The 142,655-nt window shown below is 45.3% G+C and overlaps 7 protein-coding genes, 2 long non-coding RNA genes and 2 pseudogenes across 25 annotated transcripts in view; 5 read left to right on the forward strand and 6 right to left on the reverse strand.

The window, feature by feature from the left end:
* Positions 1 to 5,793: 5,793 nt before the first annotated feature.
* Positions 5,794 to 7,461, forward strand: LOC120654186. Its single transcript, XM_039931731.1, has 5 exons — positions 5,794 to 6,434; positions 6,507 to 6,632; positions 6,774 to 6,884; positions 7,187 to 7,226; positions 7,312 to 7,461. Exons 1-5 carry the CDS (start codon positions 5,794 to 5,796, stop codon positions 7,459 to 7,461), a joined length of 1,068 nt encoding a protein of 355 aa, XP_039787665.1.
* Positions 7,462 to 14,472: 7,011 nt separating this feature from the next.
* LOC120701027 (polyubiquitin-like) lies at positions 14,473 to 18,724 on the reverse strand. Of its 4 annotated transcripts, none has more exons than XM_039985209.1 (3): positions 17,475 to 18,446; positions 15,808 to 15,827; positions 14,473 to 15,403 (listed from the first exon to the last, which is right to left on the reverse strand). In XM_039985209.1, exons 1-3 carry the CDS (start codon positions 17,550 to 17,552, stop codon positions 14,743 to 14,745), a joined length of 759 nt encoding a protein of 252 aa, XP_039841143.1. In that variant the 5' UTR covers positions 17,553 to 18,446; the 3' UTR covers positions 14,473 to 14,742. The 4 variants fall into 4 exon arrangements, with proteins under 4 accessions (XP_039841143.1, XP_039841136.1, XP_039841155.1 ...); XM_039985202.1 differs by lacking the exon at positions 15,808 to 15,827 and having other exon boundaries at positions 17,475 to 17,743; positions 17,775 to 18,293; XM_039985221.1 differs by lacking the exons at positions 15,808 to 15,827; positions 17,475 to 18,446 and adding an exon at positions 18,579 to 18,724.
* A 3,024-nt stretch (positions 18,725 to 21,748) lies between these two features.
* Positions 21,749 to 27,727, forward strand: LOC120701086. 3 transcript variants are annotated; one of them, XR_005685974.1, is made up of 4 exons: positions 21,749 to 22,180; positions 22,253 to 22,528; positions 26,133 to 27,427; positions 27,528 to 27,727. It is a non-coding gene; the product is annotated as an uncharacterized LOC120701086 (long non-coding RNA). The 3 variants fall into 3 exon arrangements; XR_005685975.1 differs by having other exon boundaries at positions 21,749 to 22,053; positions 27,503 to 27,727; XR_005685973.1 differs by having other exon boundaries at positions 21,750 to 22,180; positions 27,503 to 27,727.
* Positions 27,728 to 28,585: 858 nt separating this feature from the next.
* Positions 28,586 to 33,004, reverse strand: LOC120701008 (1-aminocyclopropane-1-carboxylate oxidase homolog 4-like). Of its 3 annotated transcripts, XM_039985185.1 has the most exons (5): positions 32,876 to 32,983; positions 32,730 to 32,788; positions 30,728 to 31,700; positions 30,225 to 30,623; positions 28,586 to 28,635 (listed from the first exon to the last, which is right to left on the reverse strand). In XM_039985185.1, the coding sequence occupies exons 3-4, from the start codon at positions 31,613 to 31,615 to the stop codon at positions 30,360 to 30,362; spliced, it is 1,152 nt and encodes a 383-aa protein (XP_039841119.1). In that variant the 5' UTR covers positions 31,616 to 31,700; positions 32,730 to 32,788; positions 32,876 to 32,983; the 3' UTR covers positions 28,586 to 28,635; positions 30,225 to 30,359. The 3 variants fall into 3 exon arrangements, with proteins under 3 accessions (XP_039841119.1, XP_039841129.1, XP_039841126.1); XM_039985195.1 differs by lacking the exon at positions 32,730 to 32,788 and having other exon boundaries at positions 32,876 to 33,004; XM_039985192.1 differs by having other exon boundaries at positions 32,730 to 32,983.
* A 6,180-nt stretch (positions 33,005 to 39,184) lies between these two features.
* On the reverse strand, positions 39,185 to 52,057 carry LOC120700999 (annotated as a pseudogene).
* Positions 52,058 to 71,239: 19,182 nt separating this feature from the next.
* Positions 71,240 to 74,461, reverse strand: LOC120701056 (polyubiquitin-like). Its single transcript, XM_039985229.1, has 3 exons — positions 73,497 to 74,461; positions 73,320 to 73,392; positions 71,240 to 72,151 (listed from the first exon to the last, which is right to left on the reverse strand). Exon 3 carries the CDS (start codon positions 72,148 to 72,150, stop codon positions 71,482 to 71,484), a length of 669 nt encoding a protein of 222 aa, XP_039841163.1. The 5' UTR covers position 72,151; positions 73,320 to 73,392; positions 73,497 to 74,461; the 3' UTR covers positions 71,240 to 71,481.
* Positions 74,462 to 77,034: 2,573 nt separating this feature from the next.
* Positions 77,035 to 80,051, forward strand: LOC120701113. Of its 5 annotated transcripts, none has more exons than XR_005685984.1 (3): positions 77,035 to 77,144; positions 77,988 to 78,397; positions 79,585 to 80,051. XR_005685984.1 is itself a non-coding variant. In XM_039985272.1 (2 exons), the coding sequence occupies exons 1-2, from the start codon at positions 77,163 to 77,165 to the stop codon at positions 78,384 to 78,386; spliced, it is 771 nt and encodes a 256-aa protein (XP_039841206.1). In that variant the 5' UTR covers positions 77,158 to 77,162; the 3' UTR covers positions 78,387 to 78,438. The 5 variants fall into 5 exon arrangements, 1 of the variants encoding a protein (XP_039841206.1); XR_005685983.1 differs by lacking the exons at positions 77,035 to 77,144; positions 79,585 to 80,051 and adding exons at positions 77,222 to 77,529; positions 78,710 to 78,905; XR_005685981.1 differs by lacking the exon at positions 77,035 to 77,144 and adding an exon at positions 77,223 to 77,529.
* A 2,137-nt stretch (positions 80,052 to 82,188) lies between these two features.
* Positions 82,189 to 89,449, reverse strand: LOC120701130. Of its 6 annotated transcripts, none has more exons than XR_005685988.1 (6): positions 89,219 to 89,449; positions 88,676 to 89,095; positions 88,333 to 88,382; positions 87,366 to 87,368; positions 82,791 to 83,333; positions 82,189 to 82,465 (listed from the first exon to the last, which is right to left on the reverse strand). It is a non-coding gene; the product is annotated as an uncharacterized LOC120701130 (long non-coding RNA). The 6 variants fall into 6 exon arrangements; XR_005685987.1 differs by having other exon boundaries at positions 88,676 to 89,057; positions 89,219 to 89,448; XR_005685989.1 differs by lacking the exon at positions 88,676 to 89,095 and having other exon boundaries at positions 82,791 to 82,887; positions 83,145 to 83,333; positions 89,219 to 89,433.
* Positions 89,450 to 113,762: 24,313 nt separating this feature from the next.
* On the forward strand, positions 113,763 to 114,522 carry LOC120701161. The gene has a single exon (XM_039985307.1). It carries the CDS (start codon positions 113,783 to 113,785, stop codon positions 114,302 to 114,304), a length of 522 nt encoding a protein of 173 aa, XP_039841241.1. The 5' UTR covers positions 113,763 to 113,782; the 3' UTR covers positions 114,305 to 114,522.
* Positions 114,523 to 114,808: 286 nt separating this feature from the next.
* On the forward strand, positions 114,809 to 116,285 carry LOC120701152 (annotated as a pseudogene).
* A 26,095-nt stretch (positions 116,286 to 142,380) lies between these two features.
* The window catches only part of LOC120654198, a 1,721-nt gene continuing 1,446 nt past the window's right edge, over positions 142,381 to 142,655 (reverse strand). Inside the window, exon 3 of the mRNA XM_039931738.1 lies at positions 142,381 to 142,386. Coding sequence (XP_039787672.1) covers positions 142,381 to 142,386 — 6 coding nt within the window. The remainder of the gene's footprint in view (positions 142,387 to 142,655) is intronic.

A 142,655-nucleotide genomic window follows, 5' to 3' on the forward strand; every position in this document is an offset into this window, starting at 1 on the left:
TCAATGCTGCAGATTTTCCAATTCGCTTCCGATTTACTTTGTGGTTTCGGTCGCTTGTTCGAGGTCTTTTGTGTTGGTTTAGCTTTTCCATAGCTATTCCAAACTTTGACTAGAACGCTTGAGGGTTCGGGTGATTTTCGGGATAGGCCGACGGTTTGAATTTCGGAAGAAATTTTGATCGGCTCCCATTCACCCCCCCTCTGGTCGCCGGCTTCGGTCCCACAAACCGTTATTCAGACAATGGAGTATAAGCGAGAGTAAGCATCAGGACATAGGTGCTTGAGCATGGATTAAGAAAGGATGGAGCCGCAGTTCGGAAGGAGACATACGAGATAAGATTCATGCCAAGATGAGTGCAAGCTTCCGGATACAAGGATAAGAACAGGAGTAAGCACTCAAAAGAAAGACTATACAACGAAGCAACTGTAAAAGGCTAAGGCTACGTCTACACCCAAGGATGCCGAAGGGATGGAACCACGACGCCATAGGACCGCTGCGATAGATCATAGTTAGTTAGCTTTGCTTGTAAGAGCCGCAGACCCTGTACCCTTGTTCTGCTATCAATAAAGATCGAAGTATAGTTTTTGATATCAATCTCTTGAAACTGTGCGTATTCAGCTACTGATCCAGGGACGGATACACTATGCACAGTGGGCTCCGAAAAAGGGGGTCCGACACCAAGTACCAAGAAGTACTTTTGGGTACTTAAAATGCATTGTAACAAGGCTCATTGATAGTTCGAATTTATTAATTCGTCGCAGGGTTACACTCAGCATCGATGATATAAAAGAAGGGGCTTATCTGATACAAACAACAGATGTAACCTCGTCATAAGCATATTTAGTCAAATAGTGAGTTGCCCTGTTTTTGTGTCTTGAGCAGTGAACAATCTCAACCTCCCGTCCTCCCCAGTCTCTTTTTCCTAAAAAAAAAACCTTCCCAGTCTCTTTGAGCGTGAGCCTTGACTTCCTTTAGCAGCAACGCCAAACGTCCACAGATTTTCTTCCTTGGAGTTCAAGCCTTCACCAGTCACCACATTGATGCATGCAATCAGTTTCCAGTAGGATATGAACTGACAGCAACTTGGATTTTTTTTTTGAAAAAGAGACAGCCACTAGGATTGCCAGGTGCAGAGGCCTTCTCGACAAAGACAACACTTCAGCTTCTGATGAGTTGCAACGAAACTGCCAAGAAAGATGATCTTTCCCAAACGAACCCCGCACGACAACAGCTGCTCTTTCCTGTCCTCACATGGAACATCCACGTTAATTTTCATTTGCCCTCAACTTGGAGAGTTGGAGTGGTTCAGCTCTGCTTCGACTCGTGATTCGTTTATCCCTGGGTCATCACAGTGAGCAGTTACTGCGCATAGCTTAGATTGCCTTTGCACAAACACCCTTTACTTTAAGGTCCAACAGGTCGGTATTGAGGAGAAATCTGCAGAACAAAACATCTTCTTTCCTTCATGGTTTATCTGGTTTCTGTTGTGCAACAGCGGTGTTTCTCAACGTTAGGCTACGAAATCAAAATTCGTACAAGTTTGGTACGCTTTTGAAGTATATGCAAATCCTGTCAAGTTTTGTTGTCTTTTTTCGCGACCGTGCCTTAGCACGTTTTTCATTAAGGAGAAGAGAAGTTTTACAGCGTTACGAGGCGAGTCCGTACAGGGGCCAACTCGCACCACAGAAACAAAACGTGCTATTACACACTAATTGCTACTCGACCTGGGGCGTGACCCAAAGCCTGACAAAAAAACCGACAACAGCTTGAATCCCGCCTGAACCCAAACAGATAGCTCCTCCAAGATCAGGTCCCGCAACTGCACCACTGTCATCGCCTGGTTGTTGAAATTTCTGGCGTTCCGCTCCTTCCAGATCATCCATGAGATCAGGATGACCAGAGAATCAAAGCCTCTTCTTTCATGCTTACCAAGTTGCTTTCGAGATGAGAGCCACCAATCCGCAAGTGAAGTTTCAGAACCTGTCGGACAAAGCTGTTGGAGGCCGAGATGGAGCAGTAAGGAAAGCCAAATCTGGCGAGAAAATGAGCAGCCAATCAACAAATGCGTAATGGACTCCGCCTCCTGGTCACAAAGGGCACACGTATCAACAACTTGAAGGTTGTGCCGCTTCCTTCTCTCAGCCGTCCAGCATCTCTCATGGATAGCTAACCAGAGGAAGAATTTGCATTTAGCAGGCGCTCTGGTCTTCCATAGGTTCTTGACCCCATGCACGGCGTACTGGCCAAGAAAGAATGCATTGTAGGCCGAAGAAGTTGAGAAGGATCGATCAGTCGTCCACTTCCACAACACTTTGTCAGGAGTGCCATCAGTCAGGTTGAAGAGTTGGAGCCTTTCCCAGAGATCCAGATATTCCAGCAAGACCTGGACCGTTAGTGCCCCAGTAATGTCACGAATCCAATTCCTGTTTTCCAAGGCATCCCTGACTGTTTGACGTTTTTTCACTGCCGGCCGCACAGCTTGAACGAGGCAAGGTGCAAACTGATCAATTCGCTGTCCGTCAATCCACTTATCCGTCCAAAACAACATGGTCGATCCATCACCCACTTCAATTGTGATGGATGCTTGGAACATGGCTTCCACCTTCCGGTCACAGGTGTCTGGAAGTAGCGACCAAGCATTGAGCTCCCCATTTTTTCGGACCCAGAGCCACTTCATCCTCAGCGCCTGTCCAAAAATCTCCAAGTTTGAGAGGTCCAGGCCACCGAGATCACAGGGGCGACAAACTTTCGGCCAAGCAAGAAGGCAGTGACCGCCCGAAATTTGTTCAGTTCCACGCCAAATGAAAGCACGTCTTCTTTTATCAATACACTTGATGGCCCAAGATTGATAGGTCTAGCACAATCATGACGTGAATGGGGATTGCCGAAAGGGTTACCTTGGCAAGCAACTGTTCTGCCCGCTCGGTTCAGAAGATTAGCTTTCCAGGTTGGGATCCTTGCAGCGACCTTGTCAATGATTGGCTGCACGTCCGCCTTGGTGAGCTTGCGGGCGGAGAGGGGTAGGTGCAAGGCAGCGGTTCGAGGCGCCCTTGAGAAAGGCTTAATAGTGACACAGTTTCCTCAAGATTATAATGGATGTGGGATATTAAGCATTTGTCCTTGTTGCAGAAAAGCCCAGATGCCGCGGCAAAAATGTCCAATTTTCAGCTTCAAAATGCAGGGGCCAAACAAAGTTGAAATAATAGGTGTTGTTGCCGGTGAATACGATTACGAGGAAACCTTTCCATTTGGTGAGAGGCGGTAAGAGTTGTTGCCGGGAAATCACTCCACTAGTAGAGAAACGACCTTTGGACCGACCCCCTTTAGTCCCGGTTCACTTTGGACCGGGACTAAAGGGCCTTTAGCCCCGGGCTGTTGCCCTCGGCGCCCAGCTCCCCCTTGCACCCCCTTTAGTCCCGGTTCGGCGCGGGGCCGGGCGGGGGCTGGCGCTCCTCCAACGGCTAGGGGGCACCTTTAGCCTCGGGTTGGGGCTAGACCCGGGACTAAAGGGGTCCTGGGACCTTTAGACCTAGGTCAAGCCCCAGCCCGGGTTTAAAGGCGCTCCCTATAGTCTCGGTTCGTGGGACGAACCGAGTCTGCTATGCCTTCTATATATATACACCCCCTCCCCCAACCGAGCCTGAGCAGCTTTTGGACATTGCTGCTCTTGGCTCGTTGGGGGAGGAGTTCATGCCCATTTTTTCTCTGATTTAAAGTTCGTTGACTATTACTTCGTCCGTCTGCTGATTGTAAAGGTTAGCAACATCATCTATCATCGATGTTTTTTCTATTTAAGCTCCAATTTCTTTGCTAGTTTGCATACGTATATGTATTTCATTTATAACAGTTGATTAGAATGACTTATTGTATAGGGACTTTTTGGACTATATTAAATTCTCGGAAAATACTTTAGTGACTATTGGACTCTATTAAATTCTAAGAAAATACTTTGTGACTTTTTGGACCACATTAAAATCTAGGAAAATGCTTTATTGCCGTTTTGCACTATATTAAATTATAGGAAATTACTTTATTGACTATTGGACTATATTAAAATATAAGAAAATACTTTATTGACTTTTTGGTGCACATTAAATCATAGGAAAATCCTTTAGTTACTTTTTGGACTATATTAGATTGTGTAATTAAGAATAAAGTTGTGTAATTAATATTTGAGTCTACTAATCATTTAGATGAACCGAGAATGGATGTACGCTAACCGAAAGTCCAAAGCGTGGGTTGAGGGCATGCATGCATTTCTCGCAGTGGCTGAGCAACACAGAAGGAATGGTTTTATAGATTGTCCATGTGCTAACTGCAAGAACGAGAAGAACTACTCTGACATAGGGACCCTTCACACACACTTGCTTAAAGCAGGCTTCATGCGCAATTATGTTTGCTGGACCCATCACGGAGAAAAAAGGGTTATGATGGAGGAGAATGAAGAATACGAAGATGATAACAAGTATCCTGCTCCCGATGGGTACGGTTTCCTTGATGATTATGCAATGGTGGTAGATGGAGAAGGGGATGAAGCAGAAGATGAGCCAGATGATGATCTAGGATAGGCAATCCGCGATGCTCAGAGGGAATGCGAAACTGAAAAGGAGAGGAGAAAGTTCGAGCAAATGTTAGAGGATCACGCCAAACTACTGTACCCAAATTGTGCCGAGGAGCTGAAAAAGCTGGGCAGCACACTGGAATTGCTGCAATGGAAGGCAAAGAATGGTATAACCGACAAGACATTTGGGGAGTTACTACCAATCATAAAGAAGATGCTTCCGAAGGATAACGAATTGCCTGCGACCACGCATGAAGCCAAAAAGATTGTGTGCAGGCTTAGAGGTGTTGAAGATACATGCATGTCCTAATGATTGCATCCTTTACCGCGGTGAGGAACACGAGAGTCTGGAAGAGTGCCCGGTATGCAAAGCGTCATGTTATAAGATCCCGCGAGATGACCCAGGTGATGTTGATGGCGTTCGCATAAAGAAGAGAGTTCCTGCCAAGGTCATGTGGTATGCTACTATAATACCACGCTTGAAGCGTCTGTTCAGAAACAAAGAGCATGCGAGGTTGATGCAATGGCACAAAACCCGTGAGGCCGACAACCTTCTCAGACACCCCGCCGATGGGTCCCAGTGGAGAAAAATTGATGATACATTCAAGGATTTTGCAAGGGAACCGAGGAACATAAGGTTTGGCCTCTCTACCGATGGCTTCAATCCTTTTGGGGAGCAGAGTAGCCGTCATAGTATGTTCAACCTTCCAAGTACATTGTGCTTTAAGCGAAAGTTCATTATGATGTCTGTGCTCATCCAAGGGCCGAAGCAACCTGGCAACGACATTGATGTGTACCTAAAGCCATTGGTCGATGAACTTTTAATGTTATGGAAGCCAGAAGGTGTGCGCACGTGGGATGAGCACGAACAGATAGAATTTAACCTACGAGCTTTGCTGTTGGTGACCATCAATGATTGGCCCGCGCTTAGTAACCTTTCGGGACAAACAAACATCGGATACAAGGCCTGCACACACTGTCTACTTGACACCGATAGTCTATATTTGAATAATTGCAAGAAGGTTGTGTACCTCGGCCATCGTCGCTTTCTTCCCGCTAAACGTCATGTAAGAAAGAAAGGCAAGCATTTCAAAGGCCATGCGGATAACCGAGAAAAACCTATGCCCTATAGTGCTGAGTCAATATTAGATATGGTCCAGGATCTAGATGTCATATTTGGGAAGGGGCCTGGCCGCAAACAAGTTCCGAACGACGAGAACGGGCACGCACCGATGTGGAAGAAAATGTCTATATTTTGGGAGCTACCCTACTGGCACATCCTAGAGACCCGCCAGGCATTCGAAAAGTTCAAACAAGACATGACAGATCGGCAGCGTGAAGTTAAGCTGCCCTCGGACTATGACCGCGCGATCAAAAAGGCATATGAGAAGATGACAATGCCGCACAGGACGCCTCAGCGAGGGAGGCGTCCTGTACCAAAAAAGCCGACAGAGAAAGGGAAATCAATTGCTCAGTTGGGAGAACAAAAGAAACAAAACATCTCCCCGCTCAAGGTGGGTACGAGCAGAAATGACCCAGGCCACTACGATGCCCAAGCGCTGATGGATATAATTGAGAAAACAGGCATGTCCCTTGAGCAGATCCAAGATGAAGACAATTTTCCGAGGGCAAAAGTAGATGTACCCTATATTCCCGGAGCAGCGCTTCTAGAGCCTGAGCATATGCTGACAAAAATGGCCCGATTGAACAGGTGGTACATGAATGCATATGACTCTGGAGTCATCGGCCTGAAGGCAAAGGTCAGAAACCATTACTTCCGGGGTCCTGAGCTCATACACATTGAGTACTCGGAATTGTGGCAAATGTTCCATCAAGATGCCCTTGACAAATCTCTCATGAGCTGCTGGTGTCTGTAAGTGAACTCTTATCCTTCGTTGTCTCTATCTATTTGTATAATTTATTGACCTTTTGGTACTTCAAGCAGAAAGATGCTTCAAGCACAGAGCCGTGGTAAAATCCCGAAGAACAAATTTGGTGTCATTGATCCATACACCGTAACTGGCAACTACGTAAAACAATATGAAAAAGACACGGAGGAAAACATCTATAGGTTCTTGTGCAACCAACTTGACAGGGAATTCATAATCTTTCCTTACCACTACGGGTTATCATTCCTGTCTTGCACACATTTCATTTCCCTTACCCTCCGTCGATGTCTACTCTAATTAACGAGTTATATGTATATATGCAGCTTCCACTGGATATTTTTGGATATCGACATGAAAACAAGCACGGTGTATATTTTTGACTCAAGGCGGTATCCAGAGAAGGACTACGAAGATATGATACACATGCTGAAGAAGTAATTCCTGTCATCTCAATATTCCTGTATGTCCATTACATAGTGATCAAGGAAATTGCTCCATTTTTTTTTCCTTTCATTGGCAGTGCTTGGTTCCGGATGATTTCCAAACACGGACGGGGTCAATACAACAGGAAATCAGAACTCAGAATAAAAGCGGACATGCCCGTACGTATTAAGTCCAAGCATCCGCATCTTGACTTCTTTCATTTCTTAATCTGATGAATTCCTTTGTTGTAAAGTTCTACAAGCAGGTGGCAGGAAACAATTTATGTGGTTTCTACATTTGCGAGATGATGCAGAATTGCTGAGACGTTCCCGCTGAAGAGTGGATTCAAGTACGTAAACAAAATCCAAAAATGTAAATATTTATCGTTATGTTCTTGTATGATTTCATTTTAAGTTAATGTTTTCTTTTATTTCAAAGATGGAATACATGCTGGACCATATCCTACAAGAGGATCGCATCAAAGCAATTATCGAAGAGCTGTCTGGATTTCTTCTTGACGAGGTTATTGATCCGAAGGGAGAATTCCATGATGATGACTGTGACATCCCAGAAAATTCACCGAAATAAATTACTCGCTAAAAATAATTTTTAAAATCTTTTCCATCGTTGAGCTCAAATCGTTCTAAATCTTTTTCTGTCCAAACTCCCGATGTCCCGAAATCTTTCCCGGCGATCCGCTGTTCTGACACCCGTACCAATCCCCATCCCACCTCTCTGTTTTCTTTCCCCGTTTTACGAGCGCGTCGCTTCCCGCCGAAGCCGCGCAACGCGCGCGTGGCCGACCGTCGCACCCACCAGCGTCTCTCTTTCCCTCTCTCTTTTCTTTTCTTTTCTTTTCTTTTCCTTTTTGCTTTTTCTCTTTTTTTCTCCTCCTTCCCTTTCTTCCTTCTCCCTCCTCCTCCTTTCTCCCCGTCGCGCAGCACGAGCAGAGCAGCTCGGCGCCGGCCGTCGCACCCACCAGCGGCCCCCTCCTGCCTACCCTCCCTGTGCAGCCGTGCCCCCTTGCCCGCCTCGACGCGCGCGCACGCCCAAGCAGCAGCAGTGGAGCTCGCACGGAGCCGAGCTCTCGTGCATCACGCCGCCGCGCGGCGCCTCGCCGTTGGCTGCCGCCCCTCCACTTGTTGTCCTTCCCTGCACGCCCCATCGCATCACCGTCGCCTCGCCGTCGCGTCCGCGCAGCTCCGCGATGCCGAAGCCGCCCCCACGCCATTAATGGCCGCGTAGAGCTGCCGGCCACCGGCCACCGCTCCCCGCCCCTCCCCTGCCTCGCTTGGCCTATAAATAGGCCTCCACGCAGCTCTCCACCTCCACGAGCTCGCCCCACCACCGCACGCCCCCTCCCGAGCCGCACAGCGCCGCCGCCACAGCCGCCGCCGCCCGCCTCCGCCCGCCGCCATGGAGCCCCCTCCTCGCTGTGCCCCAGCCCAAGCCGAGGTGGGGAATATGTCCCCCTCGTTCCCCTCTCCCTTTCCCCCCTCCCCACGCCCGCCGCCGTGCCCGGGAACCCCGGCGCCAGGGCGCCGGCGAGCTGCCCCCCTGTTCCCCTGCGTGAGGAAGAAGATGGCATTTTTGCCAAAAACCCCTCCCTTCCCTTCTATTCCTTTAAGAACCCCCCCCCTCTCTTATGTTCTTTTCCAAATAAACCCTCCATGTTTCCCCTATTTGAGAAATAACCCCTCCACTATATAAACATAATTTCAAATAGGTCCCTGCCCCTTTCCGGAGTAACACAAATACTTTCAAAAATTATAATCAAGTCCTTCCACTCTCAAAAATAATTACAAAGAAGCCCTTGAACCCCCGTTTAACCCCTAACCACTCCTTCAACTCATTATTTCATGCGCCAAAAATCCTCCGTTTGCCCCGAAACTTTACCACGCCGTTCTAACATAATTCCGGCCATGCCATTAAGAAATCTCCCAAAAATATTCTTTCTACCATCGTTTCTTAAGTTATTCCTAATTCGAGCTCAACGACAAAACGTTTATTTCTTTTTATTTATTGTGTGTTTGTTTGTATGCGCCATAGATCACGGAGTGGCCGAGGCAGAACCCGTCGACGAGCAGTACCGCGAGCAGGTGTGTGAGGACCAGCACCGCGAGCCCGAACCCGAAGGACAGTACTTCGATCAGGACTTCCCGGAAGGCTTTGTGAACGGCAAGTTCAATCTCATCCTTTGATTGCATATTTCGACCCAGTTTTATAAACACAACCTATTGGCCTGTTTTATAAAATTGCATATATTTTTACTACTGAAACCTGGTTGGATAGCCACCCCTTGATTTGTTATAACCATTCCTTGACCACCTAGATTAACGTCTATATATGATTTATTCTTTATGGATGTTAATCGCTGCTAAAGCACTGCTTAGGACCCGGTACTCGTTTTATTACACTAAAAAATGGTTACAACATGCTTTATAAAAGGGAAAATGCGTGAGTATTGAGAAAAGGGAAATTGGGTTATAAAGAATAAAATGTTAAGATGGGATGGATGAATGGCATTCCCTGTGTGGATTGTCATATGTTGGAGGCTCTGTTATCGCCATAAATTAATAGGATTAATTTATGGGCCGAAAGCAAGATGGGCTTAAAGCAGAAGATTAAGAAGGCTTGTAAATCGGCTCCTGCGTGAGCATTTGGGCCACATGGGCCATGTATCATTAGATTTAATTTAAGATTAGAGATAGAGTCCGATCGGGACAAGATTAGTTTAGATTGTTTCCCAAGTCTCCGGACTATAAATATGTACCATATGTTATTCATGAAAGAAGAACGTCATCACGTCTCGCAAACAACAATCTCGGCGCATCGCCGCCCCTAATCCTAGGGTTTCATCCAAGTAAGCGCCATGCTGCCCTGATTGCTTCTCGCGATCAGGGCAGCGTTGTTCTTGCTTTTACCTTGGTATTACTCGTACTGAAGCATTTTTGATGGCGAGTAATGCTAGTTATCCTGATGTTCGTAGCATGGCTTTTGGTGAATCTGTTGTGCTTCGTTGCTTATCATCTACGAATATCATGTTGTCTCTGTGCAGTCATGTTTTAATCTTATGCTAGTTCTTGTCGCATAGAATTAGTTGCACAGAGACAACGTCCTGCTTCTTTTATGTCTAGTAGATCTAATCTGTTATGGTTTGCTCTTATCTCTAAGAGTTGGCGTAATATCTGTTAGATTAGGCCTTGCAAATGGGTTGGATGATCCGGTGGCGTACTATATGCTTTATTTTAGCCTTAATAGGGATTGTTCCGGGAATCGACTCTTGCTAGTTCTTAGGCCTCTGTTTTGGGTTTTGGTTTAGTTATCTGCTACGTTCATTAGGCCCAGTCACGTGTAGGATGTTCCGATCTAGCAGTGAAGCTTTTACCATCGTGGATTGGATTGTTTAGATTTAATTGAAGCAGCTTCACAGTTATTTGCTTTATTCATCAATATCTGGATAGGTGCAGATTCAATCTGACACCGGGACTCGATCGGCTCTTTAAAGCCGGTGCAAGAGTCGTCCCGGGGAGCCGACCACGGCTCGAACTTATGTTTACACATGTCTTTGTACGCAGAAAACTGTTTGGAGCACGTTCGCACCCTCCTGATCGGGTATAGGTCAGGTGGCACGCCCGGTTTTCCACGGAATCTCCGGGCGCGTGATGGAATTGCGGGCCGTCGACGAGGGAGCAGTGCCTGCCAGCGCCCCGGCGATCTCCCGGCTCTTCGTGTTGCATGTCGCTGCTCGCCGGTGGGTTTCGACCGACAACAGGCTCGTACCGGTGTGGTTGAGCAAGAAGGTTGGGAGATATCCATCTTATCGCAGTTAAGGACCGAGTTGATGTGTCATCTTGCCTAACTCAACTATCGTGCAAATCACTCGACCGTTGTGTGTGGCAACGGCTTAGCATAAACCCCACTAGTTAGTCTGATAGCCATCAGGAGAGCTGAGAGCAACGGGTGATCAAGGAGAAGGGATAAGGTCATAGTGACTTATGCCCCGGTTAAACCTCAGTGATAGGTCAATGGCCCCTTGGTGGAGTCCGTGTTGGCTAGTCAGGTCTAGCTAAGGTGGGTAATAGTTTTGTTGGGATCTGCACCGACACTAAGGTGATCGTGCTGTGGTACCCCACTTGTGGGTAAAGTTGTACACCTCTGTAGAGTTAAAACCTATTCAAATAGCCGTGCCCACAGTACTGAGCGAGTTACGGTTTGGTCACATAATTAGCTTCTGGGATGGATGGTTTCATGGTGTGAGTTGTTTTTGGAAGGTGTCCGGCAGATGTGCCGTGAGCTACTGCAGATGAGGAGTCTGGTAGCATTTAAAATTTGGATCCTTTGTGTAGGATCAACCCCACTGATTACTCAGTTACTAAAGAATTGCTTTGGGAAAAACTCTTTTCAAAAATAAACCCTTGCATGTGTAAAATCTAGCTTTACTGCAAATAAACCTCAGCCTTATCCTTGGTTTATCCTATGCATATCTGTGTTACCCCCTCTGTGGATGGGGTTGGACTTGTTGAGTACTTTTGTACTCACCCGATATATATTTGTGGTTTTCTTCAGAGAAAGATCCGGACTTCGTTGTTGAAGACGTCGAGTAGAGGTTGCGTCCGAACCCCAACTTTGCCTGTGGTGTTGGCCCTCTGCAAGATACTTCTGCTAGCGCGTTACTCTGAGCCCGAGCTGGATCCCATGTAGGTTGTGCTTTGGTGTATCAACGTAGCTATTTTATTACTGATTATCGTTTTGTATCGAGTGTCCGCCTCCTCGGAGGTTTGTACGGTGATGTATCATCTGATGTAATAAATGTGTATCAGCCTCCTGGGACTGATATTTGTATCACATTTAAGTCACCTCTTATGAGGGGACGCTTCAATGACGAACCACTTCCGAGGCCATCCGGCGACCAATTCTACGAGGGTGGAGAACCAACGGCGAAGCAACCCAACACCGAAGCAATGGAGAACCAATGAACATTTGTCAATTTATGTAACATATTGGAGTTGTATAACCATCTATGTGTACATATATATATGATATGTATATATTTATCTAATGAGTGTATGCCCATACAACTACAACAAGTACGCAATGTATTCGTAGACAGCGTCGAGAAAACGTATAACAAACACTATTTATAATATAAAAGAATCAATACAATAGGATTAATAGAAAAGGCTGGGGACCCTTTAGACTCGGTTGGTAATACCAACCGGGTCTGAAAGTGATCGGGTGCTCTAGCCTAAGAGGGGGAGGGGGTGAATTAGGCACTAATAAAAACTTAGACCTATGGCTCCAACTAGTTTGCACAAAACTTAAACTAAAACATGCTATCAAAATGTGCAACTAGGTTGTTCTAGTGTAAAACCCCTATCCCAAAAGAGTTTAGCAACCTATAGCCTTTCCTACCAAGAAACTAATCTATGAAAGTAAAGGCATACAAATTACTAGAATGAAATGCGGAAGCTTAAAGAGCGGGATAGGAGATAGCAAACTCTTGACGCGGGTGTTTATCTCGTGGTTCGGTTAGCCACAAAGGCACACCTACATCCACGTTGTTGTAGCACTCACTAAGAGTATTGCTACTCGGCCACCAAGTCTCTTCCGTGAACACAATCACGGTCACCTTGGCCCCGGGTTCCACTAAGGAGCTTCTCCACAAAGGATGGGGGTCTCCACGTCCCCCGCACAAAGGTGTCGTCGCCGCTCCACACCAAGTCGGAGGGTCGATGACGTTGCCGGCGAGCTCCACGCTCCAAGGTGCCGGTGCACCAAGCTCTTGTTTTGGTTCACTAATAAACCACAGCACAAAGGCTCTAAGCCTTGCAAACTCACTCACTAAGAGCTAATCCTTTACACAACACTCTCAAAGTGTGCTAAGAGCTAAGGATATGATCTTGATGCTTTTGTATGGCTTGGAGATGTTCTTGGGTGTGTGTGGGATGTCCAGCAACTCCAGCAATCTTCAAATGGCCGGGGTGAGGCGTATATATAGGCCACCAAGTCTTGTAGCCGTTGCTCCAACGGTTAGCTGAAAATCTGCGTACCACCGGAAGAACCGATGCCTCTTGGCAGGGTAGCGTCGGTTCATCCGGTCACTCATAACACGAAGTAGCCGTTGGATTCCTGATGGCTGACGCAGAGACCACCGGTTGAACCGATGCTTTGCACCGATGCCTCACCGGTTCAACCGGTGCTGAAGGAATCTTCTCCTGGACGCTGACGTCATTACACCGGTGGTATGCACCGATGCCCCATCGGTTGAACCGGTGCTGAAGACACTTCTCCTGGGCACCTGACATCGTCTCTGGTACAAAGGACGGCCAATGCACCGATGCCCCTTTTTGACCCGTCGGTTCAACCGGTGCCTATAGGCTGACTTGGCTTCGACTCCCTTCTGCACCAAAGTACCATGGCGTCGGTTCTTCCGACTACCATCGGATGCTCCGATGCCCATGGCGTCGGTTCTTCCGGTGCTACTGACCGAAGAGCTTTCAGGGCGCTGCCCTGAGACCTGCGAGGGGCGGCTCCCCCTCGACCCCCGTCCGCTAACCGGGTAGCGGAACCCCCGTAGGGGCTGCCCTTCGGGCCTTGCTACGCCTATTTTCTCTTTCTCTTTGTCATCACTTGAACCTAAAAGCCTGAGAATGATCATCTTAACAATCATATTAGTCCAAGTGTTGTGTTGTCATTCGATCACCAAAATCACTCGAAATGGCATAAATGGTGCCATGTTCGTTACAGGGTCTAATGGTGCCTGCCAAAGCGCACGTGGCAGTAGCACCTTTAGTCCTGGTTGGTATTACCAACCGGGTCTAAAGGATGCCTTTAGCCTCATTTCAGCGGACCCGGGGCCAAAGGGTGAGCCCTTTAGCCCCGGAACGGAAGCCCCGGTTGGGCAACCGGGACTAATAGCGGTTCCCAACCGGGGCAAAAGGCCGTTTCTCTACTAGTGCTCGTGCTAACGATGAGTTCAGCTGCCAAGGTGCCCGTATCCATCGCCGGGCAGAAACAAAAGGAACGTGCACTCATGCGTATACGCGTACGCCAAGAACGAGTAGAAACGATACTTGTTTATTCTCGCGATGATGTACTCGTGACAGCTATCTGTGGGCCTCGCCTCTGTATTTGGCTCTACGGAAGGAAAAGCTAGATAGCTTCCGTGCATATACGCGTACGCCGGCTTGTACGTACTCGTTAACCACATGCCCGCGTATACGTCCATTCAAGAGCTGTGTCGTACTGCATCTTTACTAACCACCCTCCGGCCGGAGGACACAAATTCAGGCACTCGTATGTCTGGTTGTATAAAGATAAATATGCACAGCTTGGCCGTGCACAAACTGCACCGTGGCCGCTAACTTGCATGTGTTGGTACGTTGGATTTTCCATGCTAGCTTCATACTATATTGCGTTACCCATTGTTCACGTACAATGCACAAAAATCAGCCATACATCTCCAACCAAGGTAAATAAAAAAAATCAAAGACTTATCTAGCAAGATCTTCTATATATGCCAAGGAGCTCATGGCGCAGTGGCAAAGGCAAATCCTGGGTGAGGCACCTTAAACTTCAGGGGTCTCCATTGGGGTATTTCTTTCAAAAAAAAAGATCTATATATATTTCTCAATCAACTGATGTCAAGACAGACCCGGAGTACGGGGCTACTCTTGATGATTTCACACATTAATGTACGACGAAGAAAGTTTTACTGATAAACACACCGCAACTTGAATGAACAAGACCGTAGTACAATGATGGTTTTACTGAGTACTGACACGCAGCTACTTTCTGCTGGCATGGAAAAGAATAAGACTGTAGCAGAAGAGACTTATTGTTGAGTGAACATGTATGACATCCATCTCAAGAACCTCGAAGCCGAAGCGCCATATGGACCGTAGACCCATTTTGTATGTCATAGTCTGCTAGGGTGCGGCCGTCCTCCAGCTGCTTGCCATGATAGATGAGGCGTTGCTGGTCGGGAGGAATACCGTCCTTCTCCTGGATCTTCACCTTGACATTGTCAACAGTATCCGAGCTGTTAACCGCAAGAGCGATGGTTGTCCCAAGTTGTGTCTTCACGAAGATCCGCATCAGGCCTGGAATTGGGTGGAGAACAAGGAGAAGGGTGGACTCCTTGCAAATGTTGTGGTCTACTAAGGTGGAATTGTCCTCTAGCTGTTTGTTGCCAAAAATGAGGCATTGCTGACCCTTAGGAAATCCTTCACTATATTCAAGCTTGGCCTTCACATTGTCAATAGTATCTAAGCTATGAACCTTAAGCGTGATGTTCTTTCCGGCTAGTGTATCTGTTACATAGATCTGCATCTTTTCTTGGAGGTCAAGAGTAGATTGATGGTGGATGTCATAATCTGCCAATGTAAGGTTGTCATCTAGTTGCTTTCCATCAAAGACAAGGCACTGTTCTTCTAGAATTTTTGCCTTAACACTATGCAAGGTATCTGATGGTTGGACTCTGAGACACATTGTCCTGCCGATGGGGCTCCTCACAAAGATCTTCATTCTGAGTGAGCATCATAATTATTTAGACAAGAATGTTATATATAGCTAGGCAACGATACAAAAAGTCAACGGTTCCAAGCGGTAGTAGAAGCAAGAACCCGTATCTAGTAAACAGGGGATGCAAGAATAGATATCGATGCGTAAATACATTGTTTATACAGAACAAGTTGTCGCGCTAAGCCTAGATGCAAAGTTACTTAAGCAATCATTAAAAGAATTGTGTGTATACACTGAAAAGGTAAAACGGATATCTAGTTCTCATCTTGTTGAACACTTTCTAAATTGAATAGAACTAACGACGAGTGAATGCCAAATCAACCAAGAGGACTCTTAACATTGCAAAAGCTAGCACACACTTTATAGTTGCTTTTATGCACTGATCTAACGGAAAAACAGAATAAGTACCCCTTAATTTCCACCAGCACCTGAAATTAACAGCAGATGCTTTTGTTTAGGTTATAATACAATAGCAAAAAAATGGCAATAGCTCAAGTAGAGGAACAGGGAAAATCTACATTTGGAGCTATGCTTATATCATAATATCATGTGATTCCATAATGTATAGGCAGAATATGATTTAGCAGAAAATATAAAGCATGCATGTAATTCGTAACTGTGGCAAGGGCACGTAACAAGAGGTCCAATCTAATACTCTACCCCATCTTTCTCTAGATGAATAGGATTTCCCGCAAGAAAAACGATGAATTACTGTATTCTAAATCTAACTAATCCAAAGATCCAACAAATCCTATGACACTAGTAGTACGTAGAGGGTCCGTTTGTTGATTTTTTTTCCAATTTTGCATAAATAAATGCCTACCAATGTAATTCGCTAATCTGTACGCATTTATCTGTTTCAAACGAACCCTTACCACCATTTCATTTGGCTATAGCTATTTGAAATGACTATAAGGTGCTAGGAGCTAATTCCCGTCAAATAAAAAAGGTGATTTATTTATAGCATTATGGGCAATAAAAATGGTAACTTGTATAGGCACATTTGATTGTGTAAAAAAACTTAGTTGATTATAACCTATAAAAACTATTTTGTATATTTATTAACAAATGTGTGCATGTTTGGAAAATCCCTGCCCTTGTGCGATTCAACTATGGTCATAAATTTGATGTGCTTAGAAATTTATGCAAATTTTACTCAAAAGTAAAGTGGTTAAACTACAACTAAAATAGACTAGTATTTTCCAGTAATCAACTGTTTAAATACATAGAAAGAGTAGTGCACGTTACACAAATCCAAAACTATGTAAACATTGTCACACTGTTATTATTATTACATAATTTGCATCATATATTGTTGTCGAGCGACTCCTACAGCACAATTTTTATACGTTTAAAGCAACAAACCTTTTTTTCGATGCAATCAAATGTATACTAACCCTAAACCATTTACTTATATAAATTGCATTTAGGCCCTGTTTAGTCCCCAAAAGGTTCCTAAATTTTTTTCAGTCGTAGACCGTGCCACCTCTCACAGAATACAAAAAAAAAACTCTACCCGGGGGGAAGAAACGACCCCACCATTTTTTCATTAAGAGGAAGCCACACCGGCTTACCCGGGTAGAGAAACCCCCCGAACTCTGGCCCATGCCCGTGAGGGCCAAGCCTTACGGCGAGCACAGCGAGGGGGTTTTTTTCTCTCAGCAGCCTGAAATTCGCTTCTGATGAGAATCGAACTCAGGACCTGCTGAGAGCGCGACGCTACCGGGCCGGGCTAGCCATCTCAACCGCCCGGCCTTTCGCACCTCTCACAGAATACGCTTCCCAACCCAAAAAATTTCCTATCTTTTCGCGAACTAAACAAGACCTTAATTAAATTAAACACATTTTTGTTTGCCAGAAATTAGGTTCTACCATATATAGCTGTTTCATCTGGCTATAGCTTAATAAACGATGGCAAGGGTCTAACCCTTGACCTACTGCAAAATTCATTTGGCAATAGACATTTGTAACGGCTACACAAGTACAGATTTGCAGTTTTTTAGGTAGACATTTAGTTCTGCAAACTACGAAACTAAAAGATGTGAAAATAAAAAAAAATCTCCGTTTGTTGCCACCTCTCTTTGTCGCAGAAGTGTAGCAGCAGCCCAGACAATGGAAACCCCCAAACAGACGACGCCGGCGTCGCAGCCCATGAGTCGTCGTCAGAGAGAGGTGCAGGAGTTTCCAGAGCAAGAATCCGCGCGCAGTGATGACTGATGAAGTGAGGAAGACAATGCATGATGCCTATGCCGCGTCACTATAGACGGAGGCCGTTGACTCCACCGTACCGGCCGCTGCCGTCAAGTCAACGGCCAGCGATCCGGAGGTAAGAAGGACTGACGACCGATGACGATGTTTTACCATGATGCAACGACGGGATGATCGATGTGAACGAGTTTGCCCCGTGAAAGCAACAGGTGCCTCCCGATTGGGCAAAATCGTCAACTCGGAGTTGGTACAATAAAATATCAAAAAAGCTAATAATTCCAACAGAATGTAGAAGCAAGAACCAGTTGTCTAAAAACAATACGAGGAACGGAATGTACTGCCATAAATATTATTTACACAGCGCAAGGAGTCGAAATAAGCCTAGCATCAAAGTCAAGTCTTGAGAAATCAAATCATTAGAAATTACATGGTTCTGTCAGTTCTGTACGTTGTGATGAGATAGAGCGAATATGCTAATTTCTCTCTGAAACACTTTCTCCAGGAATATATAGAACCGACGACAGGCGAATGCCAATAAATCTGCCAAGAAGACTCTATCGTTACGGAAGCTAGCGCGCACTTCAGAGTTGCTACAATAATGCATCGATCTAATTACTGAAGAAATAGATCAAAGAGCCCTTAATTTCCAGCAGCAACTAAAGTTAGCAGCAGATGCTTTCGTCTTGCTTTTGTTTAGGCTATAGAACAACAGCCAAAAATGCAAACGACTCAAGCAGGTATATAGCAGCAGGATAAATAAAACGTGAATCTACAATCGCAAAGCTGAAATGTTATTCCTCCATGTGTATGCAAACAATAATCAACTGCCGTAGCAAGGATACATAACAAGAATTCCTATCTGACACCATACTCCATCCTTCTCCAGATGAAGAAATTTTCCCTCAAGAAACATACAGTATTGGATTGCGACGGCTAGTAGTAGCTAGAGAGGTGAAAAACAGCTCGCGTACCTGAAGTTGACTAGTTGAAGATGGCTGTTGCTCGGATCGATCGGATCTGTTGGCGTTCCTGCTTCGGATTCGGATTGGTGGCTGTTCGTGCTTCCGCCGGGGAGCAGGAGACAGAGATTGCTTGGAAGTGGAGGAAGTAGCGATGCCCTTTATGCTGGTTCGTGCGGACGTGAACTTTGGAAGAGTCGGAGCTGTTGACTTGCTTGTTTATGGGCCATGCAAGCCGAAGCAGGTCCCGCCCACACTGGTAAAACGAACGGAAGCAGGCCCAGCCCACACTGGTAAAGCAGAACGGAGGCTGCTACTTTACCTAGATGTTGAGTTTCCCTTAAAAAACAACTAGTTTGCTGTTGAGTGAAAAAGGTGTGAACCTGAACGGTGTGTATTAATGAAGCAAACCGGTATGATTGATGTTGAAATGTAGCATGATCAAGCTGCATTTCAATTCAATTTTTTCCCCACTATATGTAGCATAGGTTATTTCACAATTACATATGTTACCATCCAGTTAACCATTGTCATTTACGGTGCACTAAAGCAATGAGTATTGTTGTTATCGCAAGTTTATTGTCAGTTCCAAAGTCCATTCTTTGGTTGCAATACTGTCAGACGATTCCTTGGTTGAAGACTGAGTACTCAATTTGCGTGAAGTACTAGTCTCAAAGTTATTACGGAATGCTGGTCTCAAAAAAAAAAAAGAAGGTTACTACGGAATGCTGTATGGAGTTCTAATAGATATCGTTAAAGCAATATAGTGCAATGCAAGTTTTGACATTAACATCGTGCCCTCACCCTATTCACGTTTATCTTGGTGCCACTGCCCTTTGCTATCAATGTGTGCCATGAATTGATAGTTGATACGAACTGCTTCTCGTTATTTTTCTGAGTTGTAGGGCTTGGCCCTGTTTAGTTTCAAACTTCAAACTTCCAAAACTATCACATCAAAAGAGAATTTTACATGCATGCTGCACTAAATCTAGTCGAAATAAAAAATCGATTGCAACGTTATCTTGTAAATCGCGAGACAAATCTAATGAACCTAATTAGGCCTTGATTAGACACTAAACTGCTAATCTAATGAACCTAATTAGACCTTGATTAGACACAAAACTGCTAGAGTAACACACGCTCTAATAACGAATTAATTAGGCTTAAAAAATTCGTCTCGTCGTTTACAGACCGAATCTATAATTTATTTTGTAATTAGATCACGTTTGGTATCTCATATGTGTACCGCAATGTCTGTTGTGACATTTTACAGCCTCACTTTTCAGGAACTAAACACAGCCTTCCTGAAATGCTGTGAGAATATTCAAGAGATGTTTTTTTATTACTGCCGTATCCTTTATCAGTTTTAAATATAGTTTACGTATATATAGCCATAGCCATATATCGGTTGTCATATTTCATTATTATGTGCTTGCCGGACATTATTAATGTTAGCCATAACTGTACTTAATATTAAGGATCTATTTACATAGGATTTTTTTCTCAACCCGCCGGCCAGTTTTGTAACCATCTGATCAAAATCGGACCGTCCCGGCTTCTTCTTCTACCTCCGATGCCCTGCCACCACCACTACCGGCAGCTAGCAGCGACATCGCCATTGCGCCCTCCTCCTGCCTCCACCCAAAAACCCCACTCGCTGGACATCCTCTGCCACTCGATGGTTGGCGCCCTCGCCTGCTCACTTCTGCCGCCCCCACACCCCGCCTCCTCTATCGGGCCGCCGCTGCCCGTCCAACTCCTCTATGCCTAGCGGCCATGGGATCCCGGCAACCCCCGGCAGCCCAAACCGTAAAGGCCACCATGCCTCCACCACCTTTGGCGCGCCCTCGTCGCCGGCTGCTCCTCCCACCTCCCGTCCCCTTCCTCCTTAGGCGTCTGTTCCTCATCTCGCGCAGATGGAAAGCCAGGCTGATGGAAACTGTTGATTTCAGCCGGGTGAAGGGGAATAAATTTCTAACCGCAATCATCTCAACATATATTTATTGGAAGGTTTTTGTTTTCCTTTCTAATGATTTGAATCAATCAATTTTTTCCCACCTCTATGAAAATTTTGAAACAAAGCAATGTGAGAAGATGCTGTCAAACAATTTCAAGAGAAACAGTCTGTTCGCCTGGCTTATCAACCACCAGCCAGCAGTATTTTTCTCTCACAATAAATCAGCATCAGCCAGCAGTATTTTTCTCTCACAACAAAATAACATCAGTCACTAGCCAACCGAATTATCCGATTATATACTATTGTGGATGTTTATCATGATCTTTAGTTCAATTTATAAGCCTATTTAGTTGGCTGGTGGTTGGTGGTTGATGCTGATACAAAACCTTCCAATAGCTAACTTCATGTCGCTCGGAGTTTTGGGGGTGCTGGCGAGGCCTCGCATTCCTGTAGCGCGTCGGGGGAACCCCTGACACCCCCACGACCCCGTCAGGTCTCGCGTTTGGGCCAGGCTATCGTCCGTGTCCCGTCGATGATTTTGGCCCATTCTGCCTAACCGGTGATTCCGCGAGCAGGAGAACTCGATTAGGCAATTTTTTTACGCTGGGCTGCATGTTTGGAGCCCGTGTCCGAGGAAGAAATCGGCCTGTTGCCGTCGGCCCAGACAGGCACCGCTCGGTCGGTTGCCGTTCCTAGGGTACCTTCGCCTAAGGCTGGACGGAAAAACTCGTAACTCGCTAGCTTGCTCGACTCGCTGGTTAGTAGCTCGGTTTGAGCTCGACTCGTTTTATAATAAACCAGCTTGTTTTATAACAAACCAGCTCGCTTTATAATGAGTCAGCTTGAGTTGGCTCGCGAGCTGCTCGCGAGCCATAACGAGCCAAAATAAATAACAAATATTGTATGAATTAGTGGAAACGATCAATGAATAATGATTGATCATGTTCATGGATAATAACATACTTATATTTTTCATTATAAAATTCACATTATTTTATTTATTTTGCTTTAAATATGCATGTAATGTGTTTTTTTACGATTTACGGTTATCATCTCTATGTAAATATTTTTATATTCTAACTCGCGAGCCAAACGAGTTAGCTCGAGCCACTAACGAGCCGAGCCGAACTAGTTTTCTGGCTCGTTTGTATAATAAGCTATGACGAATCGAGCCATAACAAGTCGAGCCTCTGACGAGCCGAGCTGGCTTGCCCTACCTCGCCTCTCCTGCTTGTCATTCCCCCTCGCCTCGGTCGGCCGCCGCTTTTGTTGGTCATGTTGTCAGCTTCGTCTTTCTGGGTAAAGCTCGGTTTCTTCGTTCTGCGCCGCATGCCGACTTCGACCACGATGACCTCATCATCGCGCTGGTCCCCGCACGGCCCAGCGGCGGCCGCTTCTCGCGCCGGGATGAGCGATAGGAGAACCACCAACGCTCGAGTTCACGGGGCAGACGGTCCAGCTCTGCGACGACGGCCGTGCTCATCACCGTAATCGCATCTTCATCTCCATCTCCGCCTCCGGCCTGGCTTGGTTCGAATCGGAATCCATCTATTCTCGCAAACAATTTTGGTTAAAATCTAAAACTGATTCTCGATTCGGTTCTTCAATGCTTTTTTTCACGAGATCGATTCTCCCCCCCCCCAACTTTTGCATCGAGGTATACGGTCTCCTACCTCATTCCCCACTTGGTGGTTGTCCTCTCTTCCCTAATCACCTGATGCTTTTCCAGTCTTAGGAGGAAGATGCAGAGGAGAGCTAGGTCACGAGAAGATAAACCAGGCAGCACCATGGTGGCTCTCTCTATGTCATCTGCCTGTTCTCGGGTGATTTCGGACCCTCAAACTCTATGTCTTGCAGTATTGGATTGATATGGACATCAATGATTATCTACCCCAAAAGGAAATCATTCTCCTGTTGTCTTAGTTTTTTCTTCTGGTGTGTATTTCCAGATTTCTAAAGTACCGTCATGGTGAGAGCCCATAAGCATCGCATTCAGTTGTCTCTGGTGACCATCTAGAACTGCCATTTTGTCGTACCATTTTTCCTTGTGCTACCGATGTGCTGCCTTTTGGAAAGCAAATGGTACCAGTCGATGTTGCTGATAAGTCAAAGAATTAGGCCAAATCGTTCTAGATATTAAATTAAAATATAGTATATGGGTCCTTTTGCAATCCATGGTAAGGCTTACAGAGGGTCAGTATACTAAGGCCTTGTTTAGTTTCCAAAAAGGCACCAAATTTTAGACCGTGTCACCTCTCACCTATGCAGCACGGATACGTGTATCCGTATCGGGTCGATACGGATACGGGGATACGTCATTTTCTCAAAAAACCTGATACGCGGATACGTTTTAGTAATTTTTTATAAAATAAATATTAATACATATTAATGGTAGGAAAAGGAAAATAAAAAAGAAAAGAAAAAGAAAGGAGAAGAAACTAAAAAAGCCCAGTCCAAGTGTAAGCATCTAGGCCCTCAAGGTATGTTTCGGTGATTAATGACAACCATTATTGTGGCTAATGAGTTTGTGCAGCTTAATAGATCATTATCGCTCATTTGGTCATATGTCAAAAGAGGCCCATCAATTTCATTATTCAAAAAGTCGATCTCGGTACTCAATTCAATTATATGTCAAGGCTAAGAATCTTTCTAGTCCTAAGTGTCACAAGGTTGAGAAGGACACTTAGGTTAGTATATGTTTTATAGTTTTGTAGTGATCGCACTATTAAGAGGGGTTAAGGCTAAGTAACTTGAGCATGGACATGGTCATTTGAAAATGGATGCACACTATGGTCACTCAGGTTTCTAGAAGTTCAAATAAGTGGTTCTCAAACTATATCTCAAGAATATTTGGATTTCATTCAAGACTCAGATCAGAAAAGACAAAATCAGAAAAAGTCTATACACCAGTTTAACCGACGCTCTTAATTTTCTATACGTCGGTTAAATGAAGTCAGCAGAGTCTGGACAAATTCAATACACCGGTTAAACCGACGTGTTTGAAATTAACGTCGGTGCGTTAGTCCAGAGTTGGTTTTTCCAGGGTATTTCAAGTTCTATACACCGGTTAAACCGACGCTGTTTAAATCAAGACGTCGGTGCAATTGACCAGTGAGATGGTTGTTTCAAAGGAATTCAGAAGTTGTACTCACCGGTTAAACCGACGATAGGTTTGAGTTAACGTCGGTGCAGTTGTCCAGAGACTTGGTTTTTCAGCTGATCAGTGGACAACTACACTCACCGGTTAAACCGATGATACGTCGGTCAATCTGCCCAAGTTGTAACGGCTAGTTTTCAGAAGAGGCAGTTTACATTCACCGGTTAAACCGACGATGACTATTGGAGGGACGTCGGATTAACCGGCGCTACGCAGTCTTCTGGCAGCTTTTCTCCAACGGCTCTATTTGTGTGAGCTGCCTATATATACCCCTCGAATGGGTCATTTCGCCCACTCTTGACACCAGGCAACATCCATACACATACTATAGTCAAGAGCCACCTTGAGCTTCATCATTCACATACTTGTGCATTCAATCAATTAAGAAGCAAGATTAAGGACTTGAGTAGAGAGAAGCTTGTGTGCATCCGTTCTTGGTGATCGGTTCTTGCTCAAGTGAAGGCCTTAGCTTGTTACTCTTGGTGATTGGCATCACCTAGCCGATCTTGGTGATCGAGGTGTTTCTCGCGGAGCTTGCCAAGGATTGTGGGAGCCCGGAGAAGAAGATTGTACGTGGCTTGATCTCCACCACGCCGGGATGGTGAACGGAGACTCTTAGTGAGCGCCCTCGTCTCGGTGACTTGGGAGGTGACAAGACTCTTTGTGAGTGTCACAACGTGGATTAGGGGTGTGTGCCAACACATCGATATCACGGGAAAAAAATCCGGTCGTCTCTTGTCCACTCTCTTTATTCAAGCATTTTCTTTCACGCAATTTACTCATGTGCTTGACTTAGAGATCATAACTTAGCTCTACCTTGCTAGGCTTTATTTTGTTTTATCTCTCTTAGCTTGTGTAGGTAGCTTAGTTATCCGGTTGGTGAATTGGTGCCCTACTAGCATTGCATAGGTTAAGGTTGCTTTACTTTGTTTTAGAAATTGAAAAAGGCCTAATTCACCCCCCTCTTGGTCTATCGATCCTTACACCAAGAGACCACCAAGCAGCCCAAATAGCCCAGCCCATATCCTCCGCGCGCGCGCTCTCTCTCTCTCCGCCTTCTCCACCGCCGGCTCCCCTCCTCCCGCACCCCCGCCGCCTCCCCCGCCACTGCTCCTCCCTCGCCGGCCCTCGCCTCCCCTCCCGCTCCCGCCCCCGCCCCTCCCCTCCTGCTCCGGCCGCCGCGCGGGGCTAGTCCTCTCCGGATCCGGCGGCGGCGCGGCTCCTCTCCCTCTCCCTGGAGCGACGGCGGCGGCTCATCCCTCTCCTCTCCCTCGAGCTCGGGCGGATCCGGCGGCGCGCGGCTCCTCTCCCTCTCCCTCGAGCGACGGCGGCGGCGGCGGCTCCTCTCCCTTGAGCTCGAGCTCGGCCGGCGCTCGGGGAGGTTGGATCCAGCCCCGGCGCGGGCGGATCCGGCGGCGGCGCGGGGACGCGGTGGCAACGGTGGCGCGGGGACGCGGCGGAGCGGGGCGATACGTATCAGATAACGTATCTGTTTTTTTTCTTATTTATTTTTTTTCCGATACTCCTCCGATACGTATCGATGGCGTATCCGTATCGGATACGTATCCGATACGGGATACGCCCATGCACCGGCGTATCGGGGTATTGGAGCCTCTCACAGGACACGCTTCCCAACCCAAAAAATTTCCTACCTTTTCCCCAACTAAACAAGGCCTAAATGATTTTAAAAAATTGGGACTTGCTTTTTCATGCTTTCACACTTTCTGATTTTAACAGATTGCTAGGTTCACCTGGAATAAAAACACTTAAGAATCTTAGCGCAGAATTACCTCCCTTTTGATGTTGGTGATTTGTTGGATAGTGCAATAATAGACACTACTACCATGTTTTACCATGCGTGCTATTACATAAAAAGGTAATTTCCAGATGCATTTTTTTCACAAAAAGAAAACAAGCAAACTGTCTTCCAATTCTAATGTCCAAAAGATTTTATCTGCAGTACTTTCCATGTTCCCATAAGCTTATCAAATGAGAAGGGTTCCCTGCCTTCATTTTAATCATAAAGGCATTTCCTTTATTTGTTTAATGGCTGATCTGTGATTCAGAACTGTAATACATAATGATGACCTTCTGTGTTTGGATGCATTCCCACACAACAAAAGAAAAAAAAAATGTCTCTACAGTGTGGAGTTTTTGTTTTCCCTAATACCCACCACAGTACTAAAAATTTAATATGCCATCCCTAAGATGTTGTTTTCTTTTCTCAAATAGAGATTAACACTTTAATGACTTAATGTATAGTGAGGTAAGTACAGACACAGTCATGGTCTATGTGTGCATTGTGCTAGCTTATCAATTTCAAGTGACCTTAAATTTTTAGCACTCATGTTCTGTACAGCTATAGTGTTGTCACTCATGCATTTTTACTTCACAAATATCATCTCAGACCATAATAAATAAGATAACGTTTTTTGATTCTCTCTTTATGTAGCAACATGTTTTCCATGGATGATAGCAAATTATCGGTCTAAATAGTTGGACATGGAATGTCCTTCCGCATATCAAAATCTTTCAAAGGTAGATTCTCGCAATTTGTACCTGTGACAGAACTGAAATTTATTTCAGCCATGGATCCCCACCGATTGCTATGTACTTAGTCCATCTATAGGTTTTTTTTTTTTGTTTGTCCATCTATTGTTATTATTAAGCATTCCACATTTTCTCTCTCTAACAATCCTTTCTGCAATTGCAGAGGGTGACCCAGCTTGCACTAGGTGATCATCATTTTCCTTATATCTTTGCTTATAAATTCCAGTCATAAAATTTGTAGTTAATTTCCTTTTAGTTGATTTGTTTCCCTTTGGTTGTTTCATCGCCATTATAGCCTCTTTCTGCGATAATATTTCCTTTCATATCGCTAGCAACCTGTATCTATATATGTTAACTTGAAAGGGATTATCGGTGAGGTCACTGAATTGACCTCTCAGCTGCTGATTTTATCCTATTGCCTACCACTGCTAGCTTAGCTCAGCTGTGACTCTTCTTCCTAAATTTTCCTATTACCTGATAGTTGCATATATTATAGTTTAATTGTACTTAGATGGGTTGTATGTTGTTTACATTGTTGCCATGTAAATATGTGAATCAGACTTTTCCCTCTCATGTGACTACTTAATTTTGTTTTCTTTTTCACATGGATTAATTTTATGAGGTCATTAAACTGATTTTTTTGATATAGGATATAACTCTGCACCTACCATTCTAGAATTTTACATCAGGTTATGCTTTCTATCAACTTCTATTCACCAAAAGTTTTATATGGCAGTGCAAATAGTTCAATTCAGTGTAAAAAATCTTTGTTAAAATGGGATATGTGCTGGTTTTTTATTCTTATTATTCCTTATGCATGTTTCCCTGAATCATTTCACCTGACTCCGTGGACTTCAAATAGCTTTGCTGCAAATATCAAATATGTTCCATGCATCCGCATATTACTTGCAAAAAAATGATATTACCTATCAACTATCAACTTGATGCTGTTTTCAAACTTCCCATGGCACTATCTTCAATTCAGCCAAATGTAGGACATTACCTACACTTTTCTTTGTTAGGTATTTTTTTTGCCGTTATTACTAATTGGAATGTATACCTCATTTTTATGCTTTACTGCTCAAGAGCAGCACCCTCCTGTCGTAGCTTAATCAGGCAAGGACAAGAACCCGCTCACGAACAAACAAACTTGATTGCTTGCTCCAGCTCTGGACCTACACTGCCTAAGCTAGCAAGGTATGTACTGTGGTTGTTTTAAGTATTCTCTCTTAGCATAACTTTGTTGTAATAACGTTTCTCACTACTCACAAGGATCATGTCTATGATATCTTTGGAGGTTGGCAACCAATCATGTCCAAGCACTCTCCAAACAAAAACTGTTCCTAAATAGATATCTTTCTGTTTCATGTATGTTCGCAGCACAATTGCTTATTATGATTTCAAGGCTGTAACCACATCAATTGTATATCGGCAGAACTATCATATTTATTGCGGCCTTCATGTACTGTTGTGCTTGCATGGTCATACACTTTATTATACGGGTGCGGCAATAGCACGCCTACCTTCCTAGTTTATTGACTTGTCGCAGGGTTACACTCAGCATCGATGATACAAACGAAGGGGCTTATCTGATACAAACAACAGATGAAACCTCGTCATAAGCATATTTAGTCAAATAGTGAGCTGCCCTGTTTTTGTGTCTTGAGCAGTGAACAATCTCAGCCTCCCCAGTCTCTGAGCGTGAGCCTTGACTTCCTTTAGCAGCAAAGCCAAACGTGCGCAGATTTTCTTCCTAGGAGTCCAAAGCCTTGGCCAGTCACCACATTGATGCATGCAAACAGCTCCCAGTAGGATATGAACTGACAGCCACTGAAAGATGAACTTGCAACAAAGACAACACTTCAGCTTCTGATGAATTGCAACAAATCTGCCAAGAAAGATGAACTTTCCCAAACGAACCCCGCACGACAATAGCTGCTCTTTTCTGTCCTCCCATGGAACGTGACATCCACGTTTCTCTTCATTTGCCCTGACCTGGAGAGTTGGAGTGGTTCAGCTCTGCTTCGACTCGTTATTTGTTAATCCCTGGGTCTGCACAGCCTTTACACAAACAGCCTTTACTTTAAGGTCCAACAGGTCGGCATTGAGGACAAATCTGCAGGACAAAACATATTCTTCCCTTCATGAATTCCGACAAGTTTTGTTGTCAACTTTTTTAAAATAATTTGTCAAAGTTGGGGTAAAATCACAGGTTCTCGAAAAACTAAAACAAATCCACACGTGCGTACAATTTTACAGCTGAATTGATAATGCACTTATAATTTTACAGCTGAATTGATACTGTTTATGTGGGTTCAAGGGAAGAGGCAACAAATCCAATTTCCAGCTTCAAAATGCAGGGGCCAAACAAAGTTGAAATAATAGTGTAAAATCACAGTTACAACCAGTGTTCGGCGCCTCGCCGACTAGGCGGCGGCTAGGCGCGCCTAATCGCTAGTCGACGGGGTGCCACGTAGCCTAGGGGGTTACGCGCGGTCTAGGCGGCCGCGGCGCCTAGGCGTCGACCAGCAGCGCCTCGGCGGCGAGCAGGCGCTCAAGGCGGCGCTTAGTCGGGCGGGCTGCTGCGCGCGCAATTTTTTTTCGGCCGCGCGCTATAGAGGCGGCCGCGCAGGAAGATTACCTCGCTCCCGGTCGATTCCCGCTCGCCGACCCTGCTCCCGCTCGCAGACGCGCGCCGAAGGGGAGCTTCACCCGCCGGCGTTGCTCCTCCCCGCCGGCGCTGCTCCTCCAAGCCGGCGCTGCTCCTCCCCCGCCGGCGCTGGTCGTCCTCGCGCGGCCTCGCTCCTCCAAGCCGGCGCTGCTCCTCTCCCGCCTGGATCTCCTCCCCGCCAGCGCTGCCCGTCCTCGGCTCCTCGCCTGGAAGCTCCTCCCCGCCGGTGCTGCTCGCCTGCAGTCCTCCAAGGTGAGTTCCCTCCCCTCCCCTGCTCGTCCCCCTCCCCTGCTCGTCCCCCTCCCCTGCGATTTTCCCTGCTCGTCTCCCCTCCCTGCTCATCCCCCTCCGCCAGCAGCTCCCCTGCTTTCCTCCCCCTGCGGGCACGGCCTCCCCTGCTTTCCTCCCCCAGCAGGCACACACAGGGGCCAGCGGCCAGGGGTGCCGTCGGGCGCGGCCAGCAGCACGGGCCGCGCGGGTGCCGCCACGCCGCGCGCCGCGCATGGGCGCGCACAGGGGCTCCTCCCCGATGGCGCACGAGGGGGACCTGCTCTTGGGTGCCCTCCCCTGCTCTCCCCTCCCTGCTCTCCCTCTGCTCATCTTGTTAACTGATTTGTGCTCATCTTGTTAACTGATTAAACTCTAGCATCAAATGAACCTTCTCAATTTGTGGAGCATTACAAACTTCAATTTGTCAACTGATTTGTGCACTGCCTTTAGCATGTTAATGTTTTGATCATTTTGTTTTCTTCGACACCTTGAGCTTAATGTTTACCTTAAGTTCAAATCTGTTTGTTATATTGGTCATTTTGCTGGTGAGATCAAATCTCGTAGCAGTTAGCAAACTACTGAAATCATTGTGTTGTGCACTTCTATTGCTGTCCTATCCACTTGTATGGTAATTACTAGCTGCTGGTATGGTGTGCTCATGGATGGGAGGCTGCTGAAATCATCCAGATAAGTCACAACTTAGTGTTTTCTATTTTTTTTTATGAACAGCTAGCTAGCTGTCTATTGAGTATTGACTAATTTACTAACTACTAGCTGTCAAAATGTGTTGCAGGAGCTAGGAACATGCAAGAGTAAGGCCGCTAGGAATCAGATATGTCTACTGCCCCTTTTTTTATACTTACTGTGACTCATATATAGTAGTTATATACATATATATAGTTATATACATAATATATATAATTTATGGCTATATTGCCAAAACGCTTAGAAAAACGCATAGCGCCGCCTAGGGCCGAGTACTCCCGACTAGGCGCTAGGCAGTGGGTCAGCGCCTAGATTCCGCCTAGCGCCTAGCTGAACTTGGGTTACAACTACAGATAGGAGCAGGCCAAAATTGCCCCAGAAAACAACGCATTGTTATGGTCAAGTAGCTAGAGCCAACATAACTAATAATCGTCAGGATATTCTCTCGACAAATTGACAGGATGTAGTGCTAAATCTCGACAATCAACTCAAAGTTGCCTTGAAATGATCAAGTGTCGACGGCTTGGCATGCCCCAATTCGACTCTGTTACCCAGCATCTCCCCCAAGCTTAAACTCCTGTACTGTGCAGGCTTTTCTCCTGTCACCAGCTCCGGCAGAGGGCTGAAGAGACCAGACTCGCCATACTCTGCAAGGTTGAAGAAGAGGGCAATGGAGACCCTGGCCTCTTGTTTGGATTTGCTCACCACCCTGTGCTCTGCACTATTGTATTCGTCATTTGAAACCACCTGCAAATCATTGTGTAAGCAAAGGTTCTCTAAATTTAATTCTGCACTTCTCCAAGATATATAAATATAGTCAGACTGTATAAACGATGAACACAAACTTGAACCTTTAGCACGTCCCCGATGTTGACAAGCAGCGCACCGGGCACCGGCGCTACGTCCACCCACTCGCCGTCGTCGAGCCGCACCTGTAGCCCGCCGACCCCGTCCTGGGCAAGCACCGTGAAAAAATCTCCGTCGGTGTGCTCACGGCTGCCCATCACCCGCTCCGGCTCAGGGCACGGCGGGTAGTAGTGACACTGCATCAGGGCCCCTTCAACCCGCTCCAGCCGGTCGGCGCCGACCCCGAGCCCCTCCGACAGCAGGCCGGCAATCTCCTTCGCCAACCTCGACAGCGACCGATGGTATTCCAGCAACGCGTCCCGGCATGCTGCGGGGAGGCTGAGGAGGCCAGGATCTTTTGGCTGGTCGAACATGACAATAAGCGTGTCGCACCATGACAGGCGGGGAGTGGTTGCAGGACGGCCATCCCTCAGCCGCGGGATGGCTACGGTGTAGTAGTTGATGCCTCCGGCGGGGCCGTAGAAGCGCGAGCGCGCCGCGAGGGGCTGCTCGTTGAAGGCCCTGACCACGGCGAGAGCGGAGTCGACGGTGCCGGCTGGGACGCCGTGGTTGGTGACGTGGAAGATGCCGCACGAGCGCGCGGCGGCCCGGACGAGCGCGGCGGCGTCCGAGCGCGGGAGGGAGAGGTCGACGGACGGGATGGCGAAGTTCCTGGCCGGCGAGGACACTGGCGCGATGGGTGCCAGGAACAATGGCGGCACTGTGGCGACGCCGGACTCAACCAGGCCGCGAACGCCGCCTCGGGCCTCGTGGAACGCCTTCAACGCGGCCTCCTCGTCGCAGTTGTTGGCGGAGGCCATTATCCCTTGTTGCTCAAGGTTATTGGTCCTCCATCGTCGGGTGTGGTCGCCGCCTCGTCTCGGTAGATCCATCGCGGGGGAGCCGAGTTCCTCGCCGTCTTGAAGTCAAATCGCCAAAGAATACGCGTGATTACTGATTACCAATCACAAGTCCAACCTGCCGAATATAAAGGGCAACTACGGTTCATCATATAGAATTATTAACTTGGTAGTTAAAAATTATACAGTGGTAATTTTGTAAAGGGATGAGGTCAACCGTATACAATTCATCATTATACAGTGGTACAATTCATCAAACAGGCTGTGGGCAAAGAAGAAGAGTTAATTAGAATAGAAAAGAGCACCCCAAAACTTGCTCTTTTTGTTTCTCCTGTTTCGTTGGTACTTCACTGCAAAGAAGCTTTTGCTTAGGCAATAGAACTATAGCCAAAAACGTCCAAGGCTAAAACCAGCAGCAGAATAAAGAAGATAAAATCGACAGTCACAAAGTTTGACATGTTATTCCTTTTGTCTGAGCAAAACATAATTTTAAAAACAATGCATCTCATTAGTTACCGTGAAGGACGAATTCCCATCGATAGACACCGACAGTTAGTCAGATTTTGAAGGGCTGTTTAGTTCCTAAAAATTGTTGTCAAAAGCTTTTGGGACCCCCTTTGGACACATAGACAGAACATTAAATGTAGTTAAAAAGAAAAACTAATTGCACAGTTTGGATGTACACGGCAAGACGAATCTGAATTTAGTTTTTTAATTAGTGTCCGAAAATCCCTTTCGGTATCCGGTTAAACATCCGATGTGACCCTAACCCAAAAAAAAATTTGGATCTAAACAGCCCGCTTCTCATCCATCAATGCATTTTAGTAATGAACCTGCGTGCTCTATAAGCTGTTCAGCCCCCCCCCCCCCCCCCACCCACACACACACACAAAATCTTTTTTAAGGTGGAAACCAACAAATGCCGAGTGGGATATATCACTTCAACTAAATCAAATGACAAGGCGACTAAGCAAGCAACCTGTCGTGGGACATTATTCCAAATCTGCTGCCCTAAAATCCAAGCAAATTCCCCCAAATCTGGGCTCTGGAGGCGCGGCAAGATCAAATCGCAGGAAAGGGAGGATCTCGTGGGGTCCGCGGAACAGGAATGGGGGAGCAGAGAAGGGAAGCTAGGCCAGCAGCTGACCTGATCCGCGACCCGCGCCTGGTGTTTCCAAGAGGAGATTGAGCAGGCCAGTGGAGAACCTGCAGCGGCTAGAGATGTTTGCCACCAGCGTAGGGGTAGGGGTATGAGGTGGGGGGCACGAAGCAGAGGAGCGCACGGCGCAGTACCTGGCAGCGAGATGTGGTGTTCTTGCTTCCGCCGGAGCCCGGGGAGGAGGAGAGGAGAGAGTCAACTTCGGAAGCGGAGTGGAAGTGGCCCCACTGTGGGCACAACACAAATGGCTCCTTGTAATTAAGGTCTAGTTTAGTGGCAAAATTTAAAGATGATAAAACTATCACATTAAATATGTCGACGCATGATGGAGCACTAAATTTAGTTGGAATACAAAACTGATTGCACCGCTAGCTTGTAAATCGCGAGACGAATCTAATAAGCCTAATTAGATTATGATTAGACACAAAATTACTACAGTAACTGCTATAGTACACATATGCTAAAGGCGGATTTATTAGTCTTAATAAATTCGTCTCATGGTTTACAGATGAATTCTGTAATTAGTTTTGTGATTAGTCTATATTTAATATTTCAAATGTGCAAACATTTCATTTCAAAAAATTTACACATGCAACTAAACAAGACCTAAATAGTGACGTTTTGACTTGTCAGTTGAGTTCCATTTTCTTCTCCAAATTAACTAATCACTGTATATGGCATGCCATTGACCATGGTAGCTCATAGTACTATTAACATTAACATATTCATTCAAGCCGATGACCCAAAATTAAATTAATTTTTTTAGAGGACAAAATTAAATTAATTAGGTTTTTTTAGGGGTTCTCACACTCCATTAAATAACCAAATAAAAGTTACAAACGCCATCTGGCGGATCAAAAAACCATACATGCCGACCAAAAGAGCTAGCTAAGGTGCTCCTCGCCAGAACATGTGCGTCGTGGTTTGCTTCTCGTCGCTCGTGGACGAACTCCATCACCAGGAATGCCTTTGCGTCTTCTCTAAGTTCTTGTATAATTTGGCCATAAGCTCCAATAGTGGACCCTCCTGTCATACACCGTATTGCGTTGGCGCAGTCACTCGCCATACGTGAGAGGTCTTTTGCTAGTGCCAAGCCTTCTCTGAGGGCCAGGACTTCCATTGTCTCTGGGTCAATAATTCCTCGCATTACAACAGACGATGCTCCCATAAACTTTCCAGATGCATCTCTGGCAACTGCGGCAGCTGAAGCCCCTCTCGAGTTTTTGGATAAAGCTGCATCAACATTAATCTTCACTATCCCGCCGGGAGGTGGAATCCACCGCGGCACCCTGCCCTTGCTTGCTGTAATCTCCGATTGGGGACTTGATAAGTCTAGGTCAGACATGAATCTATCAACAAAACAGTGAGTGGAAAGTGGACTCTGGAAAATATTTTCGTAGACAGCTTTCCGTTTTGCATGCCAAACTGCCCACATTGTGACCACCACTCTCCTTGACTCTTCCTTTGGCAAGGAGGAGATAATTTCTGCCAACCAAGCCTTTGGGTTCTGCTCCTCAACGTTGCAAATATGTTCCACAGTTTCTTCATTCATTAAGGCCCAAACACATTTGGCCAAATTGCACTCAAGAAGGGAGCGCTTCCACGAGTCTGGGACTCCACAGACCAGACATGCTGCGTGTGGTGCTATATGTCGTCGATGGAGGACATCTGCAGTTGGAATCGAATGCCTCGCCAAGCGCCAGAGGAAAACTTTGATCTTTGATGGGATTTTCAGCTGCCAGATGGCAGTCCACTCCTTCTCGTTTGCACGAATATCAGATGTGCTAGGCGTATGCTCCAACCAAGCTGTTAAATTCTCTTTCTTCTAAACCAACATCCGATATGCTGATCTTACTGAAAAAACACCAGTTTTCTCATAATGCCAAGCCCAGAAGTCATCCTGCCCCCCGGTAGTTAAGGGGATGGAGCTGATTACCTCTGCATCTAAAGGGGTAAAGAAACGTTGCAGCTTGTCATGGTCCCATGTAAGAGTCAGTGGATCCACCAGCTCCTTTACCATCTGCGGCACATCTGCTCGAGTACAGGTGAGAGGCCGGAACTGGCCATCCCGAGGGAACCAATTCATACTCCAAATGTTTGTTGTTTCTCCTGTCCCAATTCTTCTGATTAAACCCTGCACTAGTGCATCTTTCCCTTCACTGATTGCACGCCACACTCGCGATGGCGACGACCCCACAGCAGCATCTAGGAACTCCGCCTCCGGGTAGTACACAGCTTTAAGAACTTGTGCGCTCAGTGAATTGGCATCATTCAGAATCCTCCATGCTTGCCATGCGAGCAAAGCAAGATTGAATAACTCGATATCTCTAAATCCGAGTCCCCCCCCAATTCTTGGGTTTGATCATCTCGTCCCATGCGACCCAGCAGGGCTTCCGTTTGCCTTCTTTGCTACCCCACCAGAAACTCCGGACGATTCCATTGATGTGCTCACATAAGCCTTTCGGCAGCTTGAAACAGGACATGGAATAAGTAGGAATTGCTTGCGCAACTGCTTTGATGAGCACCTCTTTTCCTCCTGCCGATAAAGATTGCTCCATCCAGCCCTGGACCCTCTTCCAAACTCTGTCTTTTAAGTATTTAAAAGCACCATTCGCGGACACACCAACATCTGAGGGCATGCCCAAATACTTCTCACTGAGTGATTCGTTATGAACATTCAACAAGTTCTTGAGTTCCTCCCTGGTGCTATTAGAAACTCCTTTTGCAAAGTGGATCGACGACTTATCCATATTGATTTGCTGGCCCGATGCACGACAGTAGGTCTCCATCACATCATTGATCACTTGAGCATTCTCCAAGTTTGCTCCAAAAAACAGCAGGCTATCATCCGCAAAAAGAAGATGGCTTACCACCAGAGCTGATGGAGCCACCTTGATGCCCTTAAGAGTCGATGATGGAAGTCTAGAATTTAAGAGGCACGAAAGGCCCTCTGCTGCCAAGAGAAATAAATATGAAGAAATAGGATCTCCCTGACGGATCCCCCGCGTCGGTAGAAAAGAGTTAAGCCGTTCACCATTGAATAAAATTGAAAAGGAAACAGTTGTGATGAGCCGCATTACCATGTCCACCCATAAGCGATGAAAGCCCAATTGAGTCATGATAGTGCGTAGATAATCCCACTCCACGCGGACATATGCCTTTTTCATGTCAAGCTTCAGTGCACAACATCTGACATCTCGCGGTCTCTTCTTTTTCATGAAGTGCAGACATTCATAAGCCGTAATAACATTGTCTGTTATGAGCCAGCCTGGAACGAAAGTTGATTGTTCCTCAGAGATGATCTGGGGCAGCACCAGCTTTAGCCTGTTTGCAGCAACTTTCGATGCAATCTTGTAGATAACATAAGCTCCAGTGGCGCTGAAAGAAATGTGCTGGCAGACCGTCCGGCCCTGGTGCCTTTGTGGGAAACATCTGAAAAAGAGCGTCCTTCACTTCCTTCTCCACAAAAGGCGCTAACAGCTGGTTATTCATCTCTGGTGTCTCCTTCACAGGCACGACATTCAGTACTGATTCCATGTCTATAGTACCCTCAGAAGTATAAAGGTTCCTGTAAAAACTAGATGTTAAGTTGCCCATCTCCTGGATATCCTTAGTAAACTGCCCATCTGGCCTTTTCAGTCTCTTAATGCTATTCTTCTTCCTTCTCTGACTGGCTCGTAGGTGGAAGAAACGGGTATTCTTATCACCTGCCGCCAGCCATCTGATTCTCGACCTTTTGTTGCCACATGATTTCCTCTCTATGGTTGAGTTCGACGATCCTATCCGCAATCTTGTTTTCTACGTAAGTTGGTCCCGTGTGATTCGGATCAGACTGTAACCTCTCTAGTTCCTCCTTTAGGCGCTTTAGCTCTAGACGGACATGGCCAAAGGTTGTCCTTCCCCAGCTGTCTAGCTTGTTCGTCACATCTGACAATTTCCGTTGCAACTCTTGCAAAGTCAATGCCTTTCCCGTTTCCTGCCATGCATTAGCCATCCACGAGAAAAAATCCTCATGTGATTCCAACATGATCTCGTACCTGAACATTTTCTTCCCTTTCTTCTTGTAACGCCCTCCTTGTTGCCACTGTAGCAATATTGGGCCATGATCCGATGATGTTGCTATCATGTTGTGTACAGTAGCAAAAGGGAAGCGGGAATTCCATTCAGGTGTAGACAGAGCACGGTCCCGCCGCACTCTACAGTAAGAGCCTCCCACCACTTTCTTTTCAAAAGTCCACCTGCGTCCTTCATATCCAAGATCATGAAGACCGCAAACATCCACCATCTCCCGGAATCCCTCGATTTGGGCGTAGCTACACTCTTGTACTCCTTCATGTTCCGATCGATGTAAGACTTCATTAAAATCACCTATGCACAGCCACGGCAGAGCATTTGATGACTTTATATGATTCAGCATATTCCAAGTTTTGAAACGCTCACTTGTCTGTGCTTCCCCGTACACACAAGTTAGTCTCCATGGTTCACTCCCCGTTTCTGTGACAATGGCATCAATATGATATTGTGAGTATGGTAAAATTTCTAACCTTATTTTGTTGTTCCAAAAAATCCCCATGCCGCCACTGCGGCCAGAGCTGCTTACAGCAAAGGCATTATCAAAGCCTAAAGTGCCCTTAAGGCCTTCAACACGTGCTTTGCGAACCTGAGTTTCCAGTACACATAGCACGGACGGGGCAACACTCTTCGTAAAATCACGAAGCTCCTTCACTGTCGCGGCGTTGCCCAATCCGCGACAGTTCCAACTAAAACAACTCATTACGATCAGCGGTCCTCCGCCGAGGGGGCCGCCTTACTCTTTGCCGGGGATTTAGTTGCTTTCCGAAATAGCTCGTCCAAACCCAGCTCTCTCCTCGCCTTCGTCCTGGAGGCCTCCGCCACCATCTTCTACTTCGTTACGCCGAGAGCAAGCTGGTAGGACTACCACCCCAAGACCTAGAACCTCGGCCGCTCGCCAAGGCCGGGTAGCTGTGCTGAGACAGCCCCTGGTTCAGCCCGAGCAAGGGAAGAGGGGGGTGATGGGTGTAGGGATGAACCTTCACCGGCGGTGAGATCGCCAGCGAAGTCGCCAAGCCCTAGGTCCCGGAGTCGCCTAGGTCCCCCGCATGTTTCCTGGTTTCCTGTTTTGTTTGCTGGTTCCCTCGTCGCTAATTAAATTAATTAGGTGTGAGGTCCTCGATCCCCCGTACGAGGTTAACGGCCCATGCAACTCGAAGCAGCCCAGCCCACGTATCTCTTCATCCTTCTTCTTTGAAAAAAAGTCCTTTTTATTCCCCTCAATTTTGAGCCGAGTCCGATTTTTTTACCTGAACTCGAAAACCGGACATACCACGTGTTGAACTTTTAAAACCGTCCGGTTTACCTCCCTGGCTCTGTTATACCAACGGAGAGAGTAAGACAGTAAAATTCTTGTAGTTCTTATCAACATCCACTGTTTGTGTTATGATACAATGTAAACATTAAATTCCATTTAAGATCACTGCATAGCTTCAGCCTATCTTCAGAGTGAAGCATAGGGAACATTGATAATGACAATTTGTGCTCTGAAATCGAAAGCCGTTAGACGGTTTGGTAGTTTAGGGATGACCAGAAAATGGACTTCAAGGAGGTCGAGTCGATTGGTGAGGACAAGAGATCAGGGGCATACCCACCGTCCAACACGCAGGCTCTGGGAAAGAGCAGCAAGGTATTGTGCTGTATGTCTGGGTGCTTGGCGCTTCGCAGATGTCTGTGCACCGTGCACGTTCTCCTCCCAATCCATCCATCTCCCCAAGAAGGCGTAGCTCCCTCCCATTGTCTCCACACGCTTCTACCGATTGAGCACGGCAACCTGTGGCCGGAGGAGATGCAAGGAGAACGGATGCCACCATGGCGGCCTCTGGTAGCGCTGACCAGCTTCCAACTTGTTACTCTTGTCGCTCTATTGGAACTATATTGACACGATTTTTGTAAGAACAAAATTATTAACGTATTATTAAAGTAGACAGGTTAACATGAATAAACTGTTCTATGCTACTAGGCTGCTGGCAATATATAGTTCATACTGGTAGTTTTCTTGCTTGCACTGTCGTAATCGCTTTGACAAAGTCGTCCCATGTGCCACCCGTAAAAATGCAGCGAAGCAATTCAGAATAGTTTATGCTTCATGGTAACTCCGTATACATTTCTCAAAAACATTCAGCATAGTGTATAAGTGAACATGGCAAGTGAAACTCAAGCTTTACACTTGATTTAGTGTCAAATTTCAACATTACTCGATTCCAACAAATATCAGTTGAACTATCTGTATAAGAAACATACATTTTAGCGCAGAATGTACTGTCATTTTAAGGTGCATATCATATATGTATCAGCATTCAGCATGGGTAATAACCTGGCGCAATAATGGAGCTCATTTTGCAAGATAAGAAAAGAGAGTGCATATATGATTCCTCGTCTCATAATCCAAATATTCTCTTGATAATCAGCAGCATTTAATTCATCTCTGAAACAATAAAAGCAGCGATAATCCAGGAAAAAAGAAATATGACATCAAGTACAATGAACCAAGGAAATCATCACATAAACACAGCTCCTCGTGATGACATATATTCATGACAGGATGTATTCAACATTGATGAAAGAACATATGCGACGATGAAATTCAGACTATTCCTTGAATGACAAGACCGTCTCAAAGGCCCCCACCAATGCCTTCACCCTACTCTTCCTCTCCTCCAGTAGCTTGCTTTTGGTTTCCTCGATCATGTCATTACCCTTGGGATCATCCTTCCTCCATGCTTGAGCCACTTCAGTCCTTGGCACCGCTTTGTCCACACTCCAATCAGCCGCCTCCTTCTCAACAAGTCCACATTCATATATAGTTTTGATGCTGCCATTGGCATCCTGCCCTCCATTATGCATCTCATTAGCACCTGCATCTACTTTCGCTTCAGAGGAGTGTCCCTTGGATTCCTCCTCATCTTTGACTTGGTCAGGTTGATTGGAATATGGCTCATGCTGATCAGGTACAGTCACGTTCATAGATTGCAGATCGTTTGGATCAGGGAGCTCCTCATGCAAGTGCTCATCTATGGACGGGGTGTTTATGATATCAGTTTCTTTAAACTGTACTGGTAGACCCTTATCTTTCTCCTTCCCGGTTGCAGATGAGGCCATTGCCTTCTGAGAAACACTTTTGGCCTTTGAGCTGGCAGTAGCACCATTAACAGCATCCAATCTCTTTTTTGCAGCAGCACCAGGTGAGCTTGCAGTGGACATCTGCTGAACTCTGTCTCCTCTGGCAGAACCTGGCAATGCCCCCCTTTGGCTTCTGGGTTTCGGAGATGCCACTGCCTTGCAACTGTCAGCACTAGCCCTTGGAGAGGGTTTACTCCTTAGCAAGGTAGATGGCGACCCCTTAGCTGCATTCCTGGTCATGTCCTTGGAAGGAGTTGCCTGGCGGCACAGCAAGCGCTGGAGGCCGCTGTGAACTGGTGCTCACCTTGTCTGATTTCGCCCTTGCCAGGTTCGGCTTTGAGGCTGCACCTGGTAATGGCTGTGCCCTGCTCCCATGGAAGGATGAGCCCATGGTTCGTGATGAGACGGATCGGCCAGCGCTGGACAATGACGGACGCTGCACATCTAGGGAGCCTGAGGCCGCTCCTGATGAAGCTGAGGTGCCAAATTTGCGGTCCGGGGAGCTTGGAACCGACCGTGCCCGCCTAGCACCATACCCGTACCCGGAGGACTCACTGCTGGACGGCCTGAGGTTGGGCGACATCCTGCCTCTACTGAGATTTAGGGGATCCTTCTTGGAAGTCGCCATTGTTTTGCAGCTGAACCAGCTTAGGTAGTACACAAGAAATATGTCAACACAAAATCAGCTAGGAGACTAATGCTTCCAGTTGCATAAACGGAAGGAAGAACCTGAAACACACAGACAGATAACTAGGCACATCTTGTTTGCACAATGAGGCCCCCAGTTGAGAGATTAAGAAGATGAACTGGGGAACTTAGATGGTGCTCTTGGTGTTGGTGAGGCATCAAATCCGCGGCTCCAGCAAAAAGCGGAAAGAAACAAAGAGACCCGAAAAAAGAAGCGTATCCCAGCGGATTTGGAGTTAAATATGTGGCGCAGGCTCCAATCCAATCCAACAAGGCAACCACCCCCTGATTCTTCCATTCTTTTCTGCCCTCCGTACATCATTTCAACAAATATTCCCCTGTATAAAATACCCGTGTAGAGACTAAAGAAATAGCCACTACAGACATTTAGAACATAATATCGATTGCGCTTTCCGGTAGAAAACAAAAACGCAGGCAGAGGAAGTGGAAGCCGAGAATCTGTTAGCAGCCGTGCATCATGGAAGGAGCAAGCGAAATGGCAGGCAGCAAACGGCCGAGCAGGCGTGGTAATGATCCAAATCCGCATCGATCTCGACGAATTCGCGAGGGGAATTGAAGATGGCAGCTGTAACAGCTCAGGTGTTAATTACTTGTCATTAAGGCTAATTTCGGCCGTTAGCGTCACAAACCACTGGAGGGAAACTTTTTAACAAGTCTGGGCTAGTTCAACCCGGACCGGTCTGACCGGTATAAACGACCGGTCTGACCGGTCGAACCCGAGTTGGCGGGTTTGGGCCCCATAGCATTTAAATCACTCTCTCTCTCTTCTCCCCACCATCTCCCTCACCCTCCCCGTGCTCAGCCCGAGCTCAGGCTCTCCCCCTCTCATTTCTCCCCCAAACCCTAGAATCCAAATCCCTCCCTTCCCTGTGTTCCTTCATTGAGTCGCTTGGATTCAAGTTCTTGATGTAAGGGAGAGCTCACCTCAAGGTAAACAAGGGTTTGGCTCGACCTCTCGTTCTAAATGGTTGTGATCGATTCCCTCCGGTCAAATACGTCCTAGTGTATCCCTGAACTAGATCCTAAAAGGGTTTTAGAATTGGTGGACGATTTTCGCCGCGTCATGGATTCTAGCTTCTGTTCTGCTTGGGACCGGTCTGACCGGTCGGAAGGACCGGTCTGACCGGTGATACGGCTGGGTTAGTGTGACCAGTCGGATGAACCGGTCTGACCGGTGGGGGTTGGCTGAGAGGGTGTAAAGTCGGGGTAGTGGGTACAATCGGTTATAGATTATTTTGGCTATTAGTTGCTAGTAATTTTTATAAGTCATGCACGCATTCTCATGTCATATGCATATGCATACGTGTAGCAGCTGCGGCGGAGGAGGTCGTATACGAGGTGGTTGCGGAGCCACATGAGCCGCAGGGGCAAGCCCCGCAGGAGGGGGTTCGCAGGGAGTCGGCCCAAGGCCCAACTCCCCCAGTGTTGAGCAGTAGACGCAAGGCAGGCCCCGGAGCACAACCTATTAATTTAAATTATGACAATATATATATATATATATATATATATATATATATATATATATATATATATATATATATATATATATATATATATATATTACTTACGCATTACGTATAGAAATTGGTTGAAACCCTAGTTGCATGATCTCTAGGTTTTCTAGAGTTTATACTAGTATGATAGGACGATAGTAATGCTATGCTTAAGAGTTCTCGGTAGAAGTCGAGTGACTTCTTGTCACTCGCGAGATATAAGATATATAGAAGTCGAGTAATATCCAGTTACTCGCGAGATATAGGTTATGTCCACTGATATTATAGTACCTGAGTTATTGAAATGGAGATGGAGATGTGAGACCGGACGGGGATGATGTATAGGTATGGCCGCAGGACAGGGTTCCTGGGTGCCTTAGTCCCGTCTGAGTCAATTAAGTACCGGTCGTTGTCGGCAGTGCTGATCAAGGATTGAATTGTACTAACCGCATGCCGGGAGTAGGAGGTAGTCGAAACGGTAAGCCGAGTACTGCCTTGCTTCGAAAGTACAGAACTTCTACCCACCCCTTAGGGCGAGTCGAGTGGCCGCGGAGAATCGGGATGCATATGTTTACTTTTGGTGGTCTCTCGTAGGGCTCGGCTAACTATATGCAGGTGGGGCGGTTCTGTAGTTCGAGGCAGAGAGGGGAATGGTTGGCATGTATAGTCCAACGGGGCAAATGCGTGCCGTGTTGGTTAGGTCCACCTTGCAAGGTTAAATCGGATCGATTCACCGTGTCTCGCGGTTATGAGGGCCTTGATCTAAAAATGTTAGAATGTGAGTTATATACATATATATAAAATATTGAGCATATGGAATTATTTTTGCTTGCCTCACCATGATTGATATAGTGGGTCTATGCAAATATTAGATGAGAGTTCATTTATATAGAACCTGGAGCTAAAATAATGAAAGTAAGGAAACTACTTTAGTCGCTCTTTCTGCAAAAATAACCACCAGCCAAATGCCGCGCATGTCTAGGTATGTGGGCTAAGTTATACCCACTGGTCGGGTAAGTATTGCTGAGTATTAGTATACTCAGGGTTTGTTGCCACAATTATTATTTCAGGACACCCGGACGTCGATTTCTGCCCCTGCTGCGTTAAATTCATCCGCAGAGATGCAGAGGGGTGGAAAGTGGTGGAGAGAGACCCTTCAGGTTAGGGCGTTGTAGAGTTGTACACTTGAGGGCTGAGTGTGCAGCCTTCTGTTTTGCGCAGACCGGTCTGACCGGTCCGTGGGACCGGTTTGACCGGTGGTGTCGGTAGGTAGTGCCGACTGGTCCGACCGGTTGGGAGAACCGGTCTAACCGGTCTTGGTGGATCAGAACTGGTGATAGTTAGAATAGATGTAGGACATTTTGATTTCGATTTTTAGTCACATCTATTGTAAAGTTTTGTAAATTAATTGTATAAATATATATATTTGAATTCGGCTTGTAAAACTTAATGTTTCGTGTCGTGTTAGCTCTTGTATTTTCTAAGTAGTGTGTCGTGCTTGTACCATCTGCGCCCACCTTCGCGTGGGACTACCGGTGTTGTTTCGATCGGGCCGTGGGTTGAGAAAGGATCGCCAAATTAAGCCGTTAAGCTAATGCGCCCGATGTGTTCAAATGACTGCCATTACGCTTAATTAGAATTTAATTTGGTGGTTCCGTCACAGCTGGTATCAGAGCCGAAACGCAATAGGGGTGGTACGAGTATGACTAATTTTTAAATATTACAAACTAAAAATGAAATTCTGACTTAGGGTGAGAAGTAGTTAAGTAGTATGGGTGGGAATTATGCGAAGTAAGTCCTAGATATATATTAATTGCTAGAGTCGTAAGTAGGGTTTCAGTTTTGGTCGAGAGGTTAACGTAGGACGCTAATTTATCATGCATCATGACATTTAAATTTTTGGTTGCATGTGAAAGTTTGGCACGGGAGTTCATGTATTGTATCATGCATCATGGCATCGCGATTTCCAAATTGCAGTAAATGTTTTGAATTTTGGGGTTGGTGCACAGTTAGGACTTAGAAGTTTATTCCTGCTGGGGACCGGTCTGACCGGTCTTGGCCACCGGTCTGACCGGTTGATCTATGTCAAGCCCATGCAGAGCCATGCAGACCAGTCTGACCGGTCGGTTGCACCGATCTGACCGGTTGAGCGCAGACAGAGACCCCTAAGTTGTGTTCAAATAATTGATTTTCGGCGATTTCTTCCATGATTCGGATATTGGTTGCAGTCAAGATTTTTCTTAAGGAATAAAAAAATTGTAACTAACCCGATCATGGTTGAATGCAGAATGGGAGAACCACCAAACCCTCCCGAGTTGGCCCAGGCCATTGCGGCCATGCTCACTGGGCGCGATGAGCAGACGACACTCCTCCGTGAGCTTGTGGCGCAGGGCAGAGCACCGCAGCCTGAACATCACCACCAGCCGCCTGCTCCTGGATATCCAGAGTTCCTGGCTACTCAACCACCGCTCTTCCATAAGGCGGATGAACCACTGGAGGCAGACAGCTGGCTTCGGACTATAGAGTCCAAATTCACCCTGCTCCCGTACAATGATGGGGACAAGGTAGGGTTTGCCGCTCAGCAGCTTAGGGGCCCAGCACGCACATGGTGGGACAATCATGTGGCAATGCTCCCCGCGGACACCCGGTTTACTTGGGCACAGTTCAAGAAAGCCTTCAGGGCACATCACATTCCAGCGGGGGTGATTAGAAGGAAGCTCACGGAGTTCTTGGCCCTGAAGCAGGGCAATAACAGTGTGCTACAGTATTCCTAGGCCTTCAACACTCTATCACAGTATGCCGGGTATCATGTGGACACCGATGAGAAGAAGCAGGCTTGTTTCAGGTACGGCTCAGTAGCAAGCTCCAGGATCGCTTGGCAATGGTCAGGTTCGACAGTTTCAGTGAGCTAGTCAACGGGGCTATCATTCAGGAGGACGCCCATCTAGCTCACAAGGCTGAGAAAAAGAGAAAGGCACCGGCTGTGGGATCTTCTGGCAATGCTCCTCAGAGGTTCCACCTAGTACAGTCGGGCCCACAGAGAGCCCCTTTTCAGCACCAGCCACAGCAGCAGTGGGGATACAGGCCCCCTTAGTACACGTCGTCACAGGGGACAGCCAGACCTCCTGTTCCTCAGCAGGGTGAGCAGAAAGTATGGGTGCAGCAGCCGGGGATGCGCCACAATTTATTCCCGTGCTACAACTGTGGGCAGCCTGGGCATTTCGCACGCAACTGTCCGATGCCACCGAAGCAGCGCCAGCAGTCCGGCCAGCAGAGTCAGAAGCAGCAAGTGGCTCATTTCAAACCGGGACAAGTGCACTATACCACCTTCGAGGCCATCCCTGAAGGAGCACCAGTGATGTCGGGTACGTTCTCTATTAACAGACACCCCATTATTGTGCTATTTGATTCTGGGGCATCTCACACATTTATTAGCAAAGAATGTATAAGCAGACTGGGGTTAGAAGGTGGAGAGCATATCCAGGCCATATAATATTCACTCACCTGGGGGCACTTGATTACTAATCAACTCGTTAGACAAGTTCCCTTGCAGTTACAGGGGAAAATTTTTGCCACCCAGCTTATAGTGTTGCCAACCCAGAAGATGGATATTATTCTCGGCATGAATTGGATGGGAGTTCACGGAGTTATTCTTGACACTGTTTCTTCATCTATGCACATTAATTCTCTTGTCCATGGTTTGATGACTTTGTCTCTCGCGAGCTCCACCCCGTTGGTCCATACGGTGAACCACGCCGAGGACAAGAAGCTATCAGATATACCCGTGGTATGCGAATATCCGGACGTCTTCCCGAAGGATTTGCCTGGAATGCCACCTGATCGTGATGTGGAGTTTGCCATTGAGTTGCAACCGGGAACGGCACCAATTTCCCGAAGACCTTATCAGATGCCACCCAATGAGTTGGTGGAGTTAAAGAAACAATTACAAGAACTGCTTGATAAAGGCTATATCCGTCCTAGCACGTCACCTTGGGGCTGTCCTGCACTCTTTGTGAAAAAGAAAGATGAAAGCCTCAGGTTGTGTGTGGATTATAGACTTTTGAATGCCGTCACAATCAAGAATAAATACCCACTTCCCCGGATTGACATCCTGTTTGATCAGCTATTCAGGGCCCGGGTATTTTCAAAAATTGATCTCCGCTCGGGTTATTATCAGATAAAGATCAGAGTTGAAGATATTCCCAAGACGGCTTTCTCCACCAAATACGGGCTTTGTTAATATCTGGTCATGTCTTTCGGACTAATCAATGCCCCTGCTCATTTTATGTATCTCATGAACTCGGTATTCATGCCTGAGCTAGATAAGTTCGTCATGATTTTCATTGATGACATTCTGATATTTTCCAATAACGAGGAAGAGCATGCAGAGCTTCTTCGCATTGTGCTTCAGCGCCTGTGGGAGCACAAGCTGTATGCCAAATTTAGCAAATGTGATTTCTGGCTCAAGGAAGTCCAGTTCTTGTGCCACATCATCTCAGACAAGGGGATTTCTGTTGATCCTAACAAGATTCAGGATGTCCTGAATTGGAAGACTCCAGAGTCTGTTTCAGAGATCCGGAGTTTCCTTAGGCTAGCAGGCTATTATCGCCGGTTTGTACCGGAGTTCTCTAAAATTGCTAGGCCCATGACTGAGTTACTCAAGAAAGGGATGAGGTTTAGTTGGGACGACAAATGCGAGCAGGCCTTCCAGACTTTGAGAAAGCTTCTGACGTCTGTCCCTGTCCTCACTCAGCCAGATATTACCCAGCCTTTTGATGTGTATTGTGATGCATCAGGTACGGATCTTGGCTACAGTCTCATCCCTATTTGTCTTCGCTGGATATTATTCGGCCATTAATACTTGTTGTAATGCATCAGGAACGGGCCTAGGCTGCGTCCTTATGCAGGATCAACGAGTGATTGCCTATGCCTCCAGAGCCCTCAGACGACATGAAGAGAATTATGCTACTCATGATCTGGAGCTGGCAGCGGTCGTGCATGCATTAAAGATCTAGCGCCATTATCTTCTTGGTAATCATGTTCACATATATTCAGACCACAAGAGTCTTAAGTATATTTTCACCCAGAGTGAGCTGAATTTGCGCCAGAAACGGTGGTTAGAACTCATCAAGGATTATGACCTGGAAATTCATTATCATCCGGGCAAGGCTAATGTTGTGGCCAATGCGTTGAGTTGCAAAGCCAGTTGCAGTTGTATCTCAGCCACAGCGGTGCATGCAACCTTATGTCAAGAAATGGAGAAATTAAATCTGGCCATTGTATCTGAAGGCACACTTGCTAATATTACTCTCACGCCTACACTCCGGGATCGAATTGTGGAGGCTCAGAAAAATAATGCGGGTATGGAGAAGATCAGGCAGAGGTTTAGGGAAAATGATCCTAAGGCTGCATGTTTTCACCAGGATGGTGAGGGTGTGTTATGGTTTAACAATCGCCTGGTGGTGCCTAAGGATTTGGAGCTACGGAAGCAGATAATTGAGGAAGCTCATCTCTCGAGGTATTCAATCCATCCAGGCAGTAATAAAATGTACCAAGATTTGAAGCAGCGTTTCTGGTGGACCAGAATGAAGCGGGAAATTGCCAGATATGTGTTAGAATGTGACACTTGTCAGAGGGTTAAAGCGAGCCATTTGAGATCAGCCCGCCCTTTACAGCCCTTAAGTATTCCATCCTGGAAGTGGGAAGACATCAGTATGGATTTCATTGTGGGCTTACCCAAAACTTCCAAAGGACATGATTCCATATGGGTTATTGTGGATCGCCTTACCAAGTCGGCTCATTTTCTGCCGGTAAAGACAACACATACGGCAAAACAATATGCACAATTGTATATGGACCGTATTTTGAGTCTCCATGGAATTCCAAAGACAATCATTTCGGACCAGGGTACTCAATTTATAGCCCGGTTTTGGGAACATTTTCATGCCGCTCTTGGTACACAACTGATCCGTAGTTCAGCCTATCATCCTCAGACAGATGGCCAGATAGAGAGAGTCAATCAGATTCTGGAGGATATGCTCAGGGCATGTGCACTCACTTACAGTCAGAAATGGGATGAATGCCTACCTTTAGCCGAGTTCGCCTATAACATTAGCTATCAAGAGAGCACCAGAATGGCTCCATTTGAGGCATTGTATGGATGAAGGTGTAGGACCCCACTGAATTGGTCAGAAACCGAAGAAAGGAACTTTTTCGGACTCGATATTGTCTGTGAGGCTGAAGAACAAGTTCGGGTTATTTAGGAAAATTTAAAGATTGCAAGATCCCGACAAAAGAGTTACGCGGATAAGAAACGGCGATCCGTCCTGTTTCAGGTGGGAGATCATGTCTACCTGCGGGTCTTGCCAATGAAAGGGATTCAACGATTCGGCGTAAAAGGAAAACTTGCACCTCGCTACGTTGGGCCTTTTCCTATTATTGAGCAATGTGGGCCGGTAGCGTATCGCCTGGAGCTTCCTGCCCAATTATCCGCGGTTCATAATATTTTCCATGTCTCCCAGCTCTGGAAGTGCCACTGTGTTCCAGAAAAGGTGATTGACATCGAGGAATTGCAACTAGAGCCCGATCTTGTCTATCCGGAGCAACCAATAAAAATTGTTGATTTCAAGACTCGGGTTACTCTGAATCAAACCAGCAATTTTTATAAGGTTCAATGGAGCAATCACTCCAAACGAGAAGCCACATGGGAAACCGAAGAGTTTCTTAAATCCAAATATCTGGAGTTGTTACAAACTTACCAAGGTACCTACCCTTCTATATTTCTTGCAATTTAATAACTCCATTAAATCTCGGGACGAGATTTCTTTTAGGGGGAAGGGTTGTAACACCTCAGGTGTTAATTACCTGTCATTAAGGCTAATTACGGCCGTTAGCTCCACAAACCACTGGAGGGAAACTTTTTAACAAGTCTGGGCCAGTTCAGCCCGGACCGGTCTGACCGGTATAGGCGACCAGTCTGACCGGTCGAACCCGAGTTGGCGGGTTTGGGCCCCACAGCATTTAAATCACTCTCTCTCTTCTCCCCACCATCTCCCTCACCCTCCCCGTGCTTAGCCCGAGCTCAGGCTCTCCCCTCTCATTTCTCCCCCAAACCCTAGAATCCAAATCCCTCCCTTCCCACTTGATCCAAGGTTGAAGGAAGCTTCAATCGGCGTGGAGGATCATCAACTCCCTGTGTTCCTTCCTTGAGTCGCTTAAATTCAAGTTCTTGGTGTAAGGGAGAGCTCACCTCAAGGTAAACAAGGGTTTGGCTTGATCTCTCGTTCTAAATGGTTGTGATCGATTCCCTCCGGTCAAATACGTCCTAGTGTATTCCTGAACTAGATCCTAGAAGGGTTTTAGAATTGGTGGATGATTTTCGCCGCGTCATGGATTCTAGCTTCTGTTCTGGTTGGGACCGGTCTGACCGGTCGGAGGGACCGGTCTGACCGGTGATGCGGCTGGGTTAGTGTGACCGGTCTGACTGGTCGGATGGACCGGTCTGACCGGTGGGGGTTGGCTGAGAGGGTGTAAAGTCGGGGTAGTGGGCACAATCAGTTATAGATTATTTTGGCTATTAGTTGCTAGTAATTTTTATAAGTCATGGTTGCATTCTCATGTCATATGCATATGCATACGTGTAGCAACCGCGGCGGAGGAGGTCGTATACGAGGTGGTTGCGGAGCCACAGGAGCCGCAGGGGCAAGCCCCGCAGGAGGAGGTTCGCGGGGAGTCGGCCCAAGGCCCAACTCACCCCAGTGTTGAGCAGCAGACGCAAGGCAAGCCCCGGAGCACAACCTATTTATTTAAATTATGACAATATATATATATATATATTACTTGTGCATTACGTATAGAAATTGGTTGAAACCCTAGTTGCATGATCTCTAGGTTTTCTGGAGTTTATACTAGTATGATAGGACGATAGTAATGCTATGCTTAAGAGTTCTCGGTAGAAGTCGAGTGACTTCTTGTCACTCGCGAGATATAGGATATATAGAAGTCGAGTAATATCCAGTTACTCGCGAGATATAGGTTATGTCCACTGATATTATAGTACCTGAGTTATTGATATGGAGATGGAGATGTGAGACCGGGCGGGGATGATGTATAGGTATGGCCGCAGGATAGGGTTCCTGGGTGCTTTGGCTCAGTCTGAGTCGATTAAGGACCGGTCGTTGTCGGCAGTGCTGATCAGGGATTGAATTGTACTAACCGCATGCCGGGAGTAGGAGGTAGTCGAAACCGGTAAGCCGAGTACTGCCTTGCTTCGAAAGTACAGAACTTCTACCCACCCCTTAGGGCGAGTCGAGTGGCCGCGGAGAATCGGGATGTATATGTTTACTTTTGGTGGTCTCTCGTAGGGCTCGGCTGATTATATGCAGGTGGGGCGGTTCTGTAGTTCGAGGCAGGAAGGAGAATGGTTGGCATGTATAGTCCGACGGGGCAAATGCGTGCCGTGTTGGTTAGGTCCACCTTGCAAGGTTAAATCGGATCGATTCGCCGTGTCTCGCGGTTATGAGGGCCTTGATCTCTTTGCTGCATCGTAGCAAAATATTAGAATGTGAGTTATATATATATATATATATATATATATATATATATATATATATATATATATATATATATATATATATATATATATATATATATATATATATATATATATATAAAATATTGAGCATATGGAATTATTTTTGCTTGCCTCACCATGATTGATATAGTGGGTCTATGCAAATATTAGATGAGAGTTCATTTATATAGAACCTGGAGCTAAAATAATGAAAGTAAGGAAAATACTTTAGTCGCTCTTTCTGCAAAAATAACCACCAGCCAAATGCTGTGCATGTCTAGGTATGTGGGCTAAGTTATACCCACCGGTCGGGTAAGCATTGCTGAGTATTAGTATACTCAGGGTTTGTTGCCACAATTATTATTTCAGGACACCCGGACGTCGATTTCTGCCCCTGCTGCGTTAAATTCATCCGCAGAGATGCAAATGGGTGGGAAGTGGTGGAGAGAGACCCTTCAAGTTAGGGCGTTGTAGTGTTGTACACTTGAGGGCTAAGTGTGCAGCCTTCTGTTTTGCGCAGACCGGTCTGACCGGTCCGTGGGACCGGTCTGACCGGTGGTGTCGGTAGGTAGTGCCGACCGGTCCGACCGGTTGGGAGAACCGGTCTGACCGGTCTTGGTGGATCAGAACTGGTGATAGTTAGAATAGATGTAGGACCTTTTGATTTCGATTTTCAGTCACATCTATTGTAAAGTTTTGTAAATTAATTGTACAAATATATATATTTGAACTCGGCTTGTAAAACTTAATGTTTTGTGTCATGTTCGCTCTTGTATTTTCTAAGTAGTGTGTCGTGCTTGTACCATCTGCGCCCACCTTCGCGAGGGACTACCGGTGTTGTTTCGATCAGGCCGTGGGTTGAGAAAGGATCGCCAAATTAAGCCGTTAAGCTAATGCACCCGATGTGTTCAAATGATGGCCATTACGCTTAATTAGAGTTTTAATTTGGTGGTTCCGTCACAGCAGGCACGGCGCAAGATTCAACAACCGAGCCCCGATGCCTTTGCTGTGTTTTCTTCGCACTATTTTTCCATCACCCCGTATAGCCCCAATTACCGAATTCGACAGCAACGCACGAACATTCTCAGCCGCACCAAACAGTGCACGCCAATCTAGGTACAGGAACGCCGCATCCCAAGGTGCGGCGTCGAATTAACAGCGAGGAGAAGCGCGGAATCGGTAGCCATTGATGGCAGGAGGCGGGGACAACAAGCGGAGCGGCTGGCGGCGGCCGATGAGGAGAACAGGACGAGAGGACACGAGACGTGGTACATACCTGGCGGTGGGTTGGGCGATCCGTAGAGGGGAACCGCGGCCGGCTAGGCTAATCCGGGCCAGATGCGGGGCTGGCGGGGGGGGGTGAAGAAGACGAAGGGCGCCATGGCTGGCCGGGCCCCATTCTATGCCGCGATTTGGGCGGTAGCTGTGCGGTGGTGGTGTCCTTGTGGGGGAGGGCCAGGGCGGGGATGGAGGGAGGGAGAAAGGGAGCGCAGCGCAGAATGGCACGGGATGACGGGGCAAGGCGGCTGGTTACCCGTTGCAAGTCTATACTACCGGATGGACGAGACTTGCCTACAGTTCAGTCCCCCCCTTGGGGGCTGGCGCGTGGGCCCGGTCGGTGTGGGGCCCGTGCGTCAGCCCCAAGGCAGGGGGCGACCGGGCCCACGTGTCAACCCCAAGGCAAGAGGGACTGATTGCAAAGGAGTCCCTTCCCTACCGGAGTACTCGCTGCATTCCTAAAAGTTTGTCATTTTAGATTTTGCCGGGCAAATTAAGGTGAAGGTCAAAAGATCATGCAGCTCTTGCTTGAGGTCTTTCTGTAACAAATGAGGACAGAATCAGCGGCTGCTCTAGTCCTCTTGCATGGCAGCATGCAGATGCGCAGGGCTGCGGTTTACTTGCCACCAAAATTAAAAGGGTCAATTGGAGATATACCATTACAACTTTCAGAAGTTGGAAATATGCTATTACAATTCACTATATTGGAGATATACCATCAGAATACTTCTTTCCCCTCCTAAGGCCCACCCACAGGGTACAGTTCCTCGTATTTTTTTCCATATGGACGTGTATACTCCTCCATCCAAATCCATCTGCGCCGTGCGTCGCGACCCAGGGGCGGCGGCGGGGGATCGTGACGCAGAAGTCGCGATGCCTAGGTTGTGGCCGCCGCTCCAGGTCATGGCACCGATGATGGCGATAATGGCGCTGCCCAGCACGGCGCCGAAGCCGAGGCCGAGCACCAGCAGCGACACCCCGATGCTGGACATGGTCTTGGGGAACTCGGAGTAGTAGAACTCGATCTGCCCGATGAGGTTCAGCGCCTCGGCGAGCCCCGTTAGGCAGTGCTGCGGCACCAGGCGCATGGTCGACATGGGTATCGGGGGCCGTCGATGAGCCCCTCGGCGATGGCAGTGGCGCGGCGGACGCTCTCAGCGCGCGGCCACGGCCATGGCCACGGCAAAGAGCACCAGGCCGGTGCCCATCCGCTGGCGCAGGCTGAGCCCGCGCGTGTGGCTCGTGAGCCGGGACAGGGGCCGCACCAGCGCGCGGTCGTACACAGCCACCCAGACGGTGAGCGTCAGGATGCTGAAGACGCCGAAGGTGGCCGCAGGGATCTCCCGGCCGCCCACCTTCCGCTGCATCGTCTTGGCCTGCAGCGTCGGGAACATCTGCTGCCCGACGATCACGCCGGGCAGGATCCCCGTCGACCATATCGGCAGCACGCGGATGACGGCCTTGGCTGAGTATACTAATACTCAGCAAGGCTTACCCGACTAAGGGTATACTTAGCCCTTTATCTAGACATGCAAGGCTTTTAGCTTGAGGGGTTTGTTTTACCGAAAAGCAATAAAGAGTAGATCCTTAATTTCAGGTTTTAGCTTTCAGGTTCTAGCTCAATTAACCATTCTAGGTGAGCATCTATCCAATAGCATACATGGTGAGAAAGCAATTATCTTTTCTCATTCAACCATATTCATCATCATCATATTCCACTTTTTACTCTATGTGGCAAAAGGGTTAAGCAGTCCCAAACCGTGAGAAGCGGACGATTCGAATCGAATTTGTTAACCTGGCCAGGCAGACCTAACACACACGCATGGGGATCGACGTCTCGCTTCGCCCACGCGACTTTTCCCTTCAATTCCCGATTCACGGAACAGGCCCACCGCCGTCGACTACAAGAATCCACGCCACGGTACGACGCCGGGTCGTGAGCCTTCTTGCACCCGCATGTGGCCGCATGAGAACAACGTTCAAGGACGGTGGGGAGTATGTTCCGGCATCGGTGCAATCCAGTACTTAAGCTTACCGATTATCATATTTGTCGGCATGTGGTTAGTACGTTCAAAAGCTTAACCACCACTACCACACACCATGGCCTTACCATCTTTCACTAAACAGACGGGGCATCATAAGTACCACAACCCCGCCCATGAGCCTTATAGTTGCAGTATATAGTAGACATTCAACTCCTATAATTCTCGCGAGTGACAGGAAATCACTCGACTTCTACCGAATCATTAGCCTAGCCATCTAGCGACCTACACATACTAGTGTTCAAGCATAGGTACCTAGGAATTATGCAGCTAAGGTTCCAAGCAACTCCTTTAAACTTAAATGCGCAAGTAGATAGAAACAATAATAAGTTGCATAAATTTAAAATAGCTAGGACATGCTCCGGGGCTTGCCTGGGATTAACACTAGGTCAGTGTTAGTTAGAGAATAACTGCTCAGTGAGCCGCTTCCTTCGGTCTTGTGTATCGGGATCCATCCGTCCATCTTCTAGACGTATCCACCATTCACCGTCTTCTGGCTCAGCTCCAATATCACGTCATTCACACGGTTCTTCTATCGTACCTAAAAGAAATGCGACAATGCATATGTATGAATGCAAAGCCCCGAGTTGCTCAACAATGTAGATGTTATTATTCTTTTCCTTCACGATAAAGTTGTAGTCCACCTAAAGTGAGTTTGGATGTGATACTTCTTAATTAACAAATATTGGGCAATCATTTATAGAGTAGTAATTTAATACCATTTAGTTCATAAAGGAACTAGGGGTGAGTTTCAAAATCTTGCTAAGTCGTGCAATACAAGTGTCTCAACAAACACTAGTCGAACAAGGATAAATTTTACATGTCAAAACATGCAAGCACTGGTAATTAAACTTTAACCGAGTGTTATGTATCTTAGAATGAGCTTACTGCAAAATTTCCAGATTCAGACCATAAGTACACAAGGCATGGAAAATACAACAAAATATAACTGCAGGGAACAAGATTACTTTGTACAGCTAGTTCTAGTATGTTTTAGAGGTTCATAATTTACTTGAATGAATATGTACCCAACTAAAAGCTCCAGTAAAAGAAATATCAGATTTTTTTCCAGTTACAGAGACTATTTTTCATGATTTAATGTATTTCTCCTTACCAAAAATTATTTGGTCAAGTTGAGCTTAACTAAAAATTCTCAAACTTTTTCTATAGTAATTAGGAACCAACACAAAGGTACTATAAAAGTTTCAACTTATGAAACATAGTAGAACAACTTGGAGCAATAAAACTATTTAAACTAGGCATAAACCAAGATCTAAAGAAACCTATATCTAGAGTTGTCAAAATGTCCTAAACTTTTTACAGTAAGCTATTCATCTAGAGTGTAGCACACTGAATAAAAATAAGCTAAATATCATGGGTAGAACTTGAGATACATACAAATGTGGATTAAACTAATATTTAATCTAGAGATAAAACTATTGGTCAAATGCAAAAGTGGATGTAACAAACGTTGTAGGTTTTGATCTAAGGATTCCAAAACATTTTAGTTTGCATTTTTATTATTTCTCTACAATTTTATATGGAATTTACAAGTTTGCTGTTTTTGAAAACAAAAGAAAAAGGAAACGAACTTTTGCATCTAGGCCCCTGGAACTTTGTTTTCTTTTAACCCGAGGTCCCTGGTCGGACCAGGAATAGAGGAGGGTCGGCGCGGCTTTTCCCGACGAGGAGAGGCTCCGACGGCGTGGGATAGGTGGGGGAGGGGCACGAGGAGGTCGTCGCGCACCTGCTGGTGGCCTTGGCTCGCGAAGAGGTGGTCCGAGGCGGCACCTCCACGAGCACCAGTGGCCGGCGGCGATGGGGCTCGTCGACAGCGGCGCTCCGGCGGGCAAGGGGTGGCGGGCTTGGGCCGATGAGCTTCACTGGGATTCGAGGATCCCATTCCCGGGCTCCGTTGGGGCAGAAGAAGGCCGGAGGTGGGAGCTCCACGGGAAGCGGGCGGCCGGCGGGGCTCTGTGCTGCGGCGACGGCTTGCCGGCGGCGATTGAGAGGGGCGGACGGGTTTGGGAGGGTCACTGGGAGGCGGTGGTCGTGCTGGGGTACTCGGTTTGGGGAAAGAGAGGGTGATGGCGCGGGGCGCCGCTGTGGCCGTGGGCGGCGGCGGCGGCCATGGCTCACGGCGAGCGTGGCGTGCGAGCAGAGCTCGGCTCGGGTGAGGTGAGAGTGGAGAGGCGAAAACCAAATTGGCCTCGACGGACGGCTTAAGCGGCGACGGTGGTTGAACGGCGCGGCGACGCGTGGACGACGGCGAGGCGACGGCGACGAAGGCCGTCACGGCGAGAAACAGAGAGGAGATGGAGGTGATGGCAAACTAGTAAATAACTCGAAATTCCAAAACTTCATTTTCTAAACTCAATTTTTCTCCATTTTCTTGACCTCAAATTAAAAACTCTTGAATACCAAAGTTGTTCAAAATTTTGAGATCTACAACTTTCGTTTTAGGCAAAAGTTCATTTGAAGCTTCGTTTGAAAGTTAAAATTTGAAACTTGAGTGTATTTGAAAAGGTACTATATACTTCAAAATTCAAAATTTTCTCCCATTTTTGTGTGATAACTCGAAAAGCTTTGAACACGAAAATTGTTCGTCATTCAAAAACCTACAACTTTGGTTTTGGACAAAAATTTATTTGAGCAATGATTTGAAATTCATTTTTAAAACTCGTTTGTTTCCATTCGAAAGATATTTTAAACATTTAAAAACATTGATTTGAAGAACTCGTCAATTCATGTACAAAATTTTACTTTCTCACTATGACTTCAACTAGACTTTGGTTTATCGTGACATTAATAATATGCCACCTCAATTTCTTATGCATTATGACAGGTTTTAATTGTCCTGCTTAACATTTTGAAAACCGGGGCCGTCACAGGTACTTCTCTGATCTTGGACGAAAAACTCATCACAACAGTAACACTTCATAGATGATGATGATCGCACGATTTTCTTCGCGGGCATGCTTCATACCTATTGCTTGAACAAATAATTCTTTCCAAAAACATCAGTCTTTAAAATTAATTGACACGGTGGCGTACCTTATTTATCATCTTTTGCTTTGGGAAGTGGGGTCTCGATAGCGGATGCTAGGCCACTAACAAAAGTTAGCACCTACCACTAAAGAGCGAATCTTCACGTAGCCATCAACTTGCTTGAATGAGATTGGACTTGTCAAAGTACGGACATTGAGAACTTCTCAGTCGCTTTGTGTCTAGGGTTTTACCTGCATTCATGGACACAAACAAGAAACACAGGATATATGCAATAATAAAATTAGGGTTAGTCCAAAAAGATAGATAGATATCCCTAGGGTTCGTGTTGCCGATCCCCGATAACGGTGCCAGAAAAGCTTGTTGACGCTCCTTAGCGCCCCCGATTTGTATACCGCAAGCGCACGGTTCGTGTAGCTTTTCCCTAAGAGTATTCCCCCAAGGTTTATCAATCCGTGGATCGACAAAGAACTACCTAAGGTTTTCCATATAATCTAACAGATCTATCCTAACATGAAGCATTGATTGCATATAAAGGGTAAACCTTTAATAGATATGAGTGATGTACAAAGGTTGATCTCATCCATGAATATAGGCGTAACCATAGCAAAACCAAAGACATGACTAGGCCTATCGTCATCTTGTTGTAGTTCGAGCTAACGAGCAAATAAGTCATGCATCTCAATCAAAAGCATCTTTAAACCCAAAATCTCCAATCTGATCCCTCGATACTCCGCCTACTCAGAGGGTACGGCCTGTTACGACGCCCCCCTTTGAACGAAATACCCTGAAGCAAGTCGAACCCCCTTTGGTAGTTCCGCCATGAACCTCTAGCCACCATGATTACAAGATCATGCTAAGCGATCTATATCGATAATAGATCTAGGATGAAGCAAACCCAAAGAAAAGAACGAAATCGAAAGAGAGAACATGGTCGCTAATAGATTCGGAAGACATGATTATCATTACTCACATAATAGATTCGTTTGGTCGTCACCACCGAGTACATACCATCGACGACTCCAACTTGCTCATGAACTCCACCATGGCACAACCTCGCAGGGAGGTCATGGCGGCTAGGGGTGGCCTAAGCCATCTCCTAGACAACTTCGAAGACTTGCGGCGGCCGTCGTCTCCCTCCGGTCTTGGCCCTAGGTTTTCGTCGAGTTCTGGTTGGATGGATGCCGCGAGTTGAATAAGGTGAGAGCTATTTATAAGCCGAGGAAGCCACCGGTCGAAGGGGAGGCCAAACCGACCTAAAAAAGGGCTGGGCCGGCCGGCCCAATGGGCCTAGGCCGGCCGGCCTGGCTTGTTCCTTCGCCACCTCATGTCCTCCTTTCTCGTGTAGACTCCTCGCATCTTCTAGAGTTTATGTCCTTCACGATTGCACCTCTTTTGACGTCGTTATCTTGGAGATATCTTCGAGGAAAGGATAGGATACGGAATCCTTCCTTAAATCTTCATTTGCTTTACTTAATCCCGAAGTATCTTGATCTCATCTTTGTGGGTTTGGTCCTTTGGGCTCTCTAAGAGGATGGATGTGCATGAATGGGCTTCGAATCAACATGGGGTTTGGTCCTCTCTTTGAGGTTTGGCCATCTTCTTTCTCTGTGTTAGCGCTCGATCACGGGCCTTGTCGTTTCATGCTCCAAAATAGGCCAAAAACCTGCAAAAACGAAGTTCCTCCAAAATATATGTGCAAGTGTGAAAATGACCAATAATTAGGCCGGGGTTAGGACGGTTAGTGATTTTGTTATAAAATTCATGCCATTGTCAAGGATAAACAAGGGATAAAATGGGTACTTAAGGAGCGCCAACACCCCTGCAGCCCGTCTCCACCCCGCAGCCGCCGTCTCCAACCCTAGCCACCCCTGCGCCGCAGCTCCGCCGCGCAAAACCCTCTACGCCGCCACGGCCACGCCGCTTCACCGCCTCCCAGCCTCCACCGACCGCCGCAGGAGCTTCGCCTCGACTCCAGGGGTCTCCACGAGCCCGCAGCCATCGACCCGGGTCCACACCCGCGCCGGGTTTGCGCCTGACCTCCGTCCCAGGTGAGACCCTGCGCCGCCGCCATTACTCGCCGTCGGCGAGGTTCAGATCGCCCTGACCCCCATCACACCTGCACAAGACCCGCGCGGACTTCCTCGGTGGATCAGCAAGCCCGAAGACGCCCAGCAGCGGCCCCTTCCTTGAGCTCCGCCCAGCGCCGACGCCGGTCCTCCTCGCTGACCGCCCTACGCTGCTACTCCGGACACCACGAGCCCTCGGTGAGAAGCCCCGTACCTTCCCGGTCCTTTTGCGCTAGTTGTAATGGCCCGTAGGCCCTTTCCTAGGCCGGAACGGTGCTCGCTATCGCTCCGCTGCCGCTCACACCGCCCCTCGCCGTGGCAAGCCGCGTGCGAGCCCCGAACTACCCTTCTGAGCCCACCAGTGGATTAGCCATGCTGCGCTCGTGCTCCAGGACCAAACCCGAGTCAAATCGAGCCCCAGACGGCCGAGGTCGGCCTACTCCGGCGAGAGCCCCGCCGCGGAAAGCGTCGCCGGTGGCGGCGCCGCCGCTTCCAGCGCGTCCCCAGCCCTGAGCCGCCCGATCTAAAACCGACGCCCGAGATTAGATCATGCCCCGTTTAGATCTAAGCCGCCAGATCTGGATCCAACAGCCCTCATCCTTAGATAACGGTTCGGCCTGGCAACTTTGCTAAAGAGACCCTGATCTTCTTTGAAACCAACTCGCGGTCCTAGACAGTTCAGAAGTAATTACAGTTAAGTCCTGTTTTTAGTGTTTTAGCCCCTGAGCTTTTTAGAATTAGAACCCATAGTCCAGCCCCTGCAGTATTGCGAGTTAGACCCTAGATCTACCCTTTAATTACATTTTAGTCCCTGGTTTTTGTGCAGAAACCCCTAGAAACTTAGTTTTTCTTGAAGAAAAGCCCCTAGACCCTGTTTTAAGCCTATTTTTCGCGTTCTAGCTCCATTTTAGGTATTCTTTATGTCCACGCGATCGTTGTAACGCATAGAATCGTTCTAGTTTAGTTTTATTTGCTGTTTTTATGTATTGTTGTACTGTTTCTTAGTGTTTGCTCTTGTTTGCATGTATGTGTATGTGCTGGACTTGTTTTGTCATTGCGATCGTGAGTAGACGTTGATCCTTCGGAGGAGTACCAGTACCCGGAGCAGCCACCATCTTCAGAGCAGTTTGAGCAGTAGGAACAGTTTGAGGAAGACAAGTATAACATGAAAACCACCTATCACTTTTAAATACAATTTCATACTGCATTTTAATACTGTATGCCTATAAGGATTTTCCTAGCCACTTCATATCCTTTATATATCCCTTAGGTCACATTTTGGTAGTTGTGCTAGGTACCGCGCTATAACACACTTGGTCCTTCTTAATTAATTTGATTAATGGTATATGCAACTTAATTCTGAGAGTGACCCTCTGTGTTCTGTGCTTGGGTGGCTCACGTCTCGTTAAAAATTGGTTTTTCTAGAAACATGGTTTAGGTGGCCAGCACGGTGCTTAGTGCTTGGTTGGCCACTCTCCATAAGGACCGGTTCATAGAGCGACAACCTGGGATAACAGCGCTACCGCAAGACTGGAATGGGACGGTCTTGGCTTACTAATTAGGTCTTTTTGGTTTGGAGTAACTTACCTGCGGGGCAAGGGTGGTAAGCTTCAATGGTCCCTGCTCCTCCGGCTTGGTCTGTGCTACGTGTCTTGTACCCCCGTGAGGTGGGCCCCATCATCACTGATTCAACTCTTCGCGGTTACGCCTTACCAACGAGATTCTTTGTAACGGCCTCGTAGTGTGCTTGCTAGCCATCTCACCTAAGGAAGTGTGATGAACAACTAGCGTAGCTCACGACTTGTGGGTAAAGATGTGCAACCTCTGTGGAGTGTAAAACTGGTATACTAGCCGTGCTCACGATTATGAGCAGTTGTAAGCATCTAGGCCCTCAAGGTATGTTTCGGTGATTAATGACAACTATTATTGTGGCTAATAAGTTTATGCAGCTTAATAGATCATTATCGCTCATTTGGTCATATGTCAAAAGAGGCCCCTCAATTTCATTATTCAAAAAGGCGATCTCGGTACTCAATTCAATTATATGACAAGGCCAAGGATCTTTCTAGTCCTAAGTGTCACAAGGTTGAGAAGGACACTTAGGTTAGTATAGGTTTTATAGTTTTGTAGTGATCGCACTATTAAGAGGGGTTAAGGCTAAGTAACTTGAGCATGGACATGGTCATTTGAAAATGGATGCACACTATGGTCACTCAGATTTCTAGAAGATTGTACATGGCTTGATCTCCACCACGCCGGGATGGTGAACGGAGACTCTTAGTGAGCGCCCTCGTCTCGGTGACTTGGGAGGTGACAATACTCTTTGTGAGTGTCACAACGTGGATTAGGGGTGTGTGCCAACACATCGATACCACGGGAAAAAATCCGGTCGTCTCTTATCCACTCTCTTTATTCAAGCATTTTCTTTCATGCAATTTACTCATGTGCTTGACTTAGAGATCATAACTTAGCTCTACCTTACTAGGCTTTACTTAGTTTTGTCTCTCATAGCTTGTGTAGGTAGCTTAGTTATCTGGTTGGTGAATTGGTGCCCTACTAGCATTGCATAAGTTAAGGTTGCTTTTACTTTATTTTAGAAATTGAAAAAGGCCCAATTCACCCCCCCTCTTGGTCCATCGATCCTTACAATTGGTATCAGAGCCTCGTTGCTCATTTGGATCATTAGGCTTCACCGCCTAGAGCTATGGCCAAGATGGGTGGTTCGCCTCCTCACTTCGAGGGCAAGAACTTTGCCTATTGGAAAGTTCGCATGGCCGCATATCTTGATGCGATTGCCCCCGAGGTGTGGTTGGCCACAAAAACCGGGTTCACCGGAACTCCCTCCACGGAACAATTAAAATGGAATGCCAAGGCTAGAAATGCAATTTTCGAAGCCATTAGTGAGGAAGTCTTTGCTAGAGTAAATGGCATGGACTTAGCAAGTGATATTTGGAAGGAGCTCATTGAAATTCATGAAGGCTCCACTAAAGTTCGTGAGCAAAAATATCACTTGTTTAGAGCTAAGTATGATTCCTTTAAAATGCTAGCTCATGAAAATTGCAATGATATGTATTCTCGCTTGAATGTCATTGTCAAGGACATTAATGCACTTGAAATATCCAAAATTGACAGTGCCTCCATCAATCGCAAGATTCTCATGCTCCTCCCGAAGCCCAAGTATAACATCATCAATGCTATGCTTCAAAAGGAGAATCTTGACACAATGGAAGTAGGAGAACTTGTGGGCGAAATTCGCGCTCATGAAATGAGTATCCTTGGTATGTCCGAAGAGCCAACTTCAAGCAAATCAATTGCTCTAAAGACCAAGGCAAACAAATCCCGCAAGCTCAAGATGATCAAGCAAGAATCAAGCTCAAGCAATGAAGAAGATGATCATCATGAAAGCTCATCCGATGTTGAAGAAGATGAAGAACTAGCTCTCATGATGAGAAAGTTCACTCGCTTGAATGACAAGATCAATAAGAAGGGCTTCAACTTTGACTCTAAAAGAAAATTTTTCCGGCCATTGGATGTCAAGAACAAAATTTGCTACAATTGTGGAGAAAAAGGTCACATCCGTCCAAATTGCCCCAAGACGGACAAAAGAGATAAGGACAACAAGAGCAAGCATCACCATGATTCAAGTGATGATGAAGAAGAAGAAAGGAAGAACAAAAACAAGAAGCTTGGGAAGAAGAAGAGCCATGACAAAAAGACCAAGCTCTTCCCAAAGAAAAAGGGCAACACCAAGAGAAGCTTCTTGGTGGAAAAACAAGAATGGGTGACCGATGTCTCATCAAGCGAAGATTCAAGTGATGAAGAAGACATAGTCACCATCGCCCTCACAAATGAAGAACCATCACTACCTCCACCTCCAATGTGCCTCATGGCCAAAGGTAACTCTAAGGTATGTGAGAGTGAAGATGATAGTGATGATGAGCTTGACCCTAATGAGTTTGCTAACCTCATTAATGAGTATACATCCGTTATCAAGAGGGAAAAGGGCAAAGTCAAGGTTCTTGAGAGCACTCATGCCAAGTTAGAGCTTGCCCACTCCGATTTGCTTTGCAAGTACAATGACTTGCTCAAAAAACACAATGAGTCACTTGCACTTGCTAAGCAAGTTGAAGAGAGCCACAAAAAGCTTAAACAAGAGCATAGTGAGTTGGCTCACAAGTATCAAGAACTTGAATTTGCCTACGAAGCAATTGACCCAAGTCTTGAGAACTTTGCTCATGAAACTATTGAGAAGGTCAATGCTTCTACTTCATGTGATGACCTACTCATTAATGCAAATGCTACTAATGTTTTGCCCGAGATTGTACCTTCTAGGGAAAAGGAATTGATGGATCAAGTTGCAAGCCTCAAGAGTAGTGTGGAGAAGCTCTCAAGAGGAGAATACATCCACAAGGAGATTATCTTCAACAATGCCCGTGATTATGGCAAGAGAGGTCTTGGTTCATTTCCGGAGCCAAACATAGCTACTACTCCTTCTCCGGAGATCCAGATTAGCTTCATCAAGGAAGTTGGATCATATTGCCAACATTGCCAAGTCACCGGTCACCACACTAGGGAGTGCACTTTACCATCACGTCCTCTTCCTAATTTACCCAAGAATTACTCATCAATGTTTCAAAATAACCATTTTCTCTTGAGTAAAGTGAAGGGCAAGGTGAATGCCAAATTCATTGGCAAACTCACTAAGGAATCAAAGAAGAAGCTCCCCAAGCAACTTTGGGTCCCAAAAGCTCTTGTCACACATGTGCAAGGCCCAAAGCATGTTTGGGTTCCTAAAACTCAAAAGTGAATTCTCATGTGTGTAGGTGAACTACAAAGCCGGTGGAAAACATTGGGTACTTGATAGCGGTTGCTCTCAACACATAACCGGCAATGATAGCATGTTCACCTCTCTTGAAGACCCCGGCGATCATGAACATGTCACCTATGGTGATAACTCAAGGGGAAAAGTTTTAGGTTTGGGTAGAATAGCAATCTCTAAAGATTTATCTATTTCTAATGTTTTGTTTGTAGAAGCACTTAGTTTTAATCTCATTTCTATTGCTCAATTATGTGATCTTGGACTAACGTGTACCTTTGACAAGAATGGTGTTGTAGTAACTCTTGAAGAAGACAAGTCAATGGTATTCACGGGGTTTAGGCATGACAACATCTATTTAGTGGACTTCTCTTCAAAGCAAACAAGCACCATGACATGCCTCTTCACCAAGTCTTCTCTTGGGTGGCTTTGGCATAGAAGAATTGCTCATATTGGCATGAGCAACCTCAAGAAAGCCCACAAGAGAGGGATGATCACCGGCTTGAAGGACGTCACTTTTGACAAGAACAAGTTATGCAAAGCATGTCAAGCCGGGAAGCAAGTTGCAACACATCATCCCATCAAGACGATGTTGTCAACCTCCAAGCCGCTCGAGCTACTTCACATGGATCTCTTTAGTCCAACTACATACAAGAGCATTGGTGGTAACCTCTATTGCCTAGTAATTGTTGATGATTTTTCACGTTACATGTGGGTTATGTTTCTAGGCGATAAGGGTGAAACTCCGGAACTCTTCAAGACATTTGCAAGAAGAGCTCAAAGGGAGTACAACTCCCCAATTGTGAAGATCCGGAGTGACAACGGCACCGAGTTCAAGAATATGAAGATTTAAGAATAGTGCGATGAAGAGGGCATCAAGCATGAGTTTTCCGCCACCTACACGCCTCAACAAAATGGAGTGGTGGAAAGAAAGATCAAGACACTCATCACCCTAGCTAGAGCAATGTTGGATGATTATGGCACGTCCGAGAAGTTTTGGGCGGAAGCAATCAACACGGCGTGTCATGCATCCAACCGAGTGTATCCTCACCGACTCCTCAAGAAAAATCCATATGAGCTCATCACCGGGAAGAAACCAAATATATCCTACTTTCGAGTCTTTGGTTGCAAATGCTTCATCTATAAGAAGAAAAGGCTCGGTAAGTTTGAGAGTAGATGTGATGAAGGTTTTTTTCTTGGTTATGCATCAAACTCCAAAGCATATAGAGTATTCAATCAAACCTCCGGGTCAGTTGAAGAAACATGTGATGTGGAGTTTGATGAATCTAATGGCTCCCAAGAGGAGGTTGTTGGCTATGAAAATGTAGGTGATGAGGAGATTGATGAAGCCTTGAAGAATATGTCCGTTGGGGATATCAAGCCAGAAGAGGTGCATGAAGGCAATGATCAAGGGGGAGGACCTTCCTCATCTACACCAAGCACCTCCAAGGTACCCCAAGTGGATAAAGATCAAGACAAAGATGATACACTACCTCAAGAAAAGGTGCCAACGCCAACACCCCAAGTCCAAGAACAAGAAGAGCAAAATGTTCCACCACAAGCACAAGTCACCCATGATCCACCCCAACAAGCATCCACGCAAGTACCGCTAGTGAAGCATGGTCGCATCTCCAAGGATCATCCAATTGGTCAAATCATTGGTAGTCCTTCCAAGGGAGTAAGAACTCGCTCTAACCATGCTTCATTTTGCGAACATCACTCGTTTGTTTCTTGTATTGAACCCACTAGCATAGAGGAAGCGCTTGAGGGCTCGGATTGGGTGATGGCCATGCAAGAAGAGTTGAACAACTTCACCCGCAATGAAGTTTGGGTCCTCGAAGCTCCTCCGAAAGACAAGAACATCATCGGCACCAAGTGGGTCTTTCGAAACAAGCAAGATGAACATGGGGTGGTGGTACGCACAAGGCAAGACTTGTGGCAAAAGGGTTTTCTCAAGTCGAAGGTTTGGATTTTGGTGAAACTTTTGCTCCGGTCGCAAGACTTGAAGCTATCCGTATCCTTCTTGCTTACTCTTCACATCATAACATTAAGTTGTATCAAATGGATGTGAAAAGTGCATTCTTAAATGGCGTTATTAACGAACTTGTTTATGTTGAGCAACCTCCCGGGTTTGAAGATCCGAGAAATCCCAACAATGTTTATAGGTTGCACAAGGCACTCTATGGGCTAAAACAAGCTCCAAGGGCTTGGTATGAGAGGCTTCGTGACTTCCTAATCATGCAAGGCTTCAAGATCGGGAGGGTGGACACTACGTTGTTCACAAAAGATGTCAACGGAGATCTTTTCATTTGTCAAATTTATGTTGACGATATTATCTTTGGCTCAACTAATGATTTACTAAGCCATGAGTTTGCTACCATGATGTCTAGGGAATTCGAGATGTCCATGATTGGCGAATTGACCTTCTTCCTTGGTTTTCAAGTCAAACAAATTAAGGAAGGGACATTCATCCATCAAGAAAAGTATACTAAAGATATCCTGAAGAAGTTCAAGATGGATGAGTGCAAGCCAATCAAGACACCCATGGCAACTAATGGGCATCTCGACTTGGATGTGGACGGTAAACCGATTGATCAATCCCTCTATCGTTCTATGATAGGGTCTTTGCTTTACCTTACCGCATCTAGTCCCGATATAATATTTAGTGTGTGCTTGTGTGCCCGCTTTCAAGCTAACCCAAAGGAATCACACCTTTCGGCTGTGAATAGAATCCTTCGGTATCTCAAGCACACCCCTAGCATAGGCTTGTGGTACCCCAAAGGCGCTAGTTTAGATCTCTTGGGATACTCGGATTCGGATTTTGCCGGAAGCCGTGTGGATCGCAAGAGTACCTCCGGGGGTTGCCACTTGCTTGGGCGTTCTCTAGTTTCTTGGTCGAGTAAGAAGCAAAATTCCGTGGCCCTGTCCACCGCGGAAGCGGAATATATAGCGGCCGGTGCATGTTGTGCCCAAATCCTATATATGAAGCAAACCATTTTGGACTTTGGTGTGAAACTAGATAGGATCCCACTCCTTTGTGACAATGAAAGTGCCGTAAAAATTGCCAAGAATTCGGTTCAACACTCTCGCACAAAGCACATTGATATTCGCCATCACTTCTTGCGTGATCACGAAGCCAAAGGAGACATATCTCTTCAAGGTGTGAGATCCGAGGAGCAATTGACGGATATCTTCACAAAACCATTAGACGAGAGTACCTTTGTTAGGCTAAGGAATGAGCTTAATGTGTTAGATGCGGCAAACGTCATGTAAGATGCCATGTCATATAGAAAAATGCATACATATAGGACACTTGTCTAACCATGGTAAGATAGTGATGAGCAAGGGTTTAGCTAGAGGAGGTGGTCCACTTATTTTCCTCTAGGCTTGTAGAAAGGCTCATCATGAAGAAGCTTCCCGTGGGTTCAAACTTGACAAGTAGATCTTAATTTCTTGTTATGCATTTCTTGTCATATAGATGTGCACTTCATGTTTATTTTACTTTCGCATGTGGTTGTAGTTTGCATTATCATTGCATGCGTAAGGGTCACAAAGGAGATCACTTGATGAAAATGAGACTTGTTTCATATACAAGATCTTAATTCATGAAAAGTGAAAAGAGCAAAATGTTAGGTGCGTTATTGCCTAGTGAGTCATGTCATAATGAGTTTGAAGCTCTCTATCTTCAATATTCCTATGACAAGGCTCATACATTTTATTTGGCGCTTTGTCTCTCTTACGGCTTTTCCTTGTGTTTGAAAAGAAAATTATTTAAGCAAGTATGATATCCTATTTTATTTTGAGGGGTAAAGTCGCCTATGCAAGTCCATTAGCTTGAGTTTATTTGAGTTTTATAAGTTTATTGGACTTAGCATAGAAGAGTGAGCTGAGTGTGGGGTTTTTGGCTTCACCGGTTAAACCGACGTTCAAAAGATCTATACCCATCGGTTTAACCGGCGTTACTAAGTTGTGTCTCAGATATCAGATATTTTTGTCATTCATGTAATAAATAACATTCGTACTCGTTTTATTATATCTTTTTATGTGATATGTGCTGTGATATACTGTTTATTCTGTTGTATATACGTGTGACTTGATCCTGGCATGTATATGATCGCTCGGTTTATGTCCTTTTATAAACCGGGTGTTAGAGAGGTCAAGCGTGGATTGATGTTGGATGCCATAATCCACCAATGTAAGATTGTCCTGCAGCTGCACTCCATCAATGACCAGGCGGTGGTGCTCCAAAATCTTTGCCTTGACTATATACAAGGTATCCGATGGTTGGACCGTGAGGCAGATTGTCCTACCGGTGGGATTTCTCACAAAGATATGCATTCTGAATCAGCACACCAGACATCACAAAATTTTAGACAACATATTTGAATTCATCTTTTATTTAGGCTAAATAAAACCCAACAATTCCAACAGAAAGTACAAGCGAGAACCAACCAGTTGTCTAAAAACAATAGAAGCAGGAACGGAATCTACTGCATAAACACATTAGAAATTAAATGATTAAGTCAGTTGTGCACGTTGTGATGAGATAAAGCGAATATGCTAATTTCGCTGAAACATTTTGTACAGGAATATATAGAACCCACCGACGACAGGCGAATGCCAACAAATCAGCCAAGAAGACCCTAACGTTAAAGAAGCCAGCGCACACCTCGGAGTCGCTACAAGAATGCATCGATCTAATTATTGAAGAAATTGAATAAGGAGCCCTTAACTTCCAGCAACAACTAAAATTAGCAGCAGATGCTTTCTTCTTGCTTTTGTTTAGGCTATAGAACAATAGCCAAAAATGTCAACGACTCAAACATGTGTACAGTAGGATAAATAAGACGATAAATCTACAATCAGAAAGTTGACCTGTTAGTCCTCTATGCGTATGTAAAATATTAATTAGTTGCCGTAGCAAGGATACATCGATCCCAAGAATTCCAATCTGACAATGTACCCCATCGTTCTCTGGATGAACAGATTTTCCCGCAAGAAAAAAGAGTAAATATTCTCGATCTAACCAATCCGAAGACCCGCCAAATTAAATCATATGCCATGAGCGACAAATTCCAGCAAATACTCCCGTAAATCATACCACGAAAAGGATTGCGACTGCTAGTAGCAGAGAGCTGAGAGGCGAAAAGGAGCTCGCGTATATCTGGAGTCGATCGACGAATTGAAGCTGCTTGTTGCTCGGATCGATCGGATCTGTGGGCGTTCCTGCTTCAGACGGAGGGCTCAAGGATCGGATTCGGATCAGTGGGTGTTCTTGCTTCCGCTGGAGAGCACAAAGGAAGACATCGCTCGAAAGTGGAGGATGCACTTTATGCTGGTCCGTGCGGACGTCCCAGTCGAACTCGCGGAAATGGAAGAGTTCGGTTGACGATCATTGACTTGCTGTTTGCTTGTTTATGGGCCATGCAAGCCGAAGCAGACCCAGCCCACGTACAACAAATTAATAGGAATTCCTAATTAATAGTGGAAAAAGTCCATTTTACCCCCTCATGTTTTGAGCGAGGTCATTTCCACCTTCACGTCGAATACCAGGAATCTTTCACCCTTCAACTCTTAAAACCGTCCGTTTTAACCCCTAGCCCGGTTATCGGCAGTTTTCAGGCAGTTTCGTCTTTTTCTTTTTTATTTATTTTGACTGAATCTTTGAAAAACCATAGTAAATCACAAAAGAATTATAAAATTAAAAATCTAATTTTTCTAAACTCCACATAAGTAGATCTATATATTAAACACATAATATGATATGCTTTAGTACAAAATTTTTGCTGTAACTTTTGATCTATGGTTTTCTGTAATTAATTCATTACTGCAAATTCTATTGTCCAATTTTCGTGAAACTTTTATGGTGAGCTAATTGTTATATGATTGAGCTGTAGTAAAAATTTCATACTCATTGGATCATATATAAATTAGCCATATCATAAATTCAATAAGTTATACAGACGGCTATAAATTAGTTGTATCATAAATTTCAATAAGTTATACATCATCCAATGAGTATGAAATTTTTTCTACAACTCAAAAATACAATAATTAGCTCACCATAAAATTTTCATGAAAATTGAACCATAGAAACTGCAGCAATGAATTAATTACAGGAAAACATATATCTAAATTTACAACAAAACTTGTACTAAAGCATGCAATATTATATATTTACTGTGTATATCTACTTATGTGGAGTCTATAAAAATTATATTTTCCGTTTTATGCTTTATGCTTTTTTTGCGATTTATTATGATTTTTTAAAAAAAATTCAACCAAAATAAATAAAAAAGAAAATGCAAAACCACCTTGAAAACCGCCTATAACCGGGCCAGGGAGGTAAAACAGACAGTTTTAAGAGTTGAAGGGTGAAATATTTCTGGTTTTCGACGTGGAGATGTAAATTCGAACTCACTGAAAATATGATGGGGTAAAATGAACTTTTTCCATTAATAGTATGTGGTACGAACGGAAGCAGGCCCAGCCCATCAAACCGCATGGCCAGTCACTGCAGATCGTGCGCCCTCGCCGGCGACGACCCGGCCGGAGGAGGCTGTCCTGTATAGAGTCCTCGCCGGCGACAGGCCGAAACCTGCCTCCAGTTTCTCCAACCTAAACAGCAGTCACTTCTGTATAATCATCAAACTGCTGCAATGCCTGTAATCTGCAATTTGCAATGACAGACACTTCTGGACAGCAGAATGTTTAGGAACAAAAACCTGCCATTTCCTTTTTCTTGTAAATCAATCAGATAGGAGCAAACAAGTTGCCTCTGTTCTTGGGCGGAAGAAGATTTGCATGCCGGTTGATTGCGATGTAAACCTCAGAACCTGCAGGTCCAGGGCTAAGCCACAAGTGTGCACGTGTGACTCCTCACAAAAAGAAAAAAAAAGAAGAAGGTGTGGTGTGACGTGTGCGTGGTCGGCTGCATGATTGGCCTTGTGCAGTGTCTCCATCCATCGGGTAGCGTACGTGATCTTCCTCAGAGTCCTCGCCGGCGACAACACCACTTTTGCCTCCATGCTCCAGTTTCTCCAACCTAAACTTCAGATGACAAAGCAGGGGTGCAGCCTGCATGCACTGCATGGCAAGACAGTGACAAAACCAAATGGACTCCCAGAATAAAACGGAAAGGAAAAGATAATGGCTTATAAGTAGTATTTCTATCACATGAGATGCAGAATACCAAAGAGATTCACTCACCTTTTCAGCCAAGTCATGATTGGCATGCATTTCAATGGACATGGAGTACTGATCAAGTGTGCAAGCAACTCCAAGTCTCCAACCATGGTAAATCAAAAAAATCTCAAAGACTTATCTAGCAAGATCATATATATTTCTCAATCAACTGATGTCAAGACAGACCGGGAGTATGAGGACTACTCTTGATGATTTCACACATTAACGTACGACGAAACACACAACTTGAATGAACAAGACCACAGTACAATGATGGCTTTACAGAGTACTGACATGCAACTACTTTCTACTGGCATGGAAAAAAATAAGACTGCAGCAAAAGAGACTTGTTGTTGAGACCATGCATGACATCCATCTCAATTACCAACAAGGTGGCGCACCAAATCGACGGTAGACTCATTCTTTATGTTATAGTCTGCCAGGGTGCGGGTGCGGCAGTAATCCAGCCCCTTGCCATGCCAGATGAGGCGTTGCTGGTCGGGAGGAACACCTACCTTCTCATGGATCTTCACCATGACATTGTAGATAGTATCTGAGCTTTTAACCGCAAGAGCGATGGTCGTTCCTAATGGCGTACCCACGAAGATCCGCATCGTGCCTATTGGAAACGGGTGGAGGACAAGGAGAAGGGTGGACTCCTTGCAGATGTTGTGGTCTGCCAAGGTGCCCTTATCCTCGAGTTGTTTGTTGCCAAAGATGAGGCACTGCTGAGCCTTGGGAAATCCTTCACTATATTCAATCTTGGCCTTCACGTTGTCAATAGTATCTAAGCTATGAACCTCAAGAGTGATGTTCTTTCCTGCTAGTGTATCCGTTACATAGATCTGCATCTTTTCTTGGAGATCAATTGTGGATTGATGCTGGATGCCATAATCAGCCAATGTAAGGTTGTCGTCTAGCTGCTCTCCATCAAAGACAATGCAGTGTTGTTCCAGAATCTTTGCATTAACAGTAGACAAGGTATCCGTTGGTTGGACCATGAGGCAGATTGTCCTGCCAGTGGGGCTCCTCACAAAGATCTTCATCCTGAATGAGCACACCAGACATCACCAATTTTTAGACAAAAATGCTCTAATGCAGCTTTTATTTAGGCCATGCAACAACACACAAAAATGCCAACAATTCCAGCAGTTTATAGAAGCAAGAACAGAAATGTAGTGCATAAATACGTTGTTTATGCAGAACACGATGTCTCACTAAGCCTAGCATACAAAGTTAAGTCTTGAGCAATCATTAGAAATTATAGGGTTGGCTCACTTCTGCACATTGAAGAGATACAGTGAATATGCAGTTCTCATTTCTCTAAACACTTTCTACTGAAATATATATAGAACAGATTACAGGTGAATGCCAGATCAGCCAAGAAGACTCTAATGATACAGAAGGTACCACCAAACTTCAGAGCTTGTACAACAATGCATCGATCGAACAGCAGCCGAAATGGTCAATGGCAGAAACAGGTCGTAGAATAAAGAAGATAAATCTAGTCACAAAGGTTGACATGTTATTCCCTTAGGTATGATCAAAACATAATTTCGAAAATAAAGCATCAAATCAGTTACTGTGGAAGCACGCATAACAAGAATTCCTATCGACAGGCACTCAGGCAGTCAGATACTCAATATTAGGAACCTAAAGGTCTCTTCCATCAATGCATTAAGTAATGAGCCTGTGTGCTCTACTGACAGTTCTGCAATTTATTTGAAAAAACAAAAAAACGTTCTAGATTTTAAGTTTTTAGGTGGAAACCAACAAATGAAGAGCGGGACCATGATTAGTTTACCTAAATCAAATGACAAGGAAAGGCGCAAACTATTGCTAGCCATACAGTACATGACATTATCTATTTCCATGGTGTCGCGCAAATCTCTACTCTCCCATTATTTATTGTTAGCCATACAGAAGGTAGCACGGGGGTCCTAGTGTCTACTCAAAGGACGGATCCCACATTACACGCAATGCAACTGGATCAGGAATTAATTCCCGTTGCGAAGGACCGTAATGCTGCAAGCTTCCATACGAAATTCTCACAGGCAAGGTAGGTTCCGCACCGACAGAGAGAAAACCCTAAATTCCAGATGAACTCCCCGAATCGGGAGGCGGAGCAAAATCAAATCGCACACAAGGAGGTTACCGCGGGTCCTAGAAACGAGAATGGGCGAGTGGAGAAGGAATATCGAGGCACTAAACTCACCTGATTTGCGATCCGCGCGTCGGGGGTCGGTTTCCGAGACGGAAGTGAGCAGCAAACCAGGGGATCGGAGAATCTGCAGCGGCTAAAGATGTTAGGAGGTAGTGATCGAGCCTAGAATGAGGAGGAGGAGGAGGAGGGGGAGGAGGGAGGGGGGAACGAAGCAGGGGAGAGCAGTACCAGGGTGTTCTTGCTTCCGGTGGAGGAGAGGCCGAAGTGGAGTGGAGGAGCCGGGTTTTTTTTTTTGTGCGGAAGGGGCTGGAAGCCCATGTATTCATCCCCAGCAAATAACATTCAACCCCCTGGAGAAAGGAAAAAACTACAAAGGACTCCAAACAGCACAAACTCCAAGTGGTATCTTTTACACGAAAGACCCTAAAGAACACCAGAAATACACTAATGTCCTCCATCGTCTTTGTGAACGTTCCCAAGCCAGAGGCACCCTTCGATCCGCTGGAGGTGGGGAAGGAACGCCATGGCCGGAACTCGAGCTCCACAACCAAACTCGTCGGCGCGACCTCCAGCTTTTTGAAGCCGCAAGACATAATCTTTGTGGCACATCGACAGTCCACACCGGGAATTTGGCCGAGCAACAGAGGCATCGTCGACGACGCCGACGAGCCAGAGGAACCTCCAAAGTCACCAACGAGCCAGAGGACGCAGGTGACCCAGAGGAAGCATAACCCTAACCAGGGGAGCAGAACAACCTCCACCCCAACCGCAATTAGGGGAACCCACCACACCGGCTCCTCACTGGATCCAGAGGACTCACCAGCGAGGTAGAGAAGAAGCCGGCGACACTTATTCCACCACCGCCGTCCCGTCTCCACCCTACGAGCACTGCCTGGGAAAGACCAGGAGATGCCGCGCGCTGGAGGTGTCGAAGTAGTCGCAGATGAAGAAGCAGATGCCGGAGCTCAGCAGAGGATCTTCTTCACCGCATCGACGCCAACAGACTCTAGAGACGAAGCAACCCATATGTACACATCTCACCGACAGGTCAACAAGAACCATCAGGAGCAAAAAAAAATCCGACATGGAGATAAACTCGCCGCCGTAACCGCCGTCCTAAGACAAACAGAGACACCGACGACCCACTCCACCGGCAACCCTAGCAAACTAGTACAAACCTAACCTATACTAGTACCTACAACCTGCACCGGACGTCGATCCAGCCGAGCCCCCCCCCTCCCCCCCCGGCGGCGAGGCCGCCGGAGGCGGGGAATCGGACGGATCGACGCCGGAAATCGGCGTCGCCCCTGTTTCGCCCCTAGGAAACTGTAGATGGGGGAAAGAAGGGTTGTGGGACTATAGATGGCTAAATGGGCTAGCATGGGCACGGTCCGAAAAAACACGGCACGGGCACGACACCATAGTGCCAGTGCCAGCACGAGGCACGATCTCAATAGTGCCTGGGCTGCAAGTCCGGCCCGCGGCACTAGCACGGGCACGGCACGACTAATGGGTTGGCACGATAGCAGCCCGATTATTCTCAGTCGTTGGATTGACTTGCAGTATTTTTAACCTTTGGATGTAGCTCTAGATAGAAAACCTAGGTATAAAAGCCAATCCCTCCCCAATCTCTCTCAATTTCCTCCTCCCAGCCGCATGTTTCCTTCCCCTAACACCGCGCCTCCCTCCCGTGGCTTCGCTGCCCGTCTCAAACGCCAACAGCGATGCCGCTCCCCTGCCTGACGCCACTCCCGTTCCTGCCCATACAGCCTTACCTTCACCATCCTCGGCTCCCCGCACCACTCTCCGCTCCATTTGAAGTGGTCTCGCGGCGGCGCAATGGCTCCGTGCGACAGAGCGACGACGCGTCAGCTCGGCGGCGCGTCAGTTTGGCAGTGCTGCGGAGCGTCAGAGCGGCGGAGCGGTGACGCCATGCCCGACGGCACAACACGGCACACCACTGACGAGGTCGTGTCGTGCTAGTGCCCAGCTCTCGGCACGGTGGCACAAGGTGGCTCGGCACGGGCACGGCATAGTGCCATGCCACATAGTGCCGTGCCGCATCGTGCTAGGGCCGTGCCATGGCACAACGGCCCGTTTGGCCATCTATAGTGCGGACAAGTCAGAAAGTGAAAGAGGAGGTGAAGGTCCCCCGTGCTCTATCTCTCGATCCGTACGAGGTTACTTGCTGTGTTTTTTTTGGTTCACATGTTTACGTACTGTGCAAACCCAACCAATTGAAGCCCATAAAACCGCCGGCTCAGCCCACCAACATCCATCTCCGCGAATCCGCCAAACCTATATGGCTTCCACAAATTTTTTTCCTCTCTTGACTTCAAATGTTTGAGATCCGTGCAACCAATGTGACCCGTTCGATTCGCATCATCTCCTCCCCCAACCCCTGCCTCCCTCCTCACCGCCAATGCCTCATTCCGCTGCAACTCTCTCGCGCCGCCGTTGTCGGGGGGTGGCGGGTGGTGGGCGGCGCGGCTGGCGAAGAGGTCGCCGCCGACCGCGGGTGGTGGCCGAGGTGGCGGCTCTTAGGGGGCGGGGCTTCGAGGGTCGGGGCTCCAATGGCCGCCGGCCCTAGAGGGAGGCCATCGGTGGGTGGAGCCGGCGGCGGGGGCGACGAGGCGCTCGGGTTAGCGGAGGGCGGGGTCGAGGGCGGCCGGTGGAGCGTGGGCGGGCGGCGCGGTAGCCGCCGGCCATGGTGGTGGAGGCGGCGGCGGCGGGGGTGGAAGCTTGGTGGGAAAGAACATTGTACAAGGGCCTTGGTGGGCTCTAAGCTATGAGAGCTATCTGGCTCACGGAAGCCACATAGGAGCTCCCCTGCGGATCGTGGTCGTCACCGCATTCTTCTAAAATTTGATCTGAATTAATATGAAACCTGAATTGTCAGGTCCAAGAGGGCAGATGTACGGGTTTTAAGAATCGATACCAAACTTCTCCTGAAAAAAAAGGTGGATCCAAATTTTGCAGATACCCGAAATAACATGTTCGGTTTCGGGTAATCCAGGTTATCCCAAACTTATGTACAACAAATTCAATTGATCCTATAAATATTAGACCTTAGTCCGCCACTGTAGCATTCCAACAACCACGTGTACGCCATAAAATCTAAATGAAGTATTTTTATTTAAGAACTTGCAACATTTCAATATCTAGCAAAGATAAGAATCAACATGCCAATACCCGAATTTCTCGAATTTAAATCGTGTTTTTAGAATTGATACCCGAGATAGTGTTTGTGTATTTCAGGCTCGAGTAATTTAAGTTTGAGGTTCGGATTCGGAAAATTGTGCCCACTGGTAACTATAGCGTCCAAAACCCACTGGTACTGTACTGTAGTACACCACTAGTCTGAATTTCCAGCCGAATACTCGAAGTTGACGTTCTTGTCTTCTCCCTTGAGGCAACGCAAACACGCTTGTACTATGTACATAAAACTTTACACTTGCACGCGACTGAGAGAGGCGTACGTACGTGAGAGGAGGAAATCAAAGCCCAACCATTTGGCCCGCAGCTGTAGCAGCCCAGCACATAGGCCATCGAAGCCGAAAGAGGCCTAGCCCACGTACACGTCTCCCTCCTCCGAACGACGACGACGACGCCGCTGCCAGGAGCTACACTACACACGGTCAGGAGTTTCCAGGAAGAAGCCCGCACTAACTGCTCTGTGGATCGACCGATCAGTGGTCAGGAGATGGAGGAGACTGTTGACCTAACCTACTTGCGCCCGCCACCGGCGTCAAGTCACCGCCCCGACGACGACGAGGACCCGGTGGTCAGGAGGACTGCCACTGCCCTAGCTGCTCTCACCGTCTCTACCTGCGAAAATCCAACGCGGCGCCTGGGCGCTGAGCGCCTCTTATCAAGGTACCGTCAATTCTTGCGATGAGATCCGTGCAACGGTGGGCACGAGTTTGTATTGCATATGTATTCTCCGTTTCCGCACTGTATTTCGCACACACGCAGCCGTCGCCCCCGCTGTCGCGAAGCAGCCCCCCTCCGGACCCTTCTTCTCCGGCGGCGGGTTCGACGGCCGCGGTGCCTCCCCTCCGCGCACCGGGCGCGGAACCTGCAGTAGAACCCGCCCCCGCCAAGCAGAGGAGGCCCCGCTCCCCAACCTTCTTCTCCGGCGGCGGTGGCTTCCCTCCCCTCCAAGAAGCGACGGCGCCTCCCCTCCCCCACCCGGTGCTCCACCTTCGGTCGCTCCCCTCCCCTCCAAGAAGCGCCGGCGCTGCTACCCTCCAGATCTGCGGTGAGGTTCACCTCTTTGTCCCCTCTCCGCCCAAATCTCCCTCCTCTCCGGCGACTTCCCTCATCCCTAGCCTCGCGCCTACAGCGGCGTCCGTAGGCTCTTTTGAGATGCGCGCTCTTCTCTGCTGCCAGCGCCGCCACCACCCCCCAGACCTGTCGTCGCGCGGCGCATTCCTGCTCTCCGCCGCCCCCAACGCCGCCGCAGATGCCCCCTCACTAAACCAGCGCCAACCTGCTATCCTCCCCAACCAGCGCCACAGGCGACCTCGGCCCCAAGGAAGAACAAGTGGGTGGACCCAACTGCCTGCCACCATCTTCTTCGCAATTTACTTGTTGGCTTCGTTATTCAATAGCATAGAACCCATTCTAGTTACTTCCGAAGAACAATTACATTTTTTTCCCCATGATATATTTTGTAACAGTTGTTGCATATCACGTTTTCTTTCCTTCCAAAAACAGGTGATGGACCCCCGGCCTGCCCATGTTTTTTCAAGGGAAGACGTTGTGATTCCACGAGTTTGTCTCACATACCTGGGAATCCACGAAGGTCATCACAGCGACCTTGTTCTGGCCTGGTCGCCTGTCGATTTTAACAACCGTTTCATGTCGATTGTGCGAGCCCTAGAGTATCTGGTTGGATCTGAACGTGTTGGGGATTTCCGTGTTGCTGTAGACCCTGTGACAAATGATGGTTTTATCCGCTGCAGTCATGCTGAAGTTGCTGAGTACCTTCGGGGGCACTGTGTCCTTGTTGGGCATGAGGAAGTTTACTTTTTCATAATTCGCAATGTTCTGATGCCGCCATTCGATGAAGATGTAAACCAGCATCTTGAGGTGCATGCTGGACGGTGCATGTAAACAGGCCTAAGGTAATTTTCCATCATCAGTTTTTTTTTGCATTCCTATGCCACACAATCTGCTACCTGGTTGCACACCTTTTTTTTTTGGATGTGATATGTTTTCGCCCATCTGAAGTGCAACTCCGCATAAGTTGTCTCGACACGTAGCCACTCAAATGGAGATGAAACCTTAAAACTTGATTAGTGGCACTTGTTGGGTTTCAACTATAGCAATTTTGCTTGGGACTGAAAGTGCTGCTGCTACTGATCTAGATTCAAAGTGCAGAAAATAGTAAGTATTTTCATCACAGCCCCTGCACTGCAATGCAATTTTTTGACCAGTGTGGCAAGTGGCGACGGCGCAAGTCGGCTGAAACTTCTGCTCTGACTTCAGACACGGGAGCACGGATGCTAAGGGGGCGTTTAGTTCCCAAAGGTGAAAATTTTTGGTAGTCACGTCAATGTTTGATCAGATGTCGGGAGGGTTTTTCGAACACTAATTAAAAAACTAATTTCAGAACTCACTTGGAAACCGCGAGACGAATCTTTTGAGGCCTTTGAACGCATCATTAGCACATGTGGGTTACTGTAGCACTTATGGCTAATCATGCACTAATTAGGCTCAAAAGATTCATCTCATCGTGTACATCCAAACTGTGTAATTAGTTTTGTTATTTAATTACATTTAGTGTTTCATACATGTGTTTAAAGAGGATGTGAAAATTTTTGGGTGAAATTTTTTGGTAACTAAACGGCCCCTAAGAGGATGGCACTCTTTTTAATTTGGCCTTGTTTAGTTCGCGAAAAGGTAGGAATTTTTTTTGGGTTGGGAAGCGTGTTCTGTGAGATGTGGCACGGTCTACTACTGAAAAAAATTGGGAACTTTTTGGGCACTAAACATGGCCCACTGAATATTGTTGAAATGTCTTGGCGGATGTGCTTTAATTTGCCTGAATTTCTTCTTCGGCAAAAGAAAAAGAAATTGACCTGATCCTGCAGTCAAATGTGGGATACGGGATCTTCGGAGTTTGGACGAACACTGGGGCCCAAAGCCGCAACTGCATGTCCGTTCAAAGGAACAGGGAAAAAAGAAAACAGCCGCAATTGTCGTTGACTCCTGCAGTGGCTGCATTCGATTGGATATCGTATTGATCTTCCTCAGAGTCCGCGCTTGGGCGGTTTAATCTAATCCTATCTACTGCATCAATCCATGACAGGTCAACACTCCACACGGCAAGATATTTGCTATACACACGCATGCCACAGCCTCCCGATTGGGTCTAATCGTCAACGCAGGGTTGTCAGCAACAGCTCTCAACAATCTCTTATGCACAAGCCAATTCATGGGATGCCTTGCGACCTCTGCAACTCTGTTGATGCATACAAAACTGCCGGAGGAGTTGACCAGATGGAGCGATGATAGTGAATTAGCAACGTCATGTGTGAAAAACTTTCTTCAGAGTCCAAACAAACGACAGTGTGAAGGACGGGGAGTGGTTACTTCCGTGCGCTGCTGAGGTCAGTGGTTAGAAACTTGGAATAGGATCGTCGTTTACGGCACTGCTTCTTGTTGATTTCTTAAACCACAGCATGTTTGTCATGTCAATGCAGTAAGCAGATTCGAATGATCTGATCTCTCATGGAACTACATATCTTGTGGGAATGCAAAATGCTTTGTGTACAACGACTTGATATGCTTGCTATACAATTAAAAAAAAATCAAATGGCAAAGCAGGGATGCAGGCTGCAGGGCACTGTGCACTGCACTGCCAGCTAGGTCAGGCATCATGCTGCCGACTGCAAATTGCATGCGAGGAACCGTAGCCGTTTGGTCAAAGTCAAACCTGCATGTGCGGACATGAAAAAAATGCACTCGCACATGCATGCATCAACTTGGGAAATGTTGAGTGATTTTCTCCCCTGATTAGTAGTTTTTAGCCGGTGGAAATGCTCTCTCAGATGCATGAATCTGTAGACGGACCCATCCCTCTGACTCTGATCTGCACGTTTGAGACCAACGCAATTGTGCAATCACGCAATGCTCATGCAACACTCCACTCTACTGCTAGTCCACACCTTCTAATACAGTGTCTAATACAGTGATACACAATTATAGTCTGCAGTTTCGTCCCAAGGGAAAAAAAAGACAAACTCATTTGCAATTCTCTATCTTATGTTAATGCGTAAAAAACATTCTCAACGGTTAATTTTCCCCTTATCAGTAAAAATGAAGTGTTTTCTCATTTCAGTCAGGAGTTAGATGTGCAAGTAGGAGCCCGGTTCAGACTTCAGAGGCAGAGCAAGGAGAAAGCTGCAGTTTCAGTGCGCACGAGGGAATCCGCGTGCTGATTGTACGGCTGAATTGTTCACTGCGAGGTTGCATGCATGATGCAATCTATGAGCTTATCTGTTTTTTAGGGGGCGTTTAGTTCCCAAAACAAAAAATTTTTGGGTGTCTCGTCGTTTTTTGATCAGATGTCGAGAGAGTTTTTCGGACACTAATTAAAAAACTAATTTCAGAACTCACTTAGAAACCACGAGACGAATCTTTTGAGGCATTTGACCGCATCATTAGCACATGTGAGTTACTGTAGCACTTATGGCTAATCATGCACTAATTAGGCTTAAAAGATTCGTCTCGTCATGTACATTCAAATTGTGTAATTAATTTTGTTATTTAATTATATTTAGTGTTTCATACATGTGTTTAAAGAGGAGTTGAAAATTTTTGGGTGAAAATTTTTGGGAACTAAACGGCCCCTTAGTGCCGGCTTCTCTTTTCTCACCAACCTTAAACTTATTTCTTTCGGGTTTTATTTCTAACCTATTTCAACTTGCTTGAGAGAAAAAACTATGGTGTTGTTGCTGCTGCTTCTTCTCTACCCTCACCGAGTCACCTGCAGTATGTTGCGATATGAATGCAAGCTGTTTGTCCTGCTGCTGGTGTCTCTGACGCAGCCTAGGTGACAGAGATGCAGCGGCAGCAACTGTGCGTCACGTGAGGCCGCAGGGGTCGCCACGAACGCTGCCTCGCCTACCACCAGGAGATTGATCGATCCGCAGGCCGCGGCTGCCGAATGACACGGAGTCGCATGGGGGTGATGAAGCTAGACTGAGTTGTTGTGGGAGGAGACATGGCCGCGTAGGGTCAGCAAGGGTAGACACTAGCGATAATGTAGCCGGCCGTCGGCTGCCTATGGATGGTACACAAAGATCCCGCTACGGTGATATATAAGAGCCCTCTAAATTGAAGATGAAGCCCGCAAGAGAAGTAACAACTGTTATGAAGAAATAGATTAGTGATCATTTTCTATAATAATTAATTAGATTAATTAGGCAGTTATTTTTTTTGAAAGGGCCATCACGAAAGACCCAGCTCACTAAAGAGCCAACTCGAAGGAGCCAATTCCAAGAGACACCATGTCCTTTGAACTTGTATGAATATGTAATCAATCCTATCAATGAGAATCCAATCATTCCATTCACTTTCACTTCTAACACGTTATCAGTCACTTTGGTTCTACCACTGAGCGTAAGAAATCGAACTGAATCTCGCCGAGAACACAGAGGGAAAGCACGTCAATGGACATACCCGTAAGCAAGAACAGCGGCCGGCAGACCTCGCCCTTCCTGGGAACTCGATGAGAACTAGAAAAACTTGCGCGGCGTTGCCGTGCCTTCCTCGAAGCGTGCCAGTGCTAGGCGACAGCGCGCTTATATTTTTGGCCAGTGTTTTTTTTGGTGCTGTGCCCTCATCATATAGCATAGCAATGTTTTGTTTGCAACACACCAGCACAAGTAGAAATATATTAGAAATTAAGTAGTAGCAGCCACAAGAATTGTATTTCACGAATAGAAATGATATGAAAACATGCTTACATAAAGAGAAGATTACATGCCAAAGAGCAATTCCAGACACAAATTTATTTGCACTTTTGAATTACTGCACAACTCTGAATGTTTATGATTCCAGGCACTAAGATGAGTAACAGTATACTCTTGTGCCTGTGGATGGGGGAGTGTTTAGATGGAGGTGGGTTCATGATTTGTAGGAACCGGCTCTATGACTGTTTCACTCTTCACCCAGATATGTAGCTCCTGTAGGCGCAATTATACAAGAAGTCAACAAAGTAATGTTAATTGAGAATGCTGGTGTGAAAGGAACATCAAGTCAATTAAATTTTAAATAGGATAGACCAACTGCAGACCATGCAACTTTTAAGTCTTATGTGTAGTATTGGGATGTTTGTGGATGCATTAATTAAGATAGGTCTTGCCTTGTATCGTCAACCAAATATGCAGTGGCATTGTTAAAATTGGAAAGAGTATAATTTGTGATGTAATCGGAATGGACTGCATATGAAGATATTAGGACACGATATTTTTGAAAACACTGTTCTGAAGTGGCAGATCAAGAACTTACTTCTTTTGAGATGGCTGTTACCAACATCCCACTTCGGTGTTATTTGACCTCGCCATATGCATTGCCGCATATTATGTGGTTCCATAGTTGTATGGAACTGTAGAACAATTTTCCTGCTATTGTTATTTGATTGTTGCAGGACCAGTGCGTGCTATATAATAGTTGTATATTTTTAACCAGTATTTCTAATCTAGGTATCTGACTGAGCAAGCAATAGAATGAACGTAGCAAATTAATGACTTTGTACTTAATTATTTTGAGCATGTGGGTGGACACCGAGAGGCCTAGTAGCATGACAATGTTGGGCTAAGCACAATTTAGCAAGTTGATTATACTATGGGAAAGAAAATTTACCTTTTTGCAAGAAACAGATCTGCTGGACAATACAGAACCTGGAGCTGGAGTTGGAACTGGATGCGCGGAGGTGGTGCTGGTGCAGGCAACAATGCTTGCAGGGTCCTGCTTGCTTGACCCTGAAGTGGATGAGGTGCTGCTACAATGTGCAGGTATTGGAAGTAGTTGAGCGAGCAAGGTGAGGCTCATCTGTAAATAAAATAACAGACATGAGATCACTTAGGTCTTGGCTATGGTCTTCTTTCTATTGAATTTAAAACTTCTTTGTATACTATATTTTCTGTTTTTGAGCCACATGAGCCATCATCATTTTCTATTAATATTTTTAGACCTGTCTTGTTTGTTACACGTGACACTGCGACATATAGTTGGCCATGGGTAAATACTTGCTTCTTTAAATATATTCCTACATTTGATAGTGTTTGCCCTTGGCTTTTATTAATAGTCATTGAGTAGCAAACTTTTATTGGAAATTGTCGTCGGCATAGTGTAAATGGCCAATGGTTTCCTCTTGTTGTTAGATTAATTCTTGGTATGTATGTTTTATGTCCAGTGTGTGTTCCTGTAATTATTATTGCTTCGATAACATTATCTCCTAATTGTGTCACTATGAGCCTTGTTCCATTGCATAGTCCTAAGCTCTGGTTAAGATTTCTCAATAGCATAATCGGGACTCCAACTTTTAGTAATAGTCTATGTGGTGGGAAGTTGTTGGAGTTGAGTGTATTAAGATAGTCAACATGATATAAAACTTGTGCATCGTTAGGTGCATCTATACATTTTGATATGGTATCTGCGCTCAAGTATTCTCTTTCCTGGTTTGGTAGTAGCTTGACCATGTAGTCGTTTATTTCATCAACAATTTCATTAGTAGTTGCTAATATAGCTCTTTCTTTAATATAATCAGCATCCTGAAATCTTCTTTGAAAATCAGGATATGTAGAGTCTATTAATGCTTGTATTTTATTATTTGACGTTTGTATTAGTAGCGCTTTTGGTATCTCTATCAACGTAGAGTCAGTAGCAATATTTGTTTCACCTATGATAGTTCAATTTCCAATGCTTAATATCCAGTTATTGAAAGATTCTAGCTCTTCATATTCAGGAGTCGATGGATTTACCTTTTGCAGACGCATATTTTCAGTTAGGAATAATATTTTAACATTGTTCCAAAGATATGATTTAATAATTGAGGCGTTTATAATCTGAGATTTTGAGCCATTTTGTACGACTGGAAGTATTTGCTTAGGATCACAACCTAGGACAACGACCTTTCCACCAAATGGTATATTGACAGCTTCTTGAGTTACTTCAGACATTATATCTTTGAGTGACCTGTCAAAGGCTTTAAAACACTGTTTATTTGTCATCAAGGCTTCGTCCCATATAATGAGGCTAGTTTCGATAAGTAATTTAGCAAGTTTTGTCCCTCGTTTTTTGTCACATATTGACATTTCATCTATATCAATAGGTATTCGATATCTTGAATGAGCTGTTCGTCCATTTGGAAGTAGTAAAGAAGCTACTCCAGATGATGCAACTGTTAGAACTATTTTTTTTGGCTCTAATGTATGATACAATTGTGTTCCACAAAAAAGTCTTGCCAGTTCCTCCATGTCCGGAGACAAAGTAGAATTGTGGTCTGTTGTTTAAAACAGAATCAACAATTTCATGAAAAGCTTCCTTCTGTCTTTTATTTAGTTGTGAATATAATTTATTAGATTCTTCTTCTAAATACTGTATATCATAGTTCATTTCTTCTTGGATCAGTTTGTTGCTTGTATCTAGTTCATGGTGTATGCACCTACATGGCAGATTATAATTAGCGATTTGCTGTCCATTCCTGCTTAAAATTTCCTCTAAATCTTGTAATAGTAAGTTCTGAAGTTCAGTTTCAATAGTAATATATTTAATTGGGTAATGTTTAAGTGTTAACTGTCTTTCGATATCATCAACCATTTTTTTCCAGTTTTTATTAAAGAATTCTCTTTCGTCCTTTATTTCACAGTATGCTAGCATTATGCAAAATAAATTCCGTAATTGAGAAGATGTAGCCCAGGTAGTAGCTTCTTCAAACGTGTTATACCATTCGTTGTCATCAGTTAGTAGTCCTCGTGCTGCACAAGCTTCTTTGAAAGTTTGATATACAGTTCCATTATATGTTCGTATATCCGCGTAGCTTGTTGCACCTTTTACTATCATGAGAAGCATACGGAGGTAGAAACGTTCTCCTTCGCAAGGATTCACGTAATATAATCGTCCAATTTTAAAGCCATGCTGTCTTTTTGTCCATTTTTTTGTTTTTTTCCTCCCATCTCCACTTTAATGGAAATTCACAGTATGTAAGTTCTCTTGCCTCAATATGTTCTCTATTAGCGGTAAACCATTCAGTGAGCATTGTTTTGTGATTTTTTGGATTATCAATAATGTCTTTTAATTTAGCATTTTTTCTCATTTTAACAATATTCATTAGTGGCAGATGCACGGGTAGCCTTTCGACTGGAGGCCAATGATAGTGTATTTCATAGACAAGCAATCTCCAGAGTGCATCTTGTTCACATATATACCTACAATCCAAATATTCTTTGATTTCATCTATATCCTTGGTTTCTTCATCTTTAGTTTCATCCTGTGCTTTTTTAATGCGTTTGAAAATTATACTTGCTTGGTCAGGTCCTTTATTTACATATTTGCATAAGTATTTTAAAAGCTTGCTTTTGTTTACATATTCTACATTTATATGGGCTTGATATTTTTTGAGTAATTGTAAATTATGCGGAACAACCCATCTGTTATCTAAGTTGTGGTTATCTCTACGTATAAAGATTCCATTGTTTCGCCTACGATACATTGTAAAACCTGTATCGGTAAAAGTAGTCTCTTCTTGAAATTCTTTTGGATAAAATTTAGAACATCTACCTTTTTTCATGCATGGGCAGTTCCAATTTTTCTCTCCACAAGGTCCATGCATCATATGTTCGGATACAAGTATATACCCTAAAGGATCTATTGTTGGGTTTGGTATTTCAGCAGATATCCAAGAATCTATTATTTCTGTTGTTATTTCATTTCCTTTCTTTTCTATCCAAACTAAGATATGAACATGAGGTAAACCCCTTTTTTGAAATTCTATAGAATATAATATTGCTAATATAGGTCCAAAGATTGAACCTGAGCGTATGTCATCTAGTAATTGTTGCAGCTTCATATGGAACACACGTACTATTATATCACATCTATCATTAGGTTGTTGTCTCTCTAATATTGCTAATGCTATTTCTGGCCATTTAGGATTACATGTGAATGTTATAAAAAGATCTGGGGGTCCATATACACGACAAATAGCTATTCCATCATGGTAGTTTTGTATAATATAACGTCTGCAACCGACGTGGCTAGAAGGTAGAAGTACTCCTTTTCCTATTTGGTTCGCTTCATTCAATCCTTTATCAACTGCATCAAATATTCCTTGTATATATTCAGCTCTTAGCTTAGATTGATTTCTAGCAATATATTGAAGATGATCTTCATCTTCCATTGCTCGTGCAACAACTATTGCTTGTTTTGATAATCGCCCATAGCACAAGTAAGGATTTGACTAATTTGGCCTATAATGCATATGGTATTTAAAAAATTCATGTATGTTTACTGTATCTCTTTTACTACTGTTTTTATGTATTGTTTTGTAACTATCATGGTATTGTATGCCTAATTGGAAGCCTCTTTCTCCATAAGGAAATAATAGAGGATACTGCAAAGGCATGTATGCAGGATGAAATATAGATATGCGTCGTAGGCCATTATTTCGGGTTCTAATAATAATATCTCGCTTATAGTTTTCTGTTGTCATATCACCTACAATTAACATAGCTAGTTCCTCTGGGTGTGGCATTTCATATTGTATTTGATCACCTTTATTTGCACCTATAATTTGAATACTGATATCGACACCTTTATATTCTTCTAATAGGTCACGGGCATGGCAGAATATCTTAACTAAAGGATTGCATTCGTCAAGCAATTCTTTTAAACATTTTACTATTGTTGGATTAAGATCACTTTCGTTGGTATCTTCACTGGTTAGTGCTCGTATTCTATTTTCTATTTCATTTTTTGTATCAAATATGTATAGTTCAGCGAACTTTGGTGATTTATTTGGCTCAGGTAATAATGATCCTATGCGATGATGTATTTGTCCATTTACTCGAAAGACATATGGACCTTCTCCATGGTTAATTTTGTTCTCAATATTGCCTCCCATGGATGTAAATGCAAACAGGCTATTATATTGTCTGATTTTCTGCAGGAAATGTTTTGCGTCTTTGTCGCCTTTTGGATCAAGTAACCTCTTTAAATATGGCGGGGGTTCTCTAAATTTAGGTATTTTGATTTTTCCATATCTGCAGCAATTGGAGTACATTACTTCTCCATGATTGCGCTCAGTATCTTTTTTATTTCTTTCATCAAACCAAAATATGGCATCGCAATATTTGCATTTGTATTCTGGTTTTCCAAGTATGATCTTTCCTCGTATGTTTCTTTCAGATATTGAATATATTCAGCTGGAAAATTAACCATACCATAAGGCAAGGATAAATAAGCATTATTTTGGATAATATCTAAGCATTGTTTTTTTTGTATGGTTCTCTATCATTTGGCAATTCTTTAGATCTTCTAGCTTGCGCTTTCTAACTTTGACTTTTTCCTGTCGTCTAACTTTTGCATCTTCTTTTTCTAAATTTGCATTGTCTATAGAATAGACTTGTTTTTTTCTTTTCTTATGATTATGTCTACATTCATTATTATTTTCATATGATTCATATGATCTTTTGGCCATATCTATTTACAAATATCAAACGATGTAATAAAATCAAGATAGAAAGATATAGTTAGAATAGTTTTACAAACCATTGTAAAGACTAATAAAAATTATGTTGAATGCAATACAAACCTACAAAATTAATAAAATTGGAAGCATTTATTCCCGTTGCTGATTTTTGCTGGATTGATAGTTACATTTAATAATTTTGTATATTGTTAAAGTCTTAGTTTGTATTACAATTTGAGATATAATATTTATCTACATGAAAAGAGGATTCTTAATGGGATGTCTAAAATGAGCCTGTACTATTATCATTCCATATGCACAATGGAAGTTGGAAGATGCTAATATGATGCAGGTACGTACCTTCTCTTTATTTTTAGTTGATTATTATATCTTTCTTTTTTCTCTTGGCACTGCAATCAGACATAGGAAAAATACATAATTTAGTAAGTGTACAGTACACAGATTTTAGCAACATGTCAAAGCGATATATATTGTAATTCGAGTGATTTTATTTGGATCTAATATTTATATTATGTATATTATTTTGTCACACACACAGAACTATAGAATTTGACAAGGGCAAGGCAGCAACGACTTCATGATGGGCCATGAAGGCTGCCAGGCTGGTCAGTCAATGGGCGGCTAGGCAAGAACCTTCTGGCTTCTGTGAAGCTTCGTAATCACTGGAACTAAAGAAATGTACCTGCTTGGCGGTTCATCATCCTCTGGACTGCATATAATTTCTATTCTCTCCTTCCCCTTCTTTTTTTTTCTTTCTTGCACGGCGTGAGAAGGGAATGGCTGGGTCCACGGAGGTCCCGGAGGCCCAGAGCGAGGGTTGCACCGCACATGATAGCTTGGTGGAGATGCGTGCCGCCTGTAGGAGCGCTTAGCTCCGGCCGCGTGTAGGAGCTGGACAGGTGCGGGTGAGGAGAAGAGCTAGCGCGGTGCCGGCAGACGCCGGCGACCGGGGCGCGTCTGTGACTGCCGGTGCAGCATCAACGCAGCCTGCATCTTTAGTGTAAGGGCGCCGGACTGCCGGTTGTTCGATGCGATGCGCCGCCGCCCTCTCTATCGCTGCTAATCTGACGAGTAACGCAGGACGCCGGATTTACTTTGATGACTGGGTAATTGCGCAAAATAAATGGAAGCGCCCAAATTGAACAATCGCAAAGTGAATGGAAGTACCCAAATTGAACAATTGCTGGGAACTTGAGATGTAGATGAGATTTCAACGGGTGCGTACCTCTTTCGTCGATGCTCTTTTTTTTTTGTCGCCGGCGGAAAATCGGAAGCGTCGCAACGATTGGAATAGCTAGGGTTGGGGAATAGCGGAAGTGGACCTGGTTTTTTTTCTCCCTCTGAGTTGAGGAGGAGATGCGACGGTGGGGGGTGGTTTATCTTGTTGCCGGGCCTCTTTCTCGCGAGAGGTGCAGGAACATCTCGATGGCTCTAGAAAAGGTCCGATGGCTGGCTTTGGGAGGAAGCCCGATCGCAGCAGCTGAACTGACGATTGAGATACTATGTGCTAAAGATCCGACGGTTATTATTTACGAGCGACGTGGCCCAATCCCTGCTCGAGTTTCCGGCCAAATTTCGTCGTAAGAAGATTCACATGGAAACAAGGCCACGAGGCGTTACCTTCGACAAGTAAGAACGGACACTGCAATCTTACATTTCGATGCAATGGAGGACGAGTTCCTCGTTCTTCCACTGGGAGGTCGCCGGCGCTGGTCTGGACGTTCCTCCGTCCTCTACTTCTGCAACATGGGCGGCTAGTAGTGGCAAGGCGGCGGTGCATCCGCGCATGGTGCAGGCGGCGGCTCTTCAGGGGGAGAGGAGGAGAGCCCGGTAGCACCGGCGGCACTCTGCAGTGGCGCTACGGCGCCGGGCGGCTCGACGAACAGGGCCCATGGGCCACGGCGCGGCGACGCTCACCACCGCAAGAGGCGCGGACGGCGGCGCCAATGGCTCACGGCAGCAGCTCTAAGGGCTGTAGGCAGTGGCGCACACCACCGGCGGTGATTTCTGGCGCTGGCGCACAGGGGCAATCGGGGCAAGGGGCGCGATGGCGCAAAGGCCAAGCGGCGGCGGTGGTTCACGGGGTGGCGGCTGGTTAGGGTCCCCTAACCGCCCCTCCCCCTGTTACTCGAGCCGAGCCTATCGGGTCTGTGGCAGGCCGCAGCAGGCCACGCCAAGGTGGGCCGCCCAAAGGCCGGCCGAGCCGAACCGCCACAGGCCGAGCCCAGCCCCACTGTTTCCTCTACAAAATTGCAATAAGACTCCTTGAAGTTCATCTATTTACGTTTTAGATGATTTAGTTCTACATATTTATATTTGAGGCCCTAGATTATTTTGTTTTAGCCCCTAGCCTATATACAACACTGCAATATATTGCATTTATAATTGATGATATAAATGCTTATTTTAAACCTTGTATTTAAATGTCTTGTGATGCAAATTATTTACCTAGAGTAAATATTAAACCTATGAGTCTTTTAGAAATTGCATCATAAGATATTATATTGCAGACTTTTCACCGTTTAGTGTTTACATAAGTTTTCTGTGTCTATGTTTTTTCTGTTTTAGTCATGGATTCTGACAGAATTTGTATGGTAGAATCTTTACTCCTATAACATTGTTTGCTTTTGAGACCAGAAAATTGTATATGTAAACATAAATAGTTTATCATTTTTGTTGGTTGGCAATGATTTTAATTGCAATAAAATCGGATTCTCTTAATTAAGTGATGCTTAATTAATGATGGTTGTATTTAGGCACATATTGGCCTAGTCTAGAAAGGGCAAAATGGCAGCCAAACCATTTTTGCTAGTAAGGCTAACATAAAAAGTGGAATTTTTGCTTTGATCCCTAAAGGATTTGCGCAAATTATGCCACTATCCATCTATAGCACTATGTGCTTAGTAAATTTTCTGTTTTAATATTTGAATTAAACAGTATCAATATGGTAGAGTACTTTATTAACATTGTTAATTTGGTTATTTTTCTATAAGTAACATTTTAGCAAAGATTGTTTCTCTTAATTAAGAATTTCTTAATTATTGAGGGGTTATGCAAAATTGTTATATCTATATCTTGGATACATTTGGGATTCTAACACAAGTAATGGAGTCCTAGGCATTGGCTGCGTTTAATTCATATTGCATTATTCAGCCCAGAGACCGTGCCTATGGCAGCGATTATTCGCCCATTGCTGAGAGGTCTACATCACATTTATTTTAAACTTGATGATTACCTACGTTGTGTTCTCCCAAATAAGTGTTTTGGAAATATACGAATGGTACACTTTTATGGTGACTACCATCATTCATTATTAAAGGTTACACACAGGTAGTAGAGTCTTAGGCATTGGCTGCGGTATATTCATTTGAATATATCAGCCTAGAGACCGTGCCTATAGCAGCAATTTATTTGTCTACTACTGAGAGATCTACTCTATGTTTCGGACATAGAGATTATCTACTATGTGTGTGCCATATTAATAATGATTGTCTATGAGGTATACACATCTTGTGACTACCTCTAATTGTTGTGAGGTTTGAAGTTTTGTTGACTACCTCCAATTATCCAAAACAACAAGAAGATATAGACCCCCCAAAATTTTGCATTGGAGATTACAACATCACCATAGTGATTTTTAATTTACCTTAGGTGTAAATTAATTAAATTAATGGACTGTCACATGTTGGATATTGACTTCAGAGGAGTTTGATGAACTCGCTCTAGTTGTATCATTATCCTACATGGACAGTGGAAAATAGCAATGGTTTTATCCCATTGGCTAAGGGAAAAATTTCATGAACCTCAATTAGGGGTTGTTCGTTATACATCAAAGATGTTGTAATACTCATTGTCAACGCATAAGTATTGTAGGTATCATATTATGAATTTGATACTTGATAATATTTATGGATTTCTATATATTAGATGAGAATTTCATTGAATCCTTGTCATATATAAATATAGATAGTCCGGGAATCATTCCAATGTGGGAATGGTATGTGCCTCGTGGACATCCTTTTTACCACAAACTCTATAATTGGGGAAGCAAAATATTTCTGGTTCTTATGACAAGAAGAGGGAATATTTTTGTTTTTTTGAAAGCACCCAGGAGCACTAGGGAATCATATAAGAACTCAATTGGGCACCCACGCTGACCGCACGCTCAACGCAGATGGGCTGCCGGGAAGTCCGAGGACGCGCCTGCCGAGGCTTATACACGCACACACCTATCACACGCACGCACACACGCACCCCAGCACCCCACTAGGGAAATCCCCGATGCCACACCACGTTGAACCCCGACGGGATTCGAACCGTGGTGGGCAGCTCGGCCACTGCCGGAGCTAGCCACCGAACCTTTGGTCCGTTCGCAAGAGGGAATATTTTTGGCCATCGTTGATGCGATGCAATGATAGTTTGGTTTGTTCTACCACTATCATTCTTCCTATGGATATGAGTTAGCAATTGCGGATATTTAATTATGTCCTAATTTGACTCATATCTTACCAAATTATAGAGATATCCAAATGTGTTTTCGTTTGGAAACACAAAAAGACATTATTGGATATGGCATATAACTAATGAGATAAGTCTCATTTTGATTGTATTATGCATACAATCATTTCAGTATAAGATGTTGCGTATAAGATAATTTTTCACACTGTTGATGCATTCCAAATTTGGAATGATCAACTTGCCCATCCTATGGGATTAGTTGAAAAATTATTAGCAATTCAATTGTTCATATTTTTTCAAAAGAGTGGTTATGACAAGTGCCACAGTGAAACAGATTTTAAGACCCTCTTATCTTAAAAAATATTTCAGTGTCTAAGATTCCTTGATCATATTCAAGAGAATATGTTTGAGTCCGATACAAACATTGTATAGACAGATCAGGCATTTCATGGTTATAAAGATTCATCTATAAAATGATCTAGAGTGTGTGAAGTATCCACACTCAACCATGCATTTGGTAAATAATGGCTCAAGTTGTGAGCTCATTATTCTGAACACTACTGAATTTATATGCCTTAAAACAATTGTTTTGGCTTTAGAATTCAGTTAAATATCCAAAGGAACAAATGGAATCTATAAGAAAGACATCAAAAGAACAGAGGACCACTGTTAGAGAATTGCTATTTACCAACTTGATGTTGGGGTTAGGTAGATTTACACACTCCTAACTTATGATCAACTGCATATCCCCTATATGCATTTAGTGCGCGGGAATCCATGAAGATTTCCTAATTTGCGTAAGATTAGGTTACGTTGTATACGTACCAATCTCACCACCACAGCGTACATTGATGGGCATACACAGAAAATTTGGGATCAACATAAGATTTCGATTTCCGTCAACCATTAAGTATTTAGAACCTCTCAAGGAGGACCTATTTATGGCACGTACGCTGGATTTATTTTAATAACGAGCATTTCCAGGCATTAGAGGGAGATTTGAAGTACCATATATAATGCAAGGAAATTATTTGAAATGGTTAAGGCATTTCAAGCTCTGGATCACGTACTAAATAAAATGAATTTTGAGTAGAAAGAATTGTTGATTTGCAAAGTGTGGCGGAAGCACCCAAAATAAATTGCATTAGTGCTCTAACCATCATTGCAAAGGCAGCTCTGATCCAACTCACGCGTACCTCGGCAGTTCCTCGAGTAAAATCTCGATTAAAGCCATGAAAAACTGGGATCGAGTAAGCAAACCTTACACGAAGACGAGTCTAGAGAGTACAACAATACGCATTTCATACATCACAGAGTCTTGTAGCGAAAATTTAAAAATTATTACATACCAGCTCTGAAATTAAGACAAGTACTACAAAAGTCTTATCTACAACAGTTCATCAGAGTTTATTATTGCAATGGAAGAATAAAAACACGGTAGCTAAAGATAAAATGATGTCACGATGAAGCCCGTACGAGACATCAATGTATAGAGTTAGCATTGGTCGGGGAAGCAACCCACTCCACAGACAAACCCGGAGGTAAAGCAGTTAAATCAGGAAACAAATCTTCAAAGTTCTCACCCGAAAAACAAAGCCACAAGCAAGGCTGAGTATACTAATACTCAGCAAGACTTACCCGTCAACAGATATAACTTATCCACTTAACTAGACATGCAAGACTTTTTGGCTAGAGGGGTTTGTTTTGCCGAAAAAGCGACTAAGAGTAGGTCCTTAGTTTCAGATTTCAACTTGTCCATATTCTAGTTCAATTAACCATTCTAGATAAGCATCTATTTCACTTGTTACTCTATGTGGCAAAAGTATTAAGCAGTCTCATTGTCCGTGAGCGGCGGAATGATTTGAATCGAGTTTATTAACCTTGCAAGGCAAACCTAGCACACACGCCTGGAGCATCGAAGGGTCACCCCAAGCAACCTTTCCCCTTTCTTTCTGGGTTGTGGATCAGGGCCACCCCCCTCAAGTACATGGCCCCACGGACTACGGACTATGCCGGGTCGTGCCAGCACGTGTACTTTCTAGGGAACGAATTCAAGAGGGTGGGAGAAGTCCACTTGCCGGTCCAATCAGGTAACGAGCTTACTGATTACCATATTCTCGTCATGTGGCTAGTACGTTCAAACACTTAACAACCACTACCACACACTGCGGCCTTAGTACATTATTCCTACACGGACGGGTCCCATGATCCCGCTGTAAGTCTATGATTGTAGGATGTGATAAAACATTTAGATCCTATAATCTCGCGACTAGCAGAAACTACTCGACTTTTACCGGTCCTAGTTAGCAGAGCATCTAGTCGGTGTAACCGGGTAACAAACCATAGGAACTTAGGATCATGCATCTAAGGTTTCAACCAACGTCTGAGCGTAAATGCACAAATAAATAATAGTACAACATATATTGCATAGATTAAAAATAATAGGCATTAGATGCACCGGGGCTTGCCTTCTTGGGCACTGCTAGCCTTGGGCTCTTCCGAACTTTGGTTCGGGTCTTGGATCATCTCAAGGGCATTCAATTGCGCATCAGCGGTGTCGGCCTCGTGCGTTGGCACCAACTCGTAGGTACCGTCAGCGAGATTGTCAGTTTCTATATGAATGCAATAATGAATTTTATTACAACATGATACAAACTCATTTCTTTCATTCACTATAAAGTTGTAGTCCAACAAAAGATGGTTTCTTGTGGTGATCCTAGTTAACTTTATTTACTGGGCAATCGTTTATAGAGTAGTTTATAACTTTACTTTGCTTCATAAAATGAACTAGGTGGCGATTTTTATTTCCAAACTCTATACATGAAATTGTTTAACTATTTAACTTCATAAGCTAGTAACAGTTTCTGGTTCTACAAAATTTAATCAAGGTAGTAAATCTAATCAGCAACTTACAGTTTAAATTTCAGACAAAAATAGTAAAGCATGTATACATGAAAAATACTCAAAACAGATCATATTTAAAAGGAGATGAATTTACACAGATCAAACTACAACAGTTCTGGAGCTCAAAATTTCACAGAGAAGTCTACACATGGTTCTAAACATACTGTAAATGTTTCAGAATTTTTCTAGTATTAAAACAGAAGTAATAAATTCGACAAATTTAAACCACATCTAACAAAACTAAATAGCACAGAAAGTTCTAGAGTGTTTCTGGATCTTAAATTTTGCAGCCATTAATATATGACCAGGATTAAGTTCCACAAAGTTTTCCAGGTTTTTCTAAGTACAGTAACTATTTATCACCATTTAAACCTTCTTAACAAGCTTTAATTCAAATATATAGTTAAACAGATCTAAAAATTCCCAAACTTGCTCAACAGTAAGGTTTTAGTGTCATTCATGCAAGAAAAAAGTTTTAGATACAGAACTACAATGTTTCTACCAGAAATAATACATGAACAAAGCTAGCAGATCTAGGAATCTTGGAGTTTTGAGTTAGTAAATGATGTCCCTTTGGGTTCAAAGTTTTAACAAACTCTAGAAACAGTACAAGACACATTTTAGCCAAAAATCGCAGATAGTTGATGAGCACAACTCCTAGAACAAACATAGCCCACTTAATCTAATCTTTTCCCTAGATTAAAATGTGTACATATTCTGAAGATGTGCATGTAACAAAATTTGTATATCTTGTTGCAAGTATTCCAAAACATTTGGATTTGTATTTTTCTTATTTTTATACAAATTTCTAGGGATTTTCAAAGTTCACTGATTCAAGTTCTAGAGTTCATGTTGTTTTTACACTCTTTTTTTTGAGATGTATGTTGTTTTTACACTTGGACCCCTGGATCTTTGGTTTCTTCTAACTAGAGGTCCCTGGCCGGTTGGGAACAGAGGAGGGGACAGCGGCGCTATTCTCGGCGAGGATGGTCGCTGGAGGTGGGGGCCCCGCTGGGGAAAAGAGATAGGGGACCGAGGGCTACCTCTGGAGGGTCTTGGGGCTCGCGGAGATGGACGGAAGAGGCAGCGCCATGGCGGACGGCAGCCGGCGGCAGCTCTGCTCCAGGACGGCGGCGTCTTGGTGAGGAGCAAGGGCGATGACGGGGTGGTTTAGCTTCAGGAGGATATGGCGCAGGTCGTGGGGTGCCTATTTGGAGCAATGCGGGTCTGGGGAGGTGGCGCCACGGCGAGCTGGAGCTCGCCGGCGTCAATGGCGGGCGGCGGCGGCTGTGCGCGCGTGCAGGGCTTGGCTCCCTTTTAAGGCAAGGAGGAGGGGAAGGATGGTCTGGGACACAGCACGTCGTCTGGGGAAACTAGTTTTGCGTCCGGCAAAGGCAGACGGCGTTGACGACGCGACCAAACGGCGATGGCGGCACTGCAGGGCTGCGCGGGGTGGTGTGGCGAGCGTCCGAGTGGCCCAGGACGCGTGTCCAGTGCCCGCGAAGCTAGCTGGCACGTCCAGGGGGCAAACCGAGGGCGGAATCGCACGAGACTGGAGGAGTTTGCCGTCCCCGGGGTGCCGGCGTACGGACGGCGTGAGGGAGAAAGGGGAGAGAGAGAGAGACTTAGTGAAAGACTCGTAAATAGATTGAAGTTCAACATTAATTCTGTAAACTCAATTTTTCTCCTTCATCTTGACCTCAAATGAAAAACTTTTGAATACCATTTTTGTTTAGATTTTTGAGATCTATAACTTTCATTTCAGGCACTTTTTCATTTGAACAATAGTTTGTGAGTTATTTTAAAAGGTTCAAAAGCTCCTAAAAAGGATTGATTTGAATTATTTATTTGAGTTGATTTTGGGCCCACTTCCAATTAAGCACATGTGACTAAATGTACCATAATTTTTGTGTACAATATTTTGGTGAGGTGATTTGTACATGAAATATAGTTGGATCATTCTTTATTTGCCCTCCCATTGTGAACACAAAGTTTGAATTTTAATTTCCTTTATCTTTTGTTGTCATTTAATACTTGTTTGCTCTCTCATTAATTCAACTAATTGTTTCCTTTGTATTTTGATTGACTTTTAAACACCTAGGGTGTCACAACCTACCCTCCTTAAAAAAATATCTCGTCCCGAGATTGGATAAACAAACAGAGACGGATATGGAGGTACCTGGGGTAGATGGAAGAAAACTCGGATAGTGTTGATTGAGATAACTTTCAGTCTCCCAGGTAGCTTCCTCTTTAGTGTGATGGTTCCACTGAGTTTTATACATTTTGACCACCTTTCGACGAGTACTTCTTTCTTTTTGATCAAGGATATTGACAGGATGTTCATCATAAGAAAGGTTGGGTTCTACGAAGATCTCTTGTTGTTCAATAATTTCCGTAGGAACTCGGACACATTTCTTTAATTGAGATACATGAAACACATTATGGATTGCGTCGAGTTGCGAGGGAAGGGTCAATCGATTAGCCACTGGTCCACACGTTTCGATGATCTCAGAAGGTCCGATGTAGCGAGGAGCTAATTTGCCTTTGATTCCAAAGCGTTGAACGCCTTTGGTTGGAGAAACCCGTAGGTAAACATGGTCACCCACCTTAAATTGCAAAGGCTTGCTCCTTTTATCAAAATAGCTCTTCTACCTCGACTGAGCTGCCCTTAAATTTTCTTGTATCACTTTTACTTGTTCCTCAGCCTCGACCACTAAATCAGATCTGAATATTTTACGCTCACCAGTTTGTGAGCAACTCAAAGAAGTTCGACACCTGTGACCGTACAAGGCTTCAAAGGGTGCCATTTTCAAACTAGCTTGATAGCTAGAGGTAAACATTTGTCCCAATTCCTGCCATAATGAATGACACATGATCTAAGCATATCTTCAAGAATTTGGTTTACTCTCTCAGTTTGACCGTCAGTCTGAGGATGATAAGCAGAGCTTCGGATCAATTTGGTTCCAAGAGCTTCCTGGAGTTGTTCCCAAAAACGTGCAATAAACTGAGCACCACGATCAGAAATAATCGTCTTGGGTACCTGGAGGCATATGATACGGTCAAGATAAATCTCAGCATACTTCTTGGCTATATAGGTAGTGTGAACCGGAATAAAGTGAGCTGTTTTTTTCTGAGCCGATCAACAATAACCCAGATAGAATCATGATGTTGCGAGGTATTGGGTAAGCCGACAATAAAATCCATGCTGATGTCGTACCATTTCCATGATGGAATAGGCAGAGGTTGGAGAGTTCCAGCAACTTTCAAATGACTGGCTTTTACCCTCTGACAAGTGTCACACTCTGCAACATATTTAGCAATTTCCCTCTTCATTCATGTCCACCAAAAATTTTGCCGAAGGTCTTGGTACATTTTGGTGCTACCAGGGTGGATTGAGAATTTAGAGAGGCGTGCTTAGTCAAGAATTTACTTTCGTAGTTTCTGATCCTTAGGAACGACCAAGCGTCCATCAAACCATAAAACCCCTCTGTGATCTAGACGAAAACACTTGTATTTCTGTTCTCCTTCTGACAATTTCTGTTTGATAATTCTAACACCTTTATCATGTAACTGTGCCATGATGACTTGGTCAAAATGTGTTGGTTCAACAGAAATGTGACTCAAAGATCCCTGAGGAACAATCTCTAAATTCAGCTTTTACATTTCAGCACATAAGGTCTCATTGTAAGACTCAACTGAAAGGCAGTTGCAATGAACTTTGCGGCTGAGTGCATCTGCCACGACATTGGCTTTGCCCGGATGATAATGAACTTCCAGGTCATAATCTTTGATTAATTCGAGCCATCTTCTTTGCCTCATGTTCAGATCACTCTGAGTGAAAATATATTTGAGACTCTTATGGTCAGTGTATATATCGCAATGAGTACCCATAAGATAATGTCTCCAAATTTTGAGAGCATGGATAACCGCTGCTAGCTCAAGGTCATGAGTTGGATAATTGAGTTCATGAGGCCGAAGAGCTCGGGAAGCATAAGCAATAACCCGATTTTCTTGCATAAGGACATAGCCAAGACCCGTACCAGATGCGTCGCAATAAACATCAAATGGCTTGCTATTGTCTGGCTGAGCTAATACTGGGGCTGTAGTCAAATGTTCCCTTAATGTATGGAATACTTTTTCACAATTTTCGTCCCACACAAATTTTACTCCTTTCTTCAGCAGTTCCGTCATGAGCTTAGCTATTCTGGAGAAATCCGGAATAAAATGGCGATAATATCTAGCTAACCCGAGGAAACTGCGAATTTGATGAACGGAGGTTGGAGGTTTCCAATTCATCACTTCTTGTACCTTACTGGGGTTGACTGATATGCCTTGGTCCGAAATTGTGTGTCCCAAGAATTTCACACTATTCAACCAAAATTCTCATTTTGAGAATTTAGCATAGAGCTTATGGTCTCTAAGGCATTGTAGAACAATGCGTAGGTGTTTAGCATGGTCCTCCTCATTCTTGGAATAAATTAGAATATCATTAATGAAAACCACGATGAACTTGTCAAGCTCCGGCATGAATACCGAATTCATGAGATACACGAAATAGGAAGGAGCATTTGTGAGCCCGAAAGACATGACCAAATATTCATAGAGCCCGTATCGTGTTGAGAAATCAGTTTTAGGAATATCACATGGGCGAATCTTGATCTGATGATAGCCAGAGCGAAGGTCAATCTTTGAGAAGATTTTAGCACCAGCCAACTGATCAAATAGAACATCAATGCGGGGAAGTGGATATTTATTTTTGATGGTTACTGCATTGAGAGATCGGTAGTCAACACACAACCTCAAGCTATCATTCCTTTTCATCACAAATAGGGATGGACAACCCCAAGGTGAAGCACTGGGGCGAATAAAACCCTTGTCTAGGAGTTATTGCAATTGGATTTTTAGTTCAGCTAATTCTTTGGGTGGCATTCAGTACGGCCTTTTTGATATAGGAGCGGTACCAGGCTGAAGTTCAATAACGAATTCTATATCCCGATCTGGTGGCATTTCGGGCAAGTCATCCGGAAAAACATCGCATACTCGCATACCACAGGAATATCTTCTAGTTTGGTTTCTTTCTTTGCAAATGCATAAGAATTTATGCACTCTCGGGATGGCAAGTAGAGAATGGTGGCTCCATATCTTGGTGAATTTATTTCAACGGCCCGAGAAGAAACATCCAATGTAACCCTATGCAGAGTCATCCAATTCATTCCCAAAATAATATCCATACCCTCAAGTGCCAAAATGATTAGATCTGTATCAATGATTTTGCTACCCAACTTGATGGGGACACCCCTCGTTATTTGGTTGGAAGCAACTTTACCACCAGATGTTGAGATCAGATACGACCCTTTGGTGTGACAAAAATTGAATCCCATTTTAGCACCAAATTTGGCACTAATGAAGCTATGTGAGGCACTAGAATCAAATAATATAACAGTGGGCTTATTGTGAATAGAAAATGTGCCCATCATCACTGGTGCACCCTCGGGAAGATCAGCAAGTGCAGTGAAATTAATGCTTCCCTGCCTCTCTTGAACCATCTGCTTTTTGCCCTTGCTCTTGTTAGAGCCTTGGCCACGACTTGGCTGTCTGGCCTGAGGGCAGTCCCTAGCAAAGTGAGTAGAACTCTCACAAATAAAGCAACACTTTGCATTGCTTGGACGAACTGGCTGTTGAGCAATCAGCCTTGGGCCAGCATGCTGAGGAACAGGGGAATGTGAGACTCCCTGCTGATTTGGAAGAATGAAAATCCATTGCCCTTGCTGAGGGGCATTCTGAGGAACTTGAGGTGCAGTAAGTTGCATTAAGCGATACCTTTGTGATGGAGCACTAGAGGGTCCGGCTAGTGCTTTCCTCTTTTGCTCAGCACGGTGAGCCATAATCCTTCTGGGTGATTGCTAGATTCACTAGCTCATTATATGTATCAACCTTAATGGGGTTCAGATGATCCTTGAGCTTAGTGCACAAGCCTCTGCGGAAATGATCACGCTTCTTAGCATTAGTGTTAGCATGATAGCCCGTGTAATGACATAAGTTATTTAAAGCCTGGACATATTGGATAATGTAAGGAATCGGGTGCTCTAGCCTAAGAGGGGGAGGGGGTGAATTAGGTACTAATAAAAATTTAGACCTATGGCTCCAACTAGTTTGCACAAAACTTAAACTAAAACATGCTATCTAGATGTGCAACTAGGTTGTTCTAGTGTGAAACCCCTATCCCAAAAGAGTTTAGCAACCTATAGTCTTTCCTATCAAGAAACTACTCTATGAAAGTAAAGGCATACAAATTGCTAGTATGAAATGCGGAAGCTTAAAGAGCGAGATAGGAGATAGCAAACTCTTGATGCGGGTGTTTATCCCGTGGTCCGGTTAGCCACAAAGGCACACCTACATCCATGTTGTTGTAGCACTCACTAAGAGTATTGCTACTCGGCCACCAAGTCTCTTCCGTGAACACAATCACAGTCACCTTGGCCCCGGGTTCCACTAAGGAGCTTCTCCACAAAGGATGGGGGTCTCCACGTCCCCCGCACAAAGATGTCGTCGCCGCTCCACACCAAGTCGGAGAGTCGATGACATTGCCGGCGAGCTTCAAAGCTCCAAGGTGCCGGCGCACCAAGCTCTTGATTTGGTTCACTAGAGAGCCACAGCACAAAGGCTCAAGGCCTTGCAATCACACTCACTAAGAGCTAATCTAGCACTCACACTTTACAAAGCTAGTGCTAAAAGGTAAGGATATGATCAATGAGCTCTTGTATGGCTTGGAGGTGTTCTTGGATGTGTATGAGGTGTCTTGGGACTCCAGCAATCTTCAAATGGCCGGGGTGAGGCGTATATATAGGCCACCAAGTCTTGTAGCCGTTGCTCCAACGGTCAGCAAAATTCTGCGTACCATCGGATGAACCGATGCCTCTGGCAGGGGTAGCATCGGTTCATCCGGTCACTCATAAACCGAAGTAGTCGTTGAGCTCCTGATAGCTGACACAGTGATCATCGGTTGAACCGATGCTTTGTTCCGATGCATCAACGGTTCATCCAGTGCTGAAGGGTCTTCTCCTGACAGCTGACATCATTACACCGATGGTATGCACCGATGCTTCACCGGTTCAACCGGTGCTGAAGACTTGGCTCTTACGCGACTTGCATCGTCTCTGGAACATAGGACGCCCAATGCACCGATGCCCCTTTTTGACCCGTCGGTTCATCCGGTGCTTCACTTGATCTTCACATGATCTCCAGAGGTGCTCAAACTTGTGCCAATAGCCAGGCCGTCGGATCATCCGACAACCATCGGATGCACCGATGCCTATGCATCGGTTCTTCTGGTGCTACTGATTTCAGTAGAACTCGTCCAATTCTGCATTTCTTTGAGTTCTTTTTACATGTTTTGCTTTGCATGGCCTTTTTACTTCATCCCTGGGATCTAGAAATTGTCACTTAACAAAAGTATTAATCCCATTGATTGCGTTGTTAATCGATCACCAAAATCACTCGAAATGGCATAAATGGTGCCATGTTCGTTTCAGATAACAGTTCGAGTCCCCTGAGTGAGATCCAGAAATTCATTTAATTTTCTTTCCATAAGTCCTTCCGGAATATGATGGGCTCTGAATGCATTCTTGAATTCATCCCAAGTGACAATGTGATCAGCCGGAAGCATAGCTTTGTAATGATCCCACCAAAGACGCGCAGTACCGCGAAGTTGTTGCGCGGCAAAGCGGGCCTTATTTGCCTCAGAACATGGCACCACAAGTAGAGAGAAGTTGGACTCGATTGTGCGAATCCAAGCGTCCGCATCCAAAGGCTCATCCGTCACGTGGAATAGAGGGGGTTGAGTGCTCAAGAAATCCTGATACCATGCAGCTTGAGGTTGATGGATATAGACCCATCTCGCTGCTGCTACTGAAGTTGCTGCCCTTGAACGATCTGGCGAAACAACTCAGTTTGAGCAGCAAGCACTTCCACAAGATCAGGTGGCTGAGGTGGCGGTGGTGGTTCACCACTACCACTTGCTTGAAAACCACCGGGGGTTCCACAAGTAGGTCCCACCATCTGAAAGATAGAAGTTCAAGCATCAGCGATATGATTCATATAGCTTCCAAGATGCAATGAACAAAGATGTAACGCAATAGAACTTCAACAAAAGCTGGATAAACAGTTTGTGTAGCATCAGCCGTTACGAAAGAATTTGTAACATTTCTTCTATCCAGTGAAGGTTTCTGAAATTTTGACAGAAAGTAGATAATTTCACTTGCTACAACTTTGGTATTCAACTCGAAGTCTGATTCGGAGGTTAAGGTGGTCGAAAAATTTAGTTTCCACCTCTCTGGAATTCCAGTTTTTCAGAAAACAGAGTGGCGGTATCTTGACCATAACTTGGGCTCTCCAAGTTGGATACGTCTGGAATTTTACGAGCAGATAGGCCACAATATTTGGAACAACTTTGGTATTCATCACTTGGTCCAGATTTGCAGGTAAACATAGATAGAATGATAAGATAGCGAATCAAATTGCTTAACGCTGCTAAACAGATTCTGGACAGCGCAAAGATAATTGTGTATCTGCTAGAGTTTTGGTCTAAAAATTCTTAAATTTTTACAGGAGGTGCCTAATATATTTGTGCATGACTTTCCTAGTCAAGACGAGGTCTAATTCAGAGCCTAAGATGATCATATCCTTAAGTCATTGCAGGTCTGTCAACTCAGAAAACAGAACTTCCAGAGAGCTATTGTGTCGTGCACTAGAACCAAACTGCTTGTCTAAAAATTCTCAAAAGTTTACAGGGGATGCTTGGTTCAGTTATCTACAACTTTCATGTTGAACGTTTTCTCAGGAAGTGTCTCTAAGTTCATCGAAAAATTTAATTAGCCAGACTGCTACATTTAGACAGGAAACAGGGAGTTTACAAACTGACCAAGTTCTCCAAGGTAGATTGTTCTATAAATTTCCAAATTTTTATAGCAAGAAGCGAACTTATTTTTCTGTATTTGGTTTCACAGTTTCAACTTGAGTTGGTTTACCAGGTTCAAAAATTCAAGTTCTTTAGATTTCAGCAGAACCAGCTTTTTCACCTAGAAAGTCCTTACGAAACTTCTTTCCAATTGAATTACTTGAGTTTTCTTTTTGATTTTGATTTCGAATTTGAATGCATGCACATCCTATTCATCCTCACAGCTTAAAAGAATTCCCAAATACTTTTTGGTCTTACGCTTTGACTCGGTGGTATACGTAAATACGTCTCTCGCTATCTAACTAGTCGGTTAACTAGTCGTCCTAGGATTATGGTTTCGGGGTTAGCGCACCTGCAGAAAATTGACAATATATAAAATGAACCTTTCGTGTCAGCACTCACGAAAGCGTTCTCATACATTACCGGTCACTATAGAACCGTCATCCATACCATTCCCGCCGTATGGACAACATTAAGCATACGCTATGGAAACGGTGTATTGACTGTGTACCATCGTAGACAGGGAATTTCATTCCAATTCAGACCATTTACTCCCAATAAAATCAACTGATGGTTGGTATATTGGCAGCAGCTCAAGTAGGCCACTGCTTGAGCTCAGCGTTCGGTTCGCATCACCGACGGGAACGTCAGGCTCCCTCAGCTGACTGAGCAATCATACCTTCGCGGCGACGATGTTGTTACAGAATTTAAATACTAAATTTAAATGCTGAAAAGTAAGTGCTGGAAGTTAGCCATACTATATAAGCCACCTTTAATATTTCCTTAAATCCCTAGGGCTTTACGTTCTAGACTCTTCCCTAAGAATCCAACAAATTTTTGCAAACTTAACATTTTAAAGTCATATTTTAAGGATTTCTTATTAGAAAATCTTATTGTAGTCTCTGGTAAACTATTTATTCTGCTCTGATACCAGCTGTGGTGGAACCACCCAAAATAAATTGGATTAGTGCGCTAACCATCGTTGCAAAGGCAACTCTGATCCAACTCGCACGTACCTCGGCAGTTCCTCGAGTAAAATCTCGATTAAAGCCACGAAAAACCGGGATCGAGTAAGCAAACCTCACACGAAGGCGAGTCCAGAGAGTACAACAACATGCATTTCATACATCACAGAGTCGTGCTGCGGAAATTTAAAAATTATTATAGACCAGCTCTGAAATTAAGACAAGTACTACAAAAGTCTTATCTACAACAGTTCATCAGAGTTTATTATTGCAATGGAAGAATAAAAACATGGTAGATAACGATAAAATGATGTCACGATGAAGCCCGTACGAGACATCAATGTATAGAGTTAGCATTGGTCTGGGAAGCAACACACTCCACAGACCAACCCGGAGGTAAAGAAGTTAAATCAGGAAACAAATCTTCAAAGTTCTCACCTGAAAACAAAGCCACAAGTAAGGCTGAGTATACTAATACTCAGCAAGACTTACCCGTCAACGGATATAACTTAGTCCACTTAACTAGACATGCAAGGCTTTTTGGCTAGAGGGGTTTGTTTTGCCGAAAAAGTGACTATGAGTAGGTCCTTAATTTCAGATTTTAACTTGTCCATATTCTAGTTCAATTAACCATTCTAGATAAGCATCTATTTCTAAACAATCATGGTGGAAAAACATTACTCATTCTTCAATACTCATCATCATCTTCCACTCGTTACTCTATGTGTCAAAAGTGTTAAGCAGTCTCATTGTCCGTGAGCGGCGGAACGATTCGAATCGAGTTTATTAATCTTGCAAGGCAAACCTAACACACACGCTTGAAGCACCGAATGGTCACCCCAAGCAACCTTTCCCCTCTCTTTTCGGGTCATGGATCAGGGCCACCACCCTCAAGTACATGGCCCCACGGACTACGGACGATGTCGGGTCGTGCCAGCATGTGTACTTGCTAGGGAACGAATTCAAGAGGGTGTGAGAAGTCCACTTGCCGGTCCAATCAGGTACCGAGCTTACCGATTACCATATTCTTGGCATGTGGCTAGTACGTTCAAATGCTTAACAACCACTACCACACACTGCGGCCTTAGTATATTATTCCTACACTGACGGGTCCCATTATCCTGTCGTAAGTCTATGATTGCAGGATGTGATAAAACAGTCAGATCCTATAATCTCGTGAGTAGCATAAACTACACGACTTTTACCAGTCCTAGTTAGCAGAGCATCTAGTCCATGTAACCGGGTAACAAACCATAGGAACCTAGGATCATGCATCTAAGGTTTCAACCAACATCTGAACATAAATGCACAAATAAATAATAGTACAACATATATTGCATAGATTAAAAATAATAGGCATTAGATGCACCGGGGCTTGCCTTCTTGGGCACTGCTAGCCTTGGGCTCTTCTGAACTTTAGTTCGGGTCTTGAATAAGCTCAAGGGCATTCAATTGTGCATCAGCGGTGTCGGCCTCGTGTGTTGGCACCAACTCGTAGGTACCGTCAGCGAGATTGGCAGTTTCTATATGAATGCAACACTGAATTTTATTACAACATGATACAAAATCATTTCTTTCCTTCACTATAAAGTTGTAGTCCAACAAAAGATGATTTATTGTGGTGATCTTAGTTAACTTTATTTACTGGGCAATCGTTTATAGAGTAGTTTATAACTTTACTTTGCTTCATAAAATGAACTGGGTGGCGATTTTTATTTCCAAACTCTATACATGAAATTGTTTGACTATTTAACTTCATAAACTAGGATCAGTTTCTGGTTCTACAAAATTTACTCAAGGTAGTAAATCTAATAAGCAACTTGCAGTGTAAATTTCAGACAAAAATAGTAAAGCATGCATACATGAAAAATACTCAAAACAGATCATGTTTAAAAGGAGATGAATTTACACAGATCAAACTACAACAGTTCTGAAGCTCAAAATTTCACAGAGAAGTCTACACATGTTTCTAAACATACTTTAAATGTTTCAGAATTTTTCTAGTATTAAAACAGAAGTAATAAATTTGACAAATTTAAACCACATATAACAAAACTGAATAGTACAGAAAGTTCTAGAGTGTTTCTGGATCTTAAATTTTGCAGCGACCAGGATGAAGTTCCACAAATTTTTCTAAGCATAGGAACTATTTATCACCATTAAAACATACTTAATAAACTTTAAGTAAGGTTTAGTGCCGTTCATGCAAGGAAAAAGTTTCAGATATAGAACTACAATGTTTCTACCAGAAATAATACATGAACAAAGCTAGAAGATCTAAGAATCTTGGAGTTTTGAGTTAGTTAATGATGTCCCTTAGGGTTCAAATTTTTACCAGACTCTAGAAATAGTACAAGACACATTTTAGCCAAAAATCGCCAATAGTTGATGAGCACAACTCCTAGAACAAACATAGCCCACTTAATCTAATCTTTTTCCTAGATTAAAATGTGTACAGATTCTGAAGATGTGCATGTAACAAAATTTGTATATCTTGTTGCAAGGATTCCAAAACATTCAGATTTGTATTTTTCTAATTTTTCTATAAATTTCTAGGGATTTTCAAATTTCACCGATTCAAGTTCTATAGTTCATGTCGTTTTTACACTTGGACCCCTGGATCTTTTGTTTCTTCTAACTAGAGGTTCCTGGCCGGTTATGAACAGAGGAGGGGACCGCAAAGCTGATTCTACAGTCAACCGTGAGTTTCTAAACTCACGGTCGACTCCACCGACTCGCCTAGTGCAAAAGTGATCAGACTCCTCCTTCCCCATTTCTTATTTTTTTCCCAACCACTCGCTGCTCCTTCTCCTCTTCCTTTTTTCTTCTCTTCACTTCTCCTCCCCACCGCCCGCCGCCTGGGCTCGGCCGTCCCCGCCGCATGCCGCCTGGGCCCGGCCGCCCCCGCCGCGGCCTCCCCAACCTCCGCGTGCCGCCCCTCCTACCTCTCTCCGGCGGCATGGCAGCCGGCTCTGCAGCGGCGCCAGATCCGCGCCAGAGCGGTGCTCCCGGGCGGGGGCGCGGTGGCAGAGCGTGCGAGCGGCGCGCGGCGGGGGAAGCGGCGCCGGATCCGCGCCGGAGCGGTGCTCCCGGGCGGGGCCGCGGTGGCGGAGCGTGCGGAGCGGCGCGCGGCGGGGGAAACGACGGCAGATCCGCGGCGGCGGCAGCTGGGGAGCGGTCAGCGACGCTGGAACTGCGGCGGCGGTAGCTGGGGAGCGGCGTGCGGCGGCCGGCGAAGGCGGATCCGCGCCGCTCCAGTGGCGCGCGGCGGATCCGCCGTCGCCATCACTAGTTTTTTTTTAATTTTTTTTTTCTGATACAAGTTTTTTACCTGAGGTTTTTAATTTTTTTTCTTTTTTTAAATTTTTTTATGTAAAATTTTTTCTGTTGAAATTTTTTTTACCCAAAACTTTTTTTCTTTTGATTTTGATGCAAAATTTTTTTTCTATAAGCATTTTTTGTTTCTCGGATGCAAAATTTTTTTTACTTTTTTTTGTTCTGAATGTAAAATTTTTCTTTTCAAAATTGCTCAATTTTTGTCTCTCAAATTTTTGTTTCTAACTTTTTTTTTCGTCAAAAAATTTCTCTTACAAAAAATTTCCAAAATCGGAAAACGACAAAAAATTACCAAAAATGGAAAAAAAAACGGTCGGGACATCGACCGTAGGGAGCCGCTCCCTACGGTCAACCGTAAATTAGCGAGACCCCAAGGGGACGGTGGCACTATTCCCGGCGAGGATGGTCGCCGGAGGTGGGGGCCCCGCTGTGGAAAAGAGAGAGGGGACCGAGGGCTACCTCTGGAGGGTCTTGGGGCTCGCGGAGATGGACTGAGGAGGCGGTGCCATGGCGGACGGCGGCCGGCGGCAGCTCTGCTCCATGGCGGCAGCGTCCTGGTGAGGAGCAAGGGCGACGGCGGGGTGGTTTAGCTTCAGTAGGATATGGAGCAGGTCGTGGGGTGCCGATTTGGAGCAATGTGGGTCTGGGGAGGCAGCGCCACGGCGAGCTGGAGCTCGCCGGCGTCAATGGCGGGCGGCGGCAGCTGTGCTCGCGCGCAGGGAGGTGGGGGAGGATGGTCTGGGACGCTGCACGTCGTCTGGGGAAACTAGTTTTGCGTCCGGCAAAGGCGGACAACGTCGACGACGCGACCAAACGGCGACGGCGGCACTGCAGGGCTGTGTGGGGTGGCGTGGCGAGCGTCCGAGTGGCCCAGGATGCGTGTCCAGCGCCCGCGAAGCTAGCTGGCACGTCCAGGGGCAAACCGGGGGCGGAATTGTGCGAGACCGGAGGAGTTTGCCGTCCCCGGGGCGCCGGCGTACGGACGGCATGAGGGAGAATGGAGAGAGAGACTCACTGGCAGACTCGTAAATAGATTGAAGTTCAACATTAATTCTGTAAACTCAATTCTTCTCCTTCATCTTGACCTCAAATGAAAAACTTTTGAATACCATTTTTGTTCAGATTTTCAAGATCTACAACTTTCATTTCAGGCATTTTTTCATTTGAATAATATTTTCTGAGTTATTTTAAAAGGTTCAAAAGCTCCTAAAAAAAGGATTGATTTAAATTATTTATTTGAGTTGATTTTGGGCCCACTTCCAATTAAGCACATGTGACTAAATGTACCATAATTTTTGTGAGGTGATTTAGTGAGGTGATTTGTACATGAAATATAGTTGGGTCATTCTTTATTTGCCCTCCCATTGTGAACACAAAGTTTGAATTTTAATTTCCTTTATCTTTTGTTGTCATTTAATACTTGTTTGCTCTCTCATTAATTCAACTAATTGTTTCCTTTGTATTTTGATTGACTTTTAAACACCTAGGGTGTCACACAAAGTATTGCAAATAAACTGCCAAATGCATTTATTTATTACTAAGGTATCTTTTAAACTTGTTAATCCTTTGCAAGTATGTGCCAGAAAGAGTGGAGGTACCAAATAAATCCACTCAACTCCCAATTGTAAATAAGAGGGGGAGAAGTATGGCCATAAGGCAGGATTATTCATTGCTAACAATAGAAGGCTTTCCTTCTAAGATAGTAAATGCAGGTCAACCCATAGTTGGCGACACCTTGTGGGTAAATATTGGTTATAACCTGGTGGATGAATGTCATCCACAAACCTGGCTCAGAGGTACACCTAAATACTGATGTTAGGATATCGGAAAGCCATGACTCTCATTTCAGGAAGTCATGATGAGTCTTTAATGGTATTTTTGAGTCTTGATAGACTGGAGAATTTTATGAAACAAAGGCTACACGTGTCGACACATATTTTTCTGAATAAATTGTATACAACATTCCAAGTCATCCAATTAATAAGACCATGGCAGAGTGTTTTGAACACTCTTATTGGAACTTGTTGAATGAAGTAGTACATACAGAGATAGTTTTGCTCACCAAGAAAGAGATGGTTTAGCCTATGGAGCTAACATCTCAAGGTATCTTTACTGTGGGAAACATAAGTGTTTTCATCCTAGAATGGTTTGAGAACAATATGGTGGTGAGATACAAAGCAAGACTAGTAGCATAAGGGGTTTACGCAAAGCCCAGGCACTTAGTTTTAGTGCAAATTATTCTCCTAAACAATTGTTACAAATTTTCGATACTATCTTTTGATTGGCAGTACAAAAGCATTTATCTTTGCAGTTGATAGTTGATAGATGTAGTGATTTCATATATTTATATGATCACTTGATTTGGTATATTTGTGAAGCTTCCAGGAAGGAGTTCACATACCCAAACCTCATACATAAAATTGCAACATATATTGTGTATTGCTTAAGTCAATATATGGCTTAGAGCAGTTAAGTCGAATTTGGTACAATCGACTTTGTCTGTATTCCTTAAAGTTAAGGGATACAAGGTTGATTACACGTGGGTGTTCATTTTTTATGTCCTTGACTGGACTTTATAGTCTTATATGGTGGTCATAAATTTGACACCATTTGTAATGAACACACATTGATAGCACGTGATAATAAAAAGACGGAGTTTAAGATGGAAGATATAGACTAAACCAATATTTTATTTTGTATTTATGATCTAAGCATCTTCTTTCAAGGTTTTGTATAAAGCTTCTATATCCAGATCATATTGGGCGATTCAATATGAAGGTATCCTATGGTTGTTCAATCTCTAGAAGAGAGAAAAGTTATTGTATGCCATAGTGATTGAGATGAGATAATAGGACATATGGTTCATTATCTCCGTGCTATTGATGCGCTAATATATCTTGCAAAAGTTCCCGGCCGGATATTATTTTTGCAAAGATTTGCTTTCTAGTAGTAGCGCTAGTCCAACCAAATATTGAAAGATTGGAATTAAGAGTATCTTTTGATATCTCAAATAGCACATGTGATCTTGGTATAATCCATGATCCGATTATATGGATATAATGATTCTGGTTATCTCTAAGATCCCAAAATCCAGATCATTTGAAGGCTTAATGTACATATGGAAAGACCATTTTGTAATAGTTTTTAACTAGACATTTAATGCTCAATTCTGATAATCATTCTGATATTGTATTGCACAAGGCTTCACATAAATGTGTATAGCTTGACAGAATGATATATCACATATTGATGTTATGTGGTATTGATTCTATTGAATCAATAGTCATTACCTATAAAAGATAATGCAACTTGTGTTGTGTAGATGAAGACAAGTTACACTTAGTGTAATATTTTTGCACTAAGATGGTTCTGCTCCATAAGTAATATAGACATGCGAACACTTGCAAACTAAGTAATGTGATAATCTCGCGGAGATATTCATAGAATCTGCCATACTCCACATTTATTATGTGTTGAGTCCATTGGTATGAAATTACTTTGAGATTTGCAAATATCAGGGGGAGAGTCTCTCTGAATAGTAACTTGTTGCAAACATCATATTGCACTCTTTTCTTTCTATGAGTTTTTCCCTTGGGGTTTCTCATATAAAGTTTTTAACGAGGCAATATCAACACAAGGTCATGTCATATCATCCATTTTTCCCATTGGGTTTTTGGTGGATGATACTCAGACATAATATGCATTGTACTCTTTTCTTTATGTGAGTTTTCCCTTTGAGGTTTCTCATATAAAGTTTTTGATGAGGCAATGACAGCGTAAAGGTATATGTTATATCATCTATTTTCCCCACAGGGGTTTTTGGAAGATGATATTTGAAGCATATTGATCATAAGGTCAAGGTGTTATTAGACTAAAACTTTGGGTTTGTCTCAAGGGTCTACTAACATTGATAAGGCTTAGTTTGGAAGCCCATATCCCGGCGGGGATCCCCGTCGCTTCCCCGGTTGGCAGCCCACGCGGAATTCGTCCCCGTGGAGTCCAATATGCACCTTTGGAAGCCCGCTGTGTAGGGATTTGCTGCCCGGGTGAGCCCAATTCCTCCGCGGAATCGCGCCCGGACTACAGACATTGGGGAGAACTCCCCCCGTCCCCCACTCGTCGCTTCGTTCCTCTCGCCCCGCGAGGTCAAGCGGGGGAGCGCCGCCGCCGCCACCGCCTGATCTCCTCCGACGACCTCGTAACGGCAAGCTTCCCCTCCGGACCAGGTGATGCTCCCCTTCCCTTCCCGTCCCCTGCATCTTCTTGCCCCAGCTAGGGTTTCTCCTCTCCTCTCCTCTCCTCACACCGTTTCTTGTAGATCTTGCAAGAAGCCGCGGCCCTACGGCGGCCGGGAGGGACCTGACGTCGAGCTCCGGGGCCACTTTGTAGGTATGTACGCGCTTCCTCACTCGACTTGCTCGCTCGCTTGCTCTGCGCTACGCCCACCGCGGCCTTCCCAATCGACGACCACCACCACCCCGCCTCCTCCAATGGCCGTGCCCTCCCACCTCCACCTCCTGGACTACGCGGCTCGTAGAATTTCTCTGCACTGCAACATTTCTACAGCTAGCTCTATTAAACACTTGCTGCCATAATCAGTTTTTTGTGTGTAGAGCACTTGCTGCCATTATCAGATTTTGTCAATGTTTGTAGAACACTTGCTGCTAGAATATGTTTTTGTCAATATTTGTAGAACAACTGCTACTAGAATTAGTTTTTTGTCAATATGTGTTGAACACTTGCTTCTTATGAGCAGAACACTTGCTGCCAAAATCAGTTCCATCATTTGATTCAAAAGTCAAAACATATTAGCTGATTGTTTCTTCCTTATTCTGTTGCTGTATCAGCTACCAGACATGGATGTCCTTACTATCTTGAACCAAAACATTTTCACTAATTGTGTTACCTATCCTGTAGCTGTGTAAACAAACAACTAAATACACCTAGATGGCTGGGTTTAGTCTGTTTCATTATTATTTTTCTTGGTACTCATGTACCCAAATGAGTTTTGCCAAATTTCTTGTAAGCTTTCCTTGTTTACATGTCTGGCAAACTCACCATAATTATCTAGTATCTATTCTATTTTTTTAGGCATTACCTTAGCTGTTGCTGCCTTGTACCATGTTAGTAAATAATAATTTACTGAATAATATTATCTATATACTAGATCATGGACTCTTGGGAAGAGGAAATTAGGAGATTCATGTTAGAGGAAGAAGAAGAGGATGATGAATTATTTTTTGTTCTGGTCCCCGCACTTCAATTGGGCATGTATGATGAGAAAGAGCCAGAGCACACCTCAGTTTTGACCAGTCCAAAATATGTCAAAGAAGTCTTAGAAGGTCATGAGAGGTGGTGTAAAGTGGACTTTAGGATGGAGTTTGAGATTTTTATTGCTATAGTACACTTTCTTAGAGTGGAGAATCTATTACATGACACGCGTGGTGTTATGATTGAAGAGCAGTTTGCAATGTTTATGTTCATGCTCTCTCATAATGCGAGCACCGAGAGGCTAAAAAAGAGATTCCAACATAGTGGTGAGACTATACATAGGAAAATTACAGAGTTCTTCGATATAATTCCAGCCCTTACTCATAAGTTTCTGAAGCTTCCAGATGTATACCAAACACATGTCAAGATTGTGTCCGACCCTCGATATATGCCTTTCTTCCAGGTTAGTTATAGGTACTAGATACTTGGCCCAATCATAACCGCAGAACACATGATTCCAACACTCATTCCTTGATTTAATTTTTTTTACTGCAGAACTGCATTGGTGCTATAGATGGCACCCACATCCCTATCACCATTGCAGAAGAAAAGGCACCTCTTTACAGAAACAGGAAAGGAACATTGTCACAAAATGTGATGTGCGCATGTGATTTTGATCTGAAATTCACTTTCATATCATGTGGATGGGAGGGATCCGCATCTGATGCAGGAGTTCTACGGTCTGCTCGTAATAAGGGATTTAATGTGCCGGTGGGGAAGTTCTACCTTGTTGATGCTAGATATGCAAATACACCCTCATTCATTGCTCCATATAGAGGAGTTAGATACCACCTTAGTGAGTTCAGGAGGCATAGGTCATATGCAATAATGTAATCTAGTACTATTATTTTATACGAAATGTAATGTACTCTATGTGTACTGTGTAAGACATATTATATATTGTAATAATGTCATTGGATATGCTTTGGGACATGCAGCCATGTCAGGTGATGTTTCAAGGGCTGCTTGGAACTCCACATACGAGAAAGGGCTTGTTGAAATATTACATGAGTACAAGGATAACCCAAAATATAAAGGTCAGAATAGTTGGTCATCAGAAGGGTGGAGGATTATCACAGCCAAGTTCAATGAGAGCTTTCCCATAGCTCACTTCACAAAGAAACAAATTCAAGAAAAGGAGAAGGAGCTTAAAGGTAACTACATGACACTAAGAGATGCAAAAAAGGAAAGTGGTAATGGCTGGAATGAATCTTTGTGCATGATACTTGCCGAACCAAAAATCTGGGAGAAGTTAATTAAGGTAAGCTATTTGGTATATAAAATGTAGTTAATGCTGCATTTATATTACCTATACTGTGTAAGAAAATGTTGAGAACTAATTATACTTTTTATTCAATAGAACCATCCAAAAGTAGCAAAGTTTCGCAAAAAAGCCATTTCCTCTCTTTTACCAATTGGAAGCACTATATGAAGGTGAAGTTCTCTCACCTAATTTGTTACTTTCAGCACTTAATATGTTGTTTGTAGGATCTAGTATGATATTTTTAGCAATTATTCTATTACTCTCAGCAGCTAATATGATATGAATTATACTTTATTAGTATAGGAAGTATTGCCACAGGGAATCTAAACTTCACTTCAATTCAGCAAAAGGATCCTTTTGACGATGCTCCTATGGCTGCTCCAAGGCTTGCTCCTATGGCTGCTCCTGCTGAGAGAAGTATCTCGGAACAAAGCTTCCACAGTGATCTTAGAGACTTTGGCAATAACCCGTATGCTTCAAGTTTTGATGGCCAAGGGACCTCAAGTGCACGCAATGAACAAAATGAAGCTCAATCTGCTCCAAGTGAAGGAGGAAGTGGGAGAAAGCGTAAGCAAAGTCACATTGGATCTGCGCTTGAGGATTATGTGGAGTTTAAAAAGAGTCAAACAAGCAAAACATTGGAAGCTCTGAATGAAAAGAAAAAGCGTGCTGAGGAATTTTGTTTTGAGAAGTGTGCTGATCAAGTGGATTCTATAAATGAATTAACAAATGATGAGAAGTCATATGCTATGGAGCTCTTTGAATCTGATACAAACAGAGAAGTGTTCATGAAGACCAAAAATCCTGAAGTTCGTCTAATTTGGCTAAAGAGAAAAATCAGGTATGTTCTTTATACAGTTCAGTTGTACTTTGGAGCAGCTTGTACCTGTTCTTGTATCCATGGTAGCATGGATGATACATCTATGGCAGTTCATGCTTTTAGTTTTTGGTGTTTGGATTATTTGAATGCATAACCATTAGATTTTGTGTTTAGAAAAGTAATATTGACATGCATGCTTAAAGCTTTGTGTCATTACTTTTTCATATGCTTTGGTAATTATATAATTAATGCAAACTTTATTTGTGCTATTTTGTAGAGCACTTGCTGCAAACAGTGCGTAGAAGGTAGAAGTTATTTCGTGACAGGAGTGGCACAAACGCAGAGTGAGTTACTCATTTATACTTGCTGGTTTGTTCCTAGATTCATTTGTTCCTAGATTGTTCAAATATTGTAGAGGTTAATAACTGAAAAAGCCTAGTCTTCAAATTGTAGGTCAGCTCATTTGATCAGCATGCACAAGTCAAATATAGTGCAGAACCAAATCTTCCTTGATAGTATATCCTGCTATTCTGAAGGCCACGTGAACATATTTTTGCTCTATTTATCCCCTGAATTTTTGTGAGCTACAAGCAAATGGTTTCTATTCTGGAATTATATTGTAATGAATCAACATGGCAGTTGACTATTAACAGCGTTACAAGACTCCTCTTGATTCTTTGCAGTTGTGTTATTTGTATGCATGCAAGTACCTATTATGGCGGGATGATACGTACAAATCTGTTAGATGCATGTCTTTGATAACCGTTAATATTTGGTTTGTAATTTATTTATGTACGGCAAACCATTAACCATGGCAGCAGCTGCCAGAGAACAGGCGCATGTTACCCATTTTTTTTTCATTTTTCCAATTTATTTGAGCATTTTCTTTGTATCTAGGGATTTCCACCCCTTGTCTTCCAAATGGCTACAGGGAATGAATCCCAAGCGGGAATTCCTCCACATGGAATTGAGGGGGTTCTCACCTGCCACGAAAATCCCCCTCGGGGGTTCCCATCCCTGGGTTTGTTGCCTCTTGCTGCCAAACTAGGCCTAATTGTATATTATGGTGTTTCTCCTTATTTTTTCCACTGGGTTTGAAGGAGTTTTGCCTAGTATACCGGAATTACTTTGGTTTTTCCCACAGGGTTTTCCAAAGATTCTCCTCACATTTTTTCTGAAAGGTTTTTCGGGGAGTTATATATTATATCGCATCTCCTGATTTTTCCTATAGGGTTTTCAAGGAGTTATTCGATTGATTACAAGATCACAAGAAGATCAAATTAATTACAAGACCACAAGATGAAGAAAATTGATCAAGGGGGAGTGTTACGAAGAAATAGATTAGTGATCAATTTCTGTAATAGTTAATTAGATTAATTAGGCGGTTACCTTTCTCGAAAGGGCTATCACGAAAGGGCCAACTCGAAGGGGACAATACGAAGGGACACCATGCCCTTTGGACTTGTATAAATATGTAATCAATCCTATCAATGAGAATCCAATCATTCCATTCACTTTCACTTCTAACAACAACTATGGAGGGGAAGTGAAAAGATCATGCCATCATGATAGAGGGAGGCTGGGCGTCGTGAAAATGAACGGGTGCATTAATTTTTTTTTCTGAAAATTGCTGTACACTCGTGGCTCGTAAACGGCTGAAAGGATTCAGAGAATGCCACACACACATAGATGGACCGTTGGATCAAAGATCGAGTGGTTAAAAAATATCAAGGTGATGTGGTTGCACCACATGCTAGAGAAATAGCAATTAATGGATTGTAGTGGTGAGCTTTTTTATAAGAGTTATAGATTGGATAGACTCCAATGCTATATGAGCCGATGACGATCTTCCCAGATAAAAAGTAATTGCGTGTTGTGCTCCTTCTTAGTTAGCTGTAGGAATCCTGGACCAAGCCATTTACCATGGCTTGGCTGCTTCATGTTCAACAAGGGAGACTTGGCTCTTGTTCCTTCTCTCAGTTGGGTGCGCCCGCCTTTCTTTCTTACCCTCGGATTGATGACATGGCAAATGGCTGAGTGTAAGGAACATGACACATTAGGTCATTGTTTGTGATTTTGGTGATTGAGTGACAACATGATCATGAGACTAACATTTTGCTAAGATATACTTTGAAGATGTTTGTTAGGTTTCAAGGATGCAATGTAAGCCACTCAAATGATCAAGTATGAAAAGACCCATGAAGAAACAAAGCAAAACAAGGAGAATTTTGACGGATGCAATTGACAGACTAAATCAGTCAATGCTGGAAAAATTTGTAGCACTGGTTCTTTCGATGACCCTGCACCGGTTTAATCGACAACCAAGCACCGATGCATTACATTGTGCAGAAATGAATCAAAGTTAGCAATCTTCGCTGCACTGGTTTAACTGATGCACTCCTGCTCTTCTTGGTTGTCCCACTCCAGCATCATGTCGTGGAGGGCCATAACCGATCGAGGTCAGTTTCTTCCGAAGTCGCGATAGAGTTGCTGAGTGGAAAGGCTGTTGTGGAAGCAGTCGATGATGTCGTCGTTGACGATGTTGGCGATGGTGGAGCGTGTGTCGAAGAATCTTGTAAGGTATGACATCAAGGCTTCGCCACTCTCCTATTTGCATAGACGCAAGTCATTGCGGGTAGCTGGCCGATGGATGGACCCTTGGAAGTTGTCGATGAACAGCTTCTTCAAGTCCTCCCATGAGTGGATCGAGTTGCGTTTTAAACTTTCGAGCCATGTGAGGCGTGCTGATTCCAGGGCCATCGGGAAGTAGATCGCCTTTGTAGAGTTCGTTCTGCCTACAACCTCAATAGCAGTTGAGTAAATACAAAGCCACTCGCGAGGGTCTTGCTTACCATCGTATTTCTTTAGGTTATGCATATTGACAAGGTTGAATCCATGCAGGTACTATGTGTAGTTGATGTTTTGACTGTAAGCTGGGAAATGATCTGTCTCATCCACCGGGAGGCCGACATGTCAAGCGTTGATGATTTCGCATGCATCGCAAAAGTTACCGTGACCATGATCCCGATCCCTTGGAGGGCCTGAGTGGTAACTTTCATCATGGAATCTTGGCTGCTGGTGGTGAGGTGGATGTGGTAGCTGATTAGCCTCTTGATCACCCCCCTGCCTTACTAGGGTGTGGTCGTTTCGGGATCCTGAAGGGATCGGGTTTTGCCTGTCGATCTGGTGTAGAGCTTGCCTAGTGAGGCGCTGCATTCGATGGACCTCCGGGGTGTCTGGTAAATTCTGCCCCAGTAGCGCTGCTTCCGCTAGGTTGACTATTGGGTGGTGGAAAGCAGGACCACCCGCTTCATCAAAATTGTGTTGTAGGTTGCGAGGGCCAATTGGAGGTCCAAGAGCACGCTGTGGTCGCGCAGTGGCGTTCCTTCTGCGAATGTTGCATCGATGATTCCTCAGATGTTGGGCATCTTTGTCGTGTTGAGATTCACCTCGAGGAGTATTTACTGAGAGCTCATCGTCGTATATTTGTGTTGGTATTTCTTAACATTCATAGAATAATCTGCAAGTGTACGGAGATACTAGCATTCTAACTGGTTCGCCCAAGGACAAACAAGAGGTAGGCAGGCAAGGATAGAAAGGATTCCTATGGCTTAGAGCTCTAGTAAAGATAGGTTCTACCTCCACTTGCTTACTTCGGGCACCGGCTTACTCCTGGTCTACCAATAGTATCCGGCTATTAGCTCTACACCCAACCCTCACGTAGGGGACTACTGTTGACGCTCCTTAGCGCCCCCGATTTGTATACCGCAAGCGCACGGTTTCGTGTAGCTTTTCCCTCAGAGTATTCCCCCCAAGGTTTATCAATCCACGAAACCAAAGAGACAAGAAACAATCTACTAACATAGAAATTCCTATGTGTTGATGTGGTGTAAAACAAATCTAATCTACTAAAAACGACAAACACCGAAGGTAGCGAGAGAAAGTTAGAGATAACCAATCTAGATCACCTAGATCATGCATATGTTGTAGTTCCAGCTAGATGAAGTGAAGTAAGGTAGATGTGAATCTCAATGAAAAGCCTCTTTAAACCCAAAATCTCCAATCCGATCCCTCGATACTCCGCGTACTCTGTGGAGACGGCCTGTCACGACGCCCCCCTTTTTAACGAAATATCCTGAAGCAAGTCGAACCCCCATTGGTAGTTCCGCCATGAACCTCTAGCCACCATGACTACAAGATCATGCTAAGCGATCTATCTCGATAATAGATCTAGGATGAATCAAACCCAAAGAAAAGAACGAAATCGAAAGAGAGAACATGGTCGCTAAACATTCGGAATCACAAATAACTTCACCATGAATGATTGTACATCACAAGATCACAACCGGGGCCCTACCTTGATCTTGATGATCCTAGCTCCAGAACTCCGACGTGGTCTTCCTTGCAAGGTTCCCACGTCGGCTAGGGCAAACCCTAGACAACTAGCACGACCCTCGGCTCTCCGAGATGTGTCCCTCTATCTTCTCTGCTCCTTGGCGTCGTCTCCCGAATTGATCTCTCCGTGAACCTTGGTGAGGGGTCTTTAAATAGCCTCAGGGAACCCTAGGCAAAAGGGGAGGCCGAACTGACCTAAAAAAGGGCTGGGCCGGCCAGCCTAATGGGCCTAGGCTGGCCGGCCTGGCTCATTCCTTCGCCGTCTCGTGTACTTCTTTCTCCCCAAGTCTCCTGGAATCTTCTAGAGTTTATGCCTTTCACGATTGCACCCCATTAGACGTCGTTATCTTCGAGATTTCTTTGAGGAAAAGGATAGGATGGAAAATCCTTCCTTAAATATCTCTTTGCTTTGCTTAGCCCCGAAGTATCTTGATCTTATCTTGTGGGCTTTGTCCTTTGGGCTTCATTGAAGGGTGGATGTGCATGAACGGGCCTCTAATCATCATGGCCTTCGATCCTTTGTTCGGGCTTTGGACTTCGTCTTTCTTCGTGTCATCGCGTGATCGTGGGCCTCGTCATTTCATGCTCCAAAATTGGTCAAAAACCTGCAAAAATGAAGTACCTCCAAAATATATGTGCAAACGTGAAAACGACCAATAATTGGGCCGAGGTTAGGATGGTTAGTGATTCTGATATTAAATTCATGCCATTATCAAAGTTAAACAGGGGATAAAATGGATACTTAAGGAGCGCCAACATTCCCCCCATGCTTAAACCTTGCTCGTCCTCGAGTAAGTCTTTGATAAAAATCAGCGCTGCCTTTCAGTGTCCAATCCCTGCACTCGATCATACATGAGAAAACACAATGCTCCCAAAATATTTTGCGGTTAATAGTTCAAGTTGTAACCAGCATTTTCAATGTGGAAGGTAGATACAAGTTAAATGCTTCACCACAATTATTAAGCACATGCTCTCAAAATTAAACAAGTCTCAGAATTAAGAAAGTAAGTTCCATAAGTAATGCTAAACCAAGATCAATAATTTAAACCTCATTGCAATTTGCTCATGGAAACTCTCAGCTCATCTTGTCCCTCAAACTTGCTAGAACTTTCTCCTTTCTTTCTCTCATATGTGTGTGTGAGGCTTTATCTGGAGCTCTGGAAAGGTTAGTCCTAACAAAAGATATTATAATCAAGATATTATCAAAACAAGAAATACTTCTTATGGATTTACCGAGACTCGTCAAAAAGACCATTGGAAAATAATTCTTATTATGGAGAGGGAGAGAATGGAACACACACTTTAGATGGTGGACATATGCAAATGGCAACGGTTGATCCCAAGGCACAACTGAAGTCCTTGTTATCAGATTGCACATGGTTGGAATAATTGAGTATAGAATAATCTTCAAAGTACCTGGAGTTTAATGAAGCTAAAGGAACCGAGGAGCTTTTCATCATCATTCTTTTTTTTCTTCTTTTTTCTTCTTTCTTTTTGCTCATCAGAACCGTTGGCAACACAATGCACTTACTCCACCTCCCCCCCATGCTTGAACGTTTGCTTGTCCTCAAGCAATGAAGTGATGATAACTTGATGGAGTGAGTGCACAAAACCTTTATCAATTCTCTGGACTCAACTTTGGAATTCAAGGGAGCATCTCCTCGTGAAAGATTGAAGCCAACAGAGGAGGAAAAGGGGCAGGCCGGCTGGCCTAGGGGTGTTGGGCCGGTCGGCCTACTGCCTGTAGGCCTCCACTTCTTCGGATTTTTCTTCTGCGAACTCTTTGATGCTTCCCAAGCTTATGTTTTACTGAATTTTGCTCTTGATTCCACTGTTTTGCCATCGAAATAAAAATATATACTCCATATATAGGTTGTGGTCAAGGAGGTATTTCGCAAAAAGATGTTTTGGTTAAGGGTGGATATCCAGCAAGGTTTGCGATGTTCCCGGTATAGAAACTCACAATGCATGGATAGAATGGCTAGCAAAAGAGAGGTACACAAAAATATGGAATGGTCAGCTTCTTAGTCTCGTACCAAAGAAGATAAATCCTGAATTAATTCACCTGAAAATAATTCTTGCTCTATGGTTTGTTATGATATATCATTTAGGCTTGTAGAAGGGTAGAGCAATTGCAAAAGGTATCATTGACAAGGTTAGCTCAAAATTAAATCCAAATTAAATTTTCCTTGACAAGCTTAAGTAAGAGAGCAAGAATAAAAGATATGGGTCTTAATTTATCATAACCTCCACAATTGAATCACCCAGCATTTAATTAATTTTCAGATCATGTTAGAGAGAGCATTAGTTTAATCATGCATAAACCAAGCACAAGAAAGTAGACAAGGCGGCAACGATCATCATATTTTATCATGGCACAAACTTTCTATCATCATTACTAACCATAACATTAAAGCGTGGGTGATGTATTTATTTATCATGGTGATGAAAACAAAAGAAAGCAAATTGCACACGTGCTAAAATAAATAAAACAGAAAATTGCTACGCACACACAAGCTTGCACACATGTTGAAAATAAATGAAAAGAAATAGAAAAATCCAAACCACACGTGCGAGCTTTTTATTCATGGTCTTGCCGTCGATCACTCTCCTTGATTGGCTCTTGCGTTGTATCCTTGGTCATAATACTGCTGAAATGCTCCTCCCTTAAATTGTTCCGGTGGCGCCAGGCCTAGAAGTCCCATTTGATATGCAATTCCCACGGTTCCATCTTCTAGTTGGGTTGTGTGCCTCCGGATGGCGTCTATATCTTCCATGTTTCTTCTTGCATAGGCACCCATGATTCTCATTCCTTGTTCCGGTTGAGGGAGGTCAAAATATTGTGCTCCAAATGATGGGTCGGGCATCTCTCCTTGGTATGACGAGGGTGGGTAGCCGTAGTTGCTAAATGGTGGGGGCGCCACCGCAGCATGCCCCCATGCTTGATCTTGGTTTCCTTCCCATTGATTCATCCATCCTTGCGGGTATCCTTGTCCACTTGATGCACCTTAAAATTCATTCCTCCAATAAGCGGAACTTGGTGGTGGAAGGTTTACTTCCAAGTCTTCTTGTTGTGTCGATGCTGATGTTCCTTCGATTAACCTTCCTCTTTTTGATTTCTTCACCTTTTTTCCAATATTTTCAACTCGCCAATCAGTCCTCCCTCTTGCGAATAATTTCAGCCTTTGATCGGGGAGGGAAATATCCATCTCAGAAATAGTGAATCCCTTCTTTTCATCCCCTCCTATATAATGATCTTGCCTCAAATGTTCAATCCCAATATCTCTTCCCGGGACATAAAATTTTTGGATCACTCGTAACCTCGGATTCATGGCTCGGGCTATCATTGTGAGATAACACCCCGAACCGACTTCTCCCATACCGGATGATGCTTCACAAATCCACCTTTCAACCATGATGTAGGTGGGATCAATCACTTGCTTCTTCACCAATGCAGCATACATCCAATTTAATTCTTGGTCGGTGACCTTCGATTCTCTCATCCTCCCGAGAATTCTTTTTCTCAACCAAGAGTGGAATATTTGGAGGGTCACATTACTTATATTCTTCCTTTGGCAGTTGACATCTTTTGCTATCTTTGTCCAAAATTCATCAAGCTCTCCATCTTCAACTTGCACCATTTCATATGCATTACTTTTGAATCCGAGCAAACTCCCTATTTCTCCATAGGTGATGACTTTCTCTTCATTCTTGAGCCGAAATTTCAGACATGACACTTCTTCATCATCCACCACTTCCGTTGTTTTTTCTAGTGTCATGAACATCTCCAGAGCCACTTCTTCTTGCATGTCTACCGTGACACCATCGGAAAATAACTTCCAACCGATGTTCTCCAAGAGCTCATAGATGTCATGATGGAATCCCAACTTCTCCAATGCTTCATCATCAAAATCATAATTTGCTCGCAGTCTTCCCTTCATGAACTTGATCCTTTCTTCTTCTTCCTTCGACAAGATAATAAACCCATATTCTGAATTCTTGGTCTTGTATGGCGGTGGTGCGGATGACCTTGTCGAACGCCGTGGAGGAGGTGCCATCCCTTCGGTGAATCTCATGGAGGAGCTTCTCGGGTCTCTCATCCCACCAAGGAGCAACATATCGCTCCTCGGTGCGGGGTTGTCTTCCTCCATGCTCCGCGGAGACTTGGAGACCGAGTGCCTCCGCGAAGAACTTGCCGATGCGTCGGATGTTGATGAATGCGTCCTTATCCTCCCGGTGACGAACCTCATGATGCCACTCATGGTGACTCCTTGCTGCACACACACAAAAACAAACACACCGGGGGTTTCTTGCCGGCGGGAGAACAATATATCGAAGAGTGGAGCAAACTAGGATTTGTGGCGAATTTTCGGAGATTTTTGGACTAGATTTTGGTGGACGAATTTTTCAGGGCTCTAACTGATGTTTCTGGGTGAAGAACTTGAAGAACATAAGCAATGAACTGAGTGAGGAGCGTACCTGTCAAAGGGGAGCACCAGAGCACTTAAAAAGGGTCCAGGCCGGCCGGCCTAGGGCATTTTTGGCTCTCCTCCACTTCAATTTTCTCTGTTAGCTTACTGGTGCAATTATTTGCTTCTGTCCAGTACATCTTTCATGCTTTGAACCGTCCAAATCCTGTGAACCACTCCTTCTTTGCCTTTGATGTCCACTTGCAACATTATTTCTTCACTTTGTGTCATTCACCTTGCCCCATGCTTAATCATTCATCACATGGTGCCATCTTTGCTGACAATCACATGTCCTTCCCATGCATGGCTGCTCCCTCCTTTGGATTATTTGCATGTGGTGGTAGGTAGAGAGCATAATTCGTTCCCATGAACTCACTTTGATCAATGGATGTTAATCAAGCACATAAACCCTTTCCAAATCATGCTTAGATGTTTAATCCTCCTTCAACTTCGAAATTTCAGAATTGACTCAAAGCATGCAATGAGTTTAAATGAATAATCGGAGGGGAATTGAAACATCTTTACATTTGTAAGTCGAAAAATATTTCCTGACTACATTAATTTTGGTTGCACCGGAACCGTTCACTTTCATGAATTGATAGCGAACAATCTCGAATTCAACCGTGGGTCTTGGGTTTAGATTCTAATTTTTACCAAAATGAGAGAGATATTTTTGAAAAAACAAATAAATAAAGTTAGGAAAATTCTAATCCTATGGTGATGAAACTGAAAATTCTCTCTATGTTTGTGCGAACCTACGCATCAAGAATTCAAACGATATAAACATAGCGCGGCTCTATTCGTGTGTTTTATCTCAACTTGATCCGGCCGTCATGGAGAGGACGGTCGCCAAAAATAGGTATGGAATTTTGGATGTGGCTTTCTCAAGAAGAGGCAGATAAATCATAGGATGGTTCATGTCATTGGTTTAAAATAAGAAACAACATCGAAATGACCGAGCGAATAAAACCCAAATCGAATTGTTCGACCGAACGACCAATTGTTCAAAAGTATATCATGTTCTTGCGTAGCAAAATTCTCGACTTACTTACCTAATCCTTTCTCGGGTTGTCCTCCCGGCAGCTTATTCTTGACTCGACGAACGGGTTGAACTCCCGGCAGCTTTATTCTTGACTCGACGAACGGGTTGCCTCCCGCAAAGCGCTTCGTTTATAGTCTATAGCTAGACTTTCTTCTTCTTCACTTCGGACCAACGCTCGGTGATGGCGCTGTAGTCTTGGGTACCCACTTCCGCACAATCCTTGGTGCGGGTTTGTCTTCTAGGTTAGTCGTCTTTTTGGTCTTCACAGGCGGACTTTTAGCTTTCTTTTTGACGGGTGCAGCGATCTTCTTTGTCGCGATGGACGCGACGACTTCTATCTCCTTATTCGCTTCCTTCTTGTTCGGCTCCTCATCTTTCTCCGGCTTCTCCTCTGTGACACGGCGGTGAGGCGGAACATACTTGACATTGATCATGTTGCATACCTCGAGGCGTGGACGAAACTTGAACTCGCTTGTGGTGCCATTGATGTCGAACTTTATCTCCCCCTTGCCAACGTCGATGTTCGCCCTTGCGGTCTTAAGGAAAGGCCTCCCAAGGATGAGAGACGCCTTGCTTTCTTCTCCCATATCGAGAATCACAAAGTCAACGGGGACTGAGTGTTCTCCAATCTTCACGAGTACGTCTTCGGCGATTCCCAAAGGATAGCGAACGGAATTGTCCGCTAACTCTAGGCACATGGCGGTGGGTTCCTTCTCCGGTAAGCGTAGCTACTCAAACACATTCTTTGGCATGACTCTCACACTTGCACCGAGATCACAAAGCGCTCTTTCGAACATAAGAGATCCAATGGAACACGGGATGGTAGGACATCCGGGGTCCCTCTTCTTTTCAGGAGGTTCATTAGCGATTGCCGTGCTACATTCCTCAGTTAGCTTGACAGTGCTTGGCGGTATCTCGTGCTTGTTTCCCATGATGTCTTTGAAGTAGCGACAATACGTCGGAACTTGTAGAGCGTCCAAGAGCGGCATATTGATGCTCAACCTGCGTACCATGTCAACAAATTTGTTGAATTGCTCATCTTCATGTTTACCTTCGCGGTATCGTGGCCTTGGCGGTAGAATCTTTGTGTCTATGTCATCTAGCTCAAACTCCGGCTCTTCGGTGACTATCTCTGGCATAGGAGTAGGTGCATTCTCCTTGATGATGGTCTCCACTTCAACTCTTGGCTTAGGCTTCCTTGCTCCGTCACCTTGCCATCAATGTTTTCCAAGATCTTGTCCATAGCCTTGAACTTGGTGACGGTGTCCTTGTTGATCTTGCCTTGCTCCTCCATGAACTCCTTCAATTGTATATGAAGAGGCACCAAATTTTGAATGGAAGAGCTTGTATTAAATTGGGGTCTACCTTGCCCGTAGCGGAAGTTGGGTGGCGGAATCCGTTCTCCCTTCTTCATGTAGTCGAGCATCTTGGCTTCATCCGGGCAATTCTTCTGGACATGGCCGTACTCTCCACATTCTTCACATGTAGACCTTGCTTTGGCCGCCTTCAAATCAATAGCTTGGGCTTCTCTCTTTTCCACTTCCATCTTCTCCAACCTTCTCATGAGCAAGTCGATCTTCCCTTCTAGAACTTCTTCACGTTCCACTTGCAATACACTCTTCGCGGCGCCCACGGCTTGGAGTGGTTGTAGGCGCCCCGATGATGCCCATGCGTCATTGTCTGCCACCTTCTTGAATAGCTTGAAAACTTGAGTAGGCGTGAGCTCAATGATAGAACCTCTGGCCGATGCGTCAATGATCCCCCTTGATGCAGTAGTGAGGCCTTGATAGAACTTCTGGACCACATCCTCCCTTGAGAACTTGTGATGAGGTACGGCGCGGATGTAGTTATTGAAGCGCTCATAGGCTTCCGCAATAGTCTCTGTCGGGGCTTGCGCGAATGTTGCAATCTTGTTGCGTAGAATCTGGGTCTTGCCCGGCGAGTAGAACTCCATCATGAACTCTTTCATCAAGGACTCCCAATTTTGCACCGTGCGCGGTGGTAGAGAATGAAACCATTGCAACGCTCTCCCAAGTAGAGAGAACGGAAAGAGCCTCGCTCTTATTTGATCTTGAGTCATCCCTTGCATGTCGAAGGTGCGGCATAGTTGGAGGAATGCTTGAAGATGTAGATTAGCGTCTTCTTTTCCAGTGAAGGGCGAGCTTTGCACCATCCTTATGATTGAAGTCTTGATCTCGAATGGAACTCCGATGTTGTCGAGATTGTGGATCGGCAAGTCCCGAATGTCCGGAGTGCATAGCTCTCCGATCGTACGCTCATGCTCCGGTAGCGCCATCCCTTGGTGAAGTGGCGCCTCCTTTGGACTTGTTGGTGGAGTTACTTGAGGTGAAGATGATGAACCGTCGGCTTCGACTTTTGGATCTACTAGTTCCGGCTTCCTTGATCGTGCTTCTCGTCTCCTTTGCTTGTAAATTTTTTTCTGGATCATCCACAAAATTTCCGGGTTTGTTGGAGAGGCTCCCGTCTATCTCCTGTTAGGGGTTAGTGAAAAAGAAAAAATATATACGAGATTTAAAAGATGAATATACAAGATCTAAAACATAAAAGAAAATAAAGCAAACTCTAGATTAGATTGATTTTTGTGGAATAGATCCGTTTTTTTAGTTAGCTTAGAAAAATAAGAGATCTAAAAAGGTCAAAGAGAAAAACCAAGAAATATTTATGAATGCTAGTAAGATTGGATCTTAAATCGATGGTTCCCTGGCAACGGCACCAGAAAAGCTTGTTGACGCTCCTTAGTGCCCCCGATTTGTATACCGCAAGCACACGGTTTCGTGTAGCTTTTCCCTCAGAGTATTCCCCCAAGGTTTATCAATCCACGGAACCAAAGAGACAAGAAACAATCTACTAACATAGAAATTCCTTTGTGTTGATGTGGTGTAAAACGAATCTAATCTACTAAAAACGACAAACACCGAAGGTAGCGAGAGAAAGTTAGAGATAACCAATCTAGATCACCTAGATCATGCATATGTTGTAGTTCCAGCTAGATGAAGTGAAGTAAGGTAGATGTGAATCTCAATGAAAAGCCTCTTTAAACCCAAAATATCCAATCCGATCCCTCGATACTACGCCTACTCTGTGGAGACGGCCTGTCACGACACCCCCCTTTTGAACGAAATACCCTGAAGCAAGTCGAACCCCCTTTGGTAGTTCCGCCATGAACCTCTAGCCACCATGACTACATGATCATGCTAAAAGATCTATCTCGATAATAGATCTGGGATGAAGCAAACCCAAAGAAAAGAACGAAATCGAAAGAGAGAACATGGTCGCTAAACATTCGGAATCACAAATAACTTCACCATGAATGATTGTACATCACAAGATCACAATCGGGGCCCTACCTTGATCTTGATGATCCTAGCTCCAGAACTCCGACGTGGTCTTCCTTGCAAGGTTCCCACATCGGCTAGGGCAAACCCTAGACAACTAGCACGACCCTCGGCTCTCCGAGAGGTATCCCTCTATCTTCTTTGCTCCTTGGCGTCGTCTCCCGAATTGATCTCTCCGTGAACCTTGGGGATGGGTCTTTAAATAGCCTCAGGGAACCCTAGGCAAAAGGGGAGGCCGAACTGACCCAAAAAAGGGCTGGGCCGGCCGGCCCAATGGGCCTAGGCCGGCCGGCCTGGCTCATTCCTTCGCCGTCTCGTGTCCTTCTTTCTCCCCAAGTCTCCTGGAATCTTCTAGAGTTTATGCCTTTCACGATTGCACCCCATTAGACGTCGTTATCTTCGAGATTTCTTTGAGGAAAAGGATAGGATGGAAGATCCTTCCTTAAATATCTCTTTGCAAGTATCTTGATCTTATCTTGTGGGCTTTGTCCTTTGGGCTTCATTGGAGGGTGGATGTGTATGAACGGGCCTCTAATCATCATGGCCTTCGATCCTTTGTTCGGGCTTTGGCCTTCGTCTTTCTTCGTGCCATCGCATGATCGTGGGCCTCGTCATTTCATGCTCCAAAATTGGTCAAAAACCTGCAAAAACGAAGTACCTCTAAAATATATGTGCAAACATGAAAACGACCAATAATTGGGCCGAGGTTAGGATGGTTAGTGATTCTGATATTAAATTCATGCCATTATCAAAGTTAAACAGGGGATAAAATGGATACTTAAGGAGCGCCAACAACTACAACGGACGGACAGGGCTGTCACCACCTGCCGCCTACCCCGGCAGACCATGGAGAAGGTATGCAAACAAAGGTAACCTCTAGACTAGAGACCACATCTGTGCTAACGATTACTGCTCTAGCCCTGACTCCGTCCACGACTTGATCCATCAGACTAGAGCACCCGTCACGAGGACGGACGATGATCCCGCAAGCAAATAAAGGATAGAACTTACTTTACTAAAAGACTAACTACCATAGAAGCTCACGAATACTTACTTAAGAAAGGAAGCATCCGTTGAGGTACAAGACTAGAGAAGAGCGCCGACAGGCCGGCACCCCTCCGAACTACCCCTCACTCTCTCCCTATTTTCCAAGTACTAGGCCTAAGCCTTGGAGTGGAGCTCTTCCTCCCCTCTTGTTGTGTGTTGAATTGGGGGCTCTCCACCTCCTTATATAGCCCTCCAAGAGTGGATCCTTGGGTGAACTTTCGAGGTGGTACCATCTGGAGCCGGTGTAGGGGACGCGGTGGGAGTTTGTAGGAGAAAGATGAGCTTGATTAGGCCCAGTAGGGGGTCGAGCAACCCAGGGGTTCGGCCGACCCCTTTCTGAGGCCGTCTAGCCCCATCTTCGATCTGTGGACTCCCTGTGGGCTCCCTGTGTTGGCTTTTGGGTGTTCCCCAAATGTTAAGTGGGTTAAGCATGTCATTTGGCCCTTGGATCCTTGTGTCTGCTTTTGGTTTGGTCGAATGTGTATTTTCTCTTGGGCTCCCTATGTTGGCTTGTATTTTGCTTCTGGATGTGGGCCCTCTAATTCTCATGCTCGTATAGCATGTTCTGAAATGTATTGTTGGCTTCATTTGAGCATGGTTTCCCTCCGTATGAAGACACAGTCTCCTGAAAACGGTCATTCACCAAAACTTGTGGAAATGATTAGTATTAAACTCCTATCTCTAGTTTGGTGTTTGTTTTGGCATTGTTCTTTGCCAGAGTTAACGGTCAGATATGACACTTAAGGACCGTCAACAACACCCCCACACTTAGTCCTTTGCTTGTCCTCGAGTAAAGGTTGAAGGACTAAGGTGGATGCAACTCCTTTTTATGAAACTTGCATACAAGTTATTCCAAACTTCTCCCAAATTCTGTGAACTTTTGATTGGCTACCATGCTTTCTTGGGTAATTGAAGAATGAAACTATACAGAATTTAGGTTCCTATCTCTTCCTTTTTGGAACTTGGGTTTTTATTTTATTTTTTTAATAGAAAGAATAGTCTTGCTCCTCAAATTATTCTCTCGAATCACTCTTTTTGTTTTGGATCCTCACCAAGGCAAAGTTGTTGCCTTCTTTTCTCCTATCATCTAATCTGGCTTATGTGGAGCTCAGGGCAGGAGTAGAGAGGCATATTTGCTTTGCTTATATTGTTAAGTCAAAAACAAGATCCAAACAGAAACAAGTCATACAATCTGATCAAGGTGTGCAAGTGTGTGGGAATTTTTGGTGGAGGGTGGATGAACTCCTTTGCATGACCCCTCTCTCTTCTTTATTTTCCATGGATGTGGACTATCTTTCTCTTTTCTTTCCTTTTTTTTTGACATGCTTTGCGGGCATGTGGCATCTTTCTCTTTTTTTTTCTTTTTTTTGACGTGCTTTTCAAGCACGTGGCATACCTTCTTTGGGTGATCTTTTATTTCTTTTTGCATAGCCAACATCCTTGATGGTCAATTTAGAGAGAAAGAGTCATGGTATGTCATGGAATTTTATTATGCAGGCGGATGATAATGTTTGTTATCTTCCAGTGTAGAAGTATAGCACGTTAGTGGACATGTACGTGATCTTGATCATGAGAGAATAAAAAGTCTCTAAGAAGGGTCATAAAATTTGACAGAACTCAAAGCAAAGTCAAACTGCATATGAAGGTTTGAGCAGGAAAATCTAACTTTGACTTTGGTAGGAATTTTCATTATTTTGAGGAGACAAGCTATTGATGATTTTTTTTTAAAAAGAAATCCCAAGTACTTTGCAAGGAAGAGCATGGTTCCATTCATCCAATCATATCACATTAGTCAATTACCTAGATAGCATGGGGTCCCTATGAAGATATATGTTCACAAGAACTAGAAAGAAAGCAAGGAATAAAGAGTACGCAAGATTATTAATGGAAGCGCATGGTGTGCAAAAGTGTATTGGCAAGGATCAATGAGTTTAGCCTTAGTGATCAACAAAGAAATCTGCTTAAACTCAAGAACTTAGCGAGCTTGAGGGAGTTTGTGAGGGATGAGTTGCACATACCATCATTGAAGGGAAGAAGAGAAGCTGAAGGAAGTTAGAGGTGGTTTGGTCGAACCAGGGTTTGGCCATCCCTCCTTGGATTCCTTCTGTCCTGCTCTTTGGCGTGCTGGATTGTCGATGTTGTGCATATGTTTGGGGGAGAGATCTCGAACGAGTTTGCAAGTGGTGATTTTGAGAGATCTCCTCCACACTTATTCTTGTACCTACCTTTATTCAAAAGAAAAACAAAAGTGGAAACAAGAAAGGACTCTGCTAGTTTTGAACACTGCGGAGTCTAAACTTTATTGAATCAAATCATGTTAATGTTCGGAACACTAATTTGTTTATTATTAGTTTTATTTTATATTAGTTTTATTTTATATTGTTTTATTCCCCTTTTTATTTTCTATTTTATGTTAAACTAAACATGATGGGTAACTTAGTAGGGTGCACACATGAGGCAAGGATGCACGAGGTGTGTCGGATACGTACCTGGAAGAACTCTCCGAGAAATGGACAAATGTGGAAGAGCTAAGCTTCATATACATGAAGCAAAGATTTACATTTGTTTAGCTTGGTTCCTCATGCATCTGTCTTCTCGTAGGACTAAAGAGCGTTGTGGTGGAATTGGAGTTCTGTGTGCTGCTTCTTGGTTGTTTATTTTCTTCCCTACAAAAGGTTAGTGGACAACAAATTTTCTAGGGATGCTGAAAGAACTATTTTTTTTGGATTTGTTGTTCACATCCATGGTTAAGAAAAACCAAATTCAAAAGGGTTCAATTAGCATGGATCCCAAAATGTTTGCCATCTTTTTATTTATTTATTATTTTTTGAGAGAGTTTTTTTTGAACTAAAAGTTTTTTTATTGTTCACCAATTTATATTTTTATTAAAACTCAAGCAAGGTAGTGATGAAAACTGCACGAAATAAAGAGACATTTTCACAAAATACTTACGGTGAACCCTTGAAAGCTAACATGTGCCTCCTTTGTATGTTGTGCAAATTTTGCTGAAGTGTATCCTTTGCCTTGATTTATCTTCAGTATCAATTTAGCTTGAGGAGTTACCTATCTTATTTGAAATTTTTTTGTAGGGGTTAGTCCGCAAAAGATATTAATCCAGACTCTATGATTGTATTAACTCTGATGGCTCATTAATCAAACTCGACACTGTGTCTAATTTGATTAAAGAAGATTTTTTAACCTAAGCACCATGGTTAATTTAAAGAGCCTTTGAGTGTACGTCGACCATACACTCAAACCCGAGCAAAACAAGCATAGAAAAAGGAAGCATGCAAAATAATCAAGCCAAGTTCACAATGAGATGATCATGAGTAAATGATTTGTGAATATTGTCTTACCATTTCACGTACCTGAGTATTCTCACCGACAGCATATGTGGATAGAAGTTTTGAAGTTGCTGCGGTGGCATGGTCACGTGAGGTTGTTGATGAGCAGCAAAGTCCTGGAAAGGAAGATGAGCAATTCCTCTTATATGCGTAGAGCTGCTAGGGTGAAGCGACTTGGAGCCAGGATTGTATTTTTATGTGAAGATTGGCTCTCTCTCTCTCTCTCTTTCTTTTTTTCGGTCTTTCTCCCCTTTTTTCACCTCTCTTTTTTGTCAAGCAAGCTAGAGCTGACACCATCTTGAAACAAAGATACTCCTTCTGGCTAGAACTTGCAGCGTGACCCTCAGCAAATTCCCCCACACTTGTACTTTTGTGTAAAAGTCAAGTGTGCAATATTGAGGTCTCCTTTTGAGTGTGTTCTAACTCCAAAGAGCATCAAAGTGTACAATTGGTGCAGTCCCCCTGTTCTCGGGCATCGTACGCCCCCAGCTCCTCTTAATCTTAACCTAAAATGGTTAGAACCAAGAATACCTGAAGGTGCATACTATGCTTAAAAACATAAGCTTACTTTTCTTTTGTGTAGGAGAAAGTTTTTTTTGTTAAGTTACTCCGGGCTATCTCCCAGCAGTGCTTTGTTTATGGTTGCAAGCTTGACCATGGTGGTTCCTCCTGCAGCCATCAATGGTGGTGTAGTTCCGAGCTTCACGACCACCATTTTTTTGGTTTATCGATGCTTAGGATGCAAGGTTACTGCACAAATACAACTATGAGCCATGCAAAAATATTATGATAAGAATAACAACAAACAACCATCCCAAAGGGCATCTATGGTAGGAAACCCTGAGATGATCATAAGACTCGCAGCGACTTGGCACAAAAGAGGAAAGGTCTCGGAGATATCAAAGGATGAGCATAGCTTTTGTGATGAGGCAGAATGGAACTTCATGCTCCTGGAGTGAGTGGCTTGATCTCCGGATAGAGCAACTCAAGAATGTTCATGGCCCCATAGTGAAAGAGAATGTGTAACTCTGTGGGCCAAATAAACAATTCCGACTTCGGGTCATGAGGAAAATGAATTTCTTTCAACTCATCCCCTCCTTAGGTAGAAAGCTTTGCATTTCATCAAAGACAAACGTGGTGGCAAAGCAATCCATCCTAAACTTCCAATAGAAGTTCATTTCATAAGAAGGGTGAACATAACTTCTATTGGGCATCAATCAAAATGAAGGATTAAGAAATGAACTTTGATCCACTTGATTTGATTGACATCGATCGATAATCGAGGATATGAATGTGAATTTATTTCACTCTATTCGATCGGTAAGGCATGAGGGTGAATCTCTTAACAGAATGAGGAACTAAGTCTAGAGAGGATGGCTCTAAAGACTCACCCCCAAGGGGCGGAAGGTGTGTACAAGGATAACCTTTCAAGGGTAGCGGGGGTAGAGGTAGAGATAAGAAAATCAAAAAGATACGAGACTTGAATGGGTAGTAGGGTTGAAGGTAGAGCTAAAGAAAAAGAAAACATTTTTTTTGTTTTGAAAGTATACAAGGACGAACTAGATTCGAAGGCAATACGTCAATCGTTCCCCGGCAACGGTGCCAGAAATGCTTGTTGGTATTTTTTAACGTTCACAGAATAATCCGCAAGCGTACGGAGATACCGTTGTAGCACTTCACCCGTGAGTATTCAAGGGTATCGTATTTCCACGGGGAACAGAGGTACTAGCCTTCTAACTGGTTCATCCAAGGACAAACAAGAGGTAGGTAGGCAAGGATGGAAAGGATTACTATGGCTTAGAGCTCTAGTAAAGATAGGTTCTACCTCCACTTGCTTACTTCGGGCACCGGCTTACTCTTGGTCTGCCAAGAGTATCCGGCTATTAGCTATACACCCAACCCTCACGTGGGGGACTACAAGGGACGGACAGGGCTGTCACCACCTGCCGCCTACCCCGACAGACCGTGGAGAAGGTATGCAAACAAAGGTAACCTCTAGACTAGACACCACATCTACGTTAACGATTACTACTCTAGCCCTGACTCCGTCCACGACTCGAGCCATCAGACTAGAGCACCCGTCATGTGGACGGACGATGATCCCGCAAGCAAATAAAGGATAGAACTTACTTTACTAAAATACTAACTACCATAGAAGGTCACGAATACTTACTTAAGAAAGGAAGCATTCGTCGAGGTACAAGGCCGGACAAGAGGACCAACAAGCCGGCGCCCCTCAGAACTACCCCTCACTCTCTCCCTATTTTCTAAGTACTAGCCCTAAGCCTTGGAGTGCAGCTCTTCCTCCCCTCTTGTTGTTTGTTGAATTGGGGGCTCTCCTCCTCCTTATATAGCCCTCCAAGAGTGGATCCTTGGGTGAACGTTTGAGGTGGTACCATCTAGAGCCGGCGTAGGGGACGCGGTGGGAGTTTGCAAGAGAAAGATGGGCCTGATTGGGCCCAGTAGGGGGTCAGGCGACCCAGGGGTTTGATCGACCCTTTTCTGCGGCCGTCTGGCCCCATCTTCGGTCTGTGGGTTCCGTGTGGGCTTCCTGTGTTGGCTTTTGGGTGTTCCCCAAATGTTAAGTGGGTTAAGCATGTCATTTGGCCCTTGGATCCTTGTGTCTGCTTTTGGTTTTGTCGAAAGTGTATTTTCTTTTGGGCTCCCATTGTTGGCTTGTATTTTGTTTCTGGATGTGGGCCCTCTAATTCTCATGCTCGTGTAGCATGCTCTGAAATGTATTGTTGGCTTCATTTGAGCATGGTTTCCCTCCGTATGAAGACCCAGTCTCCTGAAAACGGTCATTCACCAAAACTTGTGGAAATGATTAGTATTTAACTCCTATCTCTAGTTTGGTGTTTGTTTTGGCATTGTTATTTGCCAGGGTTGATGGTCAAATATGACATTTAAGGACTGTCAACACTTAAGGCCTGAGAATCGAGGTTGCTATTTTCTCCATGAATCGAGACATACACCTGACAATCAGGTGACGAGTCATAAGTGGTTCTATAGTCAACCAAAACATTTTTGCCTACTCCTTCCTCTTCGATAGGGGAAAGAGGTATGCCCTGTTGGTAAGGTAAATCTTGGAGACAAACGACAAGATGAGCATTGTCGAGTAGCTTGGCGAGCTCAGAGCCCTGCCAGTACACGAAACGGCCTTGAAAGGTAGCAATGATGGTTGATCTCGGACAGTTGGCAAGTTCTGGATTGAATTCGTCATCCAAGTCAGGGAAGGAGTCGAAGATAGGTGCCTCCCGGCAAGCGGTGGCTTCCTGGTCTGCGATCCTTGCATTGATTTTGTAGTGCTTGATCATCAGAAACAATGCGGACGCATTTGTAGTCCCAATGGTAGCTAGGGACCAAAGAACTCGGAGTATATTGAATCTATTCCATGTGTGTCGGGTACCACAATTAGGGACACCCTAATCAGGGTACTAAGATCGCTTTAAAAACACAAACACCTGTTAAGGCAACTAGGCCCACGAAGGCCCACGGCCTGCTTCCCATCCGGAAGAAAGGAAAGGACTCAAAGAAGCCCAGCGTGCAGCCCATTCGCATCCCCCTCGAACCCGCGAAACGATCTCCGCCTCGCTCGAGGGTTCCTCTAGGGCCCGCTGGACAAACTCCGCCTCGCTCGAGGGTAGCGGATCTACCCTCGAGCGGGTGACTCATTTTCCGCCTCGCTCGAGGGCTCCCTTCGGGACCCTCGATCACGCAACACACCTCCGCCTCGCTCGAGGGTAGTGGATCTACCCTCGAGCGGTGACTCATCTCCGCCTCGCTCGAGGCCGTCTCTCGGCACAAGGGACAAACGGCTCCGCCGCCCAACCGCTCGCCGTACGAAGGCATTAAATGCCAGCCATCTCGCCACGACGCCTAGGACGGACGGTGTCAGGCTGCCACTCCCACAGTGGATGTGACCGGGGTCCCATCCGCTGACTTCGGTCACCACTCCGCCATCCCAAAGGTTGTAGCGACACCGTGGGACATGCGGTGCGAGACAAGACGGGCCCGGCACTGCTCCCGTTCCTGTTCTGCCGACACCGACCACCCAGACTCGCCTCCCACTGAGGAAGGGGTCCGGCGATGTCACGTATCCTTCCGGAAGGGGCGCTCATCACACACCGTCGGAGTCCCGGACCTCCCCCCTCCTCTCAGAGGTCCGGGACCTCCACGTGTCCCCCGGGCCTTCTAGTGTGCACGCCTGCACTCCGACCAGGGGGTCCGGGGCCATCCCGCTCCATAACTACCGCCGGAACACTGCAGGACGACCGGCGCAATCTTCACAGGACGAAGGACGAAATCCAGGACGACAGCGACGCCCGCCGCCTTCCCACAGTGTACTTACTATAGTATCCGACCACTGTACCCCGCGATTCAGGGGAAAACGACGACTTGCATGCCCCACTCATGTACGCCGCCCCTCCTTGTGACTATAAAAGGAGGAGGCGGGCTCCCCTTAGCGGGGCGCTGGACTCTGGTTTTGCCTGGTCTCTCCGGCTTCTCTCTTCAAGAGGACGCACAGGGACTACTGAGCACTCATCTCAACCGACTCCACTCCTAGCTGAGACTTGGGGGCTTCTCTCCCTCTCTCGCCTTGCTTGTACTCCCTACTACAAGCACTCCGGGTGCAAGATAATACAGTGCCCTCGCACACCCCCTTTGCTGGACGTATGGCCCCGCGGCCGGAAACAGGATAAACCGTGTGTTACTGTGTTGCCACTTGCATCATCATCTAGGATGAGGAAACACGCAGCATTTACTAGTTGGGATCCGGGCCCCCGGGTCGGGACACCGACAGTTGGCGCGCCAGGTAGGGGGGGCTGCATGACATTTTGTCTCTTTTTCCCGTTTGATTTCTAGGGATGGCGAGCAGATCCAACGCATACCCTATGGGTGTCTCGGATCCGCTCCCAGCTGGGTTTGTGATCTGGTTCGGGAGTCTCAAGTTCGGAGCGACCGGCAACGGTTACCTCATGAGGCTCCTCTCGCCCAGACGCAACCCCATCACCCCGACTTCGCCGGCCCGGCACGACAGGCGCTCGGGTCAGCGTTCGCGACAAGCACGCGCGGAGCGGCGTCGCACAGCACATCATAACTCCCCCACGTGGGTCGAGGCTGGCATGTCGCAACTCAGCATCGAGGCGAACGGGGCCACCGTTTCGTCATCACGTGCCTCGGCATCATCTATGCCGGCACCGTCGCCTGCAGCGGCGCAAGTGCCTCCCGGGGGGGCTCGACTTCGCCCTCGCCCTTCCCCTTCGGGATGCGCAACACTGCCGCTCGCACCTACACCTCTTCAATCAGTACTAATCTCGCCGAGTATGAGGATCTGCCGGGTCATCATCTTCTATCGATCCGCAACCTCATCGCATCGTCCCTCGACGAATCCTACCCCGAGACGGTGAGCTCGATCGCCGACGACGTCAACTTCTTCATGAACAACTTCGCGGGCGAGGAGAACCAAGACTACTCCGGCGTCTACGACCCCGACGCTCTTCGCTCGTTCCAGCTGGCGACGGCTTACTGCCTCACCTGCTCCGAAGACTCCAGTGAGGGGGATTTCGATCCTTCCCAGGAGTGCTTCATGGTGGACCTTGCGGACGAGCAGAACGACAACGCCCCAAGCAACGACGGGGACGCCGGGGCAGACGCGCGGGCAAAGCAACCGGCGAACCCGCCTGCAGCCCCTTCCTCGTCAAGCTCGGCGGCGCGACAAGCCCAGCTGGCGCAGCTCAAAGAGCTTCAAGCCAAGCTCGACGAGCAGCGTCAACAAACCCAGGAGCTGCGCGCCGCACTCGAGCAGCAGCGTACTGCGCGCGGTACACATGCCCAGGCGGCGGGACGTGTTGCCCGGGACCGCATCCTGGCCGACGACAACGTCGACAAACCTCCGGAGCTGCAAACGGCCGGTGAAAAACTCGTCGCTGCGGCCTATCTACTTCAAGCTATGCCCGAGCCATCGACGCCTTCAGGCCGCAACCTGCGCCGCGAGGCACAGGAGCTCATCGAGCAAGCTGCCGTGCAGCAGGCCGAGAGTTCTGCGTCTCGTATGCGCTCGAAGGTCCCGGAGCAGCCTGGCGGGACTGCACATCAGGACCGTGAGGCTTCTGTGCACACGCCACCAGCACGGAAGGGCAAGGCAGCCGTAACACCCGGTGTGAGGGCACCCTCGGTGCACAAGCGCATCGGAAGAGTTCCCCTAAGGGAGCGAATCTGAGACACTCGCGGGCACGCCGGCGACGGCGACGCCCGCAACGTCATCGATGGCAGGAGGTACACCCCTCGACGGGGTGGACGCTTCGACCCTGAGCACGACAGGGGTGAGTCCCCGGAGCCTCCGGGCACCCAAGTATTCAGCCGGGAGATTCGAACTGCATCCTTTCCTCCGCGCTTCCGACAACCTAACACCCTCGTCAAGTACTCAGGCGAGACTGACCCTGCAGTCTGGCTCAACGACTACCGCCTAGCGTGCCAGCTAGGCGGTGCGACGGAGGACGCGATCATCATCCGCAACCTTCCTCTTCATCTTGCTAACGCCACGAGCACCTGCCTGCGGATCAGATCCACAATTGGTCCGACCTGGTCCATATCTTTGTGGGCAATTTCCAGGGCACGTACGTGCGCCCTGGGAACTCCTGGGACCTCAAAGGGTGTCGCCAGAAGCCCCGCGAGTCCCTGCGTGACTACGTGTGACGCTTCTCCAAGCAGTGCACCGAGCTCCCCAGTGTCACCCATGTCGAGGTCATCAACGCTTTCCTCGAGGATACGACGTGCAGGAACCTGGTGCATGAGCTTGCGAGAAGCCGACCCGTCAGTACTAATGAGTTGTTCGACGCCACCACCAACTACACCACTGGCGAGGAGGCTGTTGGTGCCATCTTCGATGACAAATCGAGCAAGCGCAAGGATGATGCGCCCGCGGAGGGCAGCAGCGTCAAGCCCAACGCCCCCGCCAAGAAACTGAAGCAGGGGAGGAAGGGAAAGAAGCCGGTCCCACCGAACCAGCGTGAGTCGGGGCGGGCAGAGGACTCCGAGGAGGCCTTTGCTGCCGCCCCAGACCGCAAAGGTCCTCGAGGCCCCCCTCGAGATGTTGGTGGCCAATTCGACGACATGCTCAAGAAGCCGTGCCCTTACCATAAGGGCCCGGTCAACCATATCCTCGAGCAGTGCGAAATACTCAAGAAGTATTACAACCGCGTCGCGCATCGCGACGAAGACAAGAACAAGGAGACGGGCGACAAAGGTGGAGATGACGAGTTCCCCCCTGTGGAGAACGCTTTTTTCATCTTTGGAGGAGCAACGACGAATATGACTTCTCGGCAGCGCAAGCGTGAGCGCCGCGAAGTCTTTTCCATCACCAAAGCCACGCCATCCTACCTCGACTGGTCGAAGGATACCATTTCCTTTGCCCGCGAGGACCACCCCGACTACGTCCCGCATCCGGGACGGTATCCGCTCGTTGTCGACCCCATCATCGGCAACACTCGCTTCTCCAAGGTGCTCATGGACGGAGGCAGCAGCCTCAACATCATGTACGCCCCCACCTTGGAGCTCATGGGGATCGGACTGGACAAGCTTCGCCCCAGCAAGTCGCCATTTCACGGCGTCGCGCCGGGGAAGCGAGTCCAACCCCTCGGCCAGATCGATCTGCCTGTGTGCTTCGGCACAGTAGCAACTTCCGCAAGGAGATACTCACTTTCGAGGTGGTGGGATTTCGAGGGTCCTATCATGCCATCCTTGGTTGTCCCTGCTACGCCAAGTTTATTGTCGTCCCCAACTACACCTACCTCAAGCTCAAAATGCCGGGTCCAAAGGGCGTCATCACCATCGGCTCTTCGTTCGAGCACGCCTACGAGTGCGACGTTGAGTGCGTTGAGCGCGCGGAAGCTCAAGCGGAGGACGAGGCCCTCGCAGCCACCCTCGACAAAATGGCGAGCGAGGCCTTGGACTCCACGCACCGACACGCCGGTAGCTTCAAAACCGCCGAGGGTATCAAGAAGGTGCCCCTCGATCCGAGCCACTCCGACGACAAGGCGTTGCAGATCAGCGCCACCCTCGACGACAAATAGGAAGTGGTGCTCGTCGATTTCCTCCACGCCAATGCAGATATCTTTACGTGGAGCCCCTCGGACATGCCTGGCATACCGAGGGAGGTCGCCGAGCACTCTCTTGATGTCCGACCCAACTCCAAGCCGGTGAAGCAGCGCCTAAGTCGCTTTGACGAGATCAAACGCCGGGCGATCGGTGAGGAGTTGCAGAAACTTCTGGCGGCCGGATTCATCAAAGAGGCCCAACTGTCCTACAGGATACCATCCCCCCCTTGCGGGTCTTCAGGGGCGTCGAATTCGGCGATGGGAGGGATGTCTGCCTCGAGCTTCTCAGCAAGGACGGTGGCGAATTCCTCCGCGGCCGCATCGGCTTCATCCATAATGGCCGACGCGGCGTCCGCATCAGCATCATCGGGCACGACGTACCCCGACGACACCCTCTGGAGATCCATGAGGTAATGCGTCGAGGCCACGGCGAGAGCCCGCAGGACACCGAGGCGGAAGGTACTCTTGGCGTGTTCGGCAATCCGGCCGCCTAGCGCGCACAGGCGACTGATCACCGAACTGCCCGAGACGGCACCCTCCCCCTCGAGCTCTAGACACACACTCACGGCGGTCTGCTCCAGCTCAGCAAACTCCATCTATGCCGCCGTGACCGCGGTGTGGACCGCTTCCTTCGCCGCGGTCTCATCCGCCACCTTTTGCCTCAGCTCTGAGTAAAGGAAATCGACATTAGCTACGAAGAGAAACAAATCGACGAAAAATCGAAGGTACTCACCCGTCATGTTCTTCTGCGCTTCTTCCCTCTGGGTCTGGGCGGCCTCTTCAAGCGAGGACAAGGAGGCTTCCTTCTCTCTAAGGGCGGCCCCCATGTTCTGGAGGGCCACCTCCTTCCCCTCGAGGGCCTCGCCCTTTTCCCGGAGGGTCCCGGTGAACGCAACCACGGCCACCTCTTTATGGAGGAGCTCGGCCTTCTGCTGC

This window comes from Panicum virgatum, chromosome 1K (genome assembly GCF_016808335.1).
Source record: "Panicum virgatum strain AP13 chromosome 1K, P.virgatum_v5, whole genome shotgun sequence".
NCBI classification, from domain to species: Eukaryota; Viridiplantae; Streptophyta; class Magnoliopsida; order Poales; family Poaceae; genus Panicum; species Panicum virgatum.

Excerpts from the sequence above, each read along its gene's own strand:
- LOC120701161 (XM_039985307.1), top strand. The coding sequence starts at position 113,783 with ATGGACTCTTGGGAAGAGGAAATTAGGAGATTCATGTTAGAGGAAGAA.
- LOC120654186 (XM_039931731.1), top strand. The coding sequence starts at position 5,794 with ATGTGGAAGAAAATGTCTATATTTTGGGAGCTACCCTACTGGCACATC. Across the intron at positions 6,633-6,773 it reads ACGGAGGAAAACATCTATAG|CTTCCACTGGATATTTTTGG; the intron begins GTTCTTGTGCAA and ends GTATATATGCAG. Across the intron at positions 7,227-7,311 it reads TGAAGAGTGGATTCAAGTAC|ATGGAATACATGCTGGACCA; the intron begins GTAAACAAAATC and ends TTTATTTCAAAG.
- LOC120701008 (XM_039985195.1), bottom strand. The coding sequence starts at position 31,615 with ATGGATCTACCGAGACGAGGCGGCGACCACACCCGACGATGGAGGACC. Across the intron at positions 30,624-30,727 it reads ACATCGGGGACGTGCTAAAG|GTGGTTTCAAATGACGAATA; the intron begins GTTCAAGTTTGT and ends AATGATTTGCAG.
- LOC120701056 (XM_039985229.1), bottom strand. The coding sequence starts at position 72,150 with ATGAAGATCTTTGTGAGGAGCCCCACTGGCAGGACAATCTGCCTCATG.
- LOC120701027 (XM_039985202.1), bottom strand. The coding sequence starts at position 17,638 with ATGCATTGTCTTCCTCACTTCATCAGTCATCACTGCGCGCGGATTCTT. Across the intron at positions 15,404-17,474 it reads CACTTCTGCGACAAAGAGAG|AATGAAGATCTTTGTGAGGA; the intron begins GTGGCAACAAAC and ends ATGCTCACTCAG.
- LOC120701113 (XM_039985272.1), top strand. The coding sequence starts at position 77,163 with ATGAGATCCGTGCAACGGTGGGCACGAGTTTGTATTGCATATGTATTC. Across the intron at positions 77,535-77,987 it reads CCCTCCAGATCTGCGGTGAG|GTGATGGACCCCCGGCCTGC; the intron begins GTTCACCTCTTT and ends TTCCAAAAACAG.